At 41.6% G+C, this 144179-nt stretch overlaps 1 protein-coding gene across 9 annotated transcripts; it reads right to left on the bottom strand.

Annotated features, from left to right (window-relative positions):
• Nucleotides 1-56378: 56378 nt before the first annotated feature.
• DENND5A (DENN domain containing 5A) lies at nt 56379-143631 on the bottom strand. 9 transcript variants are annotated; one of them, XM_075427019.1, is made up of 24 exons: nt 143373-143630; nt 118687-118758; nt 117998-118107; nt 116619-117279; nt 103142-103329; nt 92456-92773; nt 90072-90287; nt 88948-89182; nt 88302-88452; nt 87577-87670; nt 80840-80971; nt 79071-79223; nt 78124-78228; nt 75796-75880; nt 74339-74423; nt 73233-73361; nt 66540-66661; nt 64486-64631; nt 63832-63950; nt 62470-62651; nt 61525-61607; nt 59571-59694; nt 58827-58995; nt 56379-58098 (listed from the first exon to the last, which is right to left on the bottom strand). In XM_075427019.1, exons 1-24 carry the CDS (start codon nt 143470-143472, stop codon nt 57915-57917), a joined length of 3963 nt encoding a protein of 1320 aa, XP_075283134.1. In that variant the 5' UTR covers nt 143473-143630; the 3' UTR covers nt 56379-57914. The 9 variants fall into 9 exon arrangements, with proteins under 9 accessions (XP_075283134.1, XP_075283138.1, XP_075283135.1 ...); XM_075427023.1 differs by having other exon boundaries at nt 103142-103218; XM_075427020.1 differs by lacking the exon at nt 143373-143630 and adding an exon at nt 124861-125109.
• Between the last annotated feature and the right edge of the window lie 548 nt (nt 143632-144179).

The raw sequence follows: 144179 nt of genomic DNA, 5'->3' as shown, positions 1-144179 counted from the left end.
GAAACTCTGAGAATCTGAAATTATTACGAGTCAAGAGATCAGAAGTTGATGAAGACAAAAAATTGGAATGAACCATCAACACGGAATTGGATGGTGTTTGGAATCCTTATCGACTCCCTTATCAATCTACAGGAATAGGGCCTGGGTATCTAAACTACCTGGTCAGGTAGTAAACTTAGCAAATGTGACAAGGAAAGGATTCAAACAGTTAAACCTGCAGTTACAAGCAACTTCAAGAATGACCTTGCAAAATAGAATGGCCTTAGACATGCTCCTGTTAAAGGAACATGGAGTATGCGGATACCTAAAGGATAGGATGGACCACTGCTGTATACATATCCGCAACGTTACTCAGGATGTCGAACACGACTTAAATTTATTAGAACAGATAGAAAAAGAGACTCAGGCGATCCAACAAGACACGCAAGACAATTGACTCGACAAAATTTCTAATGGATTGGGATGGAATCTGAGTTCCTGGGTAAAATCCTCAGTTAGCACTGGGCTACATTTGTTAATCGTATTTTTGGTGATATTACTTACTTACTATTGTTTAAAAAGGGAACTCGCCAATAAAACAGCCTTCAATCGGATGGTCATTCAGGCCGTAGCTAAGAGACAAGCTCAGTGATTCAGATGCAACGCTCCCATCATCATATAATAAAAAATGGATAATTGTATTATTGAAGAATTTGATCATCATTAGCGATAGATATTGAATCAATGTGTAATTAATGTAATTTGATTTAAAATGGAAGTATTGAAAGTACTGATTATTTCAACACTTCCAAAGGAGGGAAATGTAACCAGGGAGATAGAATCAGTTAACCATAAACATGAACAATGCTGCAGTGTTCCTGGTACAGCCCTAGCCACCTGGACATTAGGTCTTGGAACGGAGGGTCTATCCTCTAGGTAACCATTGATGCTAACCATAGTAGGTAATTGTGTTTTTGTCAAGAGAAATGATGGCGTGTGGTTCTGTGAAACGGATTGAAGAAACTGACCAGGTTTGCCAAGATTGCGAGCCTAGTGGACAAAAGGTAATTCCGGCAGGGGCAGATCTCTACCACCGTCTCACTGACCCCCCTACTCAAGTAATACCACCCACCCAAAAAGGAACAATGGAAGAGGGTGACTGAGTCTGCGCAACAATCTACCTAAGAAGCGAGATAAGTTTACACCAATTGCCAAATGTGGCCAAAGAAGTGAAAGGGACCTTTCCAGAATACTGAATATGCATGAATAAAATAAATATGTATATTTTTGATCTCTATACACTGGATGGAAAAGGTATGAGGTATGCACGTTTGGCAGAAGGAAAGAGGGTAAATATAGGGACTCATTCCAAATATGCATTTGGTGTGATTCATGCTCATGGAGCTCTCTGGAAAGAAAGAGGACTGCTCTCAGCCCCAGGATCATTGAGAAAACCCAAAGAAGAAATCCTCCAGCTCCTAGAAGAGGTGCAGAAGCCAAAGGAAGTGGCGGTAATGTACTGCAGAGCTCATCAATTTGGTCAGACCACTGTAAACATAGGTAATCGATTGGCAGAGAAAAGAGCAAAGGAGGCTGCGGAACAAGGTATCCTTGCACTAGCACCAGTAAAACAGATAAAAATGCCGAATCTGAAACCAAAATACAGTAAATTGGATCAGCAATTGGCGGAACAATTCAAAGCATCGCAAAATACAGAAGGGTGGTGGGTAACGGCCAGAAAAGCAGGTAATAGTAACCCCGCAAGTCATGTTAGAACTTGCGAAAGAAAAACATGCTCAGACAAATAGGGGTGTAGATGCTATGGTCTCGAGTTTAAAATCATCTGTAGTGTGTGCAGGAATGACAGGAATAATTAAATCGATAGTGGCCAAGTGTCCACTTTATCTCAAAACTCAGCCTTTAAATCAGAAAAAAGCACCTTTAGGAGTAACAAAACAAGGTAAGTCCCCAAGAGACTGTTGGCAGGTTGATTTTTCTGAATTACCTAGACGAAATAGATTTAGATTTAGATGTTTATTAGTATTGATTGATACATTTTCTGGATGGCCAAAGGCCTTTCCTTGTCGCGCCAACAAAGCAAAAAAAGTGGTTATAATGTTGCTAAAAGAAATAATACCAAGGTTTGAGCTAACAATAGACATGTCTTCTGATAGAGGACCACATTTTATAGCAGAAATAGTTCAACAAGTAAGTAAAGTTTTAAAAATAAATTGAAATTTACATACCCCCTGGAGGCTGCAATCAAGTGGGAAAATTAAAAAGATAAACCAAACATAAAAAAACAAAATAAGTAAGATTTGTCAAAAAATAACTTTAAAATGACCACAAGTCTTACCATTAACACTCCTGATAATCAGAATCCAACCAAGATCTAAAGATGGTGTAAGTCCATACAAAATCTTGTATGGCAGACCTTATCAAACACCTCTAATCCCAAGGGATGTGAGAATAGCAGGGGAAACGGATTTAAAAATATATTTGATTTCTTTAGGAAAAACCCTCGAGGCACTCCGAAAATACGTTGTGCTGACCAGATCGCTTGCTTCGGATACACCTGTGCATCGATATCCACCAGGTGATTTCATGTGCATAAGGACTTGGAACTCTGAACCACTGCAGGAGAAGTGGAAGGGACCTTTCCAGGCACTGTTAAGAACTTGCGCTGCTATCAAAGTAGGAGGAGTGGAAGCGTGGATACGCTACACTCGAGTGACAAAAGGCCCCTTCATGGAGAATCATCACTAGAGATGCAGAGACTGCAAAACCTATCTTAAAATATGCCTGAAAAAGGTGGTTACCACTACAGAATATGGGGGAAATGGCTCTTGATTTGGAAGCGGCTGCTGATGGGAACACTAGCTAGAATATTAGAAGCGAAAACAGAGAGTGCTGATCCGCTGTCAATAGAAGCGGAGCAATTGATATACCTCCCAAGGGGAACTCCGGGAGAAAATTTGATGGTCGGATTGATAAAAGAATTCGCTAATTTGCAGAACGTAACCCAAATAACTGCATGTCTTTCAATCCCAAAAGCAGTAGGGGAATCGGTTCCATGGGGAATTCTGACAAGAAACCTGAGTAGCAAAAAATCCAAAACTGACATTTCTCACTGTGAGCAAGTTCCCGTTGTTGGGTGGCAGGAACGAGTAGCTTATGTTAAAAAGCAATGGAGAACCCCTGGGAGCAGAGCAAATTGTGAAAAGTTACTGAATTATGTTTTTGTCCAAATAGTCCTTCCCAATATAGGTTGGTGTGTTTATGATGAACCGGTTAAGAAAAACGTTAGTCGAATAATGATGGCCTGGAAATGCAGGAAGTCTAACCAAACTAAACAAGAGGTGGCTTTGTGGGATTCAGTATGGTCAATGGCCATCTCATCTCAATTTCAGTACACGGCCAGTGCCCCCTGCTGTTTTACTTGGGAAGGGATGATTTTTGCAGCTTTCCCATTGGTTAATGAGAAAGGAAGCGCTTCCCGAGAAGAGGAAATGATTGTACCCTGGTGGAACTGTAAAAAGATATAGAACTGTAGTGCAGTTAGTGAAGCAGTCCAAAGCGTTCCACCTCTGGCAGCTGCATTGAAATATGGATGCTGGTGTAGAGGGCTTAAAAATGATTTACGATTGACTGACACGTATAAGCCCAAGAGAGGAACAATACTCAGTTGTAGACAATCTACAATTCAAAGTCCGGGACATTTAGTTTGGGCAATGAGTGACGGAACCTGGTCCGCTCATCTACCGGTGGACGGGAAGGTAAAACAAATTACTTTGGGAATGCCCACATTATGTCCAATTTGGAAGAAGACTCCCTTTAAAGGAAACTCTGAGAATCTGAAATTATTACGAGTCAAGAGATCAGAAGTTGATGAAGACAAAAAATTGGAATGAACCATCAACAGGGGTAAGAATTGGATGGTGTTTGGAATCCTTATCGACTCCCTTATCAATCTACAGGAATAGGGCCTGGGTATCTAAACTACCTGGTCAGGTAGTAAACTTAGCAAATGTGACAAGGAAAGGATTCAAACAGTTAAACCTGCAGTTACAAGCAACTTCAAGAATGACCTTGCAAAATAGAATGGCCTTAGACATGCTCCTGTTAAAGGAACATGGAGTATGCGGATACCTAAAGGATAGGATGGACCACTGCTGTATACATATCCGCAACGTTACTCAGGATGTCGAACACGACTTAAATTTATTAGAACAGATAGAAAAAGAGACTCAGGCGATCCAACAAGACACGCAAGACAATTGACTCGACAAAATTTCTAATGGATTGGGATGGAATCTGAGTTCCTGGGTAAAATCCTCAGTTAGCACTGGGCTACATTTGTTAATCGTATTTTTGGTGATATTACTTACTTACTATTGTTTAAAAAGGGAACTCGCCAATAAAACAGCCTTCAATCGGATGGTCATTCAGGCCGTAGCTAAGAGACAAGCTCAGTGATTCAGATGCAACGCTCCCATCATCATATAATAAAAAATGGATAATTGTATTATTGAAGAATTTGATCATCATTAGCGATAGATATTGAATCAATGTGTAATTAATGTAATTTGATTTAAAATGGAAGTATTGAAAGTAATCATTATTTCAACACTTCCAAAGGAGGGAAATGTAACCAGGGAGATAGAATCAGTTAACCATAAACATGAACAATGCTGCGGTGTTCCTGGTACAGCCCTAGCCACCTGGACATTAGGTCTTGGAACGGAGGGTCTATCCTCTAGGTAACCATTGATGCTAACCATAGTAGGTAATTGTGTTTTTGTCAAGAGAAATGATGGCGTGTGGTTCTGTGAAACGGATTGAAGAAACTGACCAGGTTTGCCAAGATTGCGAGCCTAGTGGACAAAAGGTAATTCCGGCAGGGGCAGATCTCTACCACCGTCTCACTGACCCCCCTACTCAAGTAATACCACCCACCCAAAAAGGAACAATGGAAGAGGGTGACTGAGTCTGCGCAACAATCTACCTAAGAAGCGAGATAAGTTTACACCAATTGCCAAATGTGGCCAAAGAAGTGAAAGGGACCTTTCCAGAATACTGAATATGCATGAATAAAATAAATATGTATATTTTTGATCTCTATACACTGGATGGAAAAGGTATGAGGTATGCACGTTTGGCAGAAGGAAAGAGGGTAAATATAGGGACTCATTCCAAATATGCATTTGGTGTGATTCATGCTCATGGAGCTCTCTGGAAAGAAAGAGGACTGCTCTCAGCCCCAGGATCATTGAGAAAACCCAAAGAAGAAATCCTCCAGCTCCTAGAAGAGGTGCAGAAGCCAAAGGAAGTGGCGGTAATGTACTGCAGAGCTCATCAATTTGGTCAGACCACTGTAAACATAGGTAATCGATTGGCAGAGAAAAGAGCAAAGGAGGCTGCGGAACAAGGTATCCTTGCACTAGCACCAGTAAAACAGATAAAAATGCCGAATCTGAAACCAAAATACAGTAAATTGGATCAGCAATTGGCGGAACAATTCAAAGCATCGCAAAATACAGAAGGGTGGTGGGTAACGGCCAGAAAAGCAGGTAATAGTAACCCCGCAAGTCATGTTAGAACTTGCGAAAGAAAAACATGCTCAGGCAAATAGGGGTGTAGATGCTATGGTCTCGAGTTTAAAATCATCTGTAGTGTGTGCAGGAATGACAGGAATAATTAAATCGATAGTGGCCAAGTGTCCACTTTATCTCAAAACTCAGCCTTTAAATCAGAAAAAAGCACCTTTAGGAGTAACAAAACAAGGTAAGTCCCCAAGAGACTGTTGGCAGGTTGATTTTTCTGAATTACCTAGACGAAATAGATTTAGATTTAGATGTTTATTAGTATTGATTGATACATTTTCTGGATGGCCAAAGGCCTTTCCTTGTCGCGCCAACAAAGCCAAAAAAGTGGTTATAATGTTGCTAAAAGAAATAATACCAAGGTTTGAGCTAACAATAGACATGTCTTCTGATAGAGGACCACATTTTATAGCAGAAATAGTTCAACAAGTAAGTAAAGTTTTAAAAATAAATTGAAATTTACATACCCCCTGGAGGCTGCAATCAAGTGGGAAAATTAAAAAGATAAACCAAACATAAAAAAACAAAATAAGTAAGATTTGTCAAAAAATAACTTTAAAATGACCACAAGTCTTACCATTAACACTCCTGATAATCAGAATCCAACCAAGATCTAAAGATGGTGTAAGTCCATACAAAATCTTGTATGGCAGACCTTATCAAACACCTCTAATCCCAAGGGATGTGAGAATAGCAGGGGAAACGGATTTAAAAATGTATTTGATTTCTTTAGGAAAAACCCTCGAGGCACTCCGAAAATACGTTGTGCTGACCAGATCGCTTGCTTCGGATACACCTGTGCATCGATATCCACCAGGTGATTTCATGTGCATAAGGACTTGGAACTCTGAACCACTGCAGGAGAAGTGGAAGGGACCTTTCCAGGCACTGTTAAGAACTTGCGCTGCTATCAAAGTAGGAGGAGTGGAAGCGTGGATACGCTACACTCGAGTGACAAAAGGCCCCTTCATGGAGAATCATCACTAGAGATGCAGAGACTGCAAAACCTATCTTAAAATATGCCTGAAAAAGGTGGTTACCACTACAGAATATGGGGGAAATGGCTCTTGATTTGGAAGCGGCTGCTGATGGGAACACTAGCTAGAATATTAGAAGCGAAAACAGAGAGTGCTGATCCGCTGTCAATAGAAGCGGAGCAATTGATATACCTCCCAAGGGGAACTCCGGGAGAAAATTTGATGGTCGGATTGATAAAAGAATTCGCTAATTTGCAGAACGTAACCCAAATAACTGCATGTCTTTCAATCCCAAAAGCAGTAGGGGAATCGGTTCCATGGGGAATTCTGACAAGAAACCTGAGTAGCAAAAAATCCAAAACTGACATTTCTCACTGTGAGCAAGTTCCCGTTGTTGGGTGGCAGGAACGAGTAGCTTATGTTAAAAAGCAATGGAGAACCCCTGGGAGCAGAGCAAATTGTGAAAAGTTACTGAATTATGTTTTTGTCCAAATAGTCCTTCCCAATATAGGTTGGTGTGTTTATGATGAACCGGTTAAGAAAAACGTTAGTCGAATAATGATGGCCTGGAAATGCAGGAAGTCTAACCAAACTAAACAAGAGGTGGCTTTGTGGGATTCAGTATGGTCAATGGCCATCTCATCTCAATTTCAGTACACGGCCAGTGCCCCCTGGTGTTTTACTTGGGAAGGGATGATTTTTGCAGCTTTCCCATTGGTTAATGAGAAAGGAAGCGCTTCCCGAGAAGAGGAAATGATCGTACCCTGGTGGAACTGTAAAAAGATATAGAACTGTAGTGCAGTTAGTGAAGCAGTCCAAAGCGTTCCACCTCTGGCAGCTGCATTGAAATATGGATGCTGGTGTAGAGGGCTTAAAAATGATTTACGATTGACTGACACGTATAAGCCCAAGAGAGGAACAATACTCAGTTGTAGACAATCTACAATTCAAAGTCCGGGACATTTAGTTTGGGCAATGAGTGACGGAACCTGGTCCGCTCATCTACCGGTGGACGGGAAGGTAAAACAAATTACTTTGGGAATGCCCACATTATGTCCAATTTGGAAGAAGACTCCCTTTAAAGGAAACTCTGAGAATCTGAAATTATTACGAGTCAAGAGATCAGAAGTTGATGAAGACAAAAAATTGGAATGAACCATCAACAGGGGTAAGAATTGGATGGTGTTTGGAATCCTTATCGACTCCCTTATCAATCTACAGGAATAGGGCCTGGGTATCTAAACTACCTGGTCAGGTAGTAAACTTAGCAAATGTGACAAGGAAAGGATTCAAACAGTTAAACCTGCAGTTACAAGCAACTTCAAGAATGACCTTGCAAAATAGAATGGCCTTAGACATGCTCCTGTTAAAGGAACATGGAGTATGCGGATACCTAAAGGATAGGATGGACCACTGCTGTATACATATCCGCAACGTTACTCAGGATGTCGAACACGACTTAAATTTATTAGAACAGATAGAAAAAGAGACTCAGGCGATCCAACAAGACACGCAAGACAATTGACTCGACAAAATTTCTAATGGATTGGGATGGAATCTGAGTTCCTGGGTAAAATCCTCAGTTAGCACTGGGCTACATTTGTTAATCGTATTTTTGGTGATATTACTTACTTACTATTGTTTAAAAAGGGAACTCGCCAATAAAACAGCCTTCAATCGGATGGTCATTCAGGCCGTAGCTAAGAGACAAGCTCAGTGATTCAGATGCAACGCTCCCATCATCATATAATAAAAAATGGATAATTGTATTATTGAAGAATTTGATCATCATTAGCGATAGATATTGAATCAATGTGTAATTAATGTAATTTGATTTAAAATGGAAGTATTGAAAGTAATCATTATTTCAACACTTCCAAAGGAGGGAAATGTAACCAGGGAGATAGAATCAGTTAACCATAAACATGAACAATGCTGCGGTGTTCCTGGTACAGCCCTAGCCACCTGGACATGAGGTCTTGGAACGGAGGGTCTATCCTCTAGGTAACCATTGATGCTAACCATAGTAGGTAATTGTGTTTTTGTCAAGAGAAATGATGGCGTGTGGTTCTGTGAAACGGATTGAAGAAACTGACCAGGTTTGCCAAGATTGCGAGCCTAGTGGACAAAAGGTAATTCCGGCAGGGGCAGATCTCTACCACCGTCTCACTGACCCCCCTACTCAAGTAATACCACCCACCCAAAAAGGAACAATGGAAGAGGGTGACTGAGTCTGCGCAACAATCTACCTAAGAAGCGAGATAAGTTTACACCAATTGCCAAATGTGGCCAAAGAAGTGAAAGGGACCTTTCCAGAATACTGAATATGCATGAATAAAATAAATATGTATATTTTTGATCTCTATACACTGGATGGAAAAGGTATGAGGTATGCACGTTTGGCAGAAGGAAAGAGGGTAAATATAGGGACTCATTCCAAATATGCATTTGGTGTGATTCATGCTCATGGAGCTCTCTGGAAAGAAAGAGGACTGCTCTCAGCCCCAGGATCATTGAGAAAACCCAAAGAAGAAATCCTCCAGCTCCTAGAAGAGGTGCAGAAGCCAAAGGAAGTGGCGGTAATGTACTGCAGAGCTCATCAATTTGGTCAGACCACTGTAAACATAGGTAATCGATTGGCAGAGAAAAGAGCAAAGGAGGCTGCGGAACAAGGTATCCTTGCACTAGCACCAGTAAAACAGATAAAAATGCCGAATCTGAAACCAAAATACAGTAAATTGGATCAGCAATTGGCGGAACAATTCAAAGCATCGCAAAATACAGAAGGGTGGTGGGTAACGGCCAGAAAAGCAGGTAATAGTAACCCCGCAAGTCATGTTAGAACTTGCGAAAGAAAAACATGCTCAGGCAAATAGGGGTGTAGATGCTATGGTCTCGAGTTTAAAATCATCTGTAGTGTGTGCAGGAATGACAGGAATAATTAAATCGATAGTGGCCAAGTGTCCACTTTATCTCAAAACTCAGCCTTTAAATCAGAAAAAAGCACCTTTAGGAGTAACAAAACAAGGTAAGTCCCCAAGAGACTGTTGGCAGGTTGATTTTTCTGAATTACCTAGACGAAATAGATTTAGATTTAGATGTTTATTAGTATTGATTGATACATTTTCTGGATGGCCAAAGGCCTTTCCTTGTCGCGCCAACAAAGCAAAAAAAGTGGTTATAATGTTGCTAAAAGAAATAATACCAAGGTTTGAGCTAACAATAGACATGTCTTCTGATAGAGGACCACATTTTATAGCAGAAATAGTTCAACAAGTAAGTAAAGTTTTAAAAATAAATTGAAATTTACATACCCCCTGGAGGCTGCAATCAAGTGGGAAAATTAAAAAGATAAACCAAACATAAAAAAACAAAATAAGTAAGATTTGTCAAAAAATAACTTTAAAATGACCACAAGTCTTACCATTAACACTCCTGATAATCAGAATCCAACCAAGATCTAAAGATGGTGTAAGTCCATACAAAATCTTGTATGGCAGACCTTATCAAACACCTCTAATCCCAAGGGATGTGAGAATAGCAGGGGAAACGGATTTAAAAATGTATTTGATTTCTTTAGGAAAAACCCTCGAGGCACTCCGAAAATACGTTGTGCTGACCAGATCGCTTGCTTCGGATACACCTGTGCATCGATATCCACCAGGTGATTTCATGTGCATAAGGACTTGGAACTCTGAACCACTGCAGGAGAAGTGGAAGGGACCTTTCCAGGCACTGTTAAGAACTTGCGCTGCTATCAAAGTAGGAGGAGTGGAAGCGTGGATACGCTACACTCGAGTGACAAAAGGCCCCTTCATGGAGAATCATCACTAGAGATGCAGAGACTGCAAAACCTATCTTAAAATATGCCTGAAAAAGGTGGTTACCACTACAGAATATGGGGGAAATGGCTCTTGATTTGGAAGCGGCTGCTGATGGGAACACTAGCTAGAATATTAGAAGCGAAAACAGAGAGTGCTGATCCGCTGTCAATAGAAGCGGAGCAATTGATATACCTCCCAAGGGGAACTCCGGGAGAAAATTTGATGGTCGGATTGATAAAAGAATTCGCTAATTTGCAGAACGTAACCCAAATAACTGCATGTCTTTCAATCCCAAAAGCAGTAGGGGAATCGGTTCCATGGGGAATTCTGACAAGAAACCTGAGTAGCAAAAAATCCAAAACTGACATTTCTCACTGTGAGCAAGTTCCCGTTGTTGGGTGGCAGGAACGAGTAGCTTATGTTAAAAAGCAATGGAGAACCCCTGGGAGCAGAGCAAATTGTGAAAAGTTACTGAATTATGTTTTTGTCCAAATAGTCCTTCCCAATATAGGTTGGTGTGTTTATGATGAACCGGTTAAGAAAAACGTTAGTCGAATAATGATGGCCTGGAAATGCAGGAAGTCTAACCAAACTAAACAAGAGGTGGCTTTGTGGGATTCAGTATGGTCAATGGCCATCTCATCTCAATTTCAGTACACGGCCAGTGCCCCCTGGTGTTTTACTTGGGAAGGGATGATTTTTGCAGCTTTCCCATTGGTTAATGAGAAAGGAAGCGCTTCCCGAGAAGAGGAAATGATCGTACCCTGGTGGAACTGTAAAAAGATATAGAACTGTAGTGCAGTTAGTGAAGCAGTCCAAAGCGTTCCACCTCTGGCAGCTGCATTGAAATATGGATGCTGGTGTAGAGGGCTTAAAAATGATTTACGATTGACTGACACGTATAAGCCCAAGAGAGGAACAATACTCAGTTGTAGACAATCTACAATTCAAAGTCCGGGACATTTAGTTTGGGCAATGAGTGACGGAACCTGGTCCGCTCATCTACCGGTGGACGGGAAGGTAAAACAAATTACTTTGGGAATGCCCACATTATGTCCAATTTGGAAGAAGACTCCCTTTAAAGGAAACTCTGAGAATCTGAAATTATTACGAGTCAAGAGATCAGAAGTTGATGAAGACAAAAAATTGGAATGAACCATCAACAGGGGTAAGAATTGGATGGTGTTTGGAATCCTTATCGACTCCCTTATCAATCTACAGGAATAGGGCCTGGGTATCTAAACTACCTGGTCAGGTAGTAAACTTAGCAAATGTGACAAGGAAAGGATTCAAACAGTTAAACCTGCAGTTACAAGCAACTTCAAGAATGACCTTGCAAAATAGAATGGCCTTAGACATGCTCCTGTTAAAGGAACATGGAGTATGCGGATACCTAAAGGATAGGATGGACCACTGCTGTATACATATCCGCAACGTTACTCAGGATGTCGAACACGACTTAAATTTATTAGAACAGATAGAAAAAGAGACTCAGGCGATCCAACAAGACACGCAAGACAATTGACTCGACAAAATTTCTAATGGATTGGGATGGAATCTGAGTTCCTGGGTAAAATCCTCAGTTAGCACTGGGCTACATTTGTTAATCGTATTTTTGGTGATATTACTTACTTACTATTGTTTAAAAAGGGAACTCGCCAATAAAACAGCCTTCAATCGGATGGTCATTCAGGCCGTAGCTAAGAGACAAGCTCAGTGATTCAGATGCAACGCTCCCATCATCATATAATAAAAAATGGATAATTGTATTATTGAAGAATTTGATCATCATTAGCGATAGATATTGAATCAATGTGTAATTAATGTAATTTGATTTAAAATGGAAGTATTGAAAGTACTGATTATTTCAACACTTCCAAAGGAGGGAAATGTAACCAGGGAGATAGAATCAGTTAACCATAAACATGAACAATGCTGCGGTGTTCCTGGTACAGCCCTAGCCACCTGGACATGAGGTCTTGGAACGGAGGGTCTATCCTCTAGGTAACCATTGATGCTAACCATAGTAGGTAATTGTGTTTTTGTCAAGAGAAATGATGGCGTGTGGTTCTGTGAAACGGATTGAAGAAACTGACCAGGTTTGCCAAGATTGCGAGCCTAGTGGACAAAAGGTAATTCCGGCAGGGGCAGATCTCTACCACCGTCTCACTGACCCCCCTACTCAAGTAATACCACCCACCCAAAAAGGAACAATGGAAGAGGGTGACTGAGTCTGCGCAACAATCTACCTAAGAAGCGAGATAAGTTTACACCAATTGCCAAATGTGGCCAAAGAAGTGAAAGGGACCTTTCCAGAATACTGAATATGCATGAATAAAATAAATATGTATATTTTTGATCTCTATACACTGGATGGAAAAGGTATGAGGTATGCACGTTTGGCAGAAGGAAAGAGGGTAAATATAGGGACTCATTCCAAATATGCATTTGGTGTGATTCATGCTCATGGAGCTCTCTGGAAAGAAAGAGGACTGCTCTCAGCCCCAGGATCATTGAGAAAACCCAAAGAAGAAATCCTCCAGCTCCTAGAAGAGGTGCAGAAGCCAAAGGAAGTGGCGGTAATGTACTGCAGAGCTCATCAATTTGGTCAGACCACTGTAAACATAGGTAATCGATTGGCAGAGAAAAGAGCAAAGGAGGCTGCGGAACAAGGTATCCTTGCACTAGCACCAGTAAAACAGATAAAAATGCCGAATCTGAAACCAAAATACAGTAAATTGGATCAGCAATTGGCGGAACAATTCAAAGCATCGCAAAATACAGAAGGGTGGTGGGTAACGGCCAGAAAAGCAGGTAATAGTAACCCCGCAAGTCATGTTAGAACTTGCGAAAGAAAAACATGCTCAGGCAAATAGGGGTGTAGATGCTATGGTCTCGAGTTTAAAATCATCTGTAGTGTGTGCAGGAATGACAGGAATAATTAAATCGATAGTGGCCAAGTGTCCACTTTATCTCAAAACTCAGCCTTTAAATCAGAAAAAAGCACCTTTAGGAGTAACAAAACAAGGTAAGTCCCCAAGAGACTGTTGGCAGGTTGATTTTTCTGAATTACCTAGACGAAATAGATTTAGATTTAGATGTTTATTAGTATTGATTGATACATTTTCTGGATGGCCAAAGGCCTTTCCTTGTCGCGCCAACAAAGCAAAAAAAGTGGTTATAATGTTGCTAAAAGAAATAATACCAAGGTTTGAGCTAACAATAGACATGTCTTCTGATAGAGGACCACATTTTATAGCAGAAATAGTTCAACAAGTAAGTAAAGTTTTAAAAATAAATTGAAATTTACATACCCCCTGGAGGCTGCAATCAAGTGGGAAAATTAAAAAGATAAACCAAACATAAAAAAACAAAATAAGTAAGATTTGTCAAAAAATAACTTTAAAATGACCACAAGTCTTACCATTAACACTCCTGATAATCAGAATCCAACCAAGATCTAAAGATGGTGTAAGTCCATACAAAATCTTGTATGGCAGACCTTATCAAACACCTCTAATCCCAAGGGATGTGAGAATAGCAGGGGAAACGGATTTAAAAATGTATTTGATTTCTTTAGGAAAAACCCTCGAGGCACTCCGAAAATACGTTGTGCTGACCAGATCGCTTGCTTCGGATACACCTGTGCATCGATATCCACCAGGTGATTTCATGTGCATAAGGACTTGGAACTCTGAACCACTGCAGGAGAAGTGGAAGGGACCTTTCCAGGCACTGTTAAGAACTTGCGCTGCTATCAAAGTAGGAGGAGTGGAAGCGTGGATACGCTACACTCGAGTGACAAAAGGCCCCTTCATGGAGAATCATCACTAGAGATGCAGAGACTGCAAAACCTATCTTAAAATATGCCTGAAAAAGGTGGTTACCACTACAGAATATGGGGGAAATGGCTCTTGATTTGGAAGCGGCTGCTGATGGGAACACTAGCTAGAATATTAGAAGCGAAAACAGAGAGTGCTGATCCGCTGTCAATAGAAGCGGAGCAATTGATATACCTCCCAAGGGGAACTCCGGGAGAAAATTTGATGGTCGGATTGATAAAAGAATTCGCTAATTTGCAGAACGTAACCCAAATAACTGCATGTCTTTCAATCCCAAAAGCAGTAGGGGAATCGGTTCCATGGGGAATTCTGACAAGAAACCTGAGTAGCAAAAAATCCAAAACTGACATTTCTCACTGTGAGCAAGTTCCCGTTGTTGGGTGGCAGGAACGAGTAGCTTATGTTAAAAAGCAATGGAGAACCCCTGGGAGCAGAGCAAATTGTGAAAAGTTACTGAATTATGTTTTTGTCCAAATAGTCCTTCCCAATATAGGTTGGTGTGTTTATGATGAACCGGTTAAGAAAAACGTTAGTCGAATAATGATGGCCTGGAAATGCAGGAAGTCTAACCAAACTAAACAAGAGGTGGCTTTGTGGGATTCAGTATGGTCAATGGCCATCTCATCTCAATTTCAGTACACGGCCAGTGCCCCCTGGTGTTTTACTTGGGAAGGGATGATTTTTGCAGCTTTCCCATTGGTTAATGAGAAAGGAAGCGCTTCCCGAGAAGAGGAAATGATCGTACCCTGGTGGAACTGTAAAAAGATATAGAACTGTAGTGCAGTTAGTGAAGCAGTCCAAAGCGTTCCACCTCTGGCAGCTGCATTGAAATATGGATGCTGGTGTAGAGGGCTTAAAAATGATTTACGATTGACTGACACGTATAAGCCCAAGAGAGGAACAATACTCAGTTGTAGACAATCTACAATTCAAAGTCCGGGACATTTAGTTTGGGCAATGAGTGACGGAACCTGGTCCGCTCATCTACCGGTGGACGGGAAGGTAAAACAAATTACTTTGGGAATGCCCACATTATGTCCAATTTGGAAGAAGACTCCCTTTAAAGGAAACTCTGAGAATCTGAAATTATTACGAGTCAAGAGATCAGAAGTTGATGAAGACAAAAAATTGGAATGAACCATCAACAGGGGTAAGAATTGGATGGTGTTTGGAATCCTTATCGACTCCCTTATCAATCTACAGGAATAGGGCCTGGGTATCTAAACTACCTGGTCAGGTAGTAAACTTAGCAAATGTGACAAGGAAAGGATTCAAACAGTTAAACCTGCAGTTACAAGCAACTTCAAGAATGACCTTGCAAAATAGAATGGCCTTAGACATGCTCCTGTTAAAGGAACATGGAGTATGCGGATACCTAAAGGATAGGATGGACCACTGCTGTATACATATCCGCAACGTTACTCAGGATGTCGAACACGACTTAAATTTATTAGAACAGATAGAAAAAGAGACTCAGGCGATCCAACAAGACACGCAAGACAATTGACTCGACAAAATTTCTAATGGATTGGGATGGAATCTGAGTTCCTGGGTAAAATCCTCAGTTAGCACTGGGCTACATTTGTTAATCGTATTTTTGGTGATATTACTTACTTACTATTGTTTAAAAAGGGAACTCGCCAATAAAACAGCCTTCAATCGGATGGTCATTCAGGCCGTAGCTAAGAGACAAGCTCAGTGATTCAGATGCAACGCTCCCATCATCATATAATAAAAAATGGATAATTGTATTATTGAAGAATTTGATCATCATTAGCGATAGATATTGAATCAATGTGTAATTAATGTAATTTGATTTAAAATGGAAGTATTGAAAGTACTGATTATTTCAACACTTCCAAAGGAGGGAAATGTAACCAGGGAGATAGAATCAGTTAACCATAAACATGAACAATGCTGCGGTGTTCCTGGTACAGCCCTAGCCACCTGGACATGAGGTCTTGGAACGGAGGGTCTATCCTCTAGGTAACCATTGATGCTAACCATAGTAGGTAATTGTGTTTTTGTCAAGAGAAATGATGGCGTGTGGTTCTGTGAAACGGATTGAAGAAACTGACCAGGTTTGCCAAGATTGCGAGCCTAGTGGACAAAAGGTAATTCCGGCAGGGGCAGATCTCTACCACCGTCTCACTGACCCCCCTACTCAAGTAATACCACCCACCCAAAAAGGAACAATGGAAGAGGGTGACTGAGTCTGCGCAACAATCTACCTAAGAAGCGAGATAAGTTTACACCAATTGCCAAATGTGGCCAAAGAAGTGAAAGGGACCTTTCCAGAATACTGAATATGCATGAATAAAATAAATATGTATATTTTTGATCTCTATACACTGGATGGAAAAGGTATGAGGTATGCACGTTTGGCAGAAGGAAAGAGGGTAAATATAGGGACTCATTCCAAATATGCATTTGGTGTGATTCATGCTCATGGAGCTCTCTGGAAAGAAAGAGGACTGCTCTCAGCCCCAGGATCATTGAGAAAACCCAAAGAAGAAATCCTCCAGCTCCTAGAAGAGGTGCAGAAGCCAAAGGAAGTGGCGGTAATGTACTGCAGAGCTCATCAATTTGGTCAGACCACTGTAAACATAGGTAATCGATTGGCAGAGAAAAGAGCAAAGGAGGCTGCGGAACAAGGTATCCTTGCACTAGCACCAGTAAAACAGATAAAAATGCCGAATCTGAAACCAAAATACAGTAAATTGGATCAGCAATTGGCGGAACAATTCAAAGCATCGCAAAATACAGAAGGGTGGTGGGTAACGGCCAGAAAAGCAGGTAATAGTAACCCCGCAAGTCATGTTAGAACTTGCGAAAGAAAAACATGCTCAGACAAATAGGGGTGTAGATGCTATGGTCTCGAGTTTAAAATCATCTGTAGTGTGTGCAGGAATGACAGGAATAATTAAATCGATAGTGGCCAAGTGTCCACTTTATCTCAAAACTCAGCCTTTAAATCAGAAAAAAGCACCTTTAGGAGTAACAAAACAAGGTAAGTCCCCAAGAGACTGTTGGCAGGTTGATTTTTCTGAATTACCTAGACGAAATAGATTTAGATTTAGATGTTTATTAGTATTGATTGATACATTTTCTGGATGGCCAAAGGCCTTTCCTTGTCGCGCCAACAAAGCAAAAAAAGTGGTTATAATGTTGCTAAAAGAAATAATACCAAGGTTTGAGCTAACAATAGACATGTCTTCTGATAGAGGACCACATTTTATAGCAGAAATAGTTCAACAAGTAAGTAAAGTTTTAAAAATAAATTGAAATTTACATACCCCCTGGAGGCTGCAATCAAGTGGGAAAATTAAAAAGATAAACCAAACATAAAAAAACAAAATAAGTAAGATTTGTCAAAAAATAACTTTAAAATGACCACAAGTCTTACCATTAACACTCCTGATAATCAGAATCCAACCAAGATCTAAAGATGGTGTAAGTCCATACAAAATCTTGTATGGCAGACCTTATCAAACACCTCTAATCCCAAGGGATGTGAGAATAGCAGGGGAAACGGATTTAAAAATGTATTTGATTTCTTTAGGAAAAACCCTCGAGGCACTCCGAAAATACGTTGTGCTGACCAGATCGCTTGCTTCGGATACACCTGTGCATCGATATCCACCAGGTGATTTCATGTGCATAAGGACCTGGAACTCTGAACCACTGCAGGAGAAGTGGAAGGGACCTTTCCAGGCACTGTTAAGAACTTGCGCTGCTATCAAAGTAGGAGGAGTGGAAGCGTGGATACACTACACTCGAGTGACAAAAGGCCCCTTCATGGAGAATCATCACTAGAGATGCAGAGACTGCAAAACCTATCTTAAAATATGCCTGAAAAAGGTGGTTACCACTACAGAATATGGGGGAAATGGCTCTTGATTTGGAAGCGGCTGCTGATGGGAACACTAGCTAGAATATTAGAAGCGAAAACAGAGAGTGCTGATCCGCTGTCAATAGAAGCGGAGCAATTGATATACCTCCCAAGGGGAACTCCGGGAGAAAATTTGATGGTCGGATTGATAAAAGAATTCGCTAATTTGCAGAACGTAACCCAAATAACTGCATGTCTTTCAATCCCAAAAGCAGTAGGGGAATCGGTTCCATGGGGAATTCTGACAAGAAACCTGAGTAGCAAAAAATCCAAAACTGACATTTCTCACTGTGAGCAAGTTCCCGTTGTTGGGTGGCAGGAACGAGTAGCTTATGTTAAAAAGCAATGGAGAACCCCTGGGAGCAGAGCAAATTGTGAAAAGTTACTGAATTATGTTTTTGTCCAAATAGTCCTTCCCAATATAGGTTGGTGTGTTTATGATGAACCGGTTAAGAAAAACGTTAGTCGAATAATGATGGCCTGGAAATGCAGGAAGTCTAACCAAACTAAACAAGAGGTGGCTTTGTGGGATTCAGTATGGTCAATGGCCATCTCATCTCAATTTCAGTACACGGCCAGTGCCCCCTGCTGTTTTACTTGGGAAGGGATGATTTTTGCAGCTTTCCCATTGGTTAATGAGAAAGGAAGCGCTTCCCGAGAAGAGGAAATGATCGTACCCTGGTGGAACTGTAAAAAGATATAGAACTGTAGTGCAGTTAGTGAAGCAGTCCAAAGCGTTCCACCTCTGGCAGCTGCATTGAAATATGGATGCTGGTGTAGAGGGCTTAAAAATGATTTACGATTGACTGACACGTATAAGCCCAAGAGAGGAACAATACTCAGTTGTAGACAATCTACAATTCAAAGTCCGGGACATTTAGTTTGGGCAATGAGTGACGGAACCTGGTCCGCTCATCTACCGGTGGACGGGAAGGTAAAACAAATTACTTTGGGAATGCCCACATTATGTCCAATTTGGAAGAAGACTCCCTTTAAAGGAAACTCTGAGAATCTGAAATTATTACGAGTCAAGAGATCAGAAGTTGATGAAGACAAAAAATTGGAATGAACCATCAACAGGGGTAAGAATTGGATGGTGTTTGGAATCCTTATCGACTCCCTTATCAATCTACAGGAATAGGGCCTGGGTATCTAAACTACCTGGTCAGGTAGTAAACTTAGCAAATGTGACAAGGAAAGGATTCAAACAGTTAAACCTGCAGTTACAAGCAACTTCAAGAATGACCTTGCAAAATAGAATGGCCTTAGACATGCTCCTGTTAAAGGAACATGGAGTATGCGGATACCTAAAGGATAGGATGGACCACTGCTGCATACATATCCGCAACGTTACTCAGGATGTCGAACACGACTTAAATTTATTAGAACAGATAGAAAAAGAGACTCAGGCGATCCAACAAGACACGCAAGACAATTGACTCGACAAAATTTCTAATGGATTGGGATGGAATCTGAGTTCCTGGGTAAAATCCTCAGTTAGCACTGGGCTACATTTGTTAATCGTATTTTTGGTGATATTACTTACTTACTATTGTTTAAAAAGGGAACTCGCCAATAAAACAGCCTTCAATCGGATGGTCATTCAGGCCGTAGCTAAGAGACAAGCTCAGTGATTCAGATGCAACGCTCCCATCATCATATAATAAAAAATGGATAATTGTATTATTGAAGAATTTGATCATCATTAGCGATAGATATTGAATCAATGTGTAATTAATGTAATTTGATTTAAAATGGAAGTATTGAAAGTAATCATTATTTCAACACTTCCAAAGGAGGGAAATGTAACCAGGGAGATAGAATCAGTTAACCATAAACATGAACAATGCTGCGGTGTTCCTGGTACAGCCCTAGCCACCTGGACATTAGGTCTTGGAACGGAGGGTCTATCCTCTAGGTAACCATTGATGCTAACCATAGTAGGTAATTGTGTTTTTGTCAAGAGAAATGATGGCGTGTGGTTCTGTGAAACGGATTGAAGAAACTGACCAGGTTTGCCAAGATTGCGAGCCTAGTGGACAAAAGGTAATTCCGGCAGGGGCAGATCTCTACCACCGTCTCACTGACCCCCCTACTCAAGTAATACCACCCACCCAAAAAGGAACAATGGAAGAGGGTGACTGAGTCTGCGCAACAATCTACCTAAGAAGCGAGATAAGTTTACACCAATTGCCAAATGTGGCCAAAGAAGTGAAAGGGACCTTTCCAGAATACTGAATATGCATGAATAAAATAAATATGTATATTTTTGATCTCTATACACTGGATGGAAAAGGTATGAGGTATGCACGTTTGGCAGAAGGAAAGAGGGTAAATATAGGGACTCATTCCACATATGCATTTGGTGTGATTCATGCTCATGGAGCTCTCTGGAAAGAAAGAGGACTGCTCTCAGCCCCAGGATCATTGAGAAAACCCAAAGAAGAAATCCTCCAGCTCCTAGAAGAGGTGCAGAAGCCAAAGGAAGTGGCGGTAATGTACTGCAGAGCTCATCAATTTGGTCAGACCACTGTAAACATAGGTAATCGATTGGCAGAGAAAAGAGCAAAGGAGGCTGCGGAACAAGGTATCCTTGCACTAGCACCAGTAAAACAGATAAAAATGCCGAATCTGAAACCAAAATACAGTAAATTGGATCAGCAATTGGCGGAACAATTCAAAGCATCGCAAAATACAGAAGGGTGGTGGGTAACGGCCAGAAAAGCAGGTAATAGTAACCCCGCAAGTCATGTTAGAACTTGCGAAAGAAAAACATGCTCAGACAAATAGGGGTGTAGATGCTATGGTCTCGAGTTTAAAATCATCTGTAGTGTGTGCAGGAATGACAGGAATAATTAAATCGATAGTGGCCAAGTGTCCACTTTATCTCAAAACTCAGCCTTTAAATCAGAAAAAAGCACCTTTAGGAGTAACAAAACAAGGTAAGTCCCCAAGAGACTGTTGGCAGGTTGATTTTTCTGAATTACCTAGACGAAATAGATTTAGATTTAGATGTTTATTAGTATTGATTGATACATTTTCTGGATGGCCAAAGGCCTTTCCTTGTCGCGCCAACAAAGCAAAAAAAGTGGTTATAATGTTGCTAAAAGAAATAATACCAAGGTTTGAGCTAACAATAGACATGTCTTCTGATAGAGGACCACATTTTATAGCAGAAATAGTTCAACAAGTAAGTAAAGTTTTAAAAATAAATTGAAATTTACATACCCCCTGGAGGCTGCAATCAAGTGGGAAAATTAAAAAGATAAACCAAACATAAAAAAACAAAATAAGTAAGATTTGTCAAAAAATAACTTTAAAATGACCACAAGTCTTACCATTAACACTCCTGATAATCAGAATCCAACCAAGATCTAAAGATGGTGTAAGTCCATACAAAATCTTGTATGGCAGACCTTATCAAACACCTCTAATCCCAAGGGATGTGAGAATAGCAGGGGAAACGGATTTAAAAATGTATTTGATTTCTTTAGGAAAAACCCTCGAGGCACTCCGAAAATACGTTGTGCTGACCAGATCGCTTGCTTCGGATACACCTGTGCATCGATATCCACCAGGTGATTTCATGTGCATAAGGACTTGGAACTCTGAACCACTGCAGGAGAAGTGGAAGGGACCTTTCCAGGCACTGTTAAGAACTTGCGCTGCTATCAAAGTAGGAGGAGTGGAAGCGTGGATACGCTACACTCGAGTGACAAAAGGCCCCTTCATGGAGAATCATCACTAGAGATGCAGAGACTGCAAAACCTATCTTAAAATATGCCTGAAAAAGGTGGTTACCACTACAGAATATGGGGGAAATGGCTCTTGATTTGGAAGCGGCTGCTGATGGGAACACTAGCTAGAATATTAGAAGCGAAAACAGAGAGTGCTGATCCGCTGTCAATAGAAGCGGAGCAATTGATATACCTCCCAAGGGGAACTCCGGGAGAAAATTTGATGGTCGGATTGATAAAAGAATTCGCTAATTTGCAGAACGTAACCCAAATAACTGCATGTCTTTCAATCCCAAAAGCAGTAGGGGAATCGGTTCCATGGGGAATTCTGACAAGAAACCTGAGTAGCAAAAAATCCAAAACTGACATTTCTCACTGTGAGCAAGTTCCCGTTGTTGGGTGGCAGGAACGAGTAGCTTATGTTAAAAAGCAATGGAGAACCCCTGGGAGCAGAGCAAATTGTGAAAAGTTACTGAATTATGTTTTTGTCCAAATAGTCCTTCCCAATATAGGTTGGTGTGTTTATGATGAACCGGTTAAGAAAAACGTTAGTCGAATAATGATGGCCTGGAAATGCAGGAAGTCTAACCAAACTAAACAAGAGGTGGCTTTGTGGGATTCAGTATGGTCAATGGCCATCTCATCTCAATTTCAGTACACGGCCAGTGCCCCCTGCTGTTTTACTTGGGAAGGGATGATTTTTGCAGCTTTCCCATTGGTTAATGAGAAAGGAAGCGCTTCCCGAGAAGAGGAAATGATCGTACCCTGGTGGAACTGTAAAAAGATATAGAACTGTAGTGCAGTTAGTGAAGCAGTCCAAAGCGTTCCACCTCTGGCAGCTGCATTGAAATATGGATGCTGGTGTAGAGGGCTTAAAAATGATTTACGATTGACTGACACGTATAAGCCCAAGAGAGGAACAATACTCAGTTGTAGACAATCTACAATTCAAAGTCCGGGACATTTAGTTTGGGCAATGAGTGACGGAACCTGGTCCGCTCATCTACCGGTGGACGGGAAGGTAAAACAAATTACTTTGGGAATGCCCACATTATGTCCAATTTGGAAGAAGACTCCCTTTAAAGGAAACTCTGAGAATCTGAAATTATTACGAGTCAAGAGATCAGAAGTTGATGAAGACAAAAAATTGGAATGAACCATCAACAGGGGTAAGAATTGGATGGTGTTTGGAATCCTTATCGACTCCCTTATCAATCTACAGGAATAGGGCCTGGGTATCTAAACTACCTGGTCAGGTAGTAAACTTAGCAAATGTGACAAGGAAAGGATTCAAACAGTTAAACCTGCAGTTACAAGCAACTTCAAGAATGACCTTGCAAAATAGAATGGCCTTAGACATGCTCCTGTTAAAGGAACATGGAGTATGCGGATACCTAAAGGATAGGATGGACCACTGCTGCATACATATCCGCAACGTTACTCAGGATGTCGAACACGACTTAAATTTATTAGAACAGATAGAAAAAGAGACTCAGGCGATCCAACAAGACACGCAAGACAATTGACTCGACAAAATTTCTAATGGATTGGGATGGAATCTGAGTTCCTGGGTAAAATCCTCAGTTAGCACTGGGCTACATTTGTTAATCGTATTTTTGGTGATATTACTTACTTACTATTGTTTAAAAAGGGAACTCGCCAATAAAACAGCCTTCAATCGGATGGTCATTCAGGCCGTAGCTAAGAGACAAGCTCAGTGATTCAGATGCAACGCTCCCATCATCATATAATAAAAAATGGATAATTGTATTATTGAAGAATTTGATCATCATTAGCGATAGATATTGAATCAATGTGTAATTAATGTAATTTGATTTAAAATGGAAGTATTGAAAGTACTGATTATTTCAACACTTCCAAAGGAGGGAAATGTAACCAGGGAGATAGAATCAGTTAACCATAAACATGAACAATGCTGCGGTGTTCCTGGTACAGCCCTAGCCACCTGGACATTAGGTCTTGGAACGGAGGGTCTATCCTCTAGGTAACCATTGATGCTAACCATAGTAGGTAATTGTGTTTTTGTCAAGAGAAATGATGGCGTGTGGTTCTGTGAAACGGATTGAAGAAACTGACCAGGTTTGCCAAGATTGCGAGCCTAGTGGACAAAAGGTAATTCCGGCAGGGGCAGATCTCTACCACCGTCTCACTGACCCCCCTACTCAAGTAATACCACCCACCCAAAAAGGAACAATGGAAGAGGGTGACTGAGTCTGCGCAACAATCTACCTAAGAAGCGAGATAAGTTTACACCAATTGCCAAATGTGGCCAAAGAAGTGAAAGGGACCTTTCCAGAATACTGAATATGCATGAATAAAATAAATATGTATATTTTTGATCTCTATACACTGGATGGAAAAGGTATGAGGTATGCACGTTTGGCAGAAGGAAAGAGGGTAAATATAGGGACTCATTCCAAATATGCATTTGGTGTGATTCATGCTCATGGAGCTCTCTGGAAAGAAAGAGGACTGCTCTCAGCCCCAGGATCATTGAGAAAACCCAAAGAAGAAATCCTCCAGCTCCTAGAAGAGGTGCAGAAGCCAAAGGAAGTGGCGGTAATGTACTGCAGAGCTCATCAATTTGGTCAGACCACTGTAAACATAGGTAATCGATTGGCAGAGAAAAGAGCAAAGGAGGCTGCGGAACAAGGTATCCTTGCACTAGCACCAGTAAAACAGATAAAAATGCCGAATCTGAAACCAAAATACAGTAAATTGGATCAGCAATTGGCGGAACAATTCAAAGCATCGCAAAATACAGAAGGGTGGTGGGTAACGGCCAGAAAAGCAGGTAATAGTAACCCCGCAAGTCATGTTAGAACTTGCGAAAGAAAAACATGCTCAGACAAATAGGGGTGTAGATGCTATGGTCTCGAGTTTAAAATCATCTGTAGTGTGTGCAGGAATGACAGGAATAATTAAATCGATAGTGGCCAAGTGTCCACTTTATCTCAAAACTCAGCCTTTAAATCAGAAAAAAGCACCTTTAGGAGTAACAAAACAAGGTAAGTCCCCAAGAGACTGTTGGCAGGTTGATTTTTCTGAATTACCTAGACGAAATAGATTTAGATTTAGATGTTTATTAGTATTGATTGATACATTTTCTGGATGGCCAAAGGCCTTTCCTTGTCGCGCCAACAAAGCAAAAAAAGTGGTTATAATGTTGCTAAAAGAAATAATACCAAGGTTTGAGCTAACAATAGACATGTCTTCTGATAGAGGACCACATTTTATAGCAGAAATAGTTCAACAAGTAAGTAAAGTTTTAAAAATAAATTGAAATTTACATACCCCCTGGAGGCTGCAATCAAGTGGGAAAATTAAAAAGATAAACCAAACATAAAAAAACAAAATAAGTAAGATTTGTCAAAAAATAACTTTAAAATGACCACAAGTCTTACCATTAACACTCCTGATAATCAGAATCCAACCAAGATCTAAAGATGGTGTAAGTCCATACAAAATCTTGTATGGCAGACCTTATCAAACACCTCTAATCCCAAGGGATGTGAGAATAGCAGGGGAAACGGATTTAAAAATGTATTTGATTTCTTTAGGAAAAACCCTCGAGGCACTCCGAAAATACGTTGTGCTGACCAGATCGCTTGCTTCGGATACACCTGTGCATCGATATCCACCAGGTGATTTCATGTGCATAAGGACTTGGAACTCTGAACCACTGCAGGAGAAGTGGAAGGGACCTTTCCAGGCACTGTTAAGAACTTGCGCTGCTATCAAAGTAGGAGGAGTGGAAGCGTGGATACGCTACACTCGAGTGACAAAAGGCCCCTTCATGGAGAATCATCACTAGAGATGCAGAGACTGCAAAACCTATCTTAAAATATGCCTGAAAAAGGTGGTTACCACTACAGAATATGGGGGAAATGGCTCTTGATTTGGAAGCGGCTGCTGATGGGAACACTAGCTAGAATATTAGAAGCGAAAACAGAGAGTGCTGATCCGCTGTCAATAGAAGCGGAGCAATTGATATACCTCCCAAGGGGAACTCCGGGAGAAAATTTGATGGTCGGATTGATAAAAGAATTCGCTAATTTGCAGAACGTAACCCAAATAACTGCATGTCTTTCAATCCCAAAAGCAGTAGGGGAATCGGTTCCATGGGGAATTCTGACAAGAAACCTGAGTAGCAAAAAATCCAAAACTGACATTTCTCACTGTGAGCAAGTTCCCGTTGTTGGGTGGCAGGAACGAGTAGCTTATGTTAAAAAGCAATGGAGAACCCCTGGGAGCAGAGCAAATTGTGAAAAGTTACTGAATTATGTTTTTGTCCAAATAGTCCTTCCCAATATAGGTTGGTGTGTTTATGATGAACCGGTTAAGAAAAACGTTAGTCGAATAATGATGGCCTGGAAATGCAGGAAGTCTAACCAAACTAAACAAGAGGTGGCTTTGTGGGATTCAGTATGGTCAATGGCCATCTCATCTCAATTTCAGTACACGGCCAGTGCCCCCTGCTGTTTTACTTGGGAAGGGATGATTTTTGCAGCTTTCCCATTGGTTAATGAGAAAGGAAGCGCTTCCCGAGAAGAGGAAATGATCGTACCCTGGTGGAACTGTAAAAAGATATAGAACTGTAGTGCAGTTAGTGAAGCAGTCCAAAGCGTTCCACCTCTGGCAGCTGCATTGAAATATGGATGCTGGTGTAGAGGGCTTAAAAATGATTTACGATTGACTGACACGTATAAGCCCAAGAGAGGAACAATACTCAGTTGTAGACAATCTACAATTCAAAGTCCGGGACATTTAGTTTGGGCAATGAGTGACGGAACCTGGTCCGCTCATCTACCGGTGGACGGGAAGGTAAAACAAATTACTTTGGGAATGCCCACATTATGTCCAATTTGGAAGAAGACTCCCTTTAAAGGAAACTCTGAGAATCTGAAATTATTACGAGTCAAGAGATCAGAAGTTGATGAAGACAAAAAATTGGAATGAACCATCAACAGGGGTAAGAATTGGATGGTGTTTGGAATCCTTATCGACTCCCTTATCAATCTACAGGAATAGGGCCTGGGTATCTAAACTACCTGGTCAGGTAGTAAACTTAGCAAATGTGACAAGGAAAGGATTCAAACAGTTAAACCTGCAGTTACAAGCAACTTCAAGAATGACCTTGCAAAATAGAATGGCCTTAGACATGCTCCTGTTAAAGGAACATGGAGTATGCGGATACCTAAAGGATAGGATGGACCACTGCTGCATACATATCCGCAACGTTACTCAGGATGTCGAACACGACTTAAATTTATTAGAACAGATAGAAAAAGAGACTCAGGCGATCCAACAAGACACGCAAGACAATTGACTCGACAAAATTTCTAATGGATTGGGATGGAATCTGAGTTCCTGGGTAAAATCCTCAGTTAGCACTGGGCTACATTTGTTAATCGTATTTTTGGTGATATTACTTACTTACTATTGTTTAAAAAGGGAACTCGCCAATAAAACAGCCTTCAATCGGATGGTCATTCAGGCCGTAGCTAAGAGACAAGCTCAGTGATTCAGATGCAACGCTCCCATCATCATATAATAAAAAATGGATAATTGTATTATTGAAGAATTTGATCATCATTAGCGATAGATATTGAATCAATGTGTAATTAATGTAATTTGATTTAAAATGGAAGTATTGAAAGTAATCATTATTTCAACACTTCCAAAGGAGGGAAATGTAACCAGGGAGATAGAATCAGTTAACCATAAACATGAACAATGCTGCGGTGTTCCTGGTACAGCCCTAGCCACCTGGACATTAGGTCTTGGAACGGAGGGTCTATCCTCTAGGTAACCATTGATGCTAACCATAGTAGGTAATTGTGTTTTTGTCAAGAGAAATGATGGCGTGTGGTTCTGTGAAACGGATTGAAGAAACTGACCAGGTTTGCCAAGATTGCGAGCCTAGTGGACAAAAGGTAATTCCGGCAGGGGCAGATCTCTACCACCGTCTCACTGACCCCCCTACTCAAGTAATACCACCCACCCAAAAAGGAACAATGGAAGAGGGTGACTGAGTCTGCGCAACAATCTACCTAAGAAGCGAGATAAGTTTACACCAATTGCCAAATGTGGCCAAAGAAGTGAAAGGGACCTTTCCAGAATACTGAATATGCATGAATAAAATAAATATGTATATTTTTGATCTCTATACACTGGATGGAAAAGGTATGAGGTATGCACGTTTGGCAGAAGGAAAGAGGGTAAATATAGGGACTCATTCCACATATGCATTTGGTGTGATTCATGCTCATGGAGCTCTCTGGAAAGAAAGAGGACTGCTCTCAGCCCCAGGATCATTGAGAAAACCCAAAGAAGAAATCCTCCAGCTCCTAGAAGAGGTGCAGAAGCCAAAGGAAGTGGCGGTAATGTACTGCAGAGCTCATCAATTTGGTCAGACCACTGTAAACATAGGTAATCGATTGGCAGAGAAAAGAGCAAAGGAGGCTGCGGAACAAGGTATCCTTGCACTAGCACCAGTAAAACAGATAAAAATGCCGAATCTGAAACCAAAATACAGTAAATTGGATCAGCAATTGGCGGAACAATTCAAAGCATCGCAAAATACAGAAGGGTGGTGGGTAACGGCCAGAAAAGCAGGTAATAGTAACCCCGCAAGTCATGTTAGAACTTGCGAAAGAAAAACATGCTCAGACAAATAGGGGTGTAGATGCTATGGTCTCGAGTTTAAAATCATCTGTAGTGTGTGCAGGAATGACAGGAATAATTAAATCGATAGTGGCCAAGTGTCCACTTTATCTCAAAACTCAGCCTTTAAATCAGAAAAAAGCACCTTTAGGAGTAACAAAACAAGGTAAGTCCCCAAGAGACTGTTGGCAGGTTGATTTTTCTGAATTACCTAGACGAAATAGATTTAGATTTAGATGTTTATTAGTATTGATTGATACATTTTCTGGATGGCCAAAGGCCTTTCCTTGTCGCGCCAACAAAGCAAAAAAAGTGGTTATAATGTTGCTAAAAGAAATAATACCAAGGTTTGAGCTAACAATAGACATGTCTTCTGATAGAGGACCACATTTTATAGCAGAAATAGTTCAACAAGTAAGTAAAGTTTTAAAAATAAATTGAAATTTACATACCCCCTGGAGGCTGCAATCAAGTGGGAAAATTAAAAAGATAAACCAAACATAAAAAAACAAAATAAGTAAGATTTGTCAAAAAATAACTTTAAAATGACCACAAGTCTTACCATTAACACTCCTGATAATCAGAATCCAACCAAGATCTAAAGATGGTGTAAGTCCATACAAAATCTTGTATGGCAGACCTTATCAAACACCTCTAATCCCAAGGGATGTGAGAATAGCAGGGGAAACGGATTTAAAAATGTATTTGATTTCTTTAGGAAAAACCCTCGAGGCACTCCGAAAATACGTTGTGCTGACCAGATCGCTTGCTTCGGATACACCTGTGCATCGATATCCACCAGGTGATTTCATGTGCATAAGGACTTGGAACTCTGAACCACTGCAGGAGAAGTGGAAGGGACCTTTCCAGGCACTGTTAAGAACTTGCGCTGCTATCAAAGTAGGAGGAGTGGAAGCGTGGATACACTACACTCGAGTGACAAAAGGCCCCTTCATGGAGAATCATCACTAGAGATGCAGAGACTGCAAAACCTATCTTAAAATATGCCTGAAAAAGGTGGTTACCACTACAGAATATGGGGGAAATGGCTCTTGATTTGGAAGCGGCTGCTGATGGGAACACTAGCTAGAATATTAGAAGCGAAAACAGAGAGTGCTGATCCGCTGTCAATAGAAGCGGAGCAATTGATATACCTCCCAAGGGGAACTCCGGGAGAAAATTTGATGGTCGGATTGATAAAAGAATTCGCTAATTTGCAGAACGTAACCCAAATAACTGCATGTCTTTCAATCCCAAAAGCAGTAGGGGAATCGGTTCCATGGGGAATTCTGACAAGAAACCTGAGTAGCAAAAAATCCAAAACTGACATTTCTCACTGTGAGCAAGTTCCCGTTGTTGGGTGGCAGGAACGAGTAGCTTATGTTAAAAAGCAATGGAGAACCCCTGGGAGCAGAGCAAATTGTGAAAAGTTACTGAATTATGTTTTTGTCCAAATAGTCCTTCCCAATATAGGTTGGTGTGTTTATGATGAACCGGTTAAGAAAAACGTTAGTCGAATAATGATGGCCTGGAAATGCAGGAAGTCTAACCAAACTAAACAAGAGGTGGCTTTGTGGGATTCAGTATGGTCAATGGCCATCTCATCTCAATTTCAGTACACGGCCAGTGCCCCCTGCTGTTTTACTTGGGAAGGGATGATTTTTGCAGCTTTCCCATTGGTTAATGAGAAAGGAAGCGCTTCCCGAGAAGAGGAAATGATCGTACCCTGGTGGAACTGTAAAAAGATATAGAACTGTAGTGCAGTTAGTGAAGCAGTCCAAAGCGTTCCACCTCTGGCAGCTGCATTGAAATATGGATGCTGGTGTAGAGGGCTTAAAAATGATTTACGATTGACTGACACGTATAAGCCCAAGAGAGGAACAATACTCAGTTGTAGACAATCTACAATTCAAAGTCCGGGACATTTAGTTTGGGCAATGAGTGACGGAACCTGGTCCGCTCATCTACCGGTGGACGGGAAGGTAAAACAAATTACTTTGGGAATGCCCACATTATGTCCAATTTGGAAGAAGACTCCCTTTAAAGGAAACTCTGAGAATCTGAAATTATTACGAGTCAAGAGATCAGAAGTTGATGAAGACAAAAAATTGGAATGAACCATCAACAGGGGTAAGAATTGGATGGTGTTTGGAATCCTTATCGACTCCCTTATCAATCTACAGGAATAGGGCCTGGGTATCTAAACTACCTGGTCAGGTAGTAAACTTAGCAAATGTGACAAGGAAAGGATTCAAACAGTTAAACCTGCAGTTACAAGCAACTTCAAGAATGACCTTGCAAAATAGAATGGCCTTAGACATGCTCCTGTTAAAGGAACATGGAGTATGCGGATACCTAAAGGATAGGATGGACCACTGCTGCATACATATCCGCAACGTTACTCAGGATGTCGAACACGACTTAAATTTATTAGAACAGATAGAAAAAGAGACTCAGGCGATCCAACAAGACACGCAAGACAATTGACTCGACAAAATTTCTAATGGATTGGGATGGAATCTGAGTTCCTGGGTAAAATCCTCAGTTAGCACTGGGCTACATTTGTTAATCGTATTTTTGGTGATATTACTTACTTACTATTGTTTAAAAAGGGAACTCGCCAATAAAACAGCCTTCAATCGGATGGTCATTCAGGCCGTAGCTAAGAGACAAGCTCAGTGATTCAGATGCAACGCTCCCATCATCATATAATAAAAAATGGATAATTGTATTATTGAAGAATTTGATCATCATTAGCGATAGATATTGAATCAATGTGTAATTAATGTAATTTGATTTAAAATGGAAGTATTGAAAGTACTGATTATTTCAACACTTCCAAAGGAGGGAAATGTAACCAGGGAGATAGAATCAGTTAACCATAAACATGAACAATGCTGCGGTGTTCCTGGTACAGCCCTAGCCACCTGGACATTAGGTCTTGGAACGGAGGGTCTATCCTCTAGGTAACCATTGATGCTAACCATAGTAGGTAATTGTGTTTTTGTCAAGAGAAATGATGGCGTGTGGTTCTGTGAAACGGATTGAAGAAACTGACCAGGTTTGCCAAGATTGCGAGCCTAGTGGACAAAAGGTAATTCCGGCAGGGGCAGATCTCTACCACCGTCTCACTGACCCCCCTACTCAAGTAATACCACCCACCCAAAAAGGAACAATGGAAGAGGGTGACTGAGTCTGCGCAACAATCTACCTAAGAAGCGAGATAAGTTTACACCAATTGCCAAATGTGGCCAAAGAAGTGAAAGGGACCTTTCCAGAATACTGAATATGCATGAATAAAATAAATATGTATATTTTTGATCTCTATACACTGGATGGAAAAGGTATGAGGTATGCACGTTTGGCAGAAGGAAAGAGGGTAAATATAGGGACTCATTCCAAATATGCATTTGGTGTGATTCATGCTCATGGAGCTCTCTGGAAAGAAAGAGGACTGCTCTCAGCCCCAGGATCATTGAGAAAACCCAAAGAAGAAATCCTCCAGCTCCTAGAAGAGGTGCAGAAGCCAAAGGAAGTGGCGGTAATGTACTGCAGAGCTCATCAATTTGGTCAGACCACTGTAAACATAGGTAATCGATTGGCAGAGAAAAGAGCAAAGGAGGCTGCGGAACAAGGTATCCTTGCACTAGCACCAGTAAAACAGATAAAAATGCCGAATCTGAAACCAAAATACAGTAAATTGGATCAGCAATTGGCGGAACAATTCAAAGCATCGCAAAATACAGAAGGGTGGTGGGTAACGGCCAGAAAAGCAGGTAATAGTAACCCCGCAAGTCATGTTAGAACTTGCGAAAGAAAAACATGCTCAGACAAATAGGGGTGTAGATGCTATGGTCTCGAGTTTAAAATCATCTGTAGTGTGTGCAGGAATGACAGGAATAATTAAATCGATAGTGGCCAAGTGTCCACTTTATCTCAAAACTCAGCCTTTAAATCAGAAAAAAGCACCTTTAGGAGTAACAAAACAAGGTAAGTCCCCAAGAGACTGTTGGCAGGTTGATTTTTCTGAATTACCTAGACGAAATAGATTTAGATTTAGATGTTTATTAGTATTGATTGATACATTTTCTGGATGGCCAAAGGCCTTTCCTTGTCGCGCCAACAAAGCAAAAAAAGTGGTTATAATGTTGCTAAAAGAAATAATACCAAGGTTTGAGCTAACAATAGACATGTCTTCTGATAGAGGACCACATTTTATAGCAGAAATAGTTCAACAAGTAAGTAAAGTTTTAAAAATAAATTGAAATTTACATACCCCCTGGAGGCTGCAATCAAGTGGGAAAATTAAAAAGATAAACCAAACATAAAAAAACAAAATAAGTAAGATTTGTCAAAAAATAACTTTAAAATGACCACAAGTCTTACCATTAACACTCCTGATAATCAGAATCCAACCAAGATCTAAAGATGGTGTAAGTCCATACAAAATCTTGTATGGCAGACCTTATCAAACACCTCTAATCCCAAGGGATGTGAGAATAGCAGGGGAAACGGATTTAAAAATGTATTTGATTTCTTTAGGAAAAACCCTCGAGGCACTCCGAAAATACGTTGTGCTGACCAGATCGCTTGCTTCGGATACACCTGTGCATCGATATCCACCAGGTGATTTCATGTGCATAAGGACTTGGAACTCTGAACCACTGCAGGAGAAGTGGAAGGGACCTTTCCAGGCACTGTTAAGAACTTGCGCTGCTATCAAAGTAGGAGGAGTGGAAGCGTGGATACGCTACACTCGAGTGACAAAAGGCCCCTTCATGGAGAATCATCACTAGAGATGCAGAGACTGCAAAACCTATCTTAAAATATGCCTGAAAAAGGTGGTTACCACTACAGAATATGGGGGAAATGGCTCTTGATTTGGAAGCGGCTGCTGATGGGAACACTAGCTAGAATATTAGAAGCGAAAACAGAGAGTGCTGATCCGCTGTCAATAGAAGCGGAGCAATTGATATACCTCCCAAGGGGAACTCCGGGAGAAAATTTGATGGTCGGATTGATAAAAGAATTCGCTAATTTGCAGAACGTAACCCAAATAACTGCATGTCTTTCAATCCCAAAAGCAGTAGGGGAATCGGTTCCATGGGGAATTCTGACAAGAAACCTGAGTAGCAAAAAATCCAAAACTGACATTTCTCACTGTGAGCAAGTTCCCGTTGTTGGGTGGCAGGAACGAGTAGCTTATGTTAAAAAGCAATGGAGAACCCCTGGGAGCAGAGCAAATTGTGAAAAGTTACTGAATTATGTTTTTGTCCAAATAGTCCTTCCCAATATAGGTTGGTGTGTTTATGATGAACCGGTTAAGAAAAACGTTAGTCGAATAATGATGGCCTGGAAATGCAGGAAGTCTAACCAAACTAAACAAGAGGTGGCTTTGTGGGATTCAGTATGGTCAATGGCCATCTCATCTCAATTTCAGTACACGGCCAGTGCCCCCTGCTGTTTTACTTGGGAAGGGATGATTTTTGCAGCTTTCCCATTGGTTAATGAGAAAGGAAGCGCTTCCCGAGAAGAGGAAATGATCGTACCCTGGTGGAACTGTAAAAAGATATAGAACTGTAGTGCAGTTAGTGAAGCAGTCCAAAGCGTTCCACCTCTGGCAGCTGCATTGAAATATGGATGCTGGTGTAGAGGGCTTAAAAATGATTTACGATTGACTGACACGTATAAGCCCAAGAGAGGAACAATACTCAGTTGTAGACAATCTACAATTCAAAGTCCGGGACATTTAGTTTGGGCAATGAGTGACGGAACCTGGTCCGCTCATCTACCGGTGGACGGGAAGGTAAAACAAATTACTTTGGGAATGCCCACATTATGTCCAATTTGGAAGAAGACTCCCTTTAAAGGAAACTCTGAGAATCTGAAATTATTACGAGTCAAGAGATCAGAAGTTGATGAAGACAAAAAATTGGAATGAACCATCAACAGGGGTAAGAATTGGATGGTGTTTGGAATCCTTATCGACTCCCTTATCAATCTACAGGAATAGGGCCTGGGTATCTAAACTACCTGGTCAGGTAGTAAACTTAGCAAATGTGACAAGGAAAGGATTCAAACAGTTAAACCTGCAGTTACAAGCAACTTCAAGAATGACCTTGCAAAATAGAATGGCCTTAGACATGCTCCTGTTAAAGGAACATGGAGTATGCGGATACCTAAAGGATAGGATGGACCACTGCTGCATACATATCCGCAACGTTACTCAGGATGTCGAACACGACTTAAATTTATTAGAACAGATAGAAAAAGAGACTCAGGCGATCCAACAAGACACGCAAGACAATTGACTCGACAAAATTTCTAATGGATTGGGATGGAATCTGAGTTCCTGGGTAAAATCCTCAGTTAGCACTGGGCTACATTTGTTAATCGTATTTTTGGTGATATTACTTACTTACTATTGTTTAAAAAGGGAACTCGCCAATAAAACAGCCTTCAATCGGATGGTCATTCAGGCCGTAGCTAAGAGACAAGCTCAGTGATTCAGATGCAACGCTCCCATCATCATATAATAAAAAATGGATAATTGTATTATTGAAGAATTTGATCATCATTAGCGATAGATATTGAATCAATGTGTAATTAATGTAATTTGATTTAAAATGGAAGTATTGAAAGTAATCATTATTTCAACACTTCCAAAGGAGGGAAATGTAACCAGGGAGATAGAATCAGTTAACCATAAACATGAACAATGCTGCGGTGTTCCTGGTACAGCCCTAGCCACCTGGACATTAGGTCTTGGAACGGAGGGTCTATCCTCTAGGTAACCATTGATGCTAACCATAGTAGGTAATTGTGTTTTTGTCAAGAGAAATGATGGCGTGTGGTTCTGTGAAACGGATTGAAGAAACTGACCAGGTTTGCCAAGATTGCGAGCCTAGTGGACAAAAGGTAATTCCGGCAGGGGCAGATCTCTACCACCGTCTCACTGACCCCCCTACTCAAGTAATACCACCCACCCAAAAAGGAACAATGGAAGAGGGTGACTGAGTCTGCGCAACAATCTACCTAAGAAGCGAGATAAGTTTACACCAATTGCCAAATGTGGCCAAAGAAGTGAAAGGGACCTTTCCAGAATACTGAATATGCATGAATAAAATAAATATGTATATTTTTGATCTCTATACACTGGATGGAAAAGGTATGAGGTATGCACGTTTGGCAGAAGGAAAGAGGGTAAATATAGGGACTCATTCCAAATATGCATTTGGTGTGATTCATGCTCATGGAGCTCTCTGGAAAGAAAGAGGACTGCTCTCAGCCCCAGGATCATTGAGAAAACCCAAAGAAGAAATCCTCCAGCTCCTAGAAGAGGTGCAGAAGCCAAAGGAAGTGGCGGTAATGTACTGCAGAGCTCATCAATTTGGTCAGACCACTGTAAACATAGGTAATCGATTGGCAGAGAAAAGAGCAAAGGAGGCTGCGGAACAAGGTATCCTTGCACTAGCACCAGTAAAACAGATAAAAATGCCGAATCTGAAACCAAAATACAGTAAATTGGATCAGCAATTGGCGGAACAATTCAAAGCATCGCAAAATACAGAAGGGTGGTGGGTAACGGCCAGAAAAGCAGGTAATAGTAACCCCGCAAGTCATGTTAGAACTTGCGAAAGAAAAACATGCTCAGACAAATAGGGGTGTAGATGCTATGGTCTCGAGTTTAAAATCATCTGTAGTGTGTGCAGGAATGACAGGAATAATTAAATCGATAGTGGCCAAGTGTCCACTTTATCTCAAAACTCAGCCTTTAAATCAGAAAAAAGCACCTTTAGGAGTAACAAAACAAGGTAAGTCCCCAAGAGACTGTTGGCAGGTTGATTTTTCTGAATTACCTAGACGAAATAGATTTAGATTTAGATGTTTATTAGTATTGATTGATACATTTTCTGGATGGCCAAAGGCCTTTCCTTGTCGCGCCAACAAAGCAAAAAAAGTGGTTATAATGTTGCTAAAAGAAATAATACCAAGGTTTGAGCTAACAATAGACATGTCTTCTGATAGAGGACCACATTTTATAGCAGAAATAGTTCAACAAGTAAGTAAAGTTTTAAAAATAAATTGAAATTTACATACCCCCTGGAGGCTGCAATCAAGTGGGAAAATTAAAAAGATAAACCAAACATAAAAAAACAAAATAAGTAAGATTTGTCAAAAAATAACTTTAAAATGACCACAAGTCTTACCATTAACACTCCTGATAATCAGAATCCAACCAAGATCTAAAGATGGTGTAAGTCCATACAAAATCTTGTATGGCAGACCTTATCAAACACCTCTAATCCCAAGGGATGTGAGAATAGCAGGGGAAATGGATTTAAAAATGTATTTGATTTCTTTAGGAAAAACCCTCGAGGCACTCCGAAAATACGTTGTGCTGACCAGATCGCTTGCTTCGGATACACCTGTGCATCGATATCCACCAGGTGATTTCATGTGCATAAGGACTTGGAACTCTGAACCACTGCAGGAGAAGTGGAAGGGACCTTTCCAGGCACTGTTAAGAACTTGCGCTGCTATCAAAGTAGGAGGAGTGGAAGCGTGGATACGCTACACTCGAGTGACAAAAGGCCCCTTCATGGAGAATCATCACTAGAGATGCAGAGACTGCAAAACCTATCTTAAAATATGCCTGAAAAAGGTGGTTACCACTACAGAATATGGGGGAAATGGCTCTTGATTTGGAAGCGGTTGCTGATGGGAACACTAGCTAGAATATTAGAAGCGAAAACAGAGAGTGCTGATCCGCTGTCAATAGAAGCGGAGCAATTGATATACCTCCCAAGGGGAACTCCGGGAGAAAATTTGATGGTCGGATTGATAAAAGAATTCGCTAATTTGCAGAACGTAACCCAAATAACTGCATGTCTTCCAATCCCAAAAGCAGTAGGGGAATCGGTTCCATGGGGAATTCTGACAAGAAACCTGAGTAGCAAAAAATCCAAAACTGACATTTCTCACTGTGAGCAAGTTCCCGTTGTTGGGTGGCAGGAACGAGTAGCTTATGTTAAAAAGCAATGGAGAACCCCTGGGAGCAGAGCAAATTGTGAAAAGTTACTGAATTATGTTTTTGTCCAAATAGTCCTTCCCAATATAGGTTGGTGTGTTTATGATGAACCGGTTAAGAAAAACGTTAGTCGAATAATGATGGCCTGGAAATGCAGGAAGTCTAACCAAACTAAACAAGAGGTGGCTTTGTGGGATTCAGTATGGTCAATGGCCATCTCATCTCAATTTCAGTACACGGCCAGTGCCCCCTGGTGTTTTACTTGGGAAGGGATGATTTTTGCAGCTTTCCCATTGGTTAATGAGAAAGGAAGCGCTTCCCGAGAAGAGGAAATGATCGTACCCTGGTGGAACTGTAAAAAGATATAGAACTGTAGTGCAGTTAGTGAAGCAGTCCAAAGCGTTCCACCTCTGGCAGCTGCATTGAAATATGGATGCTGGTGTAGAGGGCTTAAAAATGATTTACGATTGACTGACACGTATAAGCCCAAGAGAGGAACAATACTCAGTTGTAGACAATCTACAATTCAAAGTCCGGGACATTTAGTTTGGGCAATGAGTGACGGAACCCGGTCCGCTCATCTACCGGTGGACGGGAAGGTAAAACAAATTACTTTGGGAATGCCCACATTATGTCCAATTTGGAAGAAGACTCCCTTTAAAGGAAACTCTGAGAATCTGAAATTATTACGAGTCAAGAGATCAGAAGTTGATGAAGACAAAAAATTGGAATGAACCATCAACAGGGGTAAGAATTGGATGGTGTTTGGAATCCTTATCGACTCCCTTATCAATCTACAGGAATAGGGCCTGGGTATCTAAACTACCTGGTCAGGTAGTAAACTTAGCAAATGTGACAAGGAAAGGATTCAAACAGTTAAACCTGCAGTTACAAGCAACTTCAAGAATGACCTTGCAAAATAGAATGGCCTTAGACATGCTCCTGTTAAAGGAACATGGAGTATGCGGATACCTAAAGGATAGGATGGACCACTGCTGTATACATATCCGCAACGTTACTCAGGATGTCGAACACGACTTAAATTTATTAGAACAGATAGAAAAAGAGACTCAGGCGATCCAACAAGACACGCAAGACAATTGACTCGACAAAATTTCTAATGGATTGGGATGGAATCTGAGTTCCTGGGTAAAATCCTCAGTTAGCACTGGGCTACATTTGTTAATCGTATTTTTGGTGATATTACTTACTTACTATTGTTTAAAAAGGGAACTCGCCAATAAAACAGCCTTCAATCGGATGGTCATTCAGGCCGTAGCTAAGAGACAAGCTCAGTGATTCAGATGCAACGCTCCCATCATCATATAATAAAAAATGGATAATTGTATTATTGAAGAATTTGATCATCATTAGCGATAGATATTGAATCAATGTGTAATTAATGTAATTTGATTTAAAATGGAAGTATTGAAAGTACTGATTATTTCAACACTTCCAAAGGAGGGAAATGTAACCAGGGAGATAGAATCAGTTAACCATAAACATGAACAATGCTGCGGTGTTCCTGGTACAGCCCTAGCCACCTGGACATTAGGTCTTGGAACGGAGGGTCTATCCTCTAGGTAACCATTGATGCTAACCATAGTAGGTAATTGTGTTTTTGTCAAGAGAAATGATGGCGTGTGGTTCTGTGAAACGGATTGAAGAAACTGACCAGGTTTGCCAAGATTGCGAGCCTAGTGGACAAAAGGTAATTCCGGCAGGGGCAGATCTCTACCACCGTCTCACTGACCCCCCTACTCAAGTAATACCACCCACCCAAAAAGGAACAATGGAAGAGGGTGACTGAGTCTGCGCAACAATCTACCTAAGAAGCGAGATAAGTTTACACCAATTGCCAAATGTGGCCAAAGAAGTGAAAGGGACCTTTCCAGAATACTGAATATGCATGAATAAAATAAATATGTATATTTTTGATCTCTATACACTGGATGGAAAAGGTATGAGGTATGCACGTTTGGCAGAAGGAAAGAGGGTAAATATAGGGACTCATTCCAAATATGCATTTGGTGTGATTCATGCTCATGGAGCTCTCTGGAAAGAAAGAGGACTGCTCTCAGCCCCAGGATCATTGAGAAAACCCAAAGAAGAAATCCTCCAGCTCCTAGAAGAGGTGCAGAAGCCAAAGGAAGTGGCGGTAATGTACTGCAGAGCTCATCAATTTGGTCAGACCACTGTAAACATAGGTAATCGATTGGCAGAGAAAAGAGCAAAGGAGGCTGCGGAACAAGGTATCCTTGCACTAGCACCAGTAAAACAGATAAAAATGCCGAATCTGAAACCAAAATACAGTAAATTGGATCAGCAATTGGCGGAACAATTCAAAGCATCGCAAAATACAGAAGGGTGGTGGGTAACGGCCAGAAAAGCAGGTAATAGTAACCCCGCAAGTCATGTTAGAACTTGCGAAAGAAAAACATGCTCAGACAAATAGGGGTGTAGATGCTATGGTCTCGAGTTTAAAATCATCTGTAGTGTGTGCAGGAATGACAGGAATAATTAAATCGATAGTGGCCAAGTGTCCACTTTATCTCAAAACTCAGCCTTTAAATCAGAAAAAAGCACCTTTAGGAGTAACAAAACAAGGTAAGTCCCCAAGAGACTGTTGGCAGGTTGATTTTTCTGAATTACCTAGACGAAATAGATTTAGATTTAGATGTTTATTAGTATTGATTGATACATTTTCTGGATGGCCAAAGGCCTTTCCTTGTCGCGCCAACAAAGCAAAAAAAGTGGTTATAATGTTGCTAAAAGAAATAATACCAAGGTTTGAGCTAACAATAGACATGTCTTCTGATAGAGGACCACATTTTATAGCAGAAATAGTTCAACAAGTAAGTAAAGTTTTAAAAATAAATTGAAATTTACATACCCCCTGGAGGCTGCAATCAAGTGGGAAAATTAAAAAGATAAACCAAACATAAAAAAACAAAATAAGTAAGATTTGTCAAAAAATAACTTTAAAATGACCACAAGTCTTACCATTAACACTCCTGATAATCAGAATCCAACCAAGATCTAAAGATGGTGTAAGTCCATACAAAATCTTGTATGGCAGACCTTATCAAACACCTCTAATCCCAAGGGATGTGAGAATAGCAGGGGAAACGGATTTAAAAATGTATTTGATTTCTTTAGGAAAAACCCTCGAGGCACTCCGAAAATACGTTGTGCTGACCAGATCGCTTGCTTCGGATACACCTGTGCATCGATATCCACCAGGTGATTTCATGTGCATAAGGACTTGGAACTCTGAACCACTGCAGGAGAAGTGGAAGGGACCTTTCCAGGCACTGTTCTATCTGCTGCTATCAAAGTAGGAGGAGTGGAAGCGTGGATACACTACACTCGAGTGACAAAAGGCCCCTTCATGGAGAATCATCACTAGAGATGCAGAGACTGCAAAACCTATCTTAAAATATGCCTGAAAAAGGTGGTTACCACTACAGAATATGGGGGAAATGGCTCTTGATTTGGAAGCTGCTGCTGATGGGAACACTAGCTAGAATATTAGAAGCGAAAACAGAGAGTGCTGATCCGCTGTCAATAGAAGCGGAGCAATTGATATACCTCCCAAGGGGAACTCCGGAAGAAAATTTGATGGTCGGATTGATAAAAGAATTCGCTAATTTGCAGAACGTAACCCAAATAACTGCATGTCTTCCAATCCCAAAAGCAGTAGGGGAATCGGTTCCATGGGGAATTCTGACAAGAAACCTGAGTAGCAAAAAATCCAAAACTGACATTTCTCACTGTGAGCAAGTTCCCGTTGTTGGGTGGCAGGAACGAGTAGCTTATGTTAAAAAGCAATGGAGAACCCCTGGGAGCAGAGCAAATTGTGAAAAGTTACTGAATTATGTTTTTGTCCAAATAGTCCTTCCCAATATAGGTTGGTGTGTTTATGATGAACCGGTTAAGAAAAACGTTAGTCGAATAATGATGGCCTGGAAATGCAGGAAGTCTAACCAAACTAAACAAGAGGTGGCTTTGTGGGATTCAGTATGGTCAATGGCCATCTCATCTCAATTTCAGCACACGGCCAGTGCCCCCTGCTGTTTTACTTGGGAAGGGATGATTTTTGCAGCTTTCCCATTGGTTAATGAGAAAGGAAGCGCTTCCCGAGAAGAGGAAATGATCGTACCCTGGTGGAACTGTAAAAAGATATAGAACTGTAGTGCAGTTAGTGAAGCAGTCCAAAGCGTTCCACCTCTGGCAGCTGCATTGAAATATGGATGCTGGTGTAGAGGGCTTAAAAATGATTTACGATTGACTGACACGTATAAGCCCAAGAGAGGAACAATACTCAGTTGTAGACAATCTACAATTCAAAGTCCGGGACATTTAGTTTGGGCAATGACTGACGGAACCCGGTCCGCTCATCTACCGGTGGACGGGAAGGTAAAACAAATTACTTTGGGAATGCCCACATTATGTCCAATTTGGAAGAAGACTCCCTTTAAAGGAAACTCTGAGAATCTGAAATTATTACGAGTCAAGAGATCAGAAGTTGATGAAGACAAAAAATTGGAATGAACCATCAACAGGGGTAAGAATTGGATGGTGTTTGGAATCCTTATCGACTCCCTTATCAATCTACAGGAATAGGGCCTGGGTATCTAAACTACCTGGTCAGGTAGTAAACTTAGCAAATGTGACAAGGAAAGGATTCAAACAGTTAAACCTGCAGTTACAAGCAACTTCAAGAATGACCTTGCAAAATAGAATGGCCTTAGACATGCTCCTGTTAAAGGAACATGGAGTATGCGGATACCTAAAGGATAGGATGGACCACTGCTGTATACATATCCGCAACGTTACTCAGGATGTCGAACACGACTTAAATTTATTAGAACAGATAGAAAAAGAGACTCAGGCGATCCAACAAGACACGCAAGACAATTGACTCGACAAAATTTCTAATGGATTGGGATGGAATCTGAGTTCCTGGGTAAAATCCTCAGTTAGCACTGGGCTACATTTGTTAATCGTATTTTTGGTGATATTACTTACTTACTATTGTTTAAAAAGGGAACTCGCCAATAAAACAGCCTTCAATCGGATGGTCATTCAGGCCGTAGCTAAGAGACAAGCTCAGTGATTCAGATGCAACGCTCCCATCATCATATAATAAAAAATGGATAATTGTATTATTGAAGAATTTGATCATCATTAGCGATAGATATTGAATCAATGTGTAATTAATGTAATTTGATTTAAAATGGAAGTATTGAAAGTAATCATTATTTCAACACTTCCAAAGGAGGGAAATGTAACCAGGGAGATAGAATCAGTTAACCATAAACATGAACAATGCTGCGGTGTTCCTGGTACAGCCCTAGCCACCTGGACATTAGGTCTTGGAACGGAGGGTCTATCCTCTAGGTAACCATTGATGCTAACCATAGTAGGTAATTGTGTTTTTGTCAAGAGAAATGATGGCGTGTGGTTCTGTGAAACGGATTGAAGAAACTGACCAGGTTTGCCAAGATTGCGAGCCTAGTGGACAAAAGGTAATTCCGGCAGGGGCAGATCTCTACCACCGTCTCACTGACCCCCCTACTCAAGTAATACCACCCACCCAAAAAGGAACAATGGAAGAGGGTGACTGAGTCTGCGCAACAATCTACCTAAGAAGCGAGATAAGTTTACACCAATTGCCAAATGTGGCCAAAGAAGTGAAAGGGACCTTTCCAGAATACTAAATATGCATGAATAAAATAAATATGTATATTTTTGATCTCTATACACTGGATGGAAAAGGTATGAGGTATGCACGTTTGGCAGAAGGAAAGAGGGTAAATATAGGGACTCATTCCAAATATGCATTTGGTGTGATTCATGCTCATGGAGCTCTCTGGAAAGAAAGAGGACTGCTCTCAGCCCCAGGATCATTGAGAAAACCCAAAGAAGAAATCCTCCAGCTCCTAGAAGAGGTGCAGAAGCCAAAGGAAGTGGCGGTAATGTACTGCAGAGCTCATCAATTTGGTCAGACCACTGTAAACATAGGTAATCGATTGGCAGAGAAAAGAGCAAAGGAGGCTGCGGAACAAGGTATCCTTGCACTAGCACCAGTAAAACAGATAAAAATGCCGAATCTGAAACCAAAATACAGTAAATTGGATCAGCAATTGGCGGAACAATTCAAAGCATTGCAAAATACAGAAGGGTGGTGGGTAACGGCCAGAAAAGCAGGTAATAGTAACCCCGCAAGTCATGTTAGAACTTGCGAAAGAAAAACATGCTCAGACAAATAGGGGTGTAGATGCTATGGTCTCGAGTTTAAAATCATCTGTAGTGTGTGCAGGAATGACAGGAATAATTAAATCGATAGTGGCCAAGTGTCCACTTTATCTCAAAACTCAGCCTTTAAATCAGAAAAAAGCACCTTTAGGAGTAACAAAACAAGGTAAGTCCCCAAGAGACTGTTGGCAGGTTGATTTTTCTGAATTACCTAGACGAAATAGATTTAGATTTAGATGTTTATTAGTATTGATTGATACATTTTCTGGATGGCCAAAGGCCTTTCCTTGTCGCGCCAACAAAGCAAAAAAAGTGGTTATAATGTTGCTAAAAGAAATAATACCAAGGTTTGAGCTAACAATAGACATGTCTTCTGATAGAGGACCACATTTTATAGCAGAAATAGTTCAACAAGTAAGTAAAGTTTTAAAAATAAATTGAAATTTACATACCCCCTGGAGGCTGCAATCAAGTGGGAAAATTAAAAAGATAAACCAAACATAAAAAAACAAAATAAGTAAGATTTGTCAAAAAATAACTTTAAAATGACCACAAGTCTTACCATTAACACTCCTGATAATCAGAATCCAACCAAGATCTAAAGATGGTGTAAGTCCATACAAAATCTTGTATGGCAGACCTTATCAAACACCTCTAATCCCAAGGGATGTGAGAATAGCAGGGGAAACGGATTTAAAAATGTATTTGATTTCTTTAGGAAAAACCCTCGAGGCACTCCGAAAATACGTTGTGCTGACCAGATCGCTTGCTTCGGATACACCTGTGCATCGATATCCACCAGGTGATTTCATGTGCATAAGGACTTGGAACTCTGAACCACTGCAGGAGAAGTGGAAGGGACCTTTCCAGGCACTGTTAAGAACTTGCGCTGCTATCAAAGTAGGAGGAGTGGAAGCGTGGATACACTACACTCGAGTGACAAAAGGCCTCTTCATGGAGAATCATCACTAGAGATGCAGAGACTGCAAAACCTATCTTAAAATATGCCTGAAAAAGGTGGTTATCACTATAGAATATGGGGGAAATGGCTCTTGATTTGGAAGCTGCTGCTGATGGGAACACTAGCTAGAATATTAGAAGCGAAAACAGAGAGTGCTGATCCGCTGTCAATAGAAGCGGAGCAATTGATACACCTCCCGAGGGGAACTCCGGAAGAAAATTTGATGGTCGGATTGATAAAAGAATTCGCTAATTTGCAGAACGTAACCCAAATAACTGCATGTCTTCCAATCCCAAAAGCAGTAGGGGAATCGGTTCCATGGGGAATTCTGACAAGAAACCTGAGTAGCAAAAAATCCAAAACTGACATTTCTCACTGTGAGCAAGTTCCCGTTGTTGGGTGGCAGGAACGAGTAGCTTATGTTAAAAAGCAATGGAGAACCCCTGGGAGCAGAGCAAATTGTGAAAAGTTACTGAATTATGTTTTTTGTCCAAATAGTTCTTCCCAATGTAGGTTGCTGTGTTTATGATGAACCGGTTAAGAAAAACATTAGTCGAATAATGACGGACTGGAAATGCAGGAAGTCTAACCAAACTAAACAAGAGATGGCTTTGTAGGATTCAGTATGGTCCTGATAAATCAAGAGTCCAAATACAGCAGGCCGAAGACGAAAACCAGAAATAATATCTGCAGAACTTACCAAACCACAAGACGCAAAAGCAGTCACAGTCCAGACAAATCCGTCACAGAAACAAAATAAATCCATCAGATCACATAAATACAGACACATAAAACCACAGTCATTTTTCAGTTTGACCTATGTAATAGGATCATCCGGAGTGGATCTCTTCCGCTTCCACGTCAGAGGTTGCTCCTTGAGCATGAGCGTGGTCATCTCTGGCATTGGATTCTGTGTTGTGTTCTTTCAGATGGTTTCACATATTTTGCTGGCAACCATCAAGGGCCCGTTGAAAGAAGGACACACGCATACCCTCTTCCCCATGTTACTGGTTCTACAGGACCCGTCCATTGCGATTCCCCATATTCTTTATACCATACTTTTGGTCGAGCCACAAATGGAGGGACCATCCTGAACTGGTGGTCAGCTGCTGTTGTAAATAACTGATGATCAGAATGATTTTTAAAAAATCAAATACATATAATGCTTTGTTTAACTGTTCCTGTGGGGTAACACTGCCCATAGGCTTCCCCTTTTTTGTTTCTTTAGCATAGTTTTGAGGGTCCCATCGACACATTCAGCAATGGCTTGTCAAGTAGGAGAATGCGGTATACTTGTAACATTGTATACCCCAGTCCTGTAGGAAGATAGAAATTGTCCCTGAAACATAAGCAGGACCTGCGTAGATGTGCAGATGAGGCTGAGCAACACCTTTCCAGGCTAGCCCCTTCTGGTAGGGAGCTATCCGGAGACGCTCGCACAGGGAAACACAGAGACTGGGTTTTGTGCTTCCCATGCCACCTCAAACTTCAAATATAGCCTGGATGGTGTGGGGGTCTCTACCAGATGCCTACCGCAGCCCTGCCCCATAAGTGCGAATATCTCTGAATAGCTCCCACGAAAAGGTGTTAGCCTGGAAAGCTGTTGCTAAGCCTCATCTGCCCACAGCAGTGCACACACATACGCACAGAGAGTGGGGCTGCGTGCTTGCCTTGTTCTCTAAGCTTCAGGTCTAGACTGGGGGAACCTGCCGGTCCTCTGAGGCAGCCCTGCCCAGAGAGTGCGAACTTCTCAGGATTGCTCCCCCACATAAGGGGCTAGCCTGGATAGTTGTTGCTCAGCCACATCTGCCCATGGCACTGCTCATACAGGCACAAAGAAACAGGGACTGCATGCTCCCCTTGCTGCTTCACACTGCAAACGTACCCTGTCTTTCTCTCATGGACTCCTGCCGCAGTCCTGCCCTGCAAGTGCAAACCTCTGCAGATTGCTCCCACCCAGAAGGGGCTAGCCTGGATAGCTGTTGCTCAAAGAAACATGGACTGCATGCTCCCATTGCTGCTTCACGCTGCGTAAGTGAGGAGATTGACGACACAGACTCGGATATCCAAATCAAAGACCCTTTATTCATCAGAAAGCTGCATTTTATACCCTTACAAAGCTGTCCACGCACTCCAGCCCAAATTCCTATTGTTTAACATACATTGTTCACGCGCCTATTCTAAATATTCGACTGGCTAAATTAACTGTGCATGATTTCTCCTTCATTTGCTCTGGGCACTCTGCCAAAGTCCTCTGTTGCAACTGATAATGTCCTTATTTTTCTCTTGTTCAGAAACTCTCAAGAACTTTATGACCTTCATTGATATAGAATGTTCCCACAATTCCCCCTTTTTTGTTTTCAAAGACCAAGGCATGTAGTTGTTGATATTGTCATTGAATCATTCCCTGAATACACTGCAAGAAACAAGGTAATATCATAACAACAATCAAAATCATCAGTAATACCATTCCTCCTCTGAGGATTAATTCTTGTAACCACCTTGTAATCCCCCACCCTGACAACAATCCTCTCAACCAGTGTGGGACCTTTTCGCGTTTCAAATCCTTAGCCAAATCCTTTAATTGTTTTAATTGTTTGTGAATGGACTCGGAATGATCTGACAAATTCATACAACACATTCCTTCAAAATCCTCACATCCATGTCCCCAAGCTAACAACAAGAAATCTATGGCTGCTCTATTCTGAAGTGCTGCGTGTCTCACTGAATTTACATCTATCGCTAATTCTGATATTAAAGCTGACATTAAATTCATTTGCTTTGCCACCCATTATGACAACCTATCTATACTACCTAAACCTTTACCCACACCTACATATGGAGAAAACATAGCTACCAATACTCTCGTTGCTTCACCCCAATTATCTACCTCTAAGTTTTTAAAATGCCAGTGACATTCACATACTCCATAAAATCTCTAAAATCATTCACCGCCTTTCCAATACGACATGTTCTAAATGGATTCCCGTGTGTGGCTAATGACAAACACGAGCCTTGTCCTGTCAGATTTGCGAAAGACACACATAAGTTTTGCCTTGTTTGGATGGTCCATGGTCCTGCTGCCATACTGTCGTGATGATCACTGCTCCAAAGATGATCCATCCGACGTTTCCTTTTCTACCGCCGGTTTTACCCATTTTGCCGGGATCCACGTAGGTCCACTATCTGTAATGACACAAGCATAGCCTCTTCCCCATATTACTAACTGAAACGGTCCTTCCCATTTTCCTTCCTTGTTTTTCACTAACACTTTAACTTGCTCTTTACATGTTGACATTCCTGTTGACATAGCTTGCATATGTTTCACTATGGGAGGAATAATGTCTTCTCCTGCTAATCGTAAAAAGTTCATCACATATTGTACTTTCATTAATCTGTTTATTGGTGTCTCCCCTGATTCCTCCTGGTTTTGTTTCTGCAAATAATGTTTTAATGTTTGGTGTGTACGTTCTATAACGTCACAAAAGCATGTCTAAAATGATTGTGTACATTGAAGGAAGCGGTTAAAAGGGATTTTAGTAGAAGTAGCATTACCTAATAGTTGCAGTGCATTTAAAGAGAACTGACAGTGCCTATCTATTGTGTAAATTAACTGAAGCAGAGAGTCTTTCATCTCTATACATAGGGGTTGGTTCCTGATAGCGGCTGGGAGTCGCCTAGAACCGGTCAAGACCGACCCTTCTGCATGGATGGGAGCCAGAACAGAACTGAGTTTGCGCAGAAACAAAGGTCAATCAGCGAACACCGTGATGAAGAGGATTAGCCTTCATCTTGGGAACCCCAATGACCATCACCAGGAGGCACTGCACAAGCACAGCTGGGAGAAGTTTATGGAAATTACTTCTTGGAACTGATTTTAATATGGAAATTACTTCTCGAAACTGATTTTAATATGGAAATTACTTCTTGAAACTGATTTTAATATGAAACAGGGATAGCTTATGCTTATGTATAGGTGTATTGGGAAATGTAATGTATATGTAATTATTTGATTGTGTAAGTTGAAGAGACAAGTTGCTGCTTGGCACACACGACTTTGGTGGGACTACCCCCCGTGCCGCCCAGCGCCGAATAAACATACCTACTTTACAATCTTACAGATTGTGGAGTCTGCTTTCCGCACGTCAACATGTCAAGATGTTTCCCCACTCAATGCTGTCATACAAACCACCATTGAATACGTATCAACCGATACATGTACATATTTTAATTTTCCAAATTCTGGAATGTGCATTACATCTGTTTGCCGTAATTGCAGTGACTGCAATCCTCTTGGATTAACTGCTACTGTTGGTCCTTTTGTTATCTGCTGACAGTCTGGACATGCTTATATGATTGCCCTTGCTTCTGAAATTGGCAAATTAAATTGATTTTTCAAAACTTTTGCTGACTGATGAAAAAACTCATGTGATACGCGAGCCTGTTGCCACATGTCCGGAACAGGTAACATAAAGGCTGGTTGTGTGAGTTTGTCTGCTCTCGCATTTCCTTCAGCACAAAATCCTGGCAGGTTGGTACGCCTTGCGGTGATGACACACATAATATTCATATTTTCCTTACTGTAGTAACAACCATAACTCTTTCATTTGATTAAATAACAATTCATGATTAATCTGTTTTAAAAATGATCTTTCCAAGCGTTGCACCACTCCAGCTACACAGGCTGAGTCCGTGATAATATTAACTGGTTCTTTCATCCATTTTTAAATACTGCAATTATTGCTCGTAATCCTACAATTTGTGGGGAGGCCTGTAAAATCACTACATGTGATTTCCACTGTCCATTTTCAAGCCAAGTCAGGGCTGCCTTTACAGTTTTTCCACTACCATCTGTAAAAACTGTTGGCCCATTTACTGGTGTGGCACTACACTTAGATTTCTGTTCTAAACACTGTTGCTCCGTAAAAGTAATCGGACGATGACTTGGATGTTGCACCTTTACCTGTCCACTAAAAGCTGCTAAAGCAATCTGTAACAACTGACTATTTTGTAAACACCATTGTAAATATTGCTCTGTCATAGGAATGATAATAGTTTCGGGTTCTTTTCCACTCAATTCCACAATTCGGTTTCTACCTTTCATGATTAACTGTGCAAACATTTCTGGTCTGGTCGTGATCGTTTTTTGAGGCTGGCGAGATAAAAACTGCCATTCCAATATTTTTAATCTTTCTGTTCCTAGCTCTTTATCTCCCCATTGCATTATCAGTCCTATGGGTTGAAAATCATTATGAATGATTAGTAATTCTATAGGATGTCCACAATACGATGTGCTTGTCTTTGACTTAAAATTTGTTCTACCTTTTGCAAGGCCTGTTCTGCTTGTTTTGTTAGTGATCTGGACTCTCTTAATTCTGTATCTCCTTTTAGCAGTTCAAACAACAGTTGCAATGTCTGATTGTCAATACCCAATAAATTACTCACCCAATTAATGTTTCCTAACAAAATTTACACATCGTTAAGTGTTTGAACATTCACTCTTCATAGACTTCCAACATGTTACACAATTCTTGTTTAATCTGTTCAGTGTTGTCTTTTCCTGCTATTAGTATATCACCCATATAATGATACACCAATAGCTGTGGGTATTTTTCTTTAAATAGTCTCAATGCTGCATCCACATAAATTTGACACATCATTGGTGAATTCTTCGTTCCTTGAGGCAAGACTACCTATTGACACGGTTGCACCAGTCCTTGTCTATTTGTTGTAGGCACTGAAAATGCAAACTTAACACTATCATCAGGACGGATTGGTATAGTAAAAAACCAGTCCTTTAAACCAAAGACTAAAATGCTTCACCCCTTAGGTATCATAGTTGGTGATGGTAATCCTGGTTGCAAAGGTCCCATATCCTCCATAACTTTGTTGATTCATCGTAGATCATGTAACAATCTCCACTTTCCTGATCTTTTCGGTATCACAAAAACAGGTGTGTTCCAAGGACTAAATGATGGTTGAATATGTCCTGCTTGAAGTCGTTCTGTACTAACTGTTGTAAAATGGCGACCTTTTTCGCTGTTAAAGGCCACCGATCTAAAAGCGCGTAGGTCTGGAAAAAGCCCCATAAATTATATACAAATTTTTTGGTAAATTGACATTAATTCTGAAGGTAAAGGCAATTGCAATTTTATCCAAAACTTTTTGTAAGACAGCTTTCGCTTCTGGCGTCAATATTCCGGAAAATAACAAATCTGAGTCCTTTTTAACAAGGTAAATAGAGGGGACAACACTTCAGTGGTGATGCCAATATTTTCACCTTTCAACAGAGCGAACAATTATCATCTAGAAAGGTCATCTGAACCCTGGAAAGATAAAGTCCAGCTGTTCATCCACAAGGAACTCTACTGCAGTAATTGAACTGTACACGTTTTCCAACTCAGGCCTTGAATGTAAGGAAAACAGTTCTCACCGCGCCGCTTCTGGGTCGGGCCAGGCCGGGCTGGCATGCTCGGAACCAGGGGCGGGGTGGGCCATGCCACGCCGCCAGTTGCCAGGGGGGCCATGTGCCCCGCCAGGTGTAAGGTTCACTGATCCGTCTGGTGCGGTGGCTGCTGGCGCTGCAGACTGTGCTGTGTTGGAGGGATCATCAAGTTTAAAGGATCATCAAGTTCTGGCAGATTTACCTCCCGCACTTCTCGTGTTGGGTTAGGAATTTCATCGTATGTAGGGTGAAACACTTCAAAAGACTGTGGCTCTGTCCCTGCTTTGGAGATAACAGTGGAGGAGTGGCAGCCACTTGTAAGATAGTTTCTGCGGGTTTTAGAGCATTTAAAGCTGTATGCACTGTTTTCCAAGTAGTAATTTCCTCAGGGATTTTAAGCTGCAAGACTTTGTTCTTTCAAAATTCTCTGTAAAATCTTTTGATGGAGCTTTTGCTCCTTTGTAGCTGACTGTCCCATCCTTCAGCGAGCTGCGGGGGGGACAGACACGATTCTCGCTCAGGGTCTGTTGGACCCAGCCCCTGCTCACAGCTCTAGCCCCCGCTCAGAGCTCCCGCCTCTTTCCAAGTTAAAACATCAAAAACACGCTGTGATTCCATGGGCACTCCATTACTTCTGAGCCAGGCTAACAACAGCTCTAAAGTCCATTCTTCATATTTAACCCGTCTCTTCCTTAAAATTTGCTTTAACATTTTAACAATCACTTTCTCTTCAGCTGACATATTCACTCCCATCCCGTTTCTCGGCTGCTCACCTGGTCCTGATCACGGTGATAATGGAAAAGGTGTCTGTACTGCCCCAGGGTCTTTGTCCACTCGGTCCAGCCGGCAAGACGATCATTCAGCTGAGACGTCTCCTGCAGACGCCGCTACTCTGGAGCGTGCTTTGTCAATCCCTAAATCCGTCCCTGGGTCTTGGATAGCATCCTGCACTTGTCCTGGATCCCGTTGAGGTCACCATTTGAGGAGACTGACAACACAGACTCAGATATCCAAATCAAAGACCCTTTATTTATCAGAAAGCTGCATTTTATACCCTTACAAAGCTGTCCATGCGCTCCAGCCCAAATGTTTATTGGTTAACATACGTTGTTCACGCACCTATTCTAAACATTCAATTGGCTAAATTAACTGTGCATGATTTCTCCTTTGTTTGCTCTGGGCGTTCTGCCAAAGGCCTCTTGCAATTCATAATATCCTTATTTCTCTCTTGTTCAGAAACTCTCAAGAACATCATGACCTTTGTTCACATACAATATTCCCAAACATATGTACCCTGTCTTTCTCTCATGGACTCCTGCCACAATCCTGCCCTGCAAGTGCAAACCTCTGCGGATTGCTCCCACCCAGAAGGGGCTAGCCTGCATAGCTCTCGCTCAGCCTCATCTGCCCATCATAATTCTCACACAGGCAAACATAGACTGGGGATATGCGCTTGCCTTGCCAGGTCAAACTTCAAACACAGCCTGTGGGTCTCTACCGGAACCCTGCCGCCTCTCTGCCCTTATACTGCAATCCTCTACAGATTGCTTCCACCCAGAAGGATAGCTGTTGCTCAGCCTCATCTGCCCATGGCACTGCTCGCACAGAGAAACAAAGAATCAGGCTGCGGGCTTGCCTTGCCATTTCAAACTGTAAAGGTGTCCTGGGTTCGACCAGATGGCTGGAAACCTACCCTGTGTCCCATGTCACCACCCGGAATACCAATCTGGGCCTTGAAAAACAAGTCCTATGGCAACACGGCACTCGCGAAAGAATTGAGTCGGACAACGGGACTCACTTTCATAACAGCCTCATAGACACCTGGGCCAAAGAACATGGTACTGAGTGGGTGTATCACATCTCCTACCATGCACCAGCCTCTGGAAAGATCGAGCAGTACAATGGGCTGCTAAAAACCACTTTGAGAGCAATGGGGGGGTGGGACTTTCAAAAATTGGGATACTCATTTAGCAAAGGCCACCTGGTTGGTGAACACCAGAGGATCCACCAACCGGGCTGGTCCTGCCCAAGCAAAACCTCAGCGCCCCATAGAAGGGGATAAAGTCCCCGTAGTGCACGTGGAACATGTTAGGGAAGACAGTTTGGGTTAGTGCTGCCTCGGGCAAAGGCAAGCCCGTCCGCGGGACTGCTTTTGCTCAAGGACCTGGGTGTACCTGGTGGGTAACGCGAAAGGATGGGGAAGTCCGATGTGTACCTCATGGGGATTTGATTTTGGGGGAGAACAGTCCATAAATAAATTGTATAAAGCTAACTGCTAAATAACCCTGTCACTGTCTGTTATCACTGTTATAATTGTTATATATTATACCAGTAGTATCATAGTAAGAATCACCCAGACTACAGAAGGATGGACTTTTGATGAAACCTAGCACAGCACAGTGATGATGAGACTGGACCTGGTTTTCAACAACTGGCACCCAACAACTTCATCAAGATCAACATCCCCAACCTGCAGACTGTGGGCATGGGCCGCACCAGATACATCAGCCGTGAGCTCCGGATGCAGCAAGTGACCGCCCATCACCACACATCAGCTCTCCTGCCATAGAAGACCGTTACGACAGATGGAGCCCGAAGTCATGGATTAAATGAACTCATCGGACACTGTAGAGTGATGATCCATAGACTAAGGGAATGATACCTGGAGACAGGAGAAGTGGTGGTGATCAACTGGAAAATGGGGGACCTGGGCATGACGTAGATGGTATGGAATAAGGGGTGGATAATGTCCTGGGTTCGGCCAGGACAGGGTTAATTTTTCGTCAGAAGCCAGGAGAGAACACAGCCAGGCGGGCTGACTCAACCTGGCCAAACAGAGCAGAGTATTCCATACCATGTGCCATCATGCCAGGTTCTGGCTGGGGGGGAGCTGGGCAGCGGGAAGGCAGTTGCGGCTTGGGAGAGTGCAGCAGCAGCGGGCGATGAGAGTTGCTCTCTGCATTCTGCTATTTCATTTTGTGTATTCTCCTTAACTATTGTTGTTGTATCGTAGTGGCCGCGTGGCCCTTTTATTGCCGGCCACAGCCAAATTATAACAAAAGGTACCCTGTGTTTCTCTCCTGGACCCCTCCCACAGCTCTGCCCCGAAAGTGCGAACGTCTCTGAACAGCTTCCACACAGAAGGGGCTAGCTTGCATAGCTGTTGCTCAGCGTCACTCGCCCATGGCACTGCTCGCACAGTGAAACACAGAGACTGGGGCTGCAGGCTTGCCTTGCCACTTCAAACTGCAAACGTACCCTGTGATTCTCTCACGGATCCCTCTCGCAGCTCTGCCCTGAAAGTGCGAAAATCTCAGGATAGCTCCCACCCAGAAGGGGCTAGCCTGGATAGCTGATGCTCAGCCTCATCTGCCCATCGTAATTCTCGCACAGGCAAACACAGACTGGGGATATGTGCTTGCCTTGCCACCTCAAACTTGAAATATAGCATCCGAGTCTTTCCCCGATGCCAGCAGGACCCAGCTCCAAAGATGCAAATATCGAGGGATAGCTCCCACATAGAAGGTGGTACCATGCAAAGCTGTTGGTGGTCCTCATCTTCCCTCGCCACCACCTTTACTGGCCTACAAAGACTGAGGCTCTGGCCTTGCCACCTCAAAGTTCAAACCTACTATCTGGGTATGTGCCGGATGCTGGATGCAGGTCAGCTCCAAAGATGCAAATGTCCAGAGATAGCTCACACACAGAAGTCACTAGCTTTGACAGCTCTCGCTGTCCCTCATATTCCCTCAGCACCCCACTCACAGGCTCACAAAAATGGGGGCTCCACACTTGCCTTGCTACCTCAAGTTCCAACCACACTCTAGGTCTCTGCTGGACGCCATCCGGAGCCCACCTCCAAACACTCGTCCACAGATAGCTCCCACAGAGAAGGTGCTACCTTTAAAAGGTCTTGTTGGCCCTCCTCTTCCCTTGGCACCCCGTTCACAGTCCCACAAAGACTGTGGCTCTGCAATTTGATTGCAACCTCAAAGTTCCAACATACCATCTGGGTATCTCCGGATGCCGGCTGGAGCCCAGCTCCAAAGATGCAAACATCCAGTGATAGCTCCCACACAGAAGGTGCTAGCGTCCAAAGCTATTGTTTGTCCTCATCTTCCCTCTGCACCACTTTCACAGGCCCACAAACATTGGGGCTCTGCACTTGCTTTGCCACCTCAAAGTGCTAAGACATGATCTGGGTTTCTCCTGGACACCTGCCGGAGCTCAGCTCCGAGACTGAAAATGTGCAGAGATAGGTCCCATACAGAATGTGCTAGCATTGAAAGCTGTTGTTGACCCTCATTTTCCCTACGCATCCCTTTCAAAGGCTAATAAAGACTGGGGATCCGCACTTCTCTTGCCCTTTCACAGTCCCAATATGCTCTTCTTCCTTGCTGTGCTCTGGTGAGAGGCAGATATTTCTAAACAGAAACATGAAAAGGGATAATGAGCGGTTACTATAAGGCTTGATAACAGAAACCCCAGGTTATCTGTGAAATTATTACCACAGACCTATGTAACCCTAGCCCTAACTCTAGAAGGTGAACTGGTGTAAAGAAAACAAAAAAATCAAGAAAAAAAAAAAGAACCTTAATTCAGGGTTAATTTCCTCCTGCAAGACAAAATTAATCCATACTTATGAGAGATACAGTTTTGAAAGGATCAACTACTCTAAGGTCAAAATAATTAATCCAGCCTTCCTTTCTTACATAGATATATTCCCTGTCTAGTAAAGTCATCTGAAACATAGTTGAAACCACTATAAACTCTTTTTTTTTTTTCTGTTATTAATACATGATCAAGCAACTTGGGGCAAGTGTATAAAGGTTATCCCAACATATTCAGGTGAAAATATTAAATTCTTAGAAAAAAATATATCTGTTTTATTTTTGTCCTTCCAAAACTGGACCACCCCCCCCAAGAAAACAAACCTGCACATACAAAATACTTCTGTGAAATGCTCCTGCAAGCTCCAGAGTGTGAAAGAATTCACACCCACCGAGCATGAGGAGTGGCTTGGACACTTTCCTTGCATCTTCCTAACACTTCTGTGAAATCAAAAACGAATCTTGCTCTGAAAAGTAATGACAAAAGAACTTCTCAGTTTAATAATGAAATAAATAGGACAAAAGTAAAAATAGTCAAAAATTTAATACATGTGCTATACTTACAAATAATGGAAATAAAGCTATCGCAATATGTGACTAAGCTGTAGGTAAAGTGCTACAACACTGTATGAAACAAAAAATTTGGACTCTGCTCCCCAAAAGAGAGACAATACTGAGATAAGTTTATACAATGGAGACCTCTTAAATACATATTTCTGAATTTCTGTAATTTGCGATGCTGATAAATCAGCCTGTTCTTAAGTCACATATTAATTTCAAAGAGATTTTTATCAGAGGATTCAAATGAACAGAGATATGCGTTTAGGCATTTGCCAAGTTCCAGATGTCCAATAAATTAAGATTTCAAAATTCTTGTGTCTTATTGCATAAGTGGACTAAAGCTTTAAACAAAAGTATCCCAAATGAAGCAAACAGTGACAACCCAAGGACCGAAGACATATTCATTCAAAAGGAAACGAAAAAAACTTACTACTCACTGTCCTATCAGAAAAATTAAGAAATCCTTATATTTGTTATTAGTAGATATATATTTCATGGGGGCATAAACATCTTTATTTAGTCATCTTGCATTTGGGGAACTCAGGTCCCTCTTTATTAGCAGTTAAGAGAATTACCAGCAGCAACCATATACTAAACTTCAAAAGGCTGGTTTCAAGTGGAATCATTTTTGTGTTATGCACAATTATTCCAGGTTTTTCATTTAACTGGGTTGCACTGTAAATTCTGAATTGCAACATAATGTAGCCATTTGTAGCATAGAAGTTTTTTTTTAAGACGAACTTACAAACCACAACGATAGGTTAAATAAATTAAAAAATCAGTTAAAAACACACTTAAATTTCTTCTGTGCAATTACATATCAATATGAAAAATACTACTTTGATCTCTGCACATTTCATGTTCATTCTCCTGGATTTCATTAAAAATAATACTGACAACAAAAATAAAGGAAAAAATTATTTGTTGACAAATGAGTGCTTTAGAGCTATTAAAAAAAGCACACATCAGATTTGTAGTTCCCTTGCAGCAGAACATGACTTGATACATTAAAAAAAAAATTCAAACATTGGTAATAATGTTAATATATAAAATATTAGTTTAAAAACTATAGAATGACCTTCTCAGCAGAAATGGAGTGTATACATTGGGGTCTATGACATACAGCATATCTGAAGGCAAGTTCACAGAATGCTGAAAGGCTCACTGCACATTTTCTATGGCAAAGAAATACTGCAGCTTTAAAATAAGCTGCACAATACTCATCTCTCTCTTTCACATGAAAGTGTGTAAAAAGCAAATCAGCAAATAAACTCTAAAATAGATTTATACCAAAGTCCTCTTTTTTACATTGAGTTTACAGCTTCTATCCATTTGCCTGTACTATTTTTGGAGTTTCCTTCAAGCAAAGTCAAAGTTGCATTTTATGGCCATGAACAAGTTCATGATACAATGTACTGGCAGACAGAAATTTTGCATACTAATGACATTCACTCCTTGTTGCTTTTCATTTTTCAGAAGATAGTTTTTCCTGTGGGACAAGAGGTCAAATATCGATTCCTTTGACAAGAGATGCCTCCAGCGTAATGTTGAACTCCTGCAAGGTCTGCAGCACTCGAATCAAGGAATTCACAAGAGTATGATCCTTAATCAGTGCTGTGTCTTCATACATGTGTGCTGTGACGGGGCAGTCTGCAAGCAGGGCGATCCAGTGATGCAAAAGGTGGTCTCTGACAAAGTGGCAATTTGCAATTTGGAAATAAAAATAAAGCCAAGTTAATTTTGCATTTTCACTGACGTGATTTTTAGTCTTTGCCTTCTAAAAGAGACCTGCCATCTTCTCCACATATTTTTACAAGGCGGGGGAGGGAGAGTACCTGTCTGTGGAACTTGTTTAAGAAGGGAGCATCCATGAGAGATGCACTTCTGGCCTTCCACCCCTCACAACAAAAGCTGCGGTTCCCAGGAGGCCTGGAAGTCCCAAGAGGCCTAAAGTCTCTAGCCAGCTCTACTAACATTGCCTTTATGTCAAAAGGTTTCTACCTGGTCTCAGCTTCCCTCCTAGAATGAGTAGGTAGAGAGTGGGGAATTCACCCAGCCGTTAACTGGAGAGGCCTCACTGATAGCTGGTTTTCTGTTTCTATCTTCTAACTTTGCCAGCTGTACATGAGAGGGAGGATGTTCACACCAGCCTACCACCTTTCTTTCTTGATTCAGCTGCTCAGCTCTTTGGGATACTCAGTTTCCTATCTCAGATTTCCCACACTTCACATATCTAAGAACTCAGTCAGAGCATGGTTCACTTGATCATTCTTTAGTTACATCAAAGAGCTGTGTAAGTAATAGTCAAACTGCACAACCCAGCAGTTGTGTGGCTTTATCTTAGAAATATGCAACATCCTTTTCATTTTATGAAAATATCGATAACAACAACAATAATAATGAAGTTTCTTTATACCTAGCTCCAAGACACACCAGCATCTGAAACTTGCCATCCTTCCCAATGTTTCTAGGGGTGTTGTTGATAGCAGTGATAAAGCGACAGAAATTCCTGGCCCTTGTCTGCCAGTTCTCTTCCGGGACCACTTCATTCTGCTCAAGTGTCTCATAGTACGTTTGTGCTTTTTCTTAAAAGAATTGTGGGAGATAATGAAGTTTCATCAGTGCATACAGCAGTCCTAAAATACCAAAAATATCACTCTCCTGTGCTTGGAAGAAAATATTTAGGCACTATGACCTTCAAATTTAGATGATTAAATTTAATATCACCTCAGTATAATGCTTTCCCCATAAGCATACTTACAAATCCATTAGGCTATCTGATGCCCTTATCGGACTGTTAGTAAATCAGCATGAGTGTCTGCATCATGGAAAGGACCTTTAAAGTTGAAAGGCCTCGATTCAAAGCTCATCCATTAATTCCTGAACAATTATGTCTAGGCATTTTTTTTTTCTGTTTGATTCAGTCCTGTGTTCCCCATGTGTAAAACTGGGATTCCACTTCCCTCTGAATAGTGCTAATGAGGTTCTAGTATCTACTGAATCTTGAGATGCTACAGTAAAACGATGATATAAGCCTACCAAGATGCCTCCAGGAAGAATGCTGTTCACACCAGCTGAGACACAGTGGCAACAATAAGGCACATAGATGGATATACTCCAAAGACACAAACAGGCTCTGGTATGTCTTACTCCCGCTTACCTAAAAAGTCCCAAATAAAGACGTTTTTGAAGAGTCTCGGTGATTTAAATCCATGCTGAAACACTTGCTCAAGAGCTGAAACTAGTCCACTTTCTCCACACAGCAACAGTGTCAGACTGCCTCTCTGCCAAGCACACATAGAAAGTACACAACACTTATTATCTCAGTTTGAAAGCCTGGGACACAAAAGAGTCTCGTACATCCATTACTGAAACCAGTTTTTAAATAAACAGATGCCCAAAGTTACAGTCTACGGTCAAACGGTGACCCCAGACAGGATGGTTCAGTTCTCACAAGCCTTGAGCATTCAAAACTTTGTTAGCCTCTCTAAGAACGAGGCTGAAGAAAGCAGTCTCCAGGCCTCGTCATCATCAAATGAAGCCACAAAAAGGCCAAGATAAACATCATAAGCACATTTTACCTATAATAATGTCTGTACAGAAAATTTGAAAAATATTTCCCTCTTTTACCAACTGGTGAAGATCACAAGTCCACTGTAGCAGGTGCCTCAGACTGTTCGCTTATGAACAAAACAACATTTAATGCAATTTTTAAACATCAGAAAGAACCAGAATTCTTCTTTAGAACATGACAGTAAATTCTGTTTTGCAAAACTAGTGCATAACCATTTGAGCTTATTGTGTAAACGTGATCATAGAATCATAGAATGGTAAGGGTTGGAAGGGACCTTAAAGATCATCTAGTTCCAACCTCATCAACCAGAATTTTACTGTATATGAATTTGCCATGCTATACTGAACTTAGAGAAGATAGGTGCAGAACCGGAAGACCTATTTGTAAAAAAGTAATGACTTTCAAGAGATATCAACGCAGGAGCCAGCACTGCTATACACCACTCTTGCTCACAACGGCTGGATTTTGATGCTTTGACAGAGGCATGCTTCTTCAGTAAATAACTGCTACACCAGTTAAGATGATTACTTGTTGCCCTGGTTTCACCTGCAGTAGAGTTAATTTTCCTCCCAATAGCTGCTTGTTTTGGATTTAGTATGAGAAGAATGTTCATAATACACTGATGTTTTCTGTTGTGGCTAAGAAATCAAGGGCTTTTTTCAGATTCTCATATTCAGCTAATCAGCAGGTGTGCAGGAGCTTGGAGGAACCCTCTTTTCTGTGAGTTCTCCAAAATTCATGGAAATCCATGGGTTCTGTGATCACTGCTCGGGGACTGCCTATGTAACCGGTTGTCAGGCGGTGAGAAAAATTATACTGTATATAGCATGTTTTGCATAATCTTTATTAGTAGTAGTAGTATGCCTTTCTTCGTTGTCCTATTAAACTGACTTCATCTCAACCCGCGAGTTTAATTTTTGTCTATTCTCCTCCTCATCCCACTGTGGGGGGGGGAGGAGCACGTGAGCAGCTGCATGGTCCTAGTTGCCAGTTGCCAGGTTAAACCACGAAAAGTGTATACCATAGAATTGTACCACAGGCTTTGAAAGCACTTCTCCTCTTGCAGGGAAGTGAGTGTTTGGGTATGGGTCTTTCATTTCTTTTTGTTTTTTGAAGTGGCTTAGGGCTTTTCATGTTTTAAGTAACAAAGATAATGCAAAACAGGCTTACAAAAAAACATACCCAGTACTCAGTGTAGATGTAAAGTGTCAGTTAACCCAGGACAAACTGAACAGGAGGCAGCACTCTTGACAGTGGTACAGGTAGAATCATTGGCCGAATTTGACTAATAACACAATTTCTGATAACAGAATGTTAATATTTAAATTAAACGAACGCTCCAGTTAGCAGCAAAACAGAGATACTTGAGGATATACTATTCCAACATGCAGTCTCAGTATCTCATTGTTGCTCCACTTCAGGAATTTTCAAACAGATGGGTGTTCATTCAGCTTAGTTATTTCTGTTATATATTCTACAATGCTTACTAATAAAAGTTTTAAGACAGGAGTGCCACTACACAGGCATCACAACTCCTCACCTCCTTTTCTGGCTTGTGGAAATGCTTGACAATACCATTCACAGCTTCACCAATAGCTTCTTGCATCTGACCAGTATTTAACTCTGCAAAATAGAAAAATACATCCAGTCATTCTGTAACAGCTTTAGAAATTGTACCTGTACAGGAGGGATAAGGCGCACCACAAAAAAAGAGGAGAAGCAAGCAGCAGTATAACCTACACTGTTAGTGAAAAGAAGCTGGACTCTGGTAATAGAAATCCAATTCTACTTTTATTTACTGCGGAGAAGGTAGACATGGAGATGGTTTGGTTTCACATCGAAGTTAACACTGTGGTTTTTCAACACAACAACAGGTGGAAAGGCTTTTTACACACTACATGCATTTTCAGACCAGGGCCCAAACCTAAGAAAAGGAGTTGTGCTTTGATTAGGACTACCACATCTGGGCATCCCGGAAATACTTTCTATGATAGTTTCACTGTAAACACCAGTATGTTTGGGAGCAAAGTAACCAGTTGATTTACCAGGAATAAGACACCCAAGAACACTGATCTCAACAGAAAACTAAAGTCCATGAATAGAAACTACTAGCAAGCTTTTTCATCCAGGAAGGTCAGATAGACAGAGACAGGACAGCAAATTTCTACCTTCCTCCATAGCATTCATTCCACAGATTAAGGACAAGAATACAGAAAACACCACTAGGGCAGCGCAGCACTGGACCAGGAGTCCAGAGATATCTTTCTTCCATCCTTGGAGACTTTCAAAACTTGAGTAGACAGAACAGGTTTGCTCAGGATTGTAACTCAGAAGCTAGCTGGATTTTGAGCAGAGGGTTGGGTTGTGTTTCACAGGTCCTCTACAAACTACAGTTCTAAAATACAAGAAAACCTACAGTCTTGTTTACAAGAAGTTCTCCTCAGGCAATGATGCAGAGCAATACAAGGCATCTCCCACCACTCACTTGGCTTATTGTTTGGCGATATAGTGACAAATCTTCTGATCATGCTTGGTGACTGCTGCAAAGGAGGGGTTCGGCACTGTCGCTCATCAACCTCAGTATGGGAAGTCAGCAACTCTCCCACTAGGATCCTCTCCAAGCTGCCATCATCCATTCCTTTTCCAAGCCACCTTCCACAGGGAAACCTATGAACATAAATATTTGGATCAAGTCCTTCAAACCAGATTCAATTCCATACCAAAGACTTTGAACTGCAGTTGCACAGAACTCAAATTCCACTAGTATAAGTTATTAGAAACACTTCACCCTAGCAACAAAGAACGAAGTCTTGGGTTTGGCTTTTGCCAGCAGAGGAAGCAAAAGTAAAACAGCTTTTCAGTTCCAGGTGTGTGCTACATGTCATATTGAATGATCCACAAAGCAAACAGTGGCAGATTTTGTCTTGTGTCCTATATGTAGCACATGATTTGAGGGCTGCAGAGCAAAAAGAGGTAGAAGGGAAAGACCCACCAGACAAATGGGTGGTGAAATACACCTATGCTTTCATTGAATATGTTACATAGCAAGTCAGCCACAAAAAAACACCCCATACACACTTAAATGCCAAAACACCAATACATCTATTGAATTTGGGATATTAAATCAGACACTAGAAAGCACACGTGCTCACTTGCTCATTATCACTTTCTATGAACCGATGATGTCAGTTTAATCAGCTTAATCAGAAAACTGAACAGCATGCAAAAATATAATCTTGTCTCTTCATTTAATTACAAACAAGCTGGCATGAAGAACTGTGTGGACTTACCCGCTAGTCTGTCATCAACATAAGCCCAACAGTCTCTCTACAAAAACGACAGGGCAAACTGTGCTGTACCTAACACAAATAAATTTAATTCTTACTATAAATCTCGTTCCTTTACTTTCATTATACAAACACAGGTTTCTAACACTCAGGAGCCCTTGTGTTCCAGCTTGTGTCCAGCGGTCTCTCTGTAACACCCAGAGCACTCAATCATCACATAGAAGGCCACCTGTATCTGGTAAGCAGCAAGCTATAACTTGCTATTTCTTCCTTAGGCTCAAGGCAAATTATTTTTAAGATGCTCAACAGTCAACTCATCTTCTCCACCAATGTTTTCAGGCTAGACATGAGCATCTACAAACTGAAAACTGTTTGATTTTGTAAGAATCACGACTTGTTTAATGCCAGAAGCCAAACGACCTTTCTGTGCCTTCAGGTAGCAGCAAATGTAGCCACAGTGTCCCCAGGAGCTAAGACCTTTCTAACCAAACAAGCCCTACTGTGTCAGCTCCCTGCAGAAATTCTACTTACCCAACATGAAATGTCAGGATGATACTTACTTGTAAGTATGCCCTGTTATTTCGTTTCTGACCATAACATATTCCACCAGCCACTTGGCATACAGCCCTGAATTATCATGTCCTATTTGCACTGTGGTCAGTTTTCCCAGGTTCTGGCACTGCAAATTAAATAAAGACTTTTGTCAGAGCAAACTGAAAGACAGCAGCATGTTGGAGGAGTGAACTATTAGAGCACATGCTCAGACAGGGAATCAGAAATGTGGTTCTCTTTTTCTGACTGCATGATTGATTCTGGGCCAGATTCTAGAAGTAGGTTGTTTTGTTTGCGTCGTTTTGTTAAATACTGTTTTGTTCAGCAGAGAACATCAGTTGAAATAGATGAACTATCTTTTACCCATTGCATGCACACACACAAAAAACAGAGCAGAATATGGCACCTCCCACCATTATAGCACAAAGTTGTAATAGAAAGACAGTCTTGTCCATCCTTGCACTAAGGATTTGTCAGTCATTTTGCTCTCCATGTAACTAAATATAGATTAAATTTGCTATGTACAGGAACAGGAAGTATTTGCAACTTAACTACATAGATTAAAGATACGAAATGTATGGCAAGATGGTAGAGAAAGGGAATAATTTAAAACTGAACAAACAGAACATCCAAAACATTTTTTGTATCAAAGCAGTACAAACCTCAAAAGTCATTTCTAATATATTCCTGGGAATCTGCAGGACTCCTGTTTCACCCAGTTCTCCCGAGATACAGATCCAAGGATTGGCTGTGAACATTGAGCCACCAAGTTTCTTGCTAGGAACAATTAATATATGGTATGGTATCACTGCGAACACAAGAAGAAACAACACTTAAAAAATGAAGAAGGATAATTATATAACCTCTTTAATGAAGAGATGGGGAAAAGATAAGTCGTAAAATAGTAATGCAGTATCATGAAATGTTAAAACATCAGAGCTGCTATTTAATCATGTTAACACTTGCACACTTAGCACTGATTAACAATCAGGAAGTGTACACATAGCAGTTATTAAGCAGCAGAGCTGACAGCAAAACACTATGAAACGAAAAAATAAATATGAATAGAATAATGCCTTCATATGGGTAGAATAATTTTCCATTTACCATCCTCAAAACATGTCATGAAGATGGTCATTTCTCCCCAGCTTAGAGACAAGTAAGTAAAGACAAAATCTTCATGTATCCAGGACTACACTGTAGCTCAGCATCCAAGTCAATGCTCAACTCCTAACTGCCTGCTTTTGTGTGTGCACACACGCACACTACACAACTAACACCAATTCCCTGCCTTTTTTTGCAGGGCTTGCTTGCAGCAGCATTCACTACCGTGGCTGAAGAAATTCAGTGAAACAACACTATAATTCTGCAAATTTCTCTTCACCATGTTGCTCTTAGACATGCTAACTGTGAGACTTCTTGATTTTAAAAAGAACAGACAAATTTTTTCCCATCTAACTGACACCACACACATGCTCAAATGCTTTCTGGTCCCCTGGTTTACCAGTGACTAATTCAGCATAGTATCACATAAATTACAGCCCCTTGTCTGACTCAGGAGGCATGTGCTCCTGAGAAAATTCATGTGCTCTTTAATCGCCTACTATCTCATGCAGAGCCCCCATTAACCAAACTTTTATAACAAAATCCAACTATCTGAATGGTCATCGTGTTTCTTGGCAATCTGCCCTTCTTTTATAGTGCACAAACAGATTACAGTTAGGGCTTTTCAGCTGAGGCATTTAATACATTTCTCCTTCAATGTCTCCTCAGCTGTCAGTGCCCTCAAGAAAGCATTTGGTGGCTGGATTTTCTTAAAAGCTTGATGGCCGTAGCATTTAAGAATGAATTAAAATATTTCTCTCTATTTCCTGTGCTGATAGCCTTAAAGTAAGTGACAACTTAACTGCATCCAGGAAACCAGATTTCAGCATTGTCCAGAACTTGCCCAGAAGACGACCAAAAACTATTTTGCTTAGAGGTCTGCCTGCTTTGTTTTTCATACACACAAATATGGATCATAACACACAAAAGGTAGCTCCTACCATGAGGCCTGAATCCTTTCATAAACACTGACTCCCAATTTTCTAAGCCTTGTTAAAAGTCCTTCCTTATTTCTGCCTTACTAACGAGGTCCTGTGGCATCAGACACACAAATGCATGAGAACTCTGTAACACATGTAAGTATCAGCAGCAACAGATTAAAAGTTTCTCTAGAGCACCTTTTTTAAGAAAACAAAAGGTACTTCAAAGCGTTGCAGTGCTCTCATGTGGCCCTCAATGGGCATTTCATTGTTATCCTAAACTCAGAGACAGGCATGTGGCAAAGTAGGCTGAGCATGACAAGGGGAAAGTTTTTTTCTTTTTAATTCCCAGCATGTGTTAATAGTCTTACCTTGATAACGAACAATCCATACTGTTCTTGTTTAGTATGATGCAAACAATCCAACCACGAAATTTTCTATTGAGAACTCTCCCCCAACTGAAAGGATTAAAACTGTGTATTTTACCAAGTTGGAAACAAAAGCCTTTAGTGAGACACACACACTACTGCCCACCAGAGAGGATCACAGAAACAGTGATACAGCATACACAGATGGATACCAGGAAGAAAGTAGAACAATTACATTAAGGTATGTTGCTCAGCTGCTTAAAATTTTGGATAAGGACTCAACCTAATCTGGAAATCAGAGTGCCAGGGAAAGCAAATACTTACAGATTGTTGTGAAAACATTGGTAAAGCAAAAGTAATCAACAGCATTGAATGACAGAAGATGATACAAGAATTGCTCTTTCTCATCGTCACAGCGGAGGAATGCATAACGCTTGTAGAGTTTTCTGACAAAGCAAAACAAATAATCTGTCATAGTAACAAGATGCTTTCATTGACATGTTTTCTATTGTGCAGATTTATTAAGTAAACTATGAAGAATGTGCAAGCGATTACAAATGACAAATGATACTGGTAGAGCCAACAGTATTTAATGTGCCAAGATATTTCAATACTCTGCAAGTCTGAAGTCTCTGAAGTGCATCAATCCAATACTCTACACTATTTTCCACCCTCGAAAGCACGGTTTGGGGTGGTCTAAGGGTTTTCTCCCACCCCAAAACACCCCAAAAGACGGAAAAAGGAATTTTGTACTTTCCTGGCAAATATTTTCTGACTTCTTTTGGCCCTGTAAAATGACAGAACTGAAGTCAAGAGAGTCCTCGTAAGTTACTTCCAAGCAGATGGTGCCGTGGGAGACTCCTCCAGCACCTGACGCAAGACAGTTAGAAGACTGTTTTCAAAGGACGCTAGGGCAAACACTGGGGCTATCTCCTTATATTAGGTTACAGGCAATAACCCAGGGCCTACAACAACCAGCACAACCTGCTTGGGAATAGTTTCAGTGTTTACAGCACCACAGCTCCTGACATAACTAAAATCATAAGCATGCAAACCTTGCCTAAAGTCCTACTGTTCCCTTATACTGGGCTGCAAACTCTTTGCTAGGACTGCGACACCACACAGAACTGCAGCTTCTTTTAAGTGGAAATATCAAAACATGTAGCTCAGTAGCATTCTCTCACTAGTGGAGACAATGTCTATGCACAATGTCTATGCACAAGAATGCACTGTAAACAGAAACAATTGGAAGGGACCTCTGGGGATCATCTAGTCCAGCCTTATATACTTATTGAAATTACTCAAACGCATTAGAGAATTTAACATTGCAAGACTTGCAACTGAGAAACCTTGAAAAGAATTTACAACCTCGACCTTTTCAAGTGCAAATTTTGACTGGAAAATACTCTTGCTCACTTGTATGCAGCAATCACCACTATTTTTGTTAATTATGCAACCAATAAATAACACCAGTGTTGGTGAATAATCACAAAAGAAGAGGATGCCAAGATGCAACGGATGCTAGAGGAATATTCAAAACATCATGAATGCATGAACTGGGTGTTGGAAAAGCTGACACAGCCACGGATAGGTTATTCTTGCCAGAACGGCATCCTGACAACTTCCCTCAATTTCAGATATCAATTACAAAATTCAGCAAGTGACTCACAAGCCAGAAATCTGCAAAACAAATCAATGATGATTAACACACGCACATATTCTCACTTACATAACACTAGAGATTGACAGGAAATGTTCAGTGGAAATAACAATACTGAGTCTTAAATCAACATAACCTGCCTGCAGCCACAAGACTAGCAAACCCGCAACTGTCTCATGGGTGACCACGCCCATGTTTCATTTGAACAATCTGAACAACATGTTTAGACAGCCTGTCCACAAGGTTATGCACTGTCCTGCCTTTTCAAAGTGTAAGATTTCTCAGTTCACTTGTGCACATAAAGGTCTCCAGAGAGTAAAGCTATGTGATTTCCTTCTGTTTCCCTAACTCTAGTCCCTTTGCAGACTAGAAAGAAACCAACACGTTTCAGTTTTCTTGTATTTCTTAGCAAATGCCAAGTGAAGAGACCAAGTTAATTAAAATAGCTAACAGCTGCTTCAAAAAAGAACAACACACAATCACGTTAAATGTAAAACAGCAGAAGGTGCACAATTACTTTTGGTACCTCACTGAACTTGGCACTCCTTTCTCTAAAAACAAATGTAGCACACTTTAAACCCATGCTGCCTAAAACATCTTTCTTTAAGTAAGATATCTAAATAAGCAGCACAAAGCACTCGGAATTACACAGAATGGATGTCATTCCTATGCAAGTTGCTCCTTTGCTTGTCACTGTCATTTTAAAAATATTTTTACTGCTGTCTCACTGTGTTCTAGAGAATCAGAGTCTGTGATAGACGAACAGTGCATTGGCCAGTGTTAAAAGTCGGGTTTTCTTCTTCTTTGAGGGGGGGGGATGGGTTGTGTGGCTGTGGTGTGGAGTGTGGTGCTGTGTGGAAAGTCACAGAATTACACAGAATGGTAGGGGTTGGAAGGGATCATCTAGTCCAGCCCCCCTGCCAAAGCAGGGTCTCCTACAGCAGGCTGTAGAGGACCTTGTCCAGGCGGGTCTTGAATATCTCCAGAAAAGGAGAATCCATGACCTCTCTGCGCAACCTGCTCCAGTGCTCCCTCACCCTCAAAGTCCAGAAGCTCTTCCTCATGTTCAGACGGAATTTCCTGTGCTTCAGTTTGTGCCCGTTGCCCCTTGTCCTGTCGCTGGGCACGACTGAAAAGAGTCTCGCCCCATCCTCTTGACATCAACCCTTAAAGACATTTATAAGCATTTATATGGTCCCCTCTCAGCCTTCTCTTCTTCAGGCTGAACAAGCCCAGCTCTCTTCTCAGCCTTTCCTTGTAGGAGAGATGCTCCAGTCCCCTCATCATCCTCGTAGCTCTCCACTGGACTCTCTCCAGTAGTTCTTCATCTTTCTTGAAGTGGGGAGCCCAGAACTGGACAGAAGCTCGGGCACCTCTCCAGGACCTCTCAAAGATGATGGAGAGTGGCTCAGCAATGCCATCTGCCAGCTCCCTCAGCACTCGTGGGTGCAACCCAACAGGACCCATGGATTTGTGGGTGTCCACTTTGCTTAAACCATCTCTAACTTGATCCTCCTCAACAAAGGCCGGGTCTTCCTTTCTCCAAGCGTTCTCTCTTACCTCCAGGGTCTGGGATGCCCAAGGGCCAGCCTTAGCAGTAAAGACTGAAGCAAAGAAGGCATTCAGTAGCTCTGCCTTCCCTGTATCCTCAGTCACCAGGGCATCCACCTCATTCAGCAATGGCCCCACATTTTCCCTAGTCACCCATTTGCTGCTGATGCACTTGAAGAAGCCCTTCTTCCTGTCTCTGACATCCCTTGCCAGATTTAATTCCAGGTGGGCCTTAGCTTTCCTTGTTGCTTCCCTGCATGCTCTGACAATGTTTCTGTATTCCTCCCAGGTGGCCTGCCCCTCTTTCCACATTCCGTGTACCTTTCTCTTCCATTTGAGTTTTGCTAGAAGCTTCTTGCTCATCCATGCAGGTCTCCTGCCTCCTTTGCTTGATTTCTTATTCATGGCGATGCACCAGTCCTGAGCATGGAGGAAGTGATGCTTAAACAGCGAGCTGCTCTCTTGGACCCCCCTACCTTCTAGAGCCCTAACCCATGGGATTCCTCCAAGTAGGTCCTCGAAGAGGCCAAATTTAGCTTTCCTGAAGTCCAAGGCTGTGATCCCACTTCTTCGCAGGATCCTGAACTCCGCCTTCTCAGGGTTACTGCAGTCAAGGCTTCCCCCAATCTCCACATCCTCAACCAGTCCTTCCCTATTTGTCACCACAAGGTCCAGCAGCACACCTCTCCTCATTGGCTCCTCCACCACCTGTGTCAAGAATTTATCATCAGTGCTCTGCAGGAACCTCCTGGACTGTGTGTGTCTTGCCGTGTGGTCTTTCCAGCAGATACCAGGGTAGCTGAAGTCCCCCATAAGAACTAGAGCTTGTGATCATGAGGCTAATTTCAGCTGTCTGGAGAATGCCTCATAGACTTCCTCTTCCTGGTCAGGTAGCCTGTAGTAAACACCCACCCAAACACCTCTCACTGCACTACTTCTGCATGGGACAAGCACTGCTAAATTTAACCTGATCTTGACTGTTGACTTCACTGGAGAGGCCTAACCTTAAGACTGTTGGAAGCCCACAGCTTCATAAGAAAGTCCAACATATTTCAATACAAGGCAAATCCCAAATAATTAGCAGTTGGAGTTTGGGAGGGTTGGGGAAGACATTTCTTGGAAGGTGGTGTGTGTGGAAGGATAGGAAAGGAAGAGCAGACAGCACAGGCTAAGCTGTCTCCAGAAAGAAGTCTTCAATTAAAGCTAATGACAATTATGAAGGCCCACACAGACTTATGCAAAGCATTTGACATTTGTCCCGCATGACATCCTCATATCTAAATTGGAGAGACATGGATTTGATGGATGGACCACTTGGGGGATAAGGAATTGGCTGGATGGCCCCACTCAAAGAGTGGCAGTCAACAGCTTGATGTCCAAGTGGAGACCTGTGACGAATGGCGTTACTCAGGGGTCAGTACTGGGACTGGCACTGTTTAATATCTTTGTCGGTGACATGGATAGTCATGGACTGAGTGCACCCTCAGCAAGTTTGCTGACGACACCAAGCTGTGTGGTGCAGTCAGCACGTGGGAGGGAAGTGGTGCTGTCCAGAAGGACCTTGACAGGCTTGACAGGTGTGCCCGTCAGAACCTCAACAAGGCCAAATGCAAGGTTCTGCACATGGGTCAGGGCAATCCCAAGCACAAATACTGGCTGGGCGGAAATGGACTGAAAGCAGCCCTGAGGAAGACTTGGGGGTGTTGGCTGACCACAAGCTTAGCATGACCTAGCAATGTGCGCTCGCAGCCCAGAAAGCCAAACATATCCTGGGCTGCATCAAAAGCAGCATGGCCAGCAGGAGGGGATTCCGCCCCTGTACTCCACTCTGGTGAGACCCCACCTGGAGTACTGCATCCTACTCTGGAGCCCCCAGCACAAGAAAGACATGGACCTGTTGGAGCACATCCAGAGGAAGGCCACAAAAATTATCAGAGGGATGGAATACCTCCCCTGTAAGGAAAGGCTGAGGGAGGTGGGGCTGTTCAGTCTGGAGAAGAGAAGGCTGCAGGGAGACCTTATAGCAGTCTTCCAGTACATGAAAGGGTACAAGAAGCCCGGAGAGTGAGTATTTACAAGGGTATGTAATGATAGGCCAAGGGGTAATGGCTTCAAGCTGAAAGAGGGTAGGTTTAAACTAGATACAATGAAGAAATTCTTCACTATGAGGATGGTGAGGCCCTGGAACAGATTGTCCAGAGCAGTTGTGGATGCCCCATCGCTGGAGGTGTTCAAGGCCAGGTTGGATGGGGCTTTGAGCAACCTGGTCTAGTGTAAGGCACCCCTGCCCATGGCAGGGGAGTTGGAACTACATGATCTGTAAGATCCCTTCCAACTCAAACCATTCTATGATTCAACGATACAAGAGAACTTTTAATTTCCACAGAGTAAACAGTATATCCATCCTCACCAGAAATACATTTTTTTCTGCACAGGTTACACTAAACAAACCTCAAATTGTTACTTCTAAAACAATTAGTCTTAAGTACAGCCCGTACTCTGATTTGTGCAACTATTTACAAAAGAATTATTTACATTTACAAACATAATATAATGCACATGTGCTCTGGACCTCAGCAAGTAAACAAGTCCTTATGCTGAGCATTTCTCCTTTTGCCCTTCAAGATGCATACTTGCAAGAAGCACTAGCAGAGAGTATTTTTGACAGAGTTTAAGCCAGCAGTATTTGGAACTCTCTCTAGGTTCAAGTCTTCAGTTTTCACTCACATTGCCCCCCCGCCCCCCCACCCCCAACTTCTCCCATTTTCTTCCTATAGCACAATTACTCTTTTTGGGTGTTTTGGGTCTCAGTGGTTGGGTCTTTTCATAATTTTTTTATGACTTCATACGCAAAGAATTGAAAGTCACACAAAATGTTTAGGAGAAGTAATAAAAACAAAAAAATGGATCTTAATAGCACATATTTGACTATTATGAAAGCAATTCACCTTATGTTCTTAAGCAGGCTATAAATGCAAAACCTTTATTGTGTAAGAGAGAACAAACAAAGCTGAGACACTGTCAGTTTGATCTAGAGATGTGGACAATCATACTCTAAAAGATTTAGATGGAAGGTTTCTGAAGATTACCGGCTCTCATCTTGAGCTGCTTGCCCAAAAATGAGATGCAAGAACTGATCATCACAGCCTTCCTAGTCCCCTTCAAGGTACTGCATATACACCATTCATCTACTCTCTTAAACCACACCAGAAGTTGATTTTATCTACGTTATCTTACACTGCACTGAAAGGAGTTACAAGAACGTCTCAGATTTGGAGACAGAAGTGAGAAGCTAAGGAACAGTCACTTTTTAGTCACACTAACAAGAATCACAGAAGCACATCTGGATGTGCCTTTAGACTCTTCCTATCATGACAGAACTGCACCAAGGACCTCAGCTGTACTTTGTCATGCATTGCAAAAACACACAAACAATCAAAGGAAAACAAAATATCCCACAGTTATAGAAAGAGGGCCAAGATAAAAGGTTTGACCCAGCAAAGTAGTGGTATTTGGACTTCCACCCCATTTTACTTAATCCCTAGTAATTTTTGAAGACTTCACCTCAAAGTCACAGACAGTCTACGCTGACAGATCTGATTCTGTATCTGAAGAACCCCAGCACTGAAACATAATTTCCAAATAGCTCATACACAGGTAGAGAGACATACTTGGAACACTAGTTTGTTCCATTCCTTTTGCACCACTGCTAAGCAGATGGGAGAGTAAACACTTCTGCATTTTTTATGTCAAGCAACTAAACAGGCTTAATTTTTAAAAGCTCTGCCCAAGACAAACCATCTTACTTTGTGAGTTCATGATCTGAAAGCAGTTGTTTTAGATGCCTAGAGAGCAACTTCTTTTCCATAGAGAGACGAACCCAGGCTCTGGCCTTGCCAACATCTGTTTTGATCTCACTAATGTTCTGGATGTGCCTGGGGGAGAGGAAAGAAAAAAAAAGACACTGCCCACTATTTTTAAAGTGCAACACTTCTTTTGAACCAAGCTAGGCTGAAGAAGGAATTTTGCCAAGAATGCAAAATACCAGGCAAACAAGCAGAAAAAACAGGCATGATCACCTTAGTATTCAGCAGTATCTAAATTCCTTGCATATCTAGCTGAAAAAAAGCCTGAAATGGAAACATCTGCAATGCAGTGCCCTATTTACAAAATTCTAAACCAGGCTCATTGCCTCACATGATTTAAGAATCATTCTGGACCTTATCAATGCAGTATTTACGGCTGAGTGCTTCGGAAAATTAAATACTGTCTTTGCATGCATGCAAGACAAATTATATATTTTGAAAGGACAAGCATGTCCCTTGAAAATCCTCAGTTCACTCCTTACCACTGAAAAAAATCAGATATTGGTAGGGAAAAAGGAAAAAAAAAATCATTTGAACATTAATTTAGAAGTTCTGCATACTGGTTTTTGATGTACTGAAAAGAAGGCATTGAGCAGAGTTTTATACACACTACAGTACTCAATGTTAGATAAACCCACTCTTTAGATCAAACAAGTTCTTTAAAATGCTTTCTCCACTGAGAAGCAAGAATGAGCTCAGAGCTACACAACAAACTTGGCAATGACTGGGAAAATACATATGCTACACCCACATCTCTGTGGAAATTAAAGAATACAGAATACTTACAAAAAGATGAAAACTGTGTCAAGGTATTTCTATATGCTAGTAGCTGTGACAATATAAAATCTCCTCAGTATGAAACATGTTTTTGTAAAGGTCAATGAAAAGGTTGCACTACATACTTTAAAACAGTTCAGCAGGTTCCTTCCCCACATCCTCCTCCTGACGTATGAAACACAGACTTTTCTGTATGGTACACATTATGCACAGAAACAAGTATGCAAATCTTGTAAGTTTTCTATGTTGGTTTTAATAGTTAAACTCGCCTCATATCCTGGATGAGAGAGATTCTAAGCGGTGACATGGCTGGACTGGTATCAGACTTTCTCCTTTCTGAATCAAGAAGTATTCCTAGATTCAGGAGAAGAGAATTTCTTGTTAGCAGAAATTCAGCTAAAGATTTTTAAATCGATATAAAAAAGAAACTGAATTAACATGAACTTGCACTCTTGCATTATTGGTCACTCACTGCTTTCTGAAAATATTGTGGCGTATTTCCACTTCAAATGACATGAAATTCTAATATGCTACACAGACAGTTATGCAGATCACCACACACTGAACATTAACACATTAATGAGCTTAGATTCAGCTGAAATTGGTATGACATCAAATGGCTTAAGACATATACTAATCAAGCATTATTTTCTTCCCACATAGTAAAACTGGCACTGTTGACACCAGAAAACAGTATTTAACATGCTTTACTTAGTACACTACACATCATATACTTAACTCATCTATCACTTTGCACACTCCTGTAACACCACTACTTTAAAAAAATAGCACATTTTGGGCTTTTAAAAGAAGTATTATTACTCTTATCATTCAAATTCCACTCTAGAATCAAGCTGGATATTAAACAGTCACTGCCCTCATTCCCAAGTTAGAAAGCATACAACTGATTGCAACTTCAGTCTGATACGCAAAAACATTATGGACCAAGTGACATTTAAGAGACTTTATACTTTCCAAACCTTTGTTTTTGATTGCTTACAGGACCTTGTGCAGGTTAGTAATGCTCAGCTCTGCCTACAGCAACTTTAAAAAAAAAAAGGCACCCACTGCCTCCCCAAACCCATTGCTCTCCAAAGTTACACTGTAAGCCCCCATGTGACACAAGTAGCGTTTAAAAGTTACATTAATAACCTTAGAAAGAGATTATCAATGGATCTTATGTGCAATATTGTTTTTACTGCAACACTTGATATAACAAAAATTAAAATAGGTTTCTTCAGTGTCTTTTTTAAATGTCTATTTCTTTTAAACAGTAAAGCTACTGTTCAGCTGTTTTTCAAGAAAGAACGTAAAACTTCAGGATGTACAGCACAATTTCACATGCTTATACTTGTTTTCCACCCCCATCCATAACACAATATGCTTTGCTAGTCATGTAGTGACTGTGTCACAAGGAGAATGGTATATTGGAGCAGATCCATTTTAAAGACTATCTTTGAAACATCAGATATTTCTGGTATCTGACTACTGCAGTAGTCAGACACCAGGCCCAAATAAGTGGGTTCAATCCAAACCAGTTTATTTTTCAGAAAATATATTGAGACAATACACCAGGTCCATATTAATTCTGTAGCGGACAGAATACTTGGTTCAGTTATGCTCAGTGACAGATATTTCCAAGGAAACAATCTCTGCACCGTGCAAAGCTGCAGGCATCTCTTACTCATAGTTTTTTATTGTCTTCTTCCAGCAGAACCAATCTTACCAGAGGTACTGAAGCTGCCTGATGTAGTTTTTCTCTGTCTGTTTTCTAGGTAATGCAACAGATGAGACCACAAAGCAGACTTTCCCTAAAATAAATAAATAAAAAAATACTAGTTAAAGAAACCCACTACCAGCTGAATTAAAAAAAAAAAAAAAGTTTAAATCATCCTTGAAAGTATCAGCCTAACAAAAACTTTCTTTAAATATGTTTCTCCCTATAAAGTTATTGGTAAGAACCAAAAACGAGACAGAAGGCGGTGTTGCTCAGGAAGTTAAAGAGGTTAACAGAGAAATGCAAGAGTCAAACTACTGGGATCTAATGATTCTGGCAACAGGAAAAAGTCATTTGAATTTAATTTTTCATAGTTCATTAACATGACAATAAAAAAAAAACATTTAAAGGCTTGTAAAACACTGTGTGTGAGTAAAGTTCTAAGTACGAAGCCATAACCTGTACTATGTGTCTTTCCCTCCCTGCCTCTCCAGCAGTGAAACGACAACTGAGTATACCATCTTACACCCAGACCAAGGTCTTGTTCATCTGTTCCATTCAGGGTAACTCAGAGCTACAGATGCATGCTGTTAATTTTCAGAACCTCAAAAGATCCCCCTCAATTTCAACAGGCAAAAGACTTGGATAATCACAAGCACAGTAAGAAAAGACAATCCAAAACACAAGCAGGACAACGAAAGCTTATCAGCAAGAATACTCTAGCTCTACACATTATAAAACCAACTTAAATGTTAAAGTATGGGATGTAGTATTTAGGCCAAGATAAATACGTCAAATTACATTAAAAGGTGCACCTTACTAATTACGTCGCTTTCTTAAAACTCTGGTGGCCTAAAGCAGAATGTGAGGAAGTCTTCTGCTGGCAAACTAAATAAAAATCCTTGGATTCACCCTATAATATTCTGCATGATAAATCAAAAGTTTGCAAAGCCACAGAAAGGCAGCAGTAATTGAACAGGGGCTCTCCAGCACACTAATTGGAATTACTTAGAGAGGAAATTAATTAGTATTACTTATCATCATCCGGAATTATTTTATTAACTTTAAATCCCAGTAAAGATTTAGCAACTCTGCATTTCAGAAAAGCAATCATACTGTAAAGCCATATTTTTATTTACAACTTTATGAAAAAAGAAACCATAACTGTAAAGCAACAGTTGTCAATTCGGCACTATCAGTGTCATCTCAAATCATGTAAGTGCCTGCCTGGAGGTGCAGTGATTATGGTTCAACTCTGAAACATTTTTTTAAAAAACTATCTTGAAAAATCTCTAAACACTTCAATCCCATAGCTCACTACAGTTGACATCAAGAACTAACAACCATCAGGGATTATTCCAGCAGTGGCATGCCTCCACAAGATAAAGCCTAGAGTATCTGCAACATCTGTGTTGAGAGAAATATATTAAAAATATGCATTCAGTGGTGAAGATATAAAAAATCCGGAGAAGCTCAATTTCTCATGTGTGTACCTGACAGATCCAACACAGAGAGCCAAAATTGCAAGTCTCATAAAAACATAGAAAGAGAGCATGAAAAATATCAACCAGTGAACAGCTACATCCAAAATGGCATTTCTCTCAAATAACACACACATAAACACAGTCTAGTGTTCAGCAAGTAGCTGCCATGGCAAGAACTGCAACAGATCACATAAAGCAGCAAACAAAGGATCCTGCAGCAAAAAGATGTCCACCATGATAATGAATGTAAGAATTCATGCAGTATATATCTGTCCACTTCCTTCACCATCATGTTACTCTCCTTTAACCTCACCGAACAGCAATGATGATGCAAGCTGTATCTGTAAGGGAAATGAAGACAGCCTAAGGAAAGCAGACAGAGTACAGGCAAGGGAATAACTAAGGCCTTCTGCAAGTTCAAACTACTTCAGTCATTAGACACTACATCCGACAACTCTCCTGCATGGCTCTGCACAAAGGAAGGTGTGGAACGTGGAAGAATTAGTAGGTAGCTAATGTATATCTATCAGGGTTCATCAGCAGAGAAGAGGTAAAAGCAGGGACTAGTGGAAAAAAAGCCATCCTCATTACTATGGTCAACCGAGAAAGAAGAGTCTTCCTCAGCACACTATTGAAAAATAAAATCAATGCATAAAACAGCAGGCTTTTGCATATTTAATAAAGGCCAGACCACAAAGAGAAATAGTGGTGCTTTTTTTTTAACAAAACTATGGATCATAATATGATATGCACTGCACTTCCTCCATCAGGCCTCTTATTACATTCCACCACTGCATTTATTCTACCATTCAGCACTGTTTGCCAACATCTGCAATCAATCCAAAGCATTAACCTTATGTAGGGTTGGCCGTCTGGTGGTCTGAAAGGCCCAAATCTGAGTTGAAGCAGAGTATACTGATGCTCTGTCTTCTAAGATGAAAGCAGTACAGCTTCTATCCTAAGTGATATACAAGAGGGAAGGGAGAGAATCACATGATAAATCTTCGCATAGAAAACTGCTATATAGTTTGAAGGAGAGCAGATTTAAACACTGGCGCTTGGGTGCTGGGAACAGAGATAATGAATCACAGTAGTCTGGATTACATGTATTTAGTCTGCACATTCTTTTTTAAAAAGTTATAATCCTCACTGTCCTTGCTATGCCTTTGTACAAAGTAGGAGGAAGGTATAAAGGCCTTCCAAACTCCATCTAGTCCCACAAGCAACTCCACATGGAAGAGCACAGCAAACAAATATTAATTTCATATGAAAATAAATACCTCTAACTAGTGAGCTTGTAAACATCACTTAACTACCTCTACACCATTCAGGAAGAATCAGAATAGCAAGGGTTTTACTCTTAAAAACTAAATTATCTTTCATGAAAACAATTCCAATTACCATATCCCATTGTCAGCACCTGTAGCACACACTGGGTCATAGCCTATGCTACTCCAATAACATAAGGCTTAAGAACACAGAAATAGTTTTATTTACCATACTATTAAAAAAAAAAAAACAAACCACAAACAAAAACAAAAAAACAACCCAGGTTAAACAGAAATAAAGTCTTCCAAGAAGTCTTCTGTGGAATATGTCTACTTGTGCCTTTGCACAGACCCAGAGCAAAAAGTGGAGACTGACAAGAGGGTAGTAACTGACATATATAAGCCTGGGGGGACAAGTATTTAACACGTCTATATACACACAACAGGTATCCTCTGAAAGCAAAGAGAGGAAGACCATAAAATTACTTTAGGAAAGTGTGCTCTGCAACATACAGGAATACTTATTCCTCACCTGTTTGACTTGCAGACCATGGCTCCATATCCTTTCTAAGAGGTCACACAGACTGGCTATCAGGGTATTCTCTTCCACACCTGTGATATTCACTTCACCATGACCTAGCTCCACAGCTTCCCGACCCATTTTTTCAACCAACATCCTCTTGGTCTCAAAAAGGACAAGGCAAAAGAGAATTAATTCTTTCCACAGGGACTCAAGATCACTTACACCTTTTAAAAAACCAACAAGGAAGCACACAATAGCAAAGATTTAGCGGAATAACTGGATGTACGCAGTATTTCTGAGGCTAGTGCAGGACTGCATTTCTTTTATCCCTGTTTTTTAAGCCACAGCAGCAGCAGTGTTGATCACTTCAATGTGCACATAAGCCTCCACAGAGTAACCCCAAAAGAGGGAACAGCAGGCCACACATTGACAAGCTAGGGGGCTAGCAGCAAGGCCCTGTAACACAGGTTTTGGGTGTTTTTGAAGCCTGCTGAGTGCTGGACTGGAGCAGCACTCTATGTTCACCTCCTCCCAGGGGAGGTGAATGTGCACAAATGCTTCCAAGTAGCAGAGGTATACGTCATTCCTGTGAGACCCTGTTCTGCCAGAAGGGTATTTGCGTTTAAACCAAACCCATTTTGGAGTGCATCTCCTGAGCTTTCCGATGAGCCACATTTTCTTAAATTGTGCACAATTTCATACTGGCCAACAAAGCTCTCACCAACTCTTAAAATACAGTCTCCCAGTCACAATATATTCATCATATAGCTACCTGGAGGGAAAAATTACTAGGGAATCACTTCTTCTCATCTCTTAGACATTTTTTCATCTTTGTTGCTATTCTACAGTAGCTCTTAAATGAATAATACTCCCTTAGGCACCTATGCACAGTCTTAGTTGAGATGAAGGCCTTAGCTGAGATGAAGTTAGTCTCTAGCTTCTTTGCCTCCTCACCTTCCCCAGTAATTTCTCTCTCTGCTAACAGCAGGCTCACTATATTTCCTAGAGTTGCATTCCCACAGTGAAAGCATCAATTCTATCTTCAAGGATTTTCACTGTCATGTGCCTCTATTAAGTGAATGGGATTATTTGGACAGTTTCATACACACAGAAAACTAAAGTGAAATCAGAATTAGATGCATGCATTAAACACATTTTAATGAAAAGTTGTATATTATTGCTATATTACCTCCAATGAGTTAAGGCAAGAATGTGTCTGTCTGATAATTATTCTCTTTACCATGACAGTATAAACATTAGCATTTAATTCATATTAATATACTCTCAAATATATACCGGTGAAGCATGTCTACAAACTAATGCCAAATCTCTTCATTACGTTCTTGAAAACTTATGTTTCGGAAGTTTGTTAACTCACTTTCTTTAGTTATGAGAAAAGCTCCTGCATTTTCACCACAACCTCCTCTTTTGGAACATTCACTCTTGTTGAAATAGTATAGTCTCACTAGTGATAAATGAAAGAAGCTATAATAGACATGGGCAGCAGGATGATAAAGACCCATCAGAATATGCAATCTCTTTCTATCACTTTATGTTCTCTATCATAAACCTGTTTGATAAAGTTTCCACTCCTTGCAGAATTTCTAAATACGTTATCTCTTCATAAATTTCTCACTATCATGCAAAAATCTTTATACTGGATAAAGCAGAAACAGATGGTAGAAGGAGGGGGGGGGATGTTCAAACATACTGGCCAAGAAATGGTCCACAAAGGTTGGACATGAGGTGTAAGAGAACAGAAATATTCTCTGTATTACCTTATTTCGGCATTCCTTCAACAAGCCTTCCACAAACTTCCAGTTTGTTTGTGCAATTACCGATGGAGAGAGGTTAGACAGTTTGGGCTGCCGAATAGTGCTGCCCAGACTCCTGGCTTCTTGGATATACTTCTGTATCAGGGCAGAAAATTGACAAATACAGATAAAAGTGCAAGTGAGACTAATTTCCCAAGAGAAAAGGATAAACTTATCTTTATAACCCATCTCTGAGCAAGGAGGAGAAAAGAATCAGATCCCCTTTCAGAAAAGGCCCCTTTTCATATCCAGCATTATATTGCACTGACACACTTAAGGTACTGTTTCACTGGAGGTCAAAGCACAGAATCACAGAATCACAGAATAGTACGTTGCTTATCTAGTATTAGAACACACACGGCTGAATAACCAAAACACAATACAAACTGCCAAGGATATTTAGATACATTGAGATTCAATTACTCCCTCCACCACTGAGAATTGTCTTGTTATTTTTTCCCTATAAAATGAAACTTTGTAACAATTAGCCAGACCAAGACTATTCGAATGGCACACTGGTCTACATTCAGACTGTGAGAAAACTTTGCCTGGAACTTGACAACATCTGAGATCTGTGCTATGCCCTGCATTCTTGCACATCTTCTATTTCTTACCCACCCTCCCAGTCTTTCAGGAAGCAGCTGCAAAATGCTACTAACAGCTCTCAGCTGTGAACCACCTACATTTTTGAACAAAATAATTTCCTGAACTCACTATACCTGAAAGAGATTTTCTGCTCCTGTTACTGCCATCAAGGAGTTGCCATTGTTATCACCTCAGAGACAAGAATAATTTGACAAAAGTTTTGAAAGACAAGTGATTACACATCAGTTGGGGCACAGCTAACTGTGAATAAGTTATATAGTCCTGTACAGGCACTGACAGAAAACTCATGATTAGTAATAACTTTTCTAGCTTACACTGAAATAATGAATCACAGAATGGTAGGGGTTGGAAGGGACTTCTGGGGATCATCTAGTCCAACCCCCCTGCCGAAGCAGGGTCACCTACAGCAGGCTGCACAGGACCTTGTCCAGGCGGGTCTTGAATATCTCCAGAAAAGGAGACTCCACAACCTCCCCGGACAGCCTGCTCCAGTGCTCTGTCACCCTCAGAGGGAAGAAGTTCTTCCTCATGTTCAGACGGAATTTCCTATGCTTCAGTTTGTGCCCTTTGCCCCTTGTCCTGTCACTGGGCACCACTGAAAAGAGTCTGGCCCCATCCTCCTGACACCCACCCTTCAGATATTTATAAACATTTATTAGGTCCCCTCGCAGCCTTCTCTTCTTCAGGCTGAACAAGCCCAGCTCCCTTAGCCTCTCCTCGTAGGAGAGATGTTCCAGTTCCCTCACCATCCTCGTAGCCCTTCACTGGACACTCTCCAGCAGCTCCTCATCTTTCTTGAAGTGGGGAGTCCAGAACTGGACACAATACTACAGATGCGGCCTCACTAGGGCAGACTAGAGGGGGAGAAGAACCTCCCTCGACCTGCTGGACACACTCCTCCTAAAGCACCCCAGGATCCCATTAGCTTTCTTGGCAACAAGGGCACACTGCTGGATCAAGGTCAACCTGTCGTCCACCAGGACACCCAGGTCCCTCTCCACAGAGCTGCTCTTCAGCAGGTCAGCCCCCAGCCTTTACTGATGCATGGGATTGTTCCTCCCCAGGTGCACGACCCTGCACTTGCCCTTGTTGAACCTCATCAGGTTCCTCTCTGCCCAACTTTCCAGCCTGTCCAGGTCACGCTGAATGGCAGCACAGCCTTTCGGTGTATCCAAGCCTCCTCCCAGCTTTGTGTCATCAGCAAACTTGCTGAGGGTACATTCTATCTCTTCATCCAGGTCACTGATGAAGAAGTTAAACAAGACCGGGCCCAGTACTGACCCCTGGGGGACACCACTAGTTACCAGCCTCCAACTAGACTCAGCGCTGCTGATGACAACCCTCTGAGTTCTGCCATTCAGCCAGTTCTCAATCCACCACACCGACCACTCATCCAGCCCACACTTCCTGAGCTTCCCTAGGAGGATGTTACGGGAGACAGTGTCAAAAGCCTTGCTGAAGTCGAGGGAGACAACATCCACTGCTCTCCCCTCATCTACCCAGCCAGTCATGTCATCGTAGAAAGCTATCAGATTGGTCAGGCATGATTTCCCCTTGGTGAATCCATGCTGACTACTCCTGATAACCTTCTTTTCCTCCACTTGCTTGTTGATGACCTCCAGGATAAGCTGCTCCATCACCTTTCCAGGGATCGAGGCGAGGCTGACCAGCTTGTAGTTCCCTGGGTCCTCCTTCTTGCCCTTTTTGAAGATTGGCATGACATTGGCCTTTCTCCAGTCCTCGGGCACCCCTCCTGTCCTCCAGGACCTTTCAAAGATGATGGGAGAGTGGCTCAGCAATGATATATGCCAGCTCCCTCAGCACTTGTGGGTGAATTCCATCGGGGCCCATGGATTTGCGGATGTCCAGATCGCTTAAGCAATCCCTCACACAGTCCTCCTCAACCAAGGGAAAGTCGTCCTCTCTGTAGGCTTCTTCTCTTACCTCCAGGGCCTGGGATTCCTGAGGGCCTGCCTTGGCACCGAAGACTGAAGCAAAGAAGGCATTCAGTAGCTCTGCCTTCTCTGCATCCTCCGTCACCAGGACACCCGCCTCATTCAGCAGCGGCCCCACATTGTCCCTAGCCTTCCTTTTGCTGCTGATGTAGTTGAAGAAGCCCTTCTTGTTGTTTTTGACATCCCTTGCCAGCTTCAATTCCAGGTGAGCTTTGGCCTTCCTTGTCGCATCCCTGCACGCTCTGACCACATTCCTGTACTCCTCCCAAGTGGCCTGCCCCTCTTTCCACATTCCATGGACCTTTCTCTTCCACCTGATCTCTGCTAGAAGCTCCTTGTTCAACCATGCAGGTCTCCTGCCTCCTTTGCCTGATTTCTTATTCAGGGGGATGCACCGATCCTGAGCATGGAGGAAGTGATGTTTAAAGAGCAACCAGCACTCTTGGACCCCCCTGCCTTTGAGATTCCTCCCAGCAGCTCCTTGACGAGGCCAAAGTCAGCCCTCCTGAGGTCCAAGGTTTTGATCCTGCTTATCGCCCTGCTTCCTCCACGCTGGATCCTGAACTCGACCATTTCATGGTCACTGCAGCTGAGTCTACCTCCAACCTTCACATTCTCAACCAGTCCCTCCTTGTTTGTTAATACAAGGTCCAGCAGAGAGCCTTTCCTTGTTGGATCCTCTACCACTTGCATCAGAAAGTTATCATCGATGCTCTGTAGGAACCTCCTCTCCTGGATTGTGCCTGCCTAGCTGTATGGTCTTCCCAGCTGATGTCAGGGTGGTTGAAGTCCCCCATGAGAACCAGGGCCTGTGACTGTGAGGTTGCTTGCAGCTGCCTGTAGAAGGCCTCATCAACCTCCTCCTCCTGGTCAGGTGGCTTGTAGTACACACCCACCGTAATGTCACCCTTAGGAGCCTGTCCCTTAATTCTAACCCACAAGCTCTCAACTCGTTCCTCATCTGCCCCCAGGCTAAGCTCAATGCATTCCAGTTGCTCCTTCACATATAGAGCAACTCCACCACCTCTCCTTGTTGGCCTGTCTTTCCTAAAGAGTCTGTAGCCATCCATAACAGCATGCCAGTCATGCGAGTTGTCCCACCACGTTTCTGTGATGGCGACCAAGCCATAGCCGTCCTGCTGTATAATGGCTTCCAGCTCCTCCTGTTTATTGCCCATGCTACGTGCATGGTTGGTATAGACACACTTGAGCTGGGCTGTCAATCTCACCCCTGACCCTGGCACGCCAAGCCTAGGCTCATCCCTAGTGAGGAGGGCGATGTCACCTTCCTCCTTTGAACCTAGTTTAAAGCCTTCTCAATAAGCCCTGCCAGCTCGTGGCCAAGAATCCTTCTTCCCCTTTGAGACAGCTGCACTCCGCCTGTTGCCACCAGGCCTGGTGCTGTGTACACCTCCCCGCGATCAAAGAAGCCAAAATTCAACCAATGGCACCAGTCCCTGAGCCACCTGTTAACCAGGTGTGTTTTCCTGCCCCTTTCAGTGCTGTTCCCTGCCACTGATGGGATGGAGGAAAACACCACCTGCGCCCCTGATCCCTCAACCAGTCGCCCCAGTGCCCTGAAGTCCCTTTTGATAGCCGTGGGACTTCTCTCTGTGATCTCATCCCCACCAACCTGCATTACCAAGAGGGGGTAATAATCAGAAGGCCGCACCAGACCAGGGAGTTTCTTAGCAACATCCCTAATCTGTGCTCCAGGGAGGCAGCAGACTTCCCTGTGGGATGGGTCCGGTCAGCAGATCGGGCCCTCTGTTCCCCTCAGAAGGGAATCGCCTATGACAATTACCCTCCTTTTCTTCTTAGCTGAGGCAGTCGTAATACCTGCGGGGCTGACTGACTCTTCCTAGGCAGCTGAAAATTCAGTGAATAGACACAGTTTATCAAACATGATGTGATCTTTGCAAGGAGGTAAAACCACACCTTCTCCATCCACCTTGCACTAAAGAACTATGACATACACATTTAATTATGCATCTTTATCCAGAACTATGATTACAGTCACACTGTCCATTGGACATACCAGACAACGCTCTGACACAGATTTTATAGAGGGCATGGAGGGCCAATCATGCTGGTCCCAGTCTAAAGATAACTGCAACTGAAGCTCTGACATGGAAAAGTCCAGGTGCTGGTAGGGCAAGTTGGCCGCAAAAAGGCAAGCATACCATGTAACGTGAAAGTGGTAAGCACATATGAAGTAATAAAAGCAAGCATGCAAAACAGAAAAGGAAAAGAGTGAAGACATAATACAATGCAGAACTCCCAAGCATTCAACTTAAATTCCTAAGCAATGGAGCTGAAAGAAAAAAAGAAAAGATGGTGTTCAGTCACTAGACTGGTGTAAACTCTGCGCTCCACTGGGCACAAATATTTGCAAGTTAAAAGCCACTAAGTCTCAATTCCACAGATTTTTGCTGGCTGCCCCAAAGCTTCAATTTGTCTAAAACTCAAAACACTGCACTGTGAAACCTCTGCCTCTTGGCCAGCCTGATCCCCAGTGCCCATCCCAGAAGGGCTTCTTCCCTATTCTTTCAGACTTAATAGGAAAGTCTCTGGTTCACCTGGGAGAGGGGGGTCAATGTCCAATCAGTATTATGTAATCAACAAGGTACAGCGTAAAACCCTACAACACCAGCACAGATTAACCTGGCAGTTGGTACCCTCACCCGAGCAGGTATTTGTAATTTTTATTCCTCAGAAATCATTTGCCTTGTGTGACAGAATAACCCCTATAGGATAACCAACATGTGAAGAGTCAGTTAAAAAACAAAACAAACAAAAAAACCCAGAGACTAGAAGTAGATTTTTGTCTTTGTAATTACCTAATTGAAATCTCAGAAGTTTACATGTGCTAAACTTCGTAATTGTTAAAAGTAATAATGAGGTTACAAGCCAACTATTCTTCACTTCTGTTACTTCTAAGTAAAAAGTACTTTAAAGTTACCTGAACATATGGAACATGTCAAAGCCAGAAACTACTCATAGCTTTTTTTATTACGCAGACATTCTTCTAACACATGATTATGGATGACACAGATAACACTATACTTGAACAAAATTTTAACAAACCAATGAGAAACTTCTGGAAATGAGTACACTAGAAAGGCAAATAAACTCATCACTACCACAAAAGAATGAACTGGACAAAGATACTTGATTTTGACAACACTAGCCTAACACACAGAAGACTACTTTAAAATTTCAAATGAAGCTTTTCTTAAGATACCTAACAAGGCAAGAGAATATCATCTTCAAAGAACAACATACATTTAAACAAAAGTAAAGCTCTGAGGTTACTAAACAAAAAATGAATTCTGATACTTTAAACCAGATTATTCTTTGAATTGCCTTTAAATCAACACCCACTGTGACAGTCTGCAGTTTGTATCATATGAATCAGAAACTGTACTGTAATTAGTTCACATCACCCCGATCTTTCAATATCCTTTCACCACAAAGAATAATTGTCAGCTATAGAAGCACTGGTGAGAGAAGTTACCAGTTCAGAAAGTGGGTAAATCAGCATCAGACTGCTGTGTAAAAACAGGCAGACACAAACCTGACAGTATGGGTGGGGTTCACATTCCCACCTTAGCACGAGGTTGTGTGTCAATTTGCCACCTTAAGACTTCTTTTATGGTCTACAGAATAGAAACATGCAACTCCAAAAGGCAATGCTTCTGATTTTAGGATGAAATTAATCACTCTCTGGAGGCGGTTATCCTTCCTCCATTAAACATACAAAAGAAGCATAGGGTGACTAAGTTATTCAGAGACAGGAAATAGATGGCTAAAAACTGTTAAGACTAATTCCTCACACACACACTTTTTTTTTTTTAAAGCATGTGATGACATTTTCAGGGACTCTCCTATACATGGCATGAAATAATTTTGTCTTGTCAAAAGGGGGGGCGGGTAAAAATGGCATAACTTTTAGAATAAGCAAACTAAGTATTTTTGGTCTGCTAAGGACCAGGAACTTCCATTTGTATTAAATACAAACAAGGGAAAGCAGAGATGGACTGCAAGTAACTGTCTAGATGTATCATAAAGGTTACAGACTATTATTCAGGCTATTAGGAAAAAAAATACATCAGATCTCTATAGCTGAACAGTTTTCACCTCTCTCTGATCATTGTCAAGACGCAGGTGCTCTGTGTGCTGCTTCTGTCTGTCCTTCCGCCTCCACTGTGCAGGAGCATTTCTCTTTGTCCACCTACAGACAGTGGAGTATTGTTAAGCAAAAGTCAAGAGCTAGGTGAAGGGGAGTGGCAATGGGGGAAATAAGAATTTTCTGTCTTCTTGTATACTGAACATGTCAACATCAATTACATCAGACAAAGCGCAGCTGCAAATACACACAAAGAATCTCTGTACAAGAATCCAACACTGGGCAGTCAGAGAACTTCTGAAAATTAGATCACATACGCTTGCTTTGTATTTTTCCACTCTTTTATGATATCCAGTTACAATTTACACCTTTTTCCTCTTCCTTCAAAGTTTTCTTAAGAAGATATCCTAAAATATTTGCTAGCTCTTAACTGAGATCCAACAAGGAGATCTGCTTTTATATCAACAGTAATTATGAGTAACTCAAAGTACATCAACTATAATTTCAAACATAATAGGGCTTTCTGAAGTCAATTTGCTTCTGGAAGTCCAGATTTAAAAAAGAAAATAAAAAAAAAAAGACATAACAAAAAAACCCACCACACACAACCCACCCACATCATCTGATTTTTTCTCACTTTAAAAAAGATACCAAGTTCGATTTCTATTTATCTCTGCTTTAGTGCTATGGTATAGCTCTTGCCAAGACCCAGCACCTGTTGTCCTAGCTTACTCACTTGTTGCTTGCTGGTCCAGTGGATAAAACATCAGACTGAAGCCTGGGAAAAAATCCAAGCTCATATTTCCCTTGTCCAATTTTCATGTCCAGCAAGTGTGGGTGGACTGCAGTGTGATCTATTTTTGCTAGCCTCAATTCAATAGACTTCTCTGAAATAGTAAGAAAGTTAATTTTTTTAAAGGTGTCTCAATCAGATGCGTATCTATAATCACACATCCTCAACTAAAAGCCGATCTCAAATTTAAGAGGAGGTGGAAGTTTCTTACTGATCCCAACAGGTATACTAGTACAACAGCTTATTAAATATCAAAGAACTGACACCAAAAGGAGAAAAATGTTTATCACCTTAAGATAAAATATTTTTCACACAAAGCATGTGGGAAAACAGTTAAGTTCAATAAAACATTAGATGAATTTCATCTCACATCTGAACTTCCTATGCAACTTTTAGTCCCCACTTACACTTTACACCTCTGATTTTTGGGTTTCTTGTTTTGTTTGGGTTTTTTGGGGGGGTTTTGGTGTGGGATTTTTTTAGGTTTCAGAGCATGAATATTTACTTAACTTTAACCTAATGTCTACAACAAACAGCACTGACTAGCTGTATTTTCTTAAACACCAAGAAAGTCGCTTATTACTCTTACCAGCCTCATCAATGGTTGTGCACTTCTGATACATAGATGTGTGCAGAGTTGGTGTCCTAACACTTAGCAGCCTAATTTTATCCACTCTAGAATCAAAAACTCTCATAACAGGGTCTTTATCATCTTCATCATGGCACATAATCTTATTGTCAATAAAAGATGCAAACATTTGGGTCTCCAGGAATCTTGAGAGGAAAGGCAAGTAAGGTTCAGGCTGGTCCGACAAGAAGGATGCCTAACAGACAGAAGAAATAAGAGTGTTTGGGAGTCTGCAGAGAGAGACACCCACCAAAAGCACCAATTTTTCTAATCAAGGATGCGTTAATGCTTTGGTGTCACTTAGTTTTATTACTCACACCAATTCTATTTCTAGAACAGGCAGTCTGTATGAAATCTTCAGTTTCATGACAATCACATATAGCACAATAATTATTAAACTGTTATTTTAGCATTTCATTAATTTTCTTAGAATTTCAACAGAATTCCAGCAAACCACAACAACAGTACCACAAGTGTGGATATTATGTACTTCTGACTGGGCTCAAAGCTTATGAAGTTGATGAGAATCTTTTTATATAATTTGATGGGAATCAGATTAGCATTTTAGCAGGCAGTGCTGCAACTTAGTCTTCACACACGTGAACTATCCTGCTGACAACTATCTGATCTCCAGTAAAGAACACAGTACTAAAATCTGAAGAACTGAGTCTTTGTTTTCCCAGAAAAGAGCTAGGGATACATTTGGTACACATGTACATAAGCGTTGTGTAGGATCATGGCTTTATCCATTAACATATTCAGCAACTCCTCTGGTTTAAAAAAACCCCAACATACTAGTAATATTTAACCTTAACGTAGACATTAGCCATAACTAAGCTACTTTTCTACAACAAGCCATATTTTTCTACAGTATCCTTAAAAGAGTATCTTCATCTCTCTAAATGTGCGTATGTATATATTTTTCCACATAATATACAAGATTATTTTCTGGGGAACACTGACATTTAAGGAAGAAATTACAATTATGACAGTACTGTTTTCCATTTCATGGCACAATAAACAAAGTCTTAGGTTTGCACACTGTTTCACTTTTCACATTGACATATCTTCTTATTACAACTTACTTTATCAAAGTTTTGCATCTGTTCCCTGTTTGTAAACCAAGATTCCTTGTCCTGACTGGGTTGAATGACAAATACTTCATAATCTGCAAACATTTGTGTAAAGCGGTTGGCAAAAACTTCACGGATTTTAATGTTCAACTGGTAAATCTTGAATTCTTCTTCATCACACTGAATTTTAATATCCTTGTTGCTACTGGTCTCCTCTCTTACCTCCAACTGAGAAAGTAAGGGAAGACACAAGAAAATTGTATTGTTGCTTTGTCAAGTATTCTAGGTGTACAAGATCTTAATCTGCCATTCAGCTGCTAGTCCTCAAGTCAACATTCCAATAAAAAAAAAATTATTTAGTTTCAGGCACTGTCAGAAAACAGCAACATCAAAGAAATCGGGAGAGAAACCTTTGCCTATAAAAGTTTCAATAATAAACCATAACCCACTTTAGTATCGGTTGTACTGGATATGCACTGGATTAAAAAAGAACAGATAACAACCATATACATACCCATGTATGCCATATTCTTAATTTATTTTCTTCTACCCTTTAATCACCTCCATAGGCTTTTTAGGGTTTTTACTACCCCTGCATATTAGGCAAATACTTATTTCTGTCTGGTGAAATACAAGTCCAGGTTTAGTACTGTTACATTTCAATACATACCAACTTTCAAATGAAGAAAGAAGCTGTGCATGTCTAGTAGCAAATTTCCTGTAACCGAAGTCCTTAGCAGCGTAATGCACAATTTATCACTACACAGCCCAAAGTAATTTTTAAGGAAATAAAATGCATTTTCAATTAACACATGGACCAAGATTTATGAGAACAGCAATATGAGATTCAAGTATTTTATTCATATTAGTTTTCATAGGAACTGAGTATCTAGGGAAAAAAAAATCAACACCACAAGCATTTTGATTACACATTTGCTACTCCTGCCTTTGTTAATTACTGTAAGTGGCACCGCCACACATAGTTAGACATAATATCTAGAGCTTACAACATCTGCCTACAATGATGCAGTTGCTGCAACTGTCCCATGCTTCTTAAAGCACTTTGGTTATAGCAGTCCAAGGCCAGCTATAAAGAGCATCCTACAGTCATGCTCTCTGCTAGAGAGAACTCTGCTATTCAGCCATTTCTTCTAACTGCATCCCGTAAGAAGCGCTTGTCATCTACATATTCTCTATTAATTGGGTATTTGGCATTAAGCAGGTTCTTTTTAAATTGTTTAAGTATTTGAGAAAATTTTGACTGTTATAACCTATACACTCCTATCATCACTAAAAAGGCTAGTAAAATGGGACTTTTACCACTATAAGAGAGACCACAGAAGTAGATATGGCCTAAATGTGCAAAAACTTACAAGAAATCAAAAAACACCTGTACTTCTCCCATCACTTCCCAATTCATTCTACAAAAGAACAAAAGCTTCTCACCAATTTCCTCCTGAAGGAGAAGAAAACAATGTAAATGAAAAACCTAAGAGGAACACAGCTGATTTGAGTATCTAATCCTGTCTAGTAATCAAATGCTGCTTCTTGTAACCCCCCTGCAGCTCCCTTCCCACAAAGCAGCTCTCCTCCCCAACCTATTGTAGGTCACACAATTTCTATCTGTTTGGCCGCACCTGTAGCCCAAGTTACAGTCACACAGGTAGGAATCAGACTCAGCAATGAAGAACTGGTCATGATAACTTAGACAAGAAATAAAACCCTTGCTGAGAAAATCTTCATTCCATTACACAAAGGCTCAAAAAATCCACAGTGGTCTTTCAGGTAATACATTTTCTACAAAAAGGGCAACAACTTTTTTCCCCCCAATTCTGACTGCCCAAGAAAAATCCAGCCAGGGTCATCATGAGCTGTGCACATTCACTTGCTGGGAATCAGACACTAACGCACTTTACAACATCAACCAGAAGAAAAGCATCGCAGTATCCCTACGGCAAGCATATTATATACAAGCAAAATTATACATATTCTATACACAATGAGAAAGATAGACAACTATAGAAACCAAGACTGGATTCCAACTTCAGGATAGTCTGGATGTCAGTTTTAGACATATAAGTCATAAGAAAGTGGTGTAGATTTAGAATAAATCTTAAAATCAAAAACAAACAAGGCAAGGTGTATTTTTAAACACATTATCTTAGCAAAGATACACTTGCAGGATAGCCAAAGGTTTCCCTAGATGTTATGGGGTTAAACCCCACTCCCCCTCTCCCTCAAGCTTGCCCTTGTCTCCACAGATGTTCATAAGATTTGTGAACATATTAACATGAAGTTCTTTCTAGTGAAGACAGACAAACAGAGTCTTTGAAACATGACTTCAGAGCACCTGCTACTGCAGGTCCAGAGAGAGTGCAGATAATTTCATAGCTTACCTTTTCTAGACTCACACCTGTTCTTTTAACAAGCGCTTGGAGTCTTGCAATAGTCTCATTTTCCTTTAGCAGCTCACAGGTATTCAAAGGTGATCCTGCTATGTTCCCATTTCTTTTATCAGAAACCAGGTCACATGTTCTGAGGCTCTTCATCTTGGAGGCACTTTCACTGCAGTGAAGGTTTCCCTCAGGTGGAATTCCAAAAGCCATTAGTATCTCCGAAATTTCCTGAACAAACTCCAGTTTGTTTGGGAACTGGGGTAAGTCTTCTGGCAGTTCGATGAAATGGTTGTCTACATCCACAAAGCACAGGTTAGCCTGGGATTTAATTTAGAACAGGATACCATTACAATATCACTAAGCACAAGGGTCACGTTTTATTAATCTTTGGGGTTTGTGCTTATCAAAAGATTCAAATAACCAAACAAATGCAAATGTATCTCGTAAAACAGACTTGTCCCAACCATAACTGAAATGGTTGGTTGGCTTTGAAGAAAGCAGCACAAGGCCTACATTTCCATGTCTTTCAAGGAGCTGACTAAAAAAGATTCATTTTAAAGTTGTTTACTTGGTACAAGAGAGATTGTAGCATATATTAGGTATAGATGTGTGAATTTTTTCCATACTCATGCAGCTAGTTTCTAACTACAGGATATTTGCAAAACTACTTTATACATTTGTACACATAAGCAAGTGACCGCCTGTTGCTCAAACTATCAGTCCATTCCTCTTAAAAGATTTGGCATATTTCATTCTAGAATGTGTACTGATATTGCAGAAGCTGCAAGAAAGTCTTCTCTTTGTTGTAAGCAACTTGAGAACTAAGGCAATTCCTTGAACAAGTTCAGAACGTTGTTTCCAGGGGGAAAATGTACTGAACTAGTTTCAATTATGTTTTCCTGTTCCAATCTCTCTATCTCTTTTACCAGCAAAAAGAGGAAGAGAGGACGGGAGGAAGACCATCTATGTGGCTTCCATTGCAACATCCAAAGAAGCTACGCATCTTTTAAGGATTTACCTCACCCTCTATCTGGTGATGGAAGATTTGGATTTACCTCACCCTCTGTCTGGTGATGGGGGATTTCCCCTTTTGGCTTCTGCATTGCGAAATCTGTATCAAATAGTTTCATGACATTACTTAACTATATACATCACACCAAGAACCCCATTCATGTGTGAAATCTGCTTGGAAAGTTAAGTGTACAGAAGAAACTTTGCTTTTCTGTAGAAGCATTTCAATTTTTCTTCACTGCAGAATTAATGTGGACTGTCTCTTTTCTGTTTAGCCTCCTCTATAGAAAATCCCTTCACACAGATTATGGGGTACTTTCAACCTAGCTTCATCACATTATTCTAGGAGGCATACCTGAACTCAGGTTTCACTATAGCTTTGCAGCAAAAATACATATCAAGTCATGAGAGCTAACAGATCTCCAGTTATTTGTTATGATTCAGTAAGTGCAGAAGGATGAAAGCACTCTCACAATTTAATAAGAAAGAATTGGAAGAGATTAACCTCACACTGAAGGAATGATGGATAATCCCAGAAATCAGAGCAATGTACACACAGTGAAGCATCAGTAAGGACAAAGTAGTTCTGGCACTAGTCATAGGTAGACTAGGATAAGCTGTACCCGACAACACCCCTTCATTTAAACAAACTGTTTTAAAAAACATACATTTAATATTTGTGACAGATTTAGCTCTCTTGGCATTGCTACAGAGCAGGGTTAGGATATCAATTCTCCTCAAAACACAAATATCTGTTGTGTTTGATTTCTTGAACTTCAACATTAAAATTAAAAAAAAACATTGTAATTCTTAAAGGAGAACTCCAACGGTCATATTACACTAGATTTGCAGAGAACTTTGCATGAAAAAGTCCAATTTATGCTCTTCTACAATATTACCCATAGGTAAAAAGGTAAGTAGAATAATTCCAGTTCTCCGTTTCCTGATATTTTGGCATTTTAATACTGGGATTGACTTCTTGTGCTCAAAGGAACGCATATAAAACAGTATAGTAGATGTCATACAGATCCTTTACTGTAAATTAATTTAATTAGATGTTGCAAAATAATCCAAGGTCAATAAACAGAACTAAGACCTCGATTCCAAAACAGCTTCTGGTGCACCCTAGACAAAGTTTTATTTTTTTAAATAGGGCAGGTGTCATTGTTTAGATGTCTCCAGTATCAACAATGCTCAAACACAGCAGGTGGTGTGAGTGCCTGCCTAGCAAGGCAGCTCCAGTTGTAGGCTAGGGATGCACACAGAGTGCACCTGCTTCTCGTTCAAAAAAAACATTGGGCACAAAGGGACAATATGTACACAAGAGCTCTCACATTTCAAATAAGCACCTGAATTTAGGAACTTTCAGAGTCCCACACCTGGTTCTGTGATGATTAGAAGTCAAGTAATCTAATATTTATCAAGAACACTATAAGCACTTCCAAGACGTGAGAGAAATAAAGCCTTGAAAATAAGCACAATGCCTACCAATCGGTGCTGACTGAAAAACAAAAAACATTTAATTTTCCACCAGCTGTCTGTGAAATGGCAACACAGACTCATTAAGAAACTCTTGAAACAGTTCATTGTATTACTTCCTTTTAAAACTCTCTTTAATTGATGCCATTCAACTTTCCTTCATTTTTGGATTATTTTACCATAGCACAGATTCTGCAGAAAGCATCACTCTTGTTTAAGCCTGGTTGTACCTAAAAAGTGCTTGGCCAAAAAGTAACCAAACATTAACCTTACCAACACAGAGATTCTAGTCTTCACACTGAAAATAAACTCCTTGCCAATGAAGAAAAAGACAAATATAATGCTTGCTAAAATTGCTTGTAAGTATCTGGGCTTATCTGGCTTCAACAGTTAAATATCCCTTCTGCAGAGTTTCTCTTTAAGAGCAACACACAGTTTAAACACTCCAAGCCACTACTGATGACTGCAACTTACTATCACATTTCCCAGAATATGCCCTATAGAAGCGTTAAAAAAAAGAAATACGTTAGTGTCCAACAATAACCTAAAGAGCGTAAAGAATATTTCTGGCGACACTCTACACCGGTTCAGTGCCTGGTTAATAATCCATAAGACAGAGGACTATCTAGAGCAACATAAGCAAAGGAGATTCAATAGATGGCTTCAGCCACCCTTAGGCAGACTGAGGTCCTCCCTTAAAAAAAAAAAATGTCCCCTCCTTTAAAAAGCAAGAGAAATTAAATGGCACTTATTTTTTCACGAAATCATGGTTATCCAAAGCATTTTGCATGCTAGGAACTGGTCAAGTATACAAAGCAGAAAAATAAAGCAGCTCTTTGATCACAAAGTTTTAGTTATTTTGTTTCTGGAGGCAGCACAGCTGAGTGAGCTGTGAATAGCTGACAGCTCTGTATGTAAACCTCTATGGATACACCGATCATCATTTTACACATACAAAATAAAAATTATATAAAGATATTAGCAACGTGTAAGTATACATGTAACTGTAAGAGCATCCAAGTTAGTTGCTTGGTATTTCGGGTCCTAGGACAGTCAAATGTTCTTTTATTTGTTGCTGAGGTATCGGTTTTCTGACCAAACGAAAACTTCAAATAGTTACACACCACTTTAATAGCAGATTGTTACAGGAGAGGACACATAACATCACCACACAATAAAATGTTCTCCTGAGACACTACACTAAGAAACAAGAGTGTCACATCCTAATTTAAAAACTTGTCTTTCCCATAAACTTTTATCACCACAAAATAACAGGGTATCCAGGCAAAAGTCTTAGAAACCTCAGAAATGCAGATGCAAGTAGGTCAGTGTCCATGAATCTGATGCCAAAGCCTAGTCCCCTAAGGTCAAAAGCACAACTTCCCACCAGCTCAGTGAGGTGTGGGATACACCCATGAATTCCAAAGCCAGAGGACAACTGCAATTCTTTAGTGTGACCCCAAGCACAATAAGGGCTAAACCCTGCGACAGATCTAGCAAGGCTTGCAGCAATCCCATATCCTTCCTTTCAGCTCTGTTCAAAAAAATACAGAAGGTAATTATTTAGGTTCTTCCAAAAGGACATCTAAGGAGGAACCAACACTCACTACTAACGAGAAAGCTCCCCATGCCACTGACATCCTAAAGAGAAAATATGCTTTATTTTAAACATTAATACTTAATTACATGGTATGCAAATAGATGCCTACAGCAATTTAGAACAGTTAGTTCTGATAGCACAATCACTACTTGAATTCTCTGTGCAGCCCAGGTGTTCAAAGTATAGATCACATACAGGTTTTCACATCCCCTTCTACATAGTTAAGATTGGAACATGGTTCTGAGTTAAGGCTTCCTGCTTGAATACAGCATTGAAAAGCTAAAACCCATTCATCTACAGCATTTCTACAGCATGTATCACCTTTGTGCCTTAGGTCCCAATCTTGCAAATAACCACCCACTTAACTCACAGAAAACATGGATATGCAAATTTATACACACACAGCTGGTTTGCAGAAAGTGTGTTTACAGTGGTCCTAAGTTCTAAAGGACTCTCCTGTGCCATTCCTGTAAGCAGTAACCTTCTGCATTTATTCTCAGCACTACCGTTATTCCTGCCAACCCAGAATTTGTAACTGAAAGCAACTTTAAGCTGCAGCTTTCAGAAACATGAATTTAACTCCTCAAGTGGCTGTTTAACACTGAAGTACAGGAAAACATAAAACTGAAGTCTGTCAATAAATTTGCAGCATTATCAAGGATCTATCACATCAGCAGATACACTGAGAATGCAAACAAAGCAGCGATTATCTTTCAAAATAATTATCTTGGTCAGTCTGGTCTAAATGTGTTGGCATCAAGAGGAAAAAAAGCTTTTCAAGAGATCTTTCTTCTCTGCTGAAACAACCTACAAAAATAAATACCCACAGAATTTGTTAGATTTAGCACTGAATAACATCTTTTTAATGGTTGAAATAAAAACACTGAGAACATATATCTGTTTAACATTAACAGAAAACTGGACTTTAGCTTTTAAAATCTTTCAACTTTTCTAAAAGAAAAAGTTATTACCTAAGACCCTTGTGATCACTTCATTAAAAACAACCTTTTTTAAAGACACTACTTTTGTTTGATTTAACCAGTGCTGGAAGACTCTGCGTTGCTTATTTTCACTCAAAAATTATTTCAGTTTCCACCATTCTCCTTCAACAGAGTGGTAAGACACACATGCAAATCCAGTAGTATGAAACGGGTCAGATTAACTTGCTTGTTAAAAATATATTGCTATAGCACTGCAAAAGTTTCTTTAAAAAGGAAATTCAAAGGCACATCAAAAGCACAATCTTACTTTAGTACTTGCTGGGTTTATGATCTGCAAAAAAGCTAGTTTAACCACTTTTTTCATCAACACTTCTGCCAACAACATCTGAAACAGCTACATGTTCTTCCCTTCCCCTTTGATTTCTGCAGCACCTTGTTCTAGCACCTTATCTCCCATGCCCCACCCTTCTCCTCTAGGTTCCTCACAAGCCTCTGATGCAGCTACTACTGAAACCACAAGGATGCTTATGCACACACAAAGAGCTCTCAGCAAAGTGGCAAAAGATGTAAGAACACGCTTAACTTTAAGTGCACTGTACCCCTGACAAGTACAAGAAACTCAACCCTACGGTTAGCCTCGAGTCTTATCTACAATCTTACCAGGCCACAGAGTCAGGCCTTCAAGTCACTGGTGAACTTCAATGCATTCTAGATCAGGCACTATCTTCTGGTGTACCCAAGGGATAGTCTGAACTTTAATTTTGTACTAATGCAGTTATTTTGCTGAAGATTTTAATCATCACCTGACAAAGCATCAACTTCTAGGATACAGCTGGGTTTCCATGCTCCCACGGTAAAGCATTTCCTTAAAGCATCAGATGTGATCAAAATATGGGAGACTGTCACCAGAAGCAAACCAAAACCAGCCTTACGGCATGTGTGCACAAACCAAACCACACTAAGTTAGGACAGATAGTTATTTTCACACGTATTAGCCTAAAACACTTTGATCAAGACAAATTAATCTTTTTAAAACTTCATTATAAAACCACAATCAAGAAGTCCACAGTGACACTGTGGCATCCGTACTATGCTAGATAGCAATATTATATTCTTCCACAATCTCCTTCAACTGAGAAGAACTAGATTTTCTGTCAAAGTTCACTTCTGTGGCCCTTGTCTAAATTAGATATTGCTTTCTTTAACAGCAGCTGTCCCATGCATCCATGTAAATAGATTAGCAACAGCGATGCAGTTTATGCAGTTTCAAGATTAAAAAAAAAATTTTTTTTGCAGAACTCTGAATAAGTTAGAACATAGAACAACTCTTTATAAACTCTTTGTGGTAAGTGAGAAAAACTCTGATACTTACTATGTCAATGAATCAGGAGCCTAGAGGCAGGACTTGGAAATTAAGTGCCTCATCTAACCCTGATGATTTCATACAGGATTATATACATTCCAAACTTTAGGGATAAGCAATGTTAAATATTAAGATCCTTTTTGTTACTGATGATAAATTTGTCTTTATTGAAGTAATAGAATCCATATGCCCTCTTCTACTGTTCTACAACACATTTTATGCACGTTCCTTGTCAGTTTCTATGTCAGGAATTAAGTGTTGAGCTTCTTTGGCTCTTTAAGTGAAGGGTATCTGAAAGCCTATTCATAAAGCAAAGCAGTTTTGAGATGAACCTGTAATCTGCAATTCTAAATATATTACAGCTGACTGATTAAGCTATTAATAACAGCAAAACTGATACTGACCAATAGTTTCTCATCGAGACCAGCATGCACTTTGTATTCTGCTTTATATTTTAGAATAGCACATTTACTTCTTGTAAGAGCAGCAGTTTTTCGGGGCTTTTGTTGGTGGTGGTGGGGGTTTTTTTTGTTTCTTTGAAAGTAAACTCTCTACCACGAAAATCTCAACAGCAGTGAGCTCCTGTTCTTCCCCGTCTACTCTGCCTCTCAGATAAGCAAATCTATCGGCATAGGATAACTTGTTAAGTCATCTTTGAGGTCTTCTGCACTTTTCAAGTCCATTTCTACGCCATAGTTATGTTCCCAGCCTGCAGTGCTGAGGACTTCAACAGTTTACAAGAAACCCTACTCAGCAGTGACTACCAAGGGGATTTCTCAGATTAATTCATACTCATCCTGTATAAAGCTTTAAGAGCTCACTCTGAGCAAGAAAGAGAAAAGCTGAAGCTTCAGAAGGAGAAGTTTAAGTCCTGCAGCAAATTCTATCACATGGGCACATTGCTGCTGATAGCTCAGTCCTATGTGTCCTCCCCTCCCTGCCCTTCCAGACTATTCTGATCTCTGTAAGATACTGTCAAAAATCCACGCCTTCACCTTCATAAAAGGCTATCTGTAAAACAAAATGTAGATTGAGATGCTAGATTATTTTTAATACTACTTTGATTTCTTTTTTAATATCTAAAATTACATCATTTACCTTACTTTAAACCTCCAAAGTAAGCCGATAAAGCTTTTCAAAACCATTTACCTTTTAAATACTGGAAATATGCATTTGAAATTAAAATATGCTTATTTAGTTGGAAGTATTACAGTGATTTTAAAACAAGGAAATTCTTCATAAAAGGAGGACACTCTTTTAGAAGCTTGTTATAATAGTGAAAACAACCATGGTGCATATTAGCATGCATATCCACACACGCATTTTACTTCACCAGCTATCCTCTCTAAAAAGAGGACAGCCATTATTAATTAGGCCTGTCAATACATACAAAATTTTGTAAAAAATGTAGTAAACCAAAGCAGTAGACTCTTATCCTGCATTACTCTTATTATGTCAGTTGTTTTGGTTTGGCCTGGATAAATGCCAGTACCCACCCAAACCACTATCACTCCCCCTCCTCACTTGGACACGGAAGAGGAAATATGATGAAAGGCTCGAGGGCCAAGACAAAGATAGGGAGAGATCACTCACCAATTACTGTCATGGACAAAACAGACTGAACTTGGGGAGAAAAGGGAGTTTAATTAATCAACAATCACATCAGAGTAGGATAGTTGAGAAATAAATCCAGATCTTACAACACCTTTATGCCTATAAATATCTTAAGGGTGGGTGTCAGGAGGATGAGGCCAGACTCTTTTCAGTGGTGCCCAGTGACAGGACAAGGGGCAATGGGCACAAACTGAAGCATAGAAAGTTCCAGCTGAACACGAGGAAAAACTTCTTCACTTTGAGGTGACGGAGCACTGGAACAGGTTGCCCAGAGAGGTTGTGGATTCTCCTTCTCTGGAGATATTCAAGACCTGCCTAATATTCTGTGATTCCCCCCACTCCTCCCTTCTTCCCAGGCTCAGCTTCACTCCCGTTTCACTACCTCCTCCCCCCAAGTGGCACAGGGGAATGGGGGTTACGGTCACTTTATCACACGTTGTCTCTGCCGCTCCTTGTCCCTCAGGGAGAAGACTCCTCACACTCTTCCCTTGCTCCAGCGTGAAGGTTCCTCTCACAGGAGACAGTTCTCCACAAACTTCTCCAACATGAGTCCTTCCCACGGGCTGCAGCTCTTCACAAATTGCCCCAGCGTGGGTCCCTCCCACGGGGTGCAACTCTTCACAACATGCCCCAGCGTGGGTCCCCCATGTGGTCACACGCCCTGCCAGCAAACCTGCTCCGGCTGGGCTCCTCTCTCCAAGGGGCCACAGGTCCTGGCAGGAGCCTGCTTCAGCGGGGGGCTTCCCACGGGGTCACAGATTCCTTCAGGCATCCACCTGCTTCAGCGTGGGGTCCCTTCCACGGGCTACAGGTGGATATCTGCTCTCTGCTCCACCGTGGATGTCCATGGACTGCAGGGGAACAACCTGCCTCACCACGGTCTTCATCACAAGTTGCAAGGGAAGGTTCTCTGCTCTGACATTTCGGGCACCTCCTCCCCTCTCTCCTTCTTCACTGACCTTGGTGTCTGCAGAGTTGTTTCTCTCACATAGCCTCACTCCTCTCTCTACATTGCTGTTTCTCCTGCAGAGGTGGTTTTTTTTTTCTTCGCTTTCACTGTTATCACAGAGGCGCTGCCACCGTTGCCGATTGGCTTGGCCTTGGGCAGCGGCAGGACTGTCTTAGAGACAGCTAACACTGGCTTTATCAAACATAGGGGAAGCTCCTCACAGTTTCTCACAGAAGCCATCCCTATGGCCCCCCACTACCAAAACCTTGCCATGCAAGCCCATAACACCAGTGCAAAAAAAAGAGAGGAAGAAAGAAATCAAGAGATTAAATACTTTCATTTTTGCAGAAAAAATAACACAATTTGAAGAGAAGTTTTCCTTCAAATGAAAACAAAAAAAATGAAAACTATCAGCATATGGATCCAAGAAAAAGAGCAATGTTGGCATGGTCCAGACTCGAGGTTCACAAAAATATCTTTAATTTCATGCAGCTTTTTTAAGAAGTTTCTTCTTTTTTTTGTGTCAAGCTATGTTGCAGCACTGCCTGACAATGAAAATAAAAAACACTACCACGAAGCCCTCTGCCTGCCACACTTCTGCTTTCCCAGTATTGTAAATGCTAATAGAAGAAAATACACAACCAGAGATAATGGCAGAGATCAGAGAATCCTACCAGTGCCTGTAAGTCGGGTGCTTCCCATGGTTTACTCAGTCCCTTCCTGGCAAAGTCACACCTACATGTAAGCAGACTCTAGCAGAAGCCAGAGCTGTGTTGTTCTGCAGCTAATAACTCTGCAAGCACTCGCTTCCCACAGGGCGACCTAATAGAGATGTCCAGCTTCTTAACAGCAGCCAGCCAGACTATACTGCAACACTCAGCATTTTCCATATACAAGAGCAAATAAACCATCCAATGGCATTCAATGAGGGAAGTCATTCAGATGACTGATGGAACTGCCTCATGAGCCAAACAAATGCCAGCCACTCAACATACTTCCCACAGGTTCCCGCAGACATTTCCTTTGCTACCTCATGTAGTGCTCAACCACTCTTGGTCCCTGATCCTCACAACCGGTTCTTAAACTCTCTCTTGGCACATCCCTAAAACAAATATTTGTGAAGTGAATGGTGGGATAAAGTAAATAAAACCAACCTCTTAGCAGTTTGCTCAAGTAGATGCTGACATTTTGCTGCAGAGTGAACTGTGCATTCCAGAAGAAAAATCTGAAATAGTTTTGGTGCAGACACTTGAGAGGCTGGGTCTATGTAAGCCAACCCTAACTGAGAAATGCAGTGAGGGGAAACCCAGCCTAATCCCGCAGAGCCAGGAATTGGCCCAAGCACAGCACTGACGCCAATCAAGCTTTGCTCACTTGGCACCATATAGAAGGAGTTCTATGGCCTTCTGGCCACAGTTGGTGAAATCACACTGCACTTTTTTGCTAAGTTTTGCAGCACAAAAATGTTTTTTTTGTAACTCTACTGCATCAATACCTGTAAAGTTAGTTTAATTTTATAAGAGCATACAATTTCCAAAACAGGGGTTTATTCATCTATTTTACCAGATTCTCTCCAGCATCTCCAAAAAATAAAGTAATAGCTATCCCAAACTAGAGCCAGCAAGAACTCCACAACGGCTGTTACAGTTAGCACTAGTGTTTTGGCTCATTCCTCACTTTCCTCATAGTCACATACAATATTTAATCAATCAGGATGAGCTCCTCTCACCTCCTGAGGAAGTTCCAGTTTAGACCGGTCATCCAGCCCATTAGAGTGCAAGCCCATGAGGTAAGGGACAGGAGCATCTAGAAAATGAAGGAGGGATGCTGGAAGGATAGGAACATACACATGCTGCCACTGAAATGGAAACATTAGTGCTGTGATGGTCTCTGCCACAGTCATCAGTCTCTGATAATCTGAAAAAGATCAAGAAAAAAATATTTCTTTCACAAACATTTTTAAGTAAATTAATCTAAGTTAAAGAAATGAGAGCTTGCTTTAAAGCAGAAACCACAAAACCCAGTACTAGCTCAGCAGCATCTTAATGAAAGCCCAGACTTGTACACCCAAGCACGTTTTGCTGAAACACCATAGAGTGCTCAATGCAAGGTAGGTCATTCTACAAGCCAAATGGAAATGAGCAAATTGAGTTTTAGCATCCATTAAGTCACCCTCTGCTACCTACACCAGGGGTACAAGGAACATCAGTTTGAGTATGGAAGCAGTATTGCAATCAGCTAAGAAACACCTCGGAAATAATTTCTTTTCTCTGTGCTCATGGCTTTCTACAGAAGCCCTGGATGCAACCCAAGGCATCTGGTATTGTCCTGGGTTCAGCCAGGACAGGGTTAATTTTCACCAGAAGCCAGGAAGAGACACAGCCGGGCAGGCTGACCCAACCTGGCCAAACAGAGCAGGGTATTCCATACCAAGTGCCATCATGCTGGGTTCCAGTGGGGGGGGGGGGCTGGGCATCACAAACTCACTCGTGGCTTGGGAAGGCGCGGCACAGGTCCGGTTCATGAGAGCGGCTCTCTGGGTTGTGCGGTTTGTGTTGTGTTTTCTCCTTACCTGTATCGTTGTTACTGTTCCCTTTGTTTGTTGTTCTGTTAAACTGCCCTTATCCCAACCCACCACTTTCTGCCTGTTTTTTTTCGGGGCGGCCGCATGGCACTTTTGTTGCTGGCCGCAGCCAAACCATAACATTAAATTTGGCACCTAAGCGTGGGGTGGGGATAACGGCAGGGCTGAGCAGCGTGTGTTGAAACAGCTTTCTTAGATATTTGTTAAAATTTATTATACGCATTTATTGTGTTAGTTAAATAGTCGCCAGTAAAAAAATGTTTCTGACTTTGATCAAATGGCTGTGGTATTTGAATCTGTGTTTGCTGTATGTATTCACTGCCGTGTTGTTCATTACCTCGGGGAAAAGGATCAGGATGACAATTTTGCTGTACTGTATGATATCAACTTATGACACGATAACATCACTGTGCGTGAAATTAGGCTTGTATTTGCATGTGACACTGCGGTCATTTCCGTACCTTGGATCCTATGTCTTAGAATTTGTTAATAATCAAACCCAGTCTGTGGGGAAAACCATAGGGGATACTTCCCCCACTCTTTCACCCCCCCCTCTCTCCTTTAGGCTGGTCCTAACAGCTTTTGAGAATTTTGAGTACCCGTGGGATGCTTAGGCCAGCACTCTCCTACTGTTATGCCTCCTGAATGGGTTTCAGGTTTTGTTTAGGGTTAAACAGGTAGTTAGCAACATCCTGCAGAGAACTGCCCCGGGGCCGGACAGCTCTGAGTGGCTGGGTGTGTCTAGTGGCATAGGCAGGTGTCTAGGGCAGTGGGCACCCCAGTGTCTTTGAAACTCACCCCTGAGCAAGTACAGAATCCGGACAAACTAGTAAAGCACCTCAAAAAAGTGTGCTGCCACCCTGGGAACTCCAGAGAGACACAAATCACCGCAATGTGCTGGGGTCTGGCCCACACCTACCGAACCCTGTTCAACCTGATTCAGTGCCCTAAAGAGGAAAGGGGGGGAAACGAAGCGGCATGCACTGCAACTGGCGCTGCCCCCCCAGCCGGCCCTGCAGCCCCTCCAGCCCAGCAGGCAGTCACAGCCCCCTGACCGGCACCACCACTGCCACTGCCACAGCCGCAGGGGTGGCCCCGGTTGCGCCGGTGGGCACGGCAGCTGCTCCAGCCCCAGCTCCAGCTGCAGGTATCGCAGCTGAGCCCAATGACCAACCTGTGCCGGTAGCAGTCACCCCTGTAAAACTAAAGAAAGATGTAAAGAAAGCAGATCGCTCCGGGAAAGATGACACAGACGATGAGCAGGTACCCACAGACCCAGATGAAGTCCAGTGCTCACAATCCACGTGGAGGAAGTTTGTGAGGAGCACACAATCCTCATATGCCAATTTGCTGGCAGTAGTAGACTGGAAAGGTAAAGAGGCACCAGCAGTGGATGAGGTGGCTGTCTGACTCCGCCAATATGAGGAAAGTCTCTCTTCCTCCCTTGTCTCAGCTGTGGAGAAACTGGTCAAGCGACTAGAAAAGAATATGTCCTACTCCCCACCTGTACAGGCCAGCATCTCAGCCATTAGCGGCAAGCGTTTCTCTGCTCAGGAGAGAGAATACAGAGGCTACACACCATGGGGCACCCTGTGGTTTTACCTGCGTGACAATGGAGAGGCCATGAGGAAGTGGGATGGAAAACCTACCTCAACCCTAGAGGCACGAGTGTGTGAGTTGCGAGGTAAAACAATCAAAAAAGCAGATTCTGCTAGGAAAAATGCTGCTGCAGTTTCCAGCAGCCAGCTCTCCAGACCAGGCAGACAGTTTGATCTTGATTCCGATCCTCTGGAGGGGACCTCCAAGTCATTCTTACATCAGGTGAGCAGCAAATTCTCTGACCAGGATTAGAGGGGCCCTGCCTCCAGCCAGCTGGAGGAAAGGGACAATCGCCTTTATTGGACGGTGTGGATTCGGTGGCCTGGCACGTCAGATCCACAAGAGTATAAAGCTCTAGTGGACACTGGTGCACTGTGTACTTTAATGCCATCAGATTTCAAAGGGTCAGAGTCCATTTGCATTTCGGGAGTGACAGGGGGGTCCCAAGAGCTGAGTATATTGGAGGCTGAAGTGAGCCTCACTGGGAAGGAGTGGCAGAAGCACCCCATTGTAACTGGCCCCGAGGCTCCGTGCATCCTTGGGATAGACTACCTCAGGAGAGGTTATTTCAAGGACACAAGGGGGTATTCGGTGGGCTTTTGGCATAGCTGCTTTGGAGGCAGAAGAAATTAAACAGCTGTCCATTTTGCCTGGTCTCTCGGAGGATCCTTCTGTTGTGGGGTTGCTGAGGGTTGAAGAACAACAGGTACCCATTGCAACCACAACAGTGCACCGGTGACAATATCACACTAACCAAGACTCCCTTCTCCCCATTCATCAGCTGATCCGCCAGCTGGAGAGTCAAGGAGTGATCAGCAAAACTCGCTCACCCTTTAATAGTCCCATATGGCCAGTGAGAAAATCTGCTGGAGAGTGGAGACTGACAATAGACTACTGTGGCCTGAATGAAGTCACACCACCGCTGAGTGCTGTCGTGCCAGACATGCTAGAACTTCAATATCAGCTGGACTCAAAGGCAGCCAAGTGGTATGCTACAATGGACATTGCTAATGCATTCTTCTCCATCCCTTTGGCAGCAGAGTGCAGGCCACAATTTGCTTTCACCTGGAGGGGCATCCAGTACACCTGGAATCGACTGCCCCAGGGGTGGAAACACAGTCCCAACATTTGCCATGGACTAATCCAGACTGCACTGGAAAAGGGTGAAGCTCCAGAACATCTGCAGTACATCGATAACATCATTGTATGGGGTGACACCGCGGAGGAAGTTTTTGAGAAAGGGGAGAAAATAGTTCAGATCCTTCTGAAAGCCGCTTTCGCCATTAAGCGAAGTAAAGTCAAGGGACCTGCGCAAGAGATCCAGTTTTTGGGAATAAAATGGCAGGATGGGCGCTGTCAAATCCCAATGGATGTCATCAACAAAATAGCAGCTATGTCTCCACCAACCACCAAAAAGGAAGCACAGGCCTTCCTGAGTGTTGTAGGTTTTTGGAGGATGCACATCCCAAATTACAGCCAGATTGTAAGTCCTCTGTACCACGTGACCCGGAAGAAGAATGATTTTGAATGGGGCCCTGAGCAATGACAGGCATTTGAACAAATTAAACGGGAGGTAGTTCATGCCGTAGCCCTTGGTGCAGTCCGGTCGGGGCAAGATGTTAAAAACGTGCTCTACACCGCAGCCGGGCAGAACGGCCCAACCTGGAGTCTCTGGCAGAAAGCACCAGGGGAGACTCGAGGTCGACCCCTGGGGTTCTGGAGCCAGGGATACAAAGGATCAGAGGCCCGCTATACTCCCACTGAAAAAGAGATTCTGGCAGCACATGAAGGCGTTCGAGCTGCTTCAGAAGTGGTCGGCACTGAAGCACAGCTCCTCCTAGCACCACGACTGCCGGTCCTGGGCTGGATGTTCAAAGAGAGGGTCCCCTCTATGCATCATGCCACCGATGCTACATGGAGTAAGTGGGTCGCGCTGATCACACAGCAGGCCTGAATGGGAAACCCCAGTCGCCCAGGAATTCTGGAGGTAATCATGGACTGGCCAGAAGGCAAAGATTTTGGAGCATTGCCAGAGGAGGAGGTGACACATGCTGAAGAGGCCCCACTGTATAACAAGCTGCCAGAAGATAAGAAACAGGATGCCCTGTTCACGGATGGGTCCTGTCGCATTGTGGGGAAGCAGCGGAGGTGGAAGGCTGCTGTATGGAGTCCAGTCGCAGAAACTGCAGAGGGAGAAGGTGAGTCAAGCCAGTTTGCAGAGGTGTAAGCCATCCAGCTCGCTTTAGACATCGCCAGCCAAGAGAAATGGCCAGTGCTCTATCTTTACACCGACTCCTGGATGGTGGCCAATGCCTTGTGGGGGTGGCTGCACCAATGGAAGAAGAACAACTGGCAGCGCAGAGGCAAACCTATCTGGGCTGCCCCATTGTGGCAAGATATTGCTGCCCGTCTGGAGCAGTTGGTTGGAAAAGTCTGTCACATGGACACCCACGTCCCTAAGAGTCGGGCCACTGAGGAATATCAAAACAACCAGCAAGTGGATCAAGCTGCCAAGATTGAAGTGGCTCAGGTGGATCTGGACTGGCGACATAAGGGTGAACTGTTTATAGCTTGGTGGGCCCATGACACCTCGGGCCACCAAGGAAGAGACGCAACATACAGATGGGCTCGTGACCGAGGGGTGGACTTGACCATGGACACCATCGCACAGGTTATCCATGAATGTGAGACATGCGCTGCAATCAAGCAAGCCAAGCAGGTAAAGCCTCAGTGGTACGGAGGATGATGGCTAAAATATAAATATGGGGAGGCTTGGCAGATTGACTACATCACACTGCCACAAACCCGCCAAGGCAAGCGCTATGTGCTCACAACGGTGGAGGCCACCACCGGATGGCCGGAAACCTACCCTGTGTCCCATGCCACCGCCCGGAATACCATCCTGGGCCTAGAAAAACAAGTCCTGTGGCAACATGGCACTCCCGAAAGAATTGAGTCGGACAACGGGACTCACTTTTGTAACAGCGTCAGACACCTGGGCCAAAGAACATGGTATTGAGTGGGTGTATCACATCTCCTACCATGCACCAGCCTCTGGAAAGATCGAACAGTACAATGGGCTGCTAAAAACCACTTTGAGGGCAAGGGGGGGGTGGGGACTTTCAAAAATTGGGATACTCATTTAGTAAAGGCCACCTGGTTGGTTAACACCAGAGCATCCACCAACCGGGCTGGTCCTGCCCAAGCAAAACCTCAGCGCCCCATAGAAGGGGATGAAGTCCCCGTAGTGCACATGCAGAACATGTTAGGGAAGACAGTTTGGGTTAGTCCTGCCTCGGGCAAAGGAAAGCCCGTCCACAGGATTGCTTTTGCTCAAGGACCTGCATGTACCTGGTGGGTAGTGCAGAAGGATGGGGAAGTCCGATGTGTACCTCATGGGGATTTGATTTTGGGGGAGAATAGTCCATAAATAAATTGTATTAAGTTAATTGTTAAATAACCCTGTCACTGTCTGTTATCACTGTTATAACTGTTATTATATTATACCAGTAGTATCATAGTGAGAATCGTCCAGATTAAAGAAGGATGGACTTTTTGATGTAACCTAGCAGTGCACAGCGATGATGGGACTGGACCTGGTTTTCAACAACTGGCACCCAGCAACTTCATCAAGATCAACATCTCCTGCAGACTGTGGGCACAGGCTGCACCAGATACAGCAAGTGACCACCCATCACCACACATCAGCTCCCTTGCCACGGAAGACCATAACGACAGATGGAGCCCGAACTCATGGATTAAATGAACTCAATGGACACTTTAGAGTGATGATCCACAGACTAAAGGAATGACATCTGGGGACAGAAGTGGTGGTGATCAACTGGACAATGAGGGACCTGGCCATGACATAGATGGTATGGAATAAGGGGTGGATAATGTCCTGGGTTTGGCCAGGACAGGGTTAATTTTCACCAGAAGCCAGGAAGGGACACAGCCGGGCAGGCTGACCCCAGAGCAGGGTATTCCATACCAAGTGCCATCATGCTGGGTTCCGGTGGGGGGGAGCTGGGCGTCACGAACTCACTCGTGGCTCGGGAACGCACAGCGCCGGTCCGGTCCAGGAGAGCGGCTCTCTGGGCTGTGCGGTTTGTGTTGTGTATTCTCCTTATCTGTATTGTTGTTGTTACTGTTCCCTTTGTTTGCTGTTCTGTTAAACTGCCCTTATCCCGACCCACCGGTTTCTGCCTGTTTCTTTCCATTCTCCTCCGCACCCCGGCGGGGGGAGGGGCAGCCGCATGGCACTTTTGTTGCCTGCCGCAGCCAAACCATAAGAGGTATCTCTCAGATTAACACATTTTAAAACAGTGTTTAAATGTCTACAAAGCATGCTGTATAGTAGCCAACCCAACAGTGTGACTGAAATAACTGTGTAAAAAACAGAAAGGACCAGCTTCGCTTATCCTTTGCAAGGTATGACCAAAGTCTCTTTTAAATTTAAAAAATTCTAGGAGGAGATGAGTCGTTAACAGCAGTGCTAAATGCACCTGTGCAACATGCATACCAAAAGATCTTTCTATTCAGCCCTGGCGGCTAGAGCAGCTAATGTTGCAGTATGCTGGGCCAAAACCTCGCTCTCCTCTTATATGCAACAGAATCATCTTTAATGTCTTTTTTATATCACTGCACTGTAAAGGAGGAGGTAACGCCAGATGAACTCAGAGCATGTGGTCTAATACAGACATTCAGAATGGTTTCAAGCTGCCAGGCTGGAAAGAGTACAAAACAAGCTCACAAGACTATGACAATTCCTACCATCAGTCAAGCTATAACAATACTGCAACAATATCCAATTCCAGCCAGGAAAGGGGTGGGGGAGAATAGGAGTAAGGGAGGGAAAAAAAAAATTAGTATCCTTCATCTGTGTGTTGAGGTGTGGGGTATGCATGTCTTTTCCTAATATGTTCATAAAACTTTAGACACTGAAACTGGAAAAGGCACTTGAATGCACAGGTTCAGGTGTTGAGGTTTCTGAAGCTGTCGCACACTGTTGAGGAGTGCAAATGGAAACTGCAAAAATAATATTTGTTCTAAACAAACACTTTGGAGAAAATTAAAGCTTAACTGTGCACTTTCTAAGGTCATGGCTTTAAATCTACCCTTTAGCCACCACCACCCTCCACTCAGACTTCAGACAGCAGAAGACAGAGGGCCAAGAAATTCAGTTCTTGGCATTCACAATTGATCTTCTTTGAAGTCAAAGTTGCAGAGTTTGGGGTCTAGAAAGAGTCCCACAACCCAAGAGGAACTCAGCACAAGTTTTGCTAACATCAGTCATAATTCTGCAATCGAGGGTTTTGATATTTCTTTTCAGATCAAGCTCTACTGGTGGAAAAGGTTACTGCACAGAGCTACTTGTCACTGCCCCACAGTAGATCTATTGTGACTGAAGGAGCCTTCAATCAAAACCAGACAGAATATCTTAAACAGTTCAAAGTTTTTGCCAAAAGCTTACTTGGACTGATACACATTAAGGAAGAATGAACATCACCAGTAGCACTCCCCAATTCTGCCTGGACACCAGTTTCTGCCTACACAATTACTTACTGGTTTGCAGCTTTAATCACAGCCTGACTGCAAAGAAGTGACGAATTAATGGTAAGCTTTGGGAAGAAAAAGAATCCATTCCATACCCTATTTTCTTCAGCTTTAAAAGGAACTTTAAATGTAGCCACAGATACACAAACATTCCAGCTGGTTCATATTCAGGCCTGTTTATTCAGAAGAACAAGTCTCAGAACAGAAACAGTGTTTTCCTACTATACAAATCCCCCCTGTCTAATCCTGCTGCCTAATTTAAATACAACTTCTCTCCCTGTCATCAAGCTAACTTTACTATTAGCCTTTCAAATTAATTACAAAGTAACATCAATAATTCAGAATTTCTATCCACTCAGCAGCTACTTCCTGCAATCGAATTATCTGCAAATGCAGCTCTCTGATCCTGGATATCCACATGGCTTAAACCATTCCCAAATACTTGGCGTGCATGGTCACAGCCTGCAATTAACAATGACCACATTCTGCAGGATTTATGCTAGTCAGCAGCTGTTGGCAACAAGCAAGGACAGAGGCAAGAAGCCTGCAAACATAAACCAAAATAATTTAAATGTTTTCTTACACTATACCCATCCTGAGAGAGTATGGAGTTTTTCTGGTTTTAAAAAAAGAAGGAAGCACACATCTAGTACCAAACTATTACATAAGATTTAAAAATAATAGTAACAAAAAAATTAAAAGAGGGAAGAAGCACGTCAGTAGTGGTCTTGCTCTTGTTTTTGCAACCAGGATATGCTTATTCTGGTGAAAATGACACAGAGTCTTTTGGACTTGTATTGTACAAGAGCACTGGTAAGGAAAAAATGACTTACCACTAGTGCGCTACTAGTTTGGAAAGTACTTGACTGATCGATCGATCTGCAAAGAAAAGAAAATCTGCTACTTTTTAATATGGCCACTTAAGAACACAGAGGCTGATTTGTACTTCTAAGAAAATTACTGTAGGTAAAATACCTTATCCCTTAAAGTGTGTATAAGAACTTCTTTATGCTAGTATTTATCTATACCTAGTACATCTAGACATTTTTGTTGATCTGTAAAAAGCAAGGAAATCCACGAAAAAGAAGAACTGAGAGGTCTTGCGTTTGGAAAGAGAGGAGCAGGATGGGAAGAACGTGGCAGCCCTAAGAACCAGGATTCCACCTCTCCATTCTCATATTCTACCAGAGAGAAGTCTATCAAGTGCCTACAGAAACTGTCTGAATTGGCCAAATTTAAAATCATTACACGATCACATTCTAGAATATTTATTCCTTTTAATCTTCCTACTTAATAGATCACAGTGAAATACTGTTGTATTTGTTAAGTAATTTCCACTCCACATGCAACTTCCATATTGCTGTGGAGGACCACTACTACAGATGAGTTTGGAGATCTTCAGGAAGTATACAGATAAACTGGAAAGATGGGCTACTTGCCAGGATGAAGTTTCTCTTTAATCTGAAGGGGAAAAAAATACATACGCAGTCCCTATGGACAAGTAGCAAGAAATGCAGTTGAGCCACCAGAATAAAGCATTGCCCAGAGAGTTCCCTTTAGACATGCCTGTTCGTAGCAGAAAGTATGGTGTAAAAGAAACATTTTTCAACAAATTTTTCTGAGCACGGTACTCAGTATGTCAGACTCCTTAGAGAATAACATACATTTCTTTAATTGGGCCTTTTACTTCAAAAAACCTGTAACTGCAGTAAGCGAGAACTGTGGTTAGTAGAAGCAGTGCATCAAAGTTCTTTTCTCTGACAGACTGATTAAAGATCCCTGCATCAAGCAGCATGTTTCCTAAATCACTGGAGGCGTAAGAAGAAAACATCCTACGTCAGATATCAGAGTTGGGCAACATGGGATTAATACTGCAAAGAAATACAACTAATAATTTAAACCTCCAGAGTGAATGAAAGATTGTGAGAAGTGATTCAAAAGCAAAGCAAAGGAGAAAAAAAAACCCCACTTTATTTGTACTTAAAAACGACATCACACAGCAAATACCCAGAAAATAAAAAGATCACAGTCTGTGGCAGTGGTGCATTATATTTCTCCTTTTATTGTTTTTAGCTGTTTAGAAAATCTCCTGCAAGCAAATTTCAGAGCTGTCTTAACCCAGAGCACACTTTTCAGAAGAGCTCTAGGTGCTCTACAGAGATAAGGAGTAAGTCTATTTCAATGATACACGAGCAACATAAATTGCAGAAATGCAAACCAGTTCCTGCAGAATAGTCTGGTGAGGGCACTACTGAAGGCCTCCTTCTGCACCACCTGTCTCTTTGCCAGAGTTCCTCAGCACTGGCTCAGCACTAAGAGCAGCTTCAGATTCTTCACTTTTAGGCACTTGCATTCCTCTAACACTTTGCTAAACAGGAGACAACTCTCTGAAGAGGGCAATCAAATCAAGGAATTAATTCCCTACATTTGGCTTACACTGATCCAAAACATACCATCTGTGCCAACATAGTGAGACAAAAGAAGAATTTCCAGAAGCATAAAGTCAGAAACATGTCAAAGGAATCTTAAAGCAACACATACTCACTGCCAAGCGAAGTTGCTCCTATTCCAAGGACTGAGTGCAACTTAAAACGCCAAATAGTTTGTTTTAAAAAGGATTGCATCTGGCAGCAAAGTCCTCAAAGAGTTTTGAGGTTTTATTTTTTTTTTATAAAAGTAAATCTTACAAGCAAACCCCTCTGATCTCGACACGTACCGTTCTAAATCTAAAACCACTCCACGAGTATCACAATCTCATCTAACCTAAGAGAACGAGAAATGATCCTAACCACCTCAACTGTAACAGGTTTGAGCACCAAGAGATTTAACAAAATCAAAGGACATTAAAAAAATTTTAAGATTTATATTCTGAAGGACAGCCTAGACCTCACACTGCTGCATGCGCAAGAACACAAGCAAGCCCTTATGAAAAAGTTCAAGCAATTTTTGATTCCACTTAGAACTGAGTACACCATCATTTGTATCTATACTCAGTATTCCCTGTTTTACAAACTACAAAAAATGGATGTTAGTGAACCACACAGAAGAGAGAGCAGAATGTATTAGAAGCATATTCCACTTCACCAATACTATGGTCATAAAAGACAAAAACAGAAGCTACAGGAAGAAAAAGTTGACTTTCTGGAACTTCAAATTACTTCACACTCACGTTTCAAGTAATACAAAAATAACATACATATCTATCAAAAGCATTTTAGAAGAGTCATAACTTCACTGTTGACAATGCCAGTAGTATGCAGTATCTTCTGTTATTAACTCACTAGAAGCTCTGAAAGTATTCAAAGTAAGTATTAGCAAACTGCACCAAAGTGTTACAAAAAAACAGCAGATAAAAAAAAAAGTGTCATAGATTAGATCCCTCAGAAAGTACTTTGAAGCTACATTTCAAAAAAAATATGGCTACTATTACTGAGAAGGCATTGCAACAGTGAGTTCACCAAAACTGAGGGCTAAAAGTCAGCAAATGACTAAAATTCTTTTTCTACTGCAAGAAGACTTTTCAGCCAGAAACTATAGGTGAGAACTTGATAGAGAAGGACAACACACTTCCAGAAAGTGCAACACAGCTCAAAGCAGCCAAAGCTTGGGGTGAGGCAGAGGAACAGTGGACAGAAACTGTCCTAAAGATCCTGCATGGATCCATCTGAATTGCATATGTCTGTGCGTGTAAACAAGAAACTCAAGCGTTCCAGAGCTATTTCAAGCTTCTTTAGTTAGCCACTGACCAGACCCTTGGAAAGTGTCCAAGACAAAAAGCTGAACCTACTAACAGGACTTCGACAGAGAACCCAGAATACAGAAGACTAGGCCAGAAGTGAGCTGAGTTCCAGCCAGGAAAAGGGAGTACTTATAACCCGATGGCCTCAATAAGAGATCAGGAACACTGTTCTGATACTGTGATCCATGTGTCGCTTTTCTTGCGGTGCTTCCAACCAGCCAGGCAGTCACACTTTCACCACATGAGGTCTCAAACACAATTACAGGCCAACTGGACTGCATTCTTCTTCAGATGGAAGAGCTGACACTTGAATCTTCCTCTGGTGGAATACAGATACCCATATAAACAAATTCTCTCTAAATCCCAGACATATAAATGCTTAATCCATTTCTGGAGAAACCACCAAAGAAGTTTGTCTGCTAGGCAAGTATTCGTAGATTTTCTATGAATAATAAGCAATTTGTTTTTTAAAACCAAGAGAGTAACCACTATGAAGTACAATAAGGTTTTTTGACTGTGTTTGAATTACTGTGTAGTTTTTCCTCTGGTACTTAACAGTGTTTATACAATGCCACAACTGTGACATAACACCCTGCTGCCATCATACACTTATAATCACCTTGACTATACACACAAAATCCATCTTTGGCTTTAGTCTATGTACACACAGTTAACACAAATGTTTGTATTTCATGCTTGGAGAATGTGGCTAATAACTGCAGGTTATATATTATAACTAGTTACCATTTTTAGTCTACGTATTTCAGTGACAGCTCAGTGGAAGAAAAAAACCAAAAACAGATTTCTGTAAATCCATGCACTATCCCTAGATTTGTCTTGGGGTCTTCTAGGCTTTACCATTATTATAAAACAGTGTTCAAAATGCAGCTGGTCTATTTTAGACCACACTATTGTGGATGAGTGGGTCTGGACTAACATTAGCAAGCTTAGGACAAAAATAAAGGTAGAAAAACTACCTTTTGGTATAATTCCACATACTCTGTGTTAAGAGTAACAGCATGCAGAGTAAGAAGCCCAGTATTCAAAAATTTCAAGACAGAAAATGGATACCACTACCACATTACTTATTAATTGTTAAACACATGCTATTTCAGCTTAGTTGCTGCCTATCCTCTTCAAAGCAAGCTTTACCTATATGACTTAAGCAATAACTGAGGCCTTAACAGAGATTTGGAATTTAAATTTAGCCAAATAAAACTTTATTTCATGTAATTTTATTTCAAAGTAAAAACTGAAATGAGACTTTGGGTACTCCAAGAGAAAATGATATTTGCATTATTAACTCTTCTTTGGAATCATATATAATTAACTATGCATGTCGTCAAAATGCATGGACAGTTTGGCAGAGATGGGACGGAATTCAGCTAAGCAGCTGGAGAGGAACATGGAAGGAGGCATACTACTCTAACAGCACAATGTTTCCAAAGACAACAATAATGGGACAGTCAGGCCACAAATACAGGAGATCATGTGAAAGCCCAAAATTTAAGTTTAGGTGTTTAAAAACAGGAGCCAATGCAATGCTCTCTTTTGCAACTCCAATTCTTTTCTTTATATTAAAACCTGCACATAGATCAGCCTGATTGCATTAGCATACTAATGCCACTTTAATGCAGCTATTCTGTTATTTATGTGTTTTTTAAAATTCAAGAAATGAAAAGACCTTGTGCCAGTACAACTACTAGATAACGAAAGTCAAGTACTCACGTTGTGAATAAAGCAGTATCTGAAATTCCAAGAGGGCACAGGTGAAGAGTTGAACCACATTTTCTACTCCAAGCAATTCAAAAACTTCTTTAACTGGAAAATCAAACAATGGTAGTTCACTGGTGCTTGGCCGCTGGCAGATAATTGGTCCATAAACACCTGAAAATTTTAACGACCTTCCTGCTGGAGGAAGAGGAACCTCATAGAGAATATTGTAGATGTAGCTTTCTAAAGGTAAAGGTGGTGGCTGAGGTGAAGTCACTGCTCGGTGAAGTTGTTCTAGTACTTTCTTACAAGCTTTCATGAAAGACATTGGAGTAATCAGACAGATGCACTTTGAGACATAGAGTGTGTCTCTGCTGATGTCATAGGAGTTAAAACGCTGTAGCTTTGAAATAGAAGTGCCATTGCAGTCTCCAGTGCTGCTACAGCTATCTTTGTCATTTGTGGGTGGAGTATGAAGTATGTCATACTCGGCATTGTGCATATGATACAGCGTCTGCATTGCACTGCAGATCTGTTTGCTAGTAACTTCTTCAAAAAAGGTGAGAGAAAATCCAAATGTCCGTGAGCCATCTTCACGAGTAATAATAAAAGAGTGGAACTGAGGTTCTCTGGAATCTGCTTGTGTCTTGAAAGCAAGCCCTTTAGGCATACACAGCTACATAAAAAAAAAGGGGGGGGGGAGGGAAGATAATATAATTTAAAACAAACTTTTCTCTTCCCTGGCCTCCAGAAGCATTGGTGAAAACAGCATTTAGAATCCACAAACTGCCATTGCATTTCACTTTAAATTCTATTAAGTGTTACATCTCTGTACAATACAATAATATGCATCCAAATCAGAAAAATATAGGAACATATTAAAAGGGCTGTATGCAGTTTCTGTTGAAACTCATAACCGTTTTATTACCAGCTTCAACAGGAATAAAATAACAGAATTCAAACTCAGGTAAAGGAAAGTATTTTGGTCGCTAAGACCAGAAACCTGACAGAGAAAAGTAGTACATTTTATCTAAATTAACAAACCACACCGTATTCCATTAAACGGAAAAATCATGCACAAAGAAGTTTCATTAATTGCAGACTAATTTATTTCTCTTCCAATTCTCTACAATGTAACAAAAAAAGTTCTAAAAGAATAAAAAACTCTCCTAGGGACATAATCACTAGTAAATTTTAACTTAAGTTCCTTTATAATTATATATCCCAGTTAAATGAATAGGCCTTTTGATCCTGCAGAACTTAGAGAAATTCATTACTATTTCCAGTCTATAATAGACTTCACACTTTTTTTGTCAAAGAAAACACAGATGAAGGCCTTCAATTGTTAAGGTAGGTTTTTGACTCACAACCAAAAGCCATTAAGTGATACTGACCATTCCCACTGCATCCTGGTCAAAAGGGTTCCATTCAACATTCTCAGGATAGCGAGCAAGAACCTTGGATTTAAATGTACGTCTTAATGGAGTCTGTTCAAAGTTTTCCCCTGCAGGTGAAAGAAAAATACAGAAGTAAATATTTCATTCTCTTTTTAAGCTCAGAGAAGGCCAAAAAGCAGGACATCAGCAGGCAGATGCAAGGAATTAAGCACACACCCCTTTTAAGAGAAACTGAAAACGCAAGTTAGTTAGCATATAATCAGATTTTCAGATATTAGCAAGGATTAGCATTGTAACATTTCTATGTCGTTAAGTATCTGTGCTTTTCCTTAAGCACAAGTATCATGAGATTGTGGTCGTGACAGCAATTATCCGAGCTACTCTTCAGATATTTCAGACTCTTGTTAAAGCATAGCTAAAACTTCATTTTCAGTGGAATTCTGTTACTGAAGAAAAGCACAGGCAAGATGCAAAGATGATGCAAGTTTAAGATAGACATACAAGTGGCATCATTTAATTTCTTCAAGACTTAGGAAAAAAGAGTATCCACCACCTATTACAAGAAGTTAGCTGTGAAGATAGAGTCTAGAAGGTTAAAAGATCAAGAACCACATAAATGCCCATGAAGACAGGGTATCAAATGAACAAAAATTGTGCTTTTTTCTTCCCCACATTTTTTCCTTTACCTTCTGTTGCACTTGAAATGAAACGGCTGGCACCTTCTCGGGTTTTAGAGGCCTGTACATACTGGCATAAAGCTATATAACAAATAAAAACAACACCACATTATAAATTTCATACTCTCAACTGTAATTATGTAGCTAACACAAACAGGTAAAAAACATATTCTATACAGAATTAGCATGCATGATAGATAGTCTACTCTCTTAATATGCTTCATACAAATGTCTCATTTCAGGTTCATACTTCTCGAAGGAGATGATCAGCACATAACAGAAGGTCACGGTTTCTGTACACACAACCAGAATAGTGATGCAGCAACAGGAATTAGTTGCTTGTTAAATGAAAGCTTTACGTGTTAAACTACAAAATACTCCAAAAGAGCAGATGATGAAACTAACCTCAAGAACAAGGCCATTTTAAGGCCTTTAGAACTACATGAATTTAAGTGGCATGGTCCAACTTTTCACAGACGCTATCTATCTCGTGTGAGACTGGCTGATACAGTCTTGTTTATAAGCTCTCAGTTTTCCTCTAGAGCAATGATTGTTCATTGTGATAGCACAGAACTTTCTGCAGTAAATCTTATGTGTAGTTGCTTTAAAAAAAGGACACAATTGTGTATCTTAAAATAAGCTTAGCTATCTTACTGAATGCAATTAGCTAAACAAGCATGCAGCTGTTGACAGCTGCACTAAAAACCAGGCATAATTGCATGAAATCATATGCTTTAAATAAATCCTGCAAAAGAGAAAACAGTTCAACTCCTCACTTGTTTTCTTACATGCAGCAATTACACAGCAATAGTAATTTATTTCAGAATTGGCACGGTTTGTCCTGTACTTTTACAGTGATATTTAAAGTTCAATTTCTAAGCCAAATTAGAATCCTTATTTCGTACATTTACTTCCACAAAGTAGCCATGTGCAGAGATAGTTATAACACTGCCTATACACAATAAAGAACCTAACAAACACATTACACCAAACAAAACTTTGTTTCTATGGAATGCTTAAGAAGTCCTTTGACAGTTGAAGTCATGTAACACTGGATTTCCTTTAAAGCAAGCCTTAAATATTACCTCAAACAGGTAACTTATCCTGGTCTCACAGCACCCAAAATACTCACACCTATTTTGCTAATCCTCTGTGTTTTAGCACTGAAATTTAAGGAGGGATTGTTTTTCCTGTTTGTCTGAAAAATCAAGAGGTCAGCTGATTTTCGTACAAAACCACTCAGCTACATTATTTATTACTTTGTTCAATAACATCACTGTTCAGAGAGAAAAAAATGCATATTTGGGAAAAACTCAAAAGATGTATAGAGAGAGGAATAGAGGAAAAAAACAGAACACAACTTCACTGAAATACAACCATCTTGGGAACAAGCAGTCAATGACAGAAAACATAACAGCATTTCCGCAAGAGCTAAAAACAATCTTAGAAGATGAAAATAAGCATTTAAAGAAACTCTCAATCTCTCAGAAGGAAAAACTGACATAATGCCACATCTCTACTGACACAAACATATACTCAAGTAGCGAGAGTCCTCTGTAAAAGAGGTTTTAAAAATAAGCCAGAAGATTTAACACACCTATATGTGGCTCAGAGACTGGTGCCATCGGTGGAATTTTGTTTTCTTTGATCATGGAGAGGTTTACATGGCACCAGGCCTGCTGGTGACAGATGGACTCCAGCTGTCTCAAAGGGGAAAAAGGATTCTCGCCCATGAGCTGGCACGGCTCATCGAGAGGGCTTTAAACTAGGTTCAAAGGGGACATCACCCAGCTCACTAGAGATGAGCCCAGGCATGGCATGCCGGGGTTGGGGGTGAGATTGACAGCCCAGCTCAAGTGCATCTACACCAATGCACACAGCATGGGCAAACAGGAGGTGCTCGAAGCCATCGTACAGCAGGACAGCTATGACATGGTTGCCATCACAGAAACATGGTGGGATGACTCTCATGACTGGAGTGCTGCGATGGATGGCAATAAGCTCTTCAGAAGGGACAGGCGGGGAAAGAGAGGCGGTGGGGTGGCTCTGTATGTTAGGGACTGCTTCGATTGTATAGAGTTCAACGATTGTGATGACAAGGTTGAATGCTTATGGGTAAAGATGCGGGGGAAAACCAACAAGGCAGACATCCTGCTGGGAGTCTGTTATAGACCACCCAACGAGGATAAATAGGCAGATCAAGTTTTCATAGAATCACAGAATGGTAGGGGTTGGAAGGGATCTTAAAGATCATCTGGTTCCAACCCCCCTGCCATGAACAGGGACATCTTCCACTACACCAGGTTGCTCAGAGCTCCATCCAACCTGGCCTCGAACAGTTCCAGGGAGGACGCATCCACAGCTCCTCTGGGCAACCTGTTCCAGTGTTTCACCACCCTCAGGGTGAAGAATTTCTTCCTAATATCTAATCTAAATCTGCTCTCTTTTAGTTTAGAGCCGTTCCCCCTTATCCTTTCACTACACATCCTTGTGAAAAGTCCCTCTCCATGCTTCCTGTAGGCCCAGTTCAGGTACTGGCAGGCTGCTATAAGGTCACCCCAGAGCCTTCTCTTCTCCAGGCTGAACAGCCCCAACTCTCTCAGCCTGTCCTCACAGGAGAGGTACTCCAGCCCTCTGATCATCTTCGTGGCCCTCCTCTGGACCTGCTCCAACACATCCATGTCCTTCTTATGTTGGGGGCTCCAGAGCTGGATGCAGGACTCCAGGTGGGGTCTCACGAGAGCAAAGTAAAGGGGCAGAATCACCTCCCTCGACCTGCTAGCCATGCTTCTCTTGATGCAGCCCAGGATATGGTTGGCTTTCTGGGCTGCAAGCGCACAGTGCCGGCTCATATTGAGCTTCTCATCCACCAGTATGCCCGAAGTCCTTCTCTTCAGGGCTGCTCTTGAGCCACTCTCTGCCCAGACTGTACTTGTGTTTGGGATTGCCCCGACCCACGTGCAGGATCTTGCACTTGGCCTCGTTGAACTTCATGCGGTTCACACAGGCCCACCTCTCAAGCCTGTCAAGGTCCCTCTGAATGGCATCCCTTCCCTCCAGCGTGTCAACCACACCACACAGCTTGGTGTCGTCGACAAACTTGCTGAGGGTGCATTCAGTCACACTGTCCATGACGCCAACAAAGATATGAAACAGCACTGGCCCCAGTACCGACCCCTGAGGCACACCACTCGTCACTGGTCTCCACCTGGACATCAAGCCATTGACTGCAACTCCATCCATCGAGTGCGTCCATCGAGCCAGTTCCTTATCTAACGAGTGGTCCATCTGTCAAATCCATGTCCTTCCAATTTAGAGACAAGGAAAAGTTTTCTATAAGAAGCTGGCAGAAGTCTCACAATCACTAGCCCTTGTTCTCGTGGGGGACTTTAACTTACTGGATGTCTGCTGGAGAAACAGTCTAGGAGGTTCCCAGAGTGTGTGGATGATAACTTCCTGACACAGCTGGTAAGTGAGCCTACCAGGGGAGGTGCCTCCTCTCCAGCAACAGAGTGCTGTTCACTACCGGAGAAGGACTGATGGGAGATGTGGTGGTCAGAGGCTGTCTTGGGCTTAGAGACCATGAAATCACAGAGTTCTCAGTTTGAGGTGAAGTTAAGGGGGGGGCCAGCAAAAGCACCACCATGGACTTTTGGAGGGCAGACTTTGGCCTGTTCAGGACGCTGGCTGAGAGAGTCCCCTGGGAGAAAGTCCTGAAGGGCAAAGGGGTCCAGGAAGGCTGGACATTCTTCAAGGAGGAAGTCTTCAAGGCACAGGAGCAGGCTGTCCCCATGTGCCGCAAGACGAACTGGCAGGGGAGACGACCGGCCTGGCTGAACAGGGAGCTCTTGCTGGGACTTAAGAAAAAAAGGAGGGTCTACCACTTATGGAAGAAAGGGCAGGTGACTCAAGAGGAGTACAGGGGTCTGGTTAGGTCATGAAGAGAGGAAATTAGAAAGGCAAAAGCCCAGCTAGAACTCAGGCTGGCCACTGTTGTAAGGGACAACAAAAAATGTTTTTACAAATACAGCAACAACAAAAAGAAGGTCAAGGAGAGTCTCCACCCCTTACTGGATGCAGGGGGGAACATTGCCAACAAGGATGAGGAAAAGGCTGAGGTACTTAATGCCTTCTTCGCCTCAATCTTTAATAGTCAGACTGGTTGTCCCCAGGGTAGTCAGCGCCCAGTGCTGGAAGACAGGGATGGAGAGCAGAATAAAACCCCCATAATCCAGGAGGAAGCAGTTAACGACCTGCTGTGCCACCTGGATGCTTACAAGTCTATGGGACCAGATGGGATCCACCCAAGAGTGTTGAAGGAACTGGTGGAGGAGCTGGCCAAGCCACTCTCCATCATCTATCAGCAGTCCTGGCTAACAGGGGAGGTCCCAGATGACTGGAGGATCGCCAGTGTAACACCCATCTGCAAGAAGGGTTGGAAGGAGGATCCCGGGAACTACAGGCCTGTCAGCCTGACCTCGGTGCCAGGGAAGATTATGGCGTGGTTCATCCTGAGCATGCTCACGGGGCATGTGAAGGACAACCAGGAGATCAGGCCCAGCCAGTATGGGTTCATGAAAGACAGGTCCTGCTTGACCAACCTGATCTCCTTCTATGACCAGGTGACCCACTTAGTGGGTGAGGGAAAGGCTGTGGATGTTGTCTACCTGGACTTTAGTAAGGCCTTTGGCACTTTTCCCACAGCATCCTCCTGGAGAAACTAGCTGCCCATGGTTTGGATGGGTGTACTCTCTGCTGGATAAAGAACTGGCTGAATGGCCGAGCCCAGAAAGTGGTAGTGAATGGAGTTAAATCCAGCTGGTGGCCAGTCACAAGTGGTGTTCCCCAGGGCTCAGTTTTGGGTCCTGTCTTGTTTAACATCTTTATCAATGATCTGAATGAGGGGATTGAATGCTCCCTCAGTAAATTTGCAGATGACACCAAGCCGGGTGGGAGTGTCGATCTGCTTGAGGGTAGGAAGGCTCTGCAGAGGGATCTGGACAGACTGGATTGATGGGCTGAAGCCAACTGTATGAGTTTCAACAAGGCCAAATGCTGGGTCCTGCACTTGGGTCACAACAACCCCATGCAATACTACAGGCTTGGGGAGGAGTGGCTGGAAGGCTTCCCGGCAGAAAAAGAACTTGGGGTCTTGGTTGCCAGCCGGCTGAACATGAGCCAGCAGTGTGCCCAGGTGGCCAAGAAGGCCAATGGCATCCTGGCTTGTATCAGGAATAGTGTGGCCAGCAGGAGTAGGGAGGTGATTGTGCCCCTGTACTTGGCACTGGTGAGGCTGCACCTCGAGTGCTGTGTTCAGTTTTGGGCCCCTCACTACAAGAAAGACATTGAGGTGCTGGAGCCTGTCCAGAGAAGGGCAGCGAGGCTGGTGAGGGATCTAGAGAACAAGTCTTATGAGGAGCAGCTGAAGAAACTGTTTAGTCTGGAGCAGAGGAGGCTGAGGGGGGACCTTATTGCTCTCTACAGCTACCTGAAAGGAGGTTGTAGTGAGGCAGGTGCTGGTCTTTTCTCCCAGCTAACTAGTGATAGGATGAGAGGCAACGGCCTCAAGTTGTGTCAGGGGAGGTTTAGGTTAGATATTGGGAAAAATTTCTTCACTGAAAGAGTGGTTAGGCATTGGAACAGGCTGCCCAAGGAGGTGGTGGAGTCACCACCCCTGGAGGTTTTTAAAAAAACGTGTAGAAGGGGTACTTCAGGATATGGTTTAGTAGGAATGGTGTTGTTGGGTTGATGGTTGGACTTGATGATCTTAGAGATCTTTTCCAACCTATGATTCTATGATTCTGTATTTATATCTGTGCAGATGATGTAATGTTAACTTTCAGATAACTGAGGAAAAACCTCGGACATTTACTAAGCTGTTTTGTTCCTCTTTTTTCTTTACACATACATACAAAGGTGAGCACATCTGAAGGCCAAATTTTCTCCTGAACTTGGAAACCACACACCACAATCACTGGGTTCACCTATGTGCAAGGTCATGCGTATTTTAGAAATAAAAAGAAAATGAAGACTTGCCCCATCTCCTCCCAAGCAACATTCTCTCCAACACACACTTAAATTTTTTAGATCTGAAGTCTGCTTGTAATTTAATGAAAATACTGAAATTGATTTCTGGACACCCACTGAGTCCTGAGCCAGACAGAAACATAAGGCAACACTTACACGCCTTACGGTAATTCATCAAACAATTCAGCTGTTCCACAGACATTGCTCTTGCCAGAGTGCCTCCATATTACACTTCTTTCCTACAGCATGATGTTTGTCACATTGACTTCCAAATCAGTGTGATGCTCATTTTCTCTTTCACGACAGCACAGTCTTCCATCTTTAGATACCTCTTTTTGTAAGAGCCTTCAGGCTTGTAACACAGCAAACCACTGGACCTTCGGAATGGGCAATGCTCACTTCCAAAGATACTGACTGGGTAGGGAATCTCAAGTGACAGCTCATCAACAACATCTGGGAAAGTTCAACCTAGGAACACAAAAGCGATTTGTGCAACTCCAGGACACTGGCCACTCCATTTTCTTGCCATTACAACTAATGAGAACACGAGCACCAGCAAGTCCATCATGTAGGCTCCCCCTACACTTCTCACTAAGTAGATAGTGGTTGTCACTAGATACCCACCAACAGACAGGAAAAAAAAAAACCACAACCCACAAACAATATTTGCTTATATCCAGAGTCAAAAAGCAATTAACCTTAAATTTCTGCATTTATGATCAGTTAGAAGCCTCAAACACAAATATGCTGCTCCAGCAAAATACCAATTGCAGAACATCTCCAGCAGGTAAAAATAACTTACGGTTTCAAGGTTTGTCTCTGTGGGAATCAGACAACTGATTAATTCAGCACTAATTGAAATAGTTTTGATAAACACTGAAGACAAGAGCAGGCTTAACAAATGCAGAAGACAAGCCCATCAGCAAAATCAGACCAAATTTTATTCTAGGACTGAGTAAATAAAGCCCTAAGAGAAAATAAACTGGTAAAAATACAATGTATCCCCCAAGTTTCAGAGTGAGTACAAGTTCCTACACTTAACAACTACCAAAGGACAGCCATCATCATATCATGCTTTTCATGAGGTTCCTCTCCTCTAGCAAAGTGATGGCTAGAAAGTACTCTCTTTATTGATCCAAGTTACAATAAAGAGGTCTTCCAACACATTTTCTCTGTAAGGAATTTATTTCTCTTGTGCAAGTTCCATGTAAAAGGTTGTTGGTTTGGTTGGTTGGTTTTGTTCTTGTTTTTTTAATGGAACACAGTATTGCCTGCTGAAGACTTTGGAGGCCTTTCAAACACGTTTCATGATCCTCACATACACAATACCTTTTAGTTGTCTGCCATACCATAGGAAAGGCTTTACAAAAATGAAGATGCAAACCACCCCACAGACTATAAACTTGCAACTAATTTGGATTAAAAGCAGAAAAAGTAATGAAATAGCTACAGGTAAGCTCATTCATGAGGAACTGTCATACAACATATAAAATCCATAAACACACAAAAATTCCAGGAAAAAAGAAAAAAACAGAAATACTTCAGGAAGTTTCAGGCTTCAAAACAAAGAATCACACTGTATTTTGTAATATAACATCATAAAAGCATAGAGAAACATCATTTCACTAGGCACTGTACAAATCCACAAACACAAGTTTAGAATGAGACCAGGTGCTGCCCCCAGCAGAGCAATGACAGTGAAGCACAGAATCTCAGAATTTCTTTGTCATTGAAAAAATCACTATCTGTGGCATCCCACTTAAAGTAGGATCAGCGAAATGCTTTGGAACAAAAATAAATACATAGAGAATGAAGAAGGGGTTAACAAAGATTAATTAAACTCATCCAGTTTAGCCCATGTCCACACAAACAGCTTAATTAGCTCTTATTGATCCCCCCAAAACAGGAAGGAAGCAAAGAGTAAGCCACAGACACAGAGGTTCTTAAACTGACACACTGAAGAAAACATGGGACTATGGTAGAGTTTTAATAACCTACATGGGTAACTGAATAAGTCCTTCAGCCACTCCTCCTCCTGAGACCCAGCTTGCCCAACTGCTGGCTCCTGCCAGGCTGGGTCATAGAATTTTCAACACCAGCAACCACCATCTGGCTTTAGTAATGCCTTTCCTTCCTCTCCCTTCTTTCACACTTCATCAACTCCCCTACGACTCCACCACAGGGTGGAAAAGGAGCAAAGATGCTAAAGCAATTAGTGACTTGAAAAGGTTTTATCCATTTGAACTGTGGCAAAAACAAGATATTCCCACTGTTACACTATTCTGGCAGTCAGCCTCGTTACAGTCCTTGCTCTCTCCTTCTTTGTTACCACATAATTTAAAAAGACACGCATAGAAGACTTAAGTTCTTAGAGTAAGCTTGCTTATCAAAAGGGAAGTCACCAGCTAGGCATAACCTCTGAGTCAGTCTCCTTGGCTGAGGGATGTCCAGGAGGTTGAATGCTGCTGCGATGAAGACTACCAGCTTGGCCCAGCCCTTTCTGTGGCAGGCAGAGCTCAGCCAACAGCAGTCTCAGACTGGAGCAAGGTACGCTCAGTACTGACTGGATTAAGTATCACAGAATCTCCAACTCCTCCCTCTCACATCTCGTCAGTAAACTGAACTTTGATAGATGTGCTGCATGCATAAATCAAACTACAAACCTGCTCAAGATGACCAATAAGTTGAAACACTTGAGTTGGAATACATAGTTAAAACCAGCATTGAAGCTCACACTGCTCCTCGAACAGCCATCTAATAAGGCCTAACAGACCTAACATGCAGTTGTAACATCATTTATGCCATCTTAAATGATGCTGGCCTACGTGTCTGTAATTTGGGCTTCCTAATTACAAGCACATTAGAACAGCTAACGCATGCACTCCCAATATCCTACATTTGTACTAACAATCACACCTCATTTTATTGAGTGATATTACTGAGTCACCGAATACTGAAAGTAAGCCATATTACAATAGATTTGTAGTGTATACAGGAAACCTGTCTGGCTCATCTTCATGCTCCTCCCTGCTCTTACCCATATTACTTCTCTTGCTGCTCAACCTGTGAGCAGAAGACAGCTGTGTCTGTGTCTTGACTTGATGAGAATTAGGACTTACAAACTCAGAGATACTACATGGAGTTTCCAACCTTTTTAGGACAGCATTGCTTTGGAAGTATCTGCATGAAGCTATCCATATCAATGGACACCACTTTTCCACAAGATTACAGAGAGAAAAAAAAATATTTACGGAAGCTAGAATGAACTAAAACATTCTGCAGTTCAGCAACTTGCAAAATGCCATCTGCCAAGCTTTCCTCAGCTTTGAGGGGGAATAAAAAGGGTGAAATCTGAAGGTCTAGTTTTAGCTCTTTCCTGACTTACCCAGAAAAAAATCTAATGTACTGCCTTCCATATTCCTCTTCAGGAGCCAGGGGGAGGTCTTCCCAACACAGTGATAAGAAGAATGGCTAGGTTGTACAACTTGCAGTTTCAATTACTTATGACCTCCTGTCCTAGGTTGGGCCAGGACAGGGTTAATTTTCACCAGAAGCCAGGAGGGGACACAGCCGGGCAGGCTGACCCAACCTGGCCAAACAGAGCAGGGTATTCCATACCATGTACCATCAAGATGGGTTCTGGCTGGGGGGAGCTGGGCGGCGGGAAGGCAGTTGCGGCTGGGGAGCGCACAGTGGCAGCGGCTGGTGAGAGTGGCTCTGTGCGTTCTGCTGTTTGTGTTGTGTATTCTCCTTATCTGTATTCTCCTTATCTGTATTGTTGTTGTTACTGTTCCCTTTGTTTGCTGTTCTGTTAAACTGCCCTTATCCTGACCCACCAGTTTTTGCCTGTTTTCTTTCCATTCTCTTCCCCACCCCAGCGGCGGGGAGGGGCAGCAGAGGGGCCACGTGGCCCTTTTGTTGCAGGCCACAGCCAACCTATAACACCTCCCCTCCAACAAATAAACAAGTTTCAACTGAAAATTGGATTTACTATAAGTGAAAAAGATTAAATTTTGAATTCTCAACAAAACAAAATAGGAATACAAGACCTTATTAAGGGGCTGGAAATTCTTCCCTTTTTTGACTATGCCATTTGCCAAGTTCTGCTTACAACCTGAACCACAGGGGAGTACATTTTATGGCTGCTATCAGTATTATTAGGTGCATGTAACCATGCTTAGTAACATGTTTCCTGCCAAACCTTCATGTGTCGTCATGAAACAAGCTAGACTTGTACCAAAACCTCTTAGCACACACACACTGTAAATTCAGGCTATGCCTGCCAATCATGTGTGTCCTCTCAGGTAGCTTATAGCAACAGAAGTAACACATATCAAGATGGATTGCTTGCAAAGTTCTAACGCAAATTCCCAAGAAAGCTGACATGATTGCAGCAATTCAATTTTCCCAGCTGAGCAGTTTTTCTTTCTAAGTATGCTTTTAAGTCTAGATTGTTTTTTTTCCTTGTCAATACATCAATCAGTAGTTCTTTTTAACCTATACCCTGCCATAAAAAGTTTCCATTCATGTAATAAAGTTCTATCTAGTACAGAACAGTACCATGTAGCTTAAGGTGTCCTTGATCAGAAAGGGTAAACTTGATTTAAAAAAAAAAATGCCAGGAGTTCTTTGCAAAAAAAATTATTAAAACTGAGTCAGTCTTTTATATATGCTGTCAATTCATAATTTGGTTTTAGTTTTTAGAAAGTGACTGCAGTGCTGCAACTAAAAAATAAGCAAGACTAAGAACTGTACAGGAACTTCTCCCTGCATACTAGCTAGAAAAAAAGTCTTTTGAGCATCTACTTCGGATGTAGAGTCTAGCTCAATGTTCCCTCTATGACAACAAAGAGCAAGTCAGAAGAAGCTACCCTAGTTATTAGAAAAAGTGCCTGATAAGAAAACTGAATGGTTGCTCAACACTGATTTCAAAGAATGCTTAATATTGCTATCTTCATTTGTTCATCAAGTCTGCTAATCTGCTCAAAATAATTATAAAACAAAGACATCTAGAAAGCTCTACTGATTCTGATTAAGTGGTTTGTTGCTTTCAGTCTGCCAAGCAGCTTCTTTCTTTAAATTTTTCTGATACAGCCTGTTCATTCATTCAGTCCTGGTGTACGTTTATGGTATACACGACATCTCCAGATAAAAAGACATTAGAGAGCATGCAATCAAAACATTAACTTTATATTTTCCCCATAAGGACATTCTTACACGAATTTTTCAGCATACAGAGGCTGCATATGAAATTTTCCTGCTGCCACTAAAATGAATTTCTTAAGTAAATATAAGCCAGCTTCAACTAGAAACAGTCATATTTCTGTAATTAAACAAGTAAGAACAATCAGAGTCTGTACCAGCAACAGAAACTATGAGCCATACACTTAGGGTAGCTTTCCTGTACTATGCAGCATCCTGGAGAAACTGAACTTAGGATTCAGAAGACCCTGTAGAACCCTATAACCATACCCTTTACCTCTGCACTTTCTATACCACAGTTCAAAGAATCTTGCAATGGTGGCAGTCATCCCAATTTGTGCAGGGTGGGGGCTTGACACTGAGCTGACCATGACAGCCAAAGATTAAAGGTTTTCCCAAGTGCAGGCTGCAAGTCAGAAGTCAGTCAACAAGGGGATTTAAACATTGCATGAATTATAAACCAGAGAATTCTATCCAGAGAACCAGCCTAATTCTATCCTGCTTTCAATTAAAAAAAAATATAATAAAGCCCAAATAAATACTTCGGTGAAAATGGACATTGTAGGCTGTTTTGAACACAATCTTTCTCAACCCTGGGTTTTGGGTGAACACAGAGTAACTGCAATAACATCCCTGTCAAAGGGCATAACACATAGGAAAGAAGTCTGAATTATTTCCAAAGATACAAGAATGGCAGCAGTCCACAACATATTCAGAATTAAGTTAATCTAAAACCAGCAGCTAACGTAATAGACAGCAGTAGGATTCCCAGTTCAGCCAGAGAGCACTCTCAGTACACACAATAACGCTATAGCTATTACAGTAAATAACTACATTTACCGAAAATAAAATCACCCCATTTGTAAAATTCATGGTCCAAGTTTAAATAAAAATAGTTGGCTGGCAAAACACATAGCACGCGTACTTCTGGAATCCTTACTGTAGAAAGAACGAAAACATGGAGCAACTGAGAGCAATCTGGGGAGAGGAGGTGGTATGTACACTGAGAGATTTGGAGACTTCTTGATTATTCAAACTGACAGATGACCAATAGTTGACCTGGTTACATTGTAAAAGCAAATACGAGTGCTTATGATGCATGCAGGCATGGAGAGACAGTCCAGCCAAGAACCAATGTTTTAAAATCAAAAAGGCAAAAGAATTCTGTTAAAAATCAGACTTGCCAATGGAAATGGTCATATATTCTATTTCCAAGTCTTATGAGCAAAACTGGGATAATCAAACAAGTAACTAAATAATATGGCCAGTACCATACTAGATGTGAAATCGGATGGCAATCTGTCGATTCATTCTGGCCCTTAAAAAAAACAGACGTGGAAAAAGGAAAAGAAAAAAAAAAAAAAACACCCCAGATCTAGCCTTCTGGAGAGCAATATCATTCTGGCTTTTCAGAACCCCATATTCTAATATTAAAGAAAAGTCCTTCCAATACACATCTAGAGAGCTATTAATATACTAATAATTAGCCAAAGTTCATTTTAAAAACAAAACAAAACCGCAAATTTCCCTGATTCCTTCTTTAACAAATATTAAACCACATATAACTGCAAAAAAAAAAACCCCCTCTACAATGTAGGAAATAAGCATCCAAAGTTTGGCAGACTAAGGTAAGAAAGTCATTAAACAAGAATTCTTGGAATAAAAAACATGATTCAAGAAAAGCTGCAGCTGCCAAATCTATAATCAAACAGCCATTCCATCAATGGACAAATGTATTCAGGTAACGACTTGTTTCCTTCCTTCCATTTCCTCCTCCCTAAGCAGAACTGCATGAATTTCTCAATATAGAGGACTGCCTTCCCCAGCAAATCGCTTCCTCAGATATACACAAAAAAGAATTCTTCCCTTTTATCCCGAAACACATAAACCCTCTGTCCTGCACTTCTAACCCCCCTTCCTCCTGTGGGCAAGACCATCTAGCATAGTGCAACCTGAAGTGGTGGTGAGACCAGTTAATTTGTTACTGGAATTGGGACTTTTAACAGTTTTTAAAGTGGATGACGTTATCCATACAAGAAAATCTTAGGGTAACATTCATTTTGTGCCAGCAATATTGTTTAAGCAACTGGAATCAGGAGTTTCAATCACTGTCTCCAGCAGCAGCTGTCATTCCATTGGATTTGTAACAGATCTACAACCTATGATTTTCTAAAACTTCTTTATGCAAGTTACTGTTCCACTTTCCCTGACAAAAGAACTCAAAGACAAAGGAAATCCACCATCTGCCTTTCTAAAATAAAGGTGTAAATTTGTGTTATGGACATACTGCCCTCAATATAGGTATCTATCTTAGGTGCCACTGAAATGTATGTTGGGTGAGCTGCTACCCTCCGTCTGTAAAAGTTTAAGGACTTTCTTTAGAGGAAGTAAAGAGAAGTGGAAGAAAATAACTAGAGTAATGAAAGGCTCTGATTTTTTGGAGGGGGGGGGGGCCTGTTTGTCATCTAGGGAATCCAAACTTGCTTATAGCAATCCCTTATCCCAGTCCCAGGAGAACACATTTCTTTCAACATGTAACATTCAATGGACAATACAATTCTTGCTACTGCAGTCACTAAGAAGATGAGAAGGACAAAGAGACAAGCTAACCCTAATCTGTCAACTGTAAAAGCTTCTGTTGTTTTCCCATTTTCTTTTGATTTCCAGAATTCAAGAATTGTAACACAAAGAACCTTACTGTGAACTCAAATAAAAAACAAGAGTCCATTTCACTAACTGGATATTTAGTGTAAACTCCACTGAATGCAAATAATCTCCTGACCATCCATTGCTTCAATAGCATAAATTCTTCCAAGGCCTCTATGGCAAATGAAAATTTAGGATTTAATAGATATCCATTCATCATTTAAGTGTCAATATTCATCCAGTTAATAACAAAACATTGCCACACACACTCTGATAAGTTTCAAATGCTGCAACATTGCATTTAAAGCATCAAAAAACAGCTGAGGACATCTGCATTCTGTAACTGTAAGGTGATGAAACCAAAAGCTTTTGTTTTTATTTTTCTGGTACCATTTCAAGCGAGGTGGGAAGAGGTGGAGTTGAGAAGTGGCAGAAGAAACCATCAAGTATCTAAGGCAGCTTTTTAAAACACAAAACAAACCCCCCCAAAAAAGTCCTCAGCTTGTATCTTTAAAAGCATCCTAAACTTTTTTTTTTTTACTACTTTGCATGTAACACAGGAAAGCAGATAGACACAATGTATTTTAATCAAGACTGCCTGGCAGAAATATTCAAGGAAATGTTCTTAAAAACGAAATTGTTTTACAAAGCTACTTTTCTGCTTTAGCCACAGCATAAAGACTTACAGAAGGATATTTAGGTCTGTTTCCAAAAAGCAATAGAAGCAGCACTCAAAATTACAATGATAGGCCTGTTCTCAACCACAGGGGTTGGGGGCCACACCATTTTCATTACACAATACATCTGAAATACATGCAACAGAAGACATTAAGAAAGGAAAAGGGTGGCTTCAGAATAGAACACGATTCTTTTACGTGTACTAGAAACATAGAAGTAGAAACAAGCGTATTTTAAGTATGTTTAATATAGAAATCAGCTGTTCTCCTCATGCCCATCTAAGATTGGCAGACCCAGTGAGCCTGCTTCAGGAAACCCTGAGCAAACAGAAGCACAAGTTGCCGAGTTTCAGCATCCATGCAGGGACAGGAATGACTCTCACACATTGATACAATGCACAGCCGATTCCGATTTATTGGTCTGCTTGCGTGGTTATATACATTTTTCATATCTGCACACACGATCACGCTTATTCAGATAGGCTACAGACATAAATCACGCGCTGTTCACGCACCCCACATTCCCTTATGATTGGTAACTATGCACTAACACCAATAGCAACAGACCGTCTCCACGTCCTTGAACACATGTTGTTTTTGCTAACCCACATCATGTTTATTCTTAGCTGTCCTATCCAGTGGCCCATCCAGCTATGCTAACTGTTTTGCTTAAGCGGCCTAGTCATGCTAACTCTCAAACTACATCGACCCCAACAACAAGCCATCTCAGGCAAGTCTCCTGAGCCACTGTGGATCTCCTCTTACAGTTATATGTCCCATCCAATTAAATGTCCCCAGACGTTTTTTGCACTCCCTTTGCTCTCCAACTCCAGCCCTGAGGACTGATGGAAACACGTCTGTGTAAAAGCACAAGGATCAAACATTATTGAAACATCTGTCCAGTCCTTTAACCAAGTATTTTTTATTCTTCTGGGATACCACTGAGGTTTTGCATTGAAGAGGAAAACCACATTTCAAAATACACAACGCCTTTACAGCAGGTTCCAATGACATACAGAGGTCATCAAAACACAAGATGTTCAGCTACTCAACCATCTCAGTATATGAGTCCTGCCCAGTATGTTTCACTTTGTTATCTAACCTTTGAAAACAGCGTTTTGCCGTAACCTGCCTTAATAAGGACTGTCCCCCCACTGAAGACAAATGCTCTGTAAGAAAGTAATCAAGTCGCTTTATGTTTTTTTTTTCTATTTTTAAAATATAAGTGATTGCTAACACCAGAAAATTAAGCAGATGTGCTGACAGTTTGGTCAACACATATGACAAACTCTGAAGTTTATCTTAACTCTGACTGTATCCTTCCTTATTTCACCAACCACTTCTCTCCAGCTTTCTTCATTTTACATGTACTGTATCAAGCTTACCTCTCTTCTTCACCAGACATGATTCGTGTCTGGTAAAAAAAAAAGTTTTCAACATGAAAATCCAATCGGAACAGGAAGAACAAAGTCCAGTACTTTTATTCAGTCCCGAAAACACAAGTTGCAGGTCCAAGTTAATCACTCATAACTGTGTATCACCACTTTGTTCAAAGTCATAAACAAAAATGATGGCTTGTGATTCCACAGAAGCAAGATTATGAGTTAAACCCCGCCCCGGTCGAGCCCGAGGAAAACAAACCATTACGCTATGTATAGTTTTAACTATGGAAGACTTTATATGAAGGAAAGTGAAATGAAGACACATAAATAAAAAAGCTCAAATACCCCACACACGTACTTCTCAGAGCACACTTTGTCACTCGTGTATAACAGACTCGGGACTATTTCAGAGAATGAATTATCAAAAGAACCATCAATTCACCTCATTCAGTGGTTACATCCAGACTCTGCTTCATTTTCCAAGCAAAGATTAGGCCTTGTTTGTAAGGCCTCACCTGTGAGACAGCAGCCATTCTCAAGGCCACTAAGACATACAAGGGCAGATGTCTGTGTGGGGAAGGTTAGTTCATGGATCCTGAGCACACTTCCAGGGAAGATGTCAACACTGGGACATCTATCCAACGCTCACTGCCTGCAATGACCTTGCAGCAAGCACTAAAGCAACCTCACAGAGCATAAGTAACATGCACCCTCTCAATCACAAACCCCTTAAAGGTCAGGTCAGTGTTCTACAGATCATGCACATGGATTCCAGTCTAAAGAACTTTTTGAATATGGCTCCCAATGGAACTGCGCTTCAGGGCACCTACATCAATTTAATCAATGGTGGCACATTACCAACCTCTTTCCTCACACCAAGGCCTGGTGCTCCCTGGAACCTTCTGCACTGAACCACATCCAATGGGACTAGCTAGTCTTCATGCAAGGGAAGCAGGCAGGAGCACACAGTCGCAGTAAGGACAGGGAAAGCGAGACTATGACAACATACAGTTAGACTGGCCTGGGCTGCTGTAAAAATCTCTGCCATACTGACTCTCAGAAATTGCCGAGATACTAATAAATAGAAATTTTACCAGCCTTCAGCAAAACTTTTGAATGAGTTATTTCACATTTCAAGCTCCCAGACCACACAGATTAAAGAGCCAGAAAGGGACACGACAGTCTTCTGCTGGTTAGAGCTGGCACTGACCTTCTTAACTTACAGGACTTTTCTCTTCCCCAGTCCAATTCTGGTAACAGCTCAGTAGGACAGTGCTGGACCAAAAATCAGGACACAACAGTTGGTAAGGAAACTTGCTGAAAGTAGCAAGTTAAGGAGCAGTAAGCTATACATGCAAATAGTTGAACAGCTCAAAAATTTATGCTTGTAGAGGATGGCAAGCAATGCACAGATCAGTACATCGCAGCAACCTCGAGATCTCTGACCACACATTTCTGCACCACAGTGCAACTGCAGACACAAGCAGCAGCAGCAACTATGGTTTCAAAAAAACTTTTCCAAACTCACTTGAAGTCATGCTGAAAGAGTATCTGCTTCTGTAAAATCAACCTTTTTCCCTCACTCAGTTAAACACTGAAATGTTGCTATATCTGAAAAAGTTGCTTATGACTTCCATGTCACCTGTCTGCAGATCACTTCTCTGTGAAATGCAATGAAGTTTCTCAAGATGCTTCAGTATCAATATGCAAATAACTCAGAGGTACACATTGTACCTGACGGTGGTTGACCATACAACCAGAAAAAAAAAAAAAAAACTAAATAAAAAAGGCAATATTCTACACTTCTACAGGAAAGTTGGAAACTAAAGGTCTCTTACCATCAAACCATAAGCAAAGTAGCATATTCCGGGAAAGACTAAGAAACAAGCCTTGAGCAGAAGCACGCCAATTAAATTCTTCATCATCCATCAGTTTGTGTTGGAATGCTAGATAATTTCTCTGTGCAATGATGTTTTATGCCTCCCAGGGTTAACACTCCAGTTTGCTGCAAACTTGACTACAAACCACAAATCCAAAAGGGTTATCAAGAATTTTGGAGAGAATAATTACTGCACAACATACACGAGTAAGTAATTGCTTCTGACATTCTCACTTCATGTGCATTATTTCTGCTACATGAGCCCTGCAGGTTAGAGGGAATTCAAAAGATAAGTATGAGGATTCATTACCAAGAATACTCGTGTAGGAGATCACTAAGTCAAAAGGCAGATAAAACCAGTTGTAGTATTTTGTAATTACAGGATCAATAATTTGAAGGGGGGGGGGGGGAGTGTTTTATTATTTGCAAATGGCAGTATTTCCCTTACAATCCTTTTAAGATACTCTCTTTGTGTAGTTTCTCTCTTGCAAAAGGAACTGCAAAGAACACAAAACAACACAAAAAAACCCAAAGGAACAAAAAGCCAAATCAATCCATCTTTGTATGCCTTGCTTGAATAAAGTGAAATTCCTACGGTTTTTTTTAAAAGGCTTTAAGAGTCAGACTTGTAAACTTTAATTCTTTAGACACTGTTTTAGCATCTTTAGTCTATTCTCAAATGAAGAACCTGTAACCTTTCTCCTCCCCTACACCTTACCTAAGACCCTTCCAAATAAGTCGAATTTGTAACTGAATACTGAAGGGTGGAATAATGAGGAGGTCTGGGGGTTTTGAGAGGACGATTCTGTAAAGCACACAGGTCAGTTTAACAAAAAATACAAACACAATAATCACAAGATCACCATTACAGAAACATCACCTAATAAACTGTGGCTTTAAATGTAGTTCACCAAAAGTACAGCTGCTTCCCCCTTACATCAACACTCCCATTCTTTATTCCACATATCAGCTACCCTTGCACGTCTGCCTCAGTTCCCAAAGAGACAAAAGATCTTTTTGGCACTCAAACACAGCAAACAGATTCAGCTTCTTGGGAAAAGATAGAGGGGATAAAGAGGAGTGGAATAAACCATTATCTGGATTAAAATGTTTCACATGTGCCAGTATTAAATCCAGCCAAAAGTTGTTGCTATCCACTGCCTGTCCACAGTGACCTATGTGAAAACAGTGTGTGGTGTCAGCCTTGGTGCTACTGGAGAGGCCTGCCCACACCCGCCCCCCGAGTCAACACCTTGGTTCGCAATCTCAGAGAAGCAAAGAAATTGAAAAAACTCTCTTTCAGTCTTGGAATAAATCCCCAGGGGAAGAGACACACCATCAGGAAACTGTGGGAAGCTTGCACTGATACCATCCATGCTACAGACAAAGAGAAAGTGCAAAAAGCCCACCAAAAAACAAACCCCCCAAAATCACAGAACACTTCAGCCTTTGGAAAAATCAAGCAATGGCTACCATGAATGGAATTTACTTCTGCAGCAAGTGTTCCTACTACTACCATAGCAAAGAGAGAAATTTACTCAGATGCTATTTACCCAAGGAATAAACAGTATTGCAGAAGAGCTTCACTGCAAGACTCACAGCTGGCTTCAACCCTAAATGCCATGTTTTAATTCCAAGATAAAAATGTCCAAAAGAGGAAAATACAAAACAAGTCAAATAGTCAGAAAAGAACATCTGTTAATTTAAATTAAGCTTGTTCTTCTTCCTCCTGTTTCCCTTTTGCTACCCCTTACAAATACCTTTGAGGCAAAATAAAAGCCTGTAACTATTTAAGTCTGTTGAATTTCAAAACTAACACAGGCGCAGATAACAGCATTGCTACGTGGACTACCACACAGGAAACTACTACTCCAATTCCAAAATACTAAGCAATTTATTGGGTTATACATGTAACAAATGCCTCAAATCATTTCATCACACCCATATTTTTTAAAAGTTTATACTGATACAGAACGCTGCTAAAATCAACCCTACAAACAGCAAACATATGAAGATAAGCTGTCATTTTAAATCTGAAGGGAACAAAATAGAATAGCGACACTTCAATTACAGACAGAGGGATGAGATGAGATAACGTCTATTTTACTGGTGAGGGGAAACACTTGCTCTAATATCAGTCAGATTAATTTTGAGTAGAGCTAGGTAAATACTATACACCATGTATCATCTTTCTTCAGAATTTCACACACTAGCACTAATAACACAGCTACTGTGCCGGCATATAGATGCCTTCCTCATAATCAGTTCTGTTATGCTACATACCACACACACACAGATCTTGCCTCAACACCATTAAAAACAAAATACAAAAACAATATAAGAGACTAAGAACAATTTAAATGGTATCACACCATCATATACCACCGAGTTTCAGCATCCATGCAGGGACAGGAATGACTCTCACACACTGATACAATGCACAGTTGATTCGATTTATTGCTCTGCTTGCATGGTTATATACATTTTTCATATCTGTACATGCAATCACGCTTATTCGGATAGGCTACAGACATAAATTACGCGCTGTTCACGCACCCCATATTCCCTTATGATTGGTAACTATGCACTAAGGCTAATAGCAACAGACCACCTCCACGTCTTTGAACACATCTTGTTTTTGCTAACCCACATCATGTGCACTATCAGAACTTTCTCGATTGTTATTCTTAGCTGTCCTTTCCAGCGGCCTGTTCAGTTATGCTAACTGTTTTGCTTAAGCGGCCTAGTCATGCTAACTCTCAAACTACATCAACCCCAACAATATACTAGAGTGAAAGAAGATCTACTATGGATTCTGAAAAGGCATATGAAGGGTGTCTACATGAAGGACATTTCCTGGACACGTGGGCTTCACCTAAAGCATATTTTCATCTTCCTTTAAGGATGAAGCTCATGATCAGATGGAGAACTCCAAGCACCATGATAAGGACTTTGGCAAGAGGAACACAAGTCCATCCACCAAATAAATTAATTTTTGGACCAAACCTTAAAAGACCAGCTCAGACTGGGAAGAAAAGCAGAAAGAAATGCAGGTGACAGACTAGTCACTGGCCTTAGTATTCCAGAATAAGATTTTTTAAAAAAACAATCCTACTATTAGAATATAAGTCTTTCCTCACAGATTATAAGCCTTTTTCTTAACATTATTTCTCCTTTGTAACACTGTTATTTCTGAAATAACTATTATCATCTTCATGATATGACATTCCAAGACTACTAAGGCACGTGCAACAGAAAATCTTAGATTAGAATATGGTGTCCAGACATTTGGGTCTGAGTTTCGTATTTTGTAATAGCAACTCCCAAACTAAAATTGCACAGGCAATAGTGTATTGCAAAAGGACATAATGGAAAGAATCCAGCAAAGGGCCACCAAGATGAGCAAGGGTCTGGAGCATCTCTGATATGAGGGAAGGCTGAGAGAGCTGAGACTGTTTAGACTCCAGAAGCGAAGGCTCGGGTAGAATCTTAATCAATGTATACAAACACCTGAAGAGAGGGTGCAAAGAAGATGAAGTCAGGCTCTTCTCAGTGGTGTGCCATGACAGGACCAGAGGCAATCAGCACAAACACACACAGGAGGTTCCATCTGAACGTCAGGAAATCCTTTTTCATTGTGAGGGTGACTGAGCACTGGCACAGGTTGCCCAGAGAGGCTGTGAAGTCTCCATCTTCACAGATACTCAAAAAATCATCTGGACAGTCCTGGACAACTGGCTCTAGGTGGCCCTGCCTCAGCAGCAGGCTTGGACCCAACAACCTCCAGAGATCCCTTCCAACCTCAACCATTCTGTGATTTACTCTATGAAGGAAATGTATCTGTAACAGACCTTCCCAGCGTAGTAAAGAGATTTCTGTCATCACTTCTGGCACATTAACACCACCTGGAAATGTGGAAATGTACCTTAGCTCCTCTCTTACCCAGCTCAGCAACTGGCTCTGGATGAAACATAAGTTTCATCCAGTGCTGGTTTTTTTTGTTGTTTGTTTTGTTTTACTAACATCTATTAAATTTTTTTCTATCTGCTTTAACAGGTCACCCAGTAGGAACACAATTATCAAAATAAGAAAGAATGCCCAGATAACTAGATCATGTGAATTTGGGGATAAAAATGCCCTAGCAATAGAGAATATGCTGTCTTTAAACCATGCTAACTACAAAGCACTAAATACAGTATTTCTCAATATACTAAAAGAAAACAAATATATATGTACACACACTGTGCATTTTCCATCAGTCAGCCAACTTTTTCAGGAAAAAGTGTCACCGCTATGCTATTCAGTAAGCTTCCAACATACAATGGAAAAATGCTATCAGAGGTGTCTCTTCAAGCAAAGTAACTTGACTGAGCATGAATTCATGATCTTATGCTTCATTTATAAGTCTGCAGAAAAAGCTCCATCATCAATATCAAGGTTGAATACCTGAAATACACAATTTCACTAGCTTGGTGAGAACAAAGTCTGTCGGCAGGATCCCCAGGGGCCAGTTCCCTGCGGCGGTGGGTTGGCAATGACATCATGCCAGGCTGAGCTCCAGCAGCCCTGATGCGGGAAAGCCCCGGAGAGACCTGCTGTGCCTGGCTTCACAGTGCTGAGGAAGCATCCCATTCCCCACTGTTGCACCCACCAGCCGAAGTGCAGTGCCTCTCTTCCAACAATGGACACTTATGAAGCATATTGTTTCAACAGTACAAGAATACACAATCTATTTTTCAGCACAGAAATAAGGGGGGGGGGGGGGGGGGGGGGGGGGGCGGGACAACAGACACCAACAGTGCACGATAACCCTTTCATTCAAACAAGAAAGCCTTCCAGGAAGTACAAAGTATTTCAAAGCTTTATCCAAAACTCACTGAAATCAACAGAGGCCCCTTCCATTTATATCAGTGGACACTGGAAGAGCCTATAACCTAAGGGACAATGTAAAAGCATTATCAGTCACACTATCATACATTATTAATAACACAACAAACTCAAGAAAATGCACCAGAATTCCAGCTAGTTCATATGTTGTGACATCGTCATAAGTTATCTCCTCCCTCTTGTTTCCCCCTCCCCTTTTTTTCAAACCCTTTCCTCAAATCATGCAAAAATCAGTCCCCCCCCCATAAATACTAAAACCTATTCCCTCCCCGCAAAACCCATACCTTGTCACAAGCAACGCCATTACAGTGTCACAGTGGAATAGCAGAGTCCAAGATACACTGCACATTACATTTTTTGCATACTATAGAGACAGAGAAAGGAAATACAGAAAGAACATCATGCTCCAGCTTTCAGACCTGTGCACTCGGAGGGAGTATTTTAAAAAAGGTACTGATGTCTTCCAGTTTACTATAAGATAGCTAGCTTAAAGTAATATACTGCTGGTTTTAAATTTAATTAAGTGAAGAGAGTTATCCACATTCCCATCGACATCGGGGAGTATTACTGAGTGTATGCCTTGCAATACGTTATAGAAATAGAAATATAGTAAATGAATAACAAAATTAACATCAGAAACTGATTTCAATCTAGAAACTTTGTTCATTTGTGATTTAATCAAGAAAAATCTGTGGAATCTCACATATCCTTCAATAAAATTATACTGCATTTTGTTCTCTTGGATTTCTTAAATTAAATTGATCCTGTAATTTAAAATGCCATTATAGAGCAGACTTGCACTGTATTCACTCTTCAAGACTCAAATTGTGGTCTACAGTTATTTTAACATTAGACAAACACAAATTCTTTTAGGGTAACATACTGCTCAGCATGAGAAATAGATGAGAAATTTTGCTGGAAGACATTAAAAGAAAAGAAAGTTTCCATCACAGCCAAAATTTAGGAGAATTCAATGTAAGAAGTGAGTTCTAACAACACAAATTTCACTCGACAAGAAACAAGTGTTTATGTAGTGGGGCTTTTTAAATACAGGGATGTAAAAAACTCATGACATCCTACAACAGCAAGCTAATTAATAAAAAAAATAAAAGAACATGTCACTGATCAAGTTCTGAGCTCAAATACACAAACTAAGTACTGATGTTCAGTACTTAACCTTGTTCAGGTTTTCACCACCACATTCCTCTGTCTTTCTGAACAGTTAAAGATGCTAAGCAGCAGTCAAATTTAACTGAAGCCAGTACAGTGAAACTAAAGTTGAAACAAGGCGTGGCAAAAAAAATAACATATTTGCAACCCTAAAAACACAGATTTGACACAGTGCTGTAGGACAGACTGATATGGTTTAGCTGTGTATTTGGCGTGAACATTCCCATCTAAAAGAGTAATTACTTCCTAATCCGATTTCTTTTCAGGTACTGTCAGAGGAGAATTTTTATCCTATGCTACAACAAAACTTCACACAGAATAAGCAAAAAGTCATTACTTTCTCTCCAAAGTCTGATTCATTAAGATTACCTGCACGTTTTAAACATCCAAGAGCCTGACTAAAAGTTGATAAATGCAACCATGCTCCAAAAAGAACGCAGTACACTGCTGTTAAGACAGAGATGATCTAAAATAATACAACGGCCACCAACACAACCTTCACTTTGAAAAGGCCGTTTAAAAGAGGCACTTCGTTGGGGTTTTTAAGAAGTTAGGCACGCTTCTACATATAAAGATTTGCGCACAGTCGGGCCTTTCCCCACGTCAAGCACTCAGTGCAGCTGCGCAGAACCCCAGGCGCCGCTGCCCGGGGCAAGGGACGCCGACGACTCTCCCCGGCTCCCCGCAGCACCCAGGGCCGCCCGAGACGGCGCCCGGGCTCCGTGGAGACGGGAGGCGGCGAGGCCCGACACCGACTCCGGGGCTGCCGTCCCGCCGCCACCACAGAGCCGACAGCCGCCGCCTGCCGATCCCGCGGCCACTCACCAGAGAGCTCGTCCGGCTCCAGTCCAGTCTCGGTGTCCAGCCCGCAGATCACGAAGTAGTCGGCGAAGCGGCCGGGTGCCGAGGAGCTGCCCCCGCTCATACTGGAGCCCGAGGGGTGCGTGAGGCTCAGGGGATGCGGGGCCAAGTGGCGGCGGGCCGCGCCGCTGAGCCAGCTGCGGCCGCCGCCTCCATGATAGAGCGGAGTGGGCAGCGCCGCACGGCATTGTGGGTACAGCCCCCAGCTGTTCCTGCTGGGGGGGGGAAGGGCGGCCCAGGCAGAGGAGCCGCAATGCTGCGCCTGCGCCTTGGGCTCGGGGGATGACGTGATGCTGCTGTTCCAGTTGGGGGGGCTGTGCGCGCACAGAGGCAGTTGGTGGGGGGCGAAGTGGGCGGTGTCGCGCGCGGTGGCCGTCATGCTGGTGGCTGACAGAGGGGCCCATGCTCTCTGAGGGGGCGGCGAGGCAGGCAGGCGGGCGGGTAGCCGTCAGGACCACCGCGGGACGGTAGCTCAGCTCTATGCCTCCGGGCGACGGGACCGTGGTGAAAGCCCCGGTCTAAGGCCGTCGGTGGCTGAGGGGTTTCCCTCAGAGGCTCTTAGAGGACAAGGAGGGTCTGCCAGGGGCTACTCGCTCAAAGCACGTCTTAGTGTTGGTCGTGCTTTGAAAGCAGATCTAGACTTGGGTCTTCCCCAGTCGCTTACAGCTGCTCATCCCCGCTCCCTGAAGGCTGCTCCTCCAACAGCTGTTGTGGCTCCACAACTTTGTGGAGCAGCCATACATTGAAACTGGCCCAGGTCAGCACAATGCA

Source organism: Opisthocomus hoazin, chromosome 7 (assembly GCF_030867145.1).
Source record: "Opisthocomus hoazin isolate bOpiHoa1 chromosome 7, bOpiHoa1.hap1, whole genome shotgun sequence".
Lineage (NCBI taxonomy): Eukaryota > Metazoa > Chordata > Aves > Opisthocomiformes > Opisthocomidae > Opisthocomus > Opisthocomus hoazin.
Note: the sequence above shows the minus strand (reverse complement) of the source record. Positions and strands in the feature narration are given on the sequence as shown.

Excerpts from the sequence above, each read along its gene's own strand:
- DENND5A (XM_075427019.1), bottom strand. The coding sequence starts at position 143,472 with ATGAGCGGGGGCAGCTCCTCGGCACCCGGCCGCTTCGCCGACTACTTC. Across the intron at positions 63,951-64,485 it reads TATTAGAAATGACTTTTGAG|TGCCAGAACCTGGGAAAACT; the intron begins GTTTGTACTGCT and ends TTTAATTTGCAG. Across the intron at positions 58,099-58,826 it reads CTGGTGTGTCTTGGAGCTAG|AGACCACCTTTTGCATCACT; the intron begins GTATAAAGAAAC and ends CCACTTTGTCAG.